The sequence below is a fragment of the Pristis pectinata genome, chromosome 13 (genome assembly GCF_009764475.1).
Source record: "Pristis pectinata isolate sPriPec2 chromosome 13, sPriPec2.1.pri, whole genome shotgun sequence".
NCBI classification, from domain to species: domain Eukaryota; kingdom Metazoa; phylum Chordata; class Chondrichthyes; order Rhinopristiformes; family Pristidae; genus Pristis; species Pristis pectinata.
In genome coordinates this window covers 15,611,797-15,755,975 of record NC_067417.1, presented here as the reverse complement: position 1 = coordinate 15,755,975, position 144,179 = coordinate 15,611,797, and the positions used below count along the sequence as shown (strand labels likewise).

General features: G+C 38.3%; 3 protein-coding genes across 5 annotated transcripts in view; all 3 read left to right on the top strand.

Annotated features, from left to right (window-relative positions):
* The window catches only part of klhl36 (kelch-like family member 36), a 24,219-nt gene extending 18,121 nt beyond the window's left edge, over positions 1–6,098 (top strand). The window contains exons 4-5 of the mRNA XM_052028321.1: positions 1,639–1,796; positions 2,904–6,098. Coding sequence (XP_051884281.1) covers positions 1,639–1,796; positions 2,904–3,450 — 705 coding nt within the window. The 3' untranslated portion in view covers positions 3,451–6,098. The remainder of the gene's footprint in view (positions 1–1,638; positions 1,797–2,903) is intronic.
* Positions 6,099–25,962: 19,864 nt separating this feature from the next.
* On the top strand, positions 25,963–82,097 carry usp10 (ubiquitin specific peptidase 10). The gene is made up of 14 exons (XM_052028389.1): positions 25,963–26,096; positions 47,355–47,423; positions 49,814–49,859; positions 50,514–51,614; positions 55,495–55,586; positions 57,542–57,651; positions 57,866–57,921; positions 58,054–58,157; positions 61,887–61,986; positions 64,372–64,549; positions 67,526–67,691; positions 69,304–69,448; positions 71,865–71,930; positions 80,154–82,097. Exons 1-14 carry the CDS (start codon positions 26,076–26,078, stop codon positions 80,339–80,341), a joined length of 2,442 nt encoding a protein of 813 aa, XP_051884349.1. The 5' UTR covers positions 25,963–26,075; the 3' UTR covers positions 80,342–82,097.
* A 14,630-nt stretch (positions 82,098–96,727) lies between these two features.
* crispld2 (cysteine-rich secretory protein LCCL domain containing 2) lies at positions 96,728–130,609 on the top strand. 3 transcript variants are annotated; one of them, XM_052028557.1, is made up of 15 exons: positions 96,728–97,319; positions 98,057–98,300; positions 100,268–100,386; positions 102,155–102,287; positions 103,793–103,908; positions 104,791–104,891; positions 107,027–107,176; positions 114,453–114,513; positions 115,000–115,066; positions 115,753–115,886; positions 116,764–116,807; positions 116,907–116,979; positions 118,965–119,040; positions 126,413–126,546; positions 128,639–130,609. In XM_052028557.1, the coding sequence occupies exons 2-15, from the start codon at positions 98,076–98,078 to the stop codon at positions 128,688–128,690; spliced, it is 1,485 nt and encodes a 494-aa protein (XP_051884517.1). In that variant the 5' UTR covers positions 96,728–97,319; positions 98,057–98,075; the 3' UTR covers positions 128,691–130,609. The 3 variants fall into 3 exon arrangements, with proteins under 3 accessions (XP_051884517.1, XP_051884515.1, XP_051884518.1); XM_052028555.1 differs by having other exon boundaries at positions 96,729–97,319; positions 98,011–98,300; XM_052028558.1 differs by lacking the exon at positions 96,728–97,319 and adding an exon at positions 97,958–97,978.
* Positions 130,610–144,179: the final 13,570 nt, after the last annotated feature.

Sequence of the window (144,179 nt, the reverse complement as noted above, 5' to 3'; positions counted from 1 at the left end):
TATCTACTCTAGGCTATATGTGACTGAATCTTGTCCAGCCTATGAATCCATTTGTATGAAAATTGTTAGGAGGAACTGAAAAAGAAAGCCATAAATAAGAACAAAAGAATACCTTACAGTCGCAAATTGTGCTTACCTGAAAATGTACCACTCTTTCTTTATCATTTCTGGGTTAAATCCTGGAGTTCTCTACTCAACAACAGAGTTCCTTCACTGTATAGGTTGCAGTAGTTCAAGTACATGGCTTACCTCCAACTTCTCAAAGGCAGTTGGGGTTGCGCAGTAAATGTTGGCCAACAATGCTGACATCTCATAAATGAATAACAAAAATTCTTATGCAAGTGGCCAACTTAATACAATTACATTCATGTACAAAATAATAGAAGAAAGATATTCCTATTTTTGACCAATTTGAACATTGTGCTTATCCCAATGGCAACAGTATAGTCAAAGCTTAGCAGAAAACTCTAATAGATGTCAATAGAGGTGGGAAGGAAATTTGGGGATGGTTGCTTTTTAGGAAAATGGGTAGATGCAGCATTCAGTGAAAGAAATTTAGATTTTGTACTTGGTGCATATGCATTTATTGCTGCATTATTAATATTTCCTTAGGTGAACTTAACCTTCTTGCCTTGTCATGCCAATTGTCAGCTACACACTAATATTTCCTTTCAAAGCAAAACATAGAGTATGCAGCAGAAAGGAATTATCCCAGAGCTATACAGCGGGGAAAGGCTGTGCTGATCTTTCCCAGGTTTCACTTGTTTCCATATGGTTTTTTTACACAAGTGAATGTAAAGGAGATTATACAACTTTATCAAAACTTTGCTGCTAATCCTCAGTCCTGACTATACTATACTTTCATTGAGAAAGATCTAAAAAAAAATACAAAGTACAGTACTCTGGTCAAATGGTGTTAAAGAGTAGGAGCATAATTTGGTGTTGATGGAGAGCAGGATTAAAGAAAATAAGCAGGAAAAGGATGGAAGCTGTTCATGCACATGCATGCATGGGTAGGCAGTCATGTAGGCATGATCAATATTTCATGGCCACATTAATACATTAAAAAATGTAACAGAAAGAAAGATCTCTTCAAAATTAAGTGTCGTATCAAAATACTTCTTTAAGGGTAGCATAATGTTTGCCAAGTTCCAATAAAATATTTCTGAATTGTAATCATTGTTGTAATGTGGAAAATATGGCAGCCCATTTGTACACAGGGTAATGAGATAATGAACAGGTTTTTTTTGGTGATCTTGATTGAAAGATAAGGATTGGCATGATGCTGGGAAAATGCTGCTCTTTTGAAATGATGCTGGGGAAAATCCTGCTCTTTTGAAATGATGCTGGGGAAAATCCTGCTCTTTTAAAATGATGCTGGGGAAAATCCTGCTCTTTTAAAATGATGCTGTGGATTTACTCCCCAGTGATTGCTTTCAAATCTCAGACGAGCTCTTCGTGCTCAGATTTCTGAAGTGGAAATTAAAGCAACAACCTTGTGACTCGGAGGCAAGAGTGCCTCCAACTACACCACAACTGACACTCAACAGTGAATACCATTTGAAATTCCAACAACATTATGAGAAATATGGTTGTTTCACATGTGTGGTTCTTAGATGCTCTAGGTTTGCTTTTCAGGTTGCTCCCATGAACCAGAGACGAGTAGATTTTTACTTGGATGCCTTTGCTGACTTTCTGATAGCTGTTGGAGGCAGAAATGAAAATGGTGCTTTATCTTCTGTTGAAATTTATGACCCCATTAAAGATTCATGGTCCTATGTTGCCGGCTTACCAAGGTACTTCATTATCTTTTCATATACTTGATCAACAGAAATTTTATATTATCTGTATTTATTTGGAAACTGAAATAAATCATTCATTATACCTCAAATAAGTGATTTTTTTAAAAAGTTTTTGCTTAATATGTCTGTTGTAGAAAATGCTGGAAAAATGCTTAACACAGGAGAGAGGGAAAAGTAAAAATGATAAATAAAAAGAATGAAAGAACAGACACCAAATCATGGTACTGGAGTTGGGTGAGGTGACTGGCAGCTTGGTAGAAAATGATGGGTTTTTAAAGACAAGATTTAAACTGAGGGATAGTATTTAAGAAGGATCTAAACATGCTATTGGATTTAAAATTAGGATTAGATCTAATTGTACCAGCTTGTTGATAAATGTTGGAATGCATAGCTTCAATAATGTGTGACGGAAGATGACATATTTTCCTCATTCTTTCATTGATCCCTGTTTGACGGTATTGAGTCAACAAACATCTGATTGTGCATTATTTATTTAATGTACGTACAACATATTGCCTATGTTGTACACCTTGTGAATTGTTTTGTATGCCTACAAATGTGGCAAAATCCAATAAAAAGTACTTCAATCAAGCTACCATTTTCACCTTGTGCCGTTTTCATCTGGATTTCTCCCAAATTAAACTACTAACTTGGGAATGCACCCATTTTCTCACGGTGTCTTAGCTTAAATCTCATCCATGCCCTGTAATGGAGCATTAAAATTCTTATTTTTCAGTTCTCCAGAAATAGTTTAATAAATTGGATGCCAGTGCCTTCCCTCTTTTTTCTAATCTTGTGTTCTTTCCTTTGCTATCTTCTCTGGTCCCAAATGGGGCTCCCACACCTATTCCCCTAGTGAAAGATGAGTCCAAGAAGCCTTTGGACAATTGCATTTTTTTTAAAATGCTATATAAATATACATTTTTTGTGTATATCATGTAACAAGATGCTATAAGATGATATATACCGCATAAATCAATCATGCAAATTGAATACTATTCCAGTGATTTACTGTATTATTTGAACCATTTTCTGCCCTTAGTCCATTCTCTGCAATGTATTTATGACTGTTTTATCATGATCCTTGTTTTTCTTTCACAGGTTTACATATGGCCATGCTGGTTCAATATATAAGGAATTTGTGTACATCTCAGGTGGTCATGATTACCAAATTGGACCGTACAGAAAGAATCTTCTTTGCTATGATTATCGAACTGATGTCTGGGAAGAGAAAAGACCTATGATAACTGCCCGAGGATGGCACAGCATGTGCACACTACATGACCATATCTATGCTATAGGTGGTAGTGATGATCACATTGAGTCAATGGAGCGATTTGATATTTTAAGTGTGGAATGTTACAGTCCACAATGTAACCAGTGGACACGAGTTGCCTCACTTCTGGAGGCCAACAGTGAGTCAGGTGTGGCAGTTCTGAGCGGAAGAATTTATATTCTTGGTGGTTACAGCTGGGAGAACACAGTGTTTTCAAAAGCTGTACAGATATATAACAGAGATGAGAATAAGTGGCTCCGCGGCACTGATCTGCCAAAATTAATTGCAGGAGTATCGGCCTGTATTTGTGTACTGAAGCCTAGGTCTCCAGAGAAGAAGCTAAAGACAATACGCCAGGACTGTAGTAGATAGTAACCAGTCCAAACAGGTGCAATCTCAGGATGCCCATTGGATTAATATAGCACATTGTGATATAGAAAAAGCATGTAGCAATCCTCACCGGTGTTGGGTTTCTGGCATTTGACAATAATATTTAATAGACGTGTACTATTTATTCTCAGTAACTGCTATGTAATGCTGTGTCACTGTGTGTTACATTGATATGCAGGAGCCTGAATTGTTATTGAGTGATCCTAAGATGTGATTTTTTTTAAAACAAGAAAGCAATGGTGCGTGTTGAATGAGAGAGAGAGCAGTGTGGGTAAACCTAAGCGTTTCTTTTATCTATTATAATGAAGTTGTGTGTATTGTGTTAATTATAAATTATCTGGGGAAATAGAGTACACTTAAAAGGATGCATTCACTCTTAAACAAGTGAATGCTTTTCACACGAGCTTCTGAATAGTCTGGTCCAATTTCATTTACCTAATCTTTACCAGATGAAATTTGCCAGATCTACTAAAATGTGGGTGTTAATGCATTAGTAGAAAAGCCATGCTTCCAAAAGTTTATCAGTATAACAAATAATGCTAAATAGCCTGAAAGGTACCCATTACATGTTTCTTAAAGGTATTATGGGCTAATAATTGGCGGTCAAAATAACAAGCTATTTTCAAAAAATAGTAATTTATGTATGCCATGTATACCACATCACATTGTGAGAAGTTAAAGGACCCATGGCTGTAAATTTAATTTAAATCTAATGTACAATGTGATTGAAGTATTAATGTAGCAGTTAGCTATTTAACAGTTCAATGAGATCAACAGCAAAATAGAATAAGCCCACAGTTTTAAAATAACACTTTCCTCTATCAGCTGCCCTTTGTTCATGTGAGGCAAAGTTCTGAACTTTGAAGAATGTTTGCTTATTCCTATCCGTCCAGTTCTGCCTTTTGCACCTCCAACCCCTCCATCTTGTCTTTCATTACTATTTTCCTGCATGGAGAAGAACGTGCTCTCACACTTCTGCTGTCATACTTCCACAGAAGCTCGGTTACTTCCCTGGCAGGCTAAAATCAAAAACTCCACATGTTTGAGGAATAATAGGGATGAAGTTTCATCACCAAGTAGTATTGCACTGCAGGGTTGTGTTTTAAGTACTTTAGGTACTTTAAGGGCCTTTTGTTTTGAGTTTCAAAATGAATGATTTAAATGCATATTTAGGAAGTATGATTAATCTCTTGATCAGTGTATTGCACATATTTGCACATTCCTGTATGACAGAACCATAAGGAATTTTTCTCAAGACATTGTAAAATATGTGAAAATGGCTATTTTCAGAACATAAGAGGCACATTCTAACCATTCAAGCACAAAAAAAAACTGGAGTCTAAATGTAGGTGGAGTTTTCTTTCATGTTTCAATACAAGAAGCACATTTTCTAACTTTTATAATGAAGTAAGCTGAAAAATTAAGAAATACAGCAATAAAAAAGTTAAGAGTTTTATTACATTTCTGACAATGTACGAGTACAACTTGCCATTTTCCAAGAATGGGTGCTGCAGTATCCCTTTCGTTGTACCCTTTTAACAGACATATCCAAAATTTATAGTTCAGAATATGGGAAACTCTTTCCCCCAAGAAATGATTTCATGTTTGGATTGTTAGTGATTGAAAGTTTTTTTTTGTGCACCACCATTACTGATCCTACTATTAAGAACACTTGTTTTATTTTGTTGAAAATTTTGTCTTTGTATTAAAATGTCTATTTAAAAACAAAAGTTTAAACGCTGCTTTGACCTGTAGTCAATTTGCTGTCTTTGAGGTGTATGCTTCTCATTGGTACACTTACAAGCCCTCTCCCTCCCGTACACAATAACTTATTGATGAATTGCTTATTTGATCTGTTTCACACCTTTTTGGGATGACATTTTTAATATAGAATATTTTTGTTAATTTGTACATTTTTTAAAAAAAGAGGTACCAAATAGAAAGCTTGACACTTGAATTTTTTTTATTTTGAATGACATCCTAGGCCAAGTATTAATTCTTGGCAAAAACAAAGTACGTGGATCTGTGACCACCATAGCAGTCCTAGATGGAATAGGTGATTAAATGAATTATGTGTCCCAAACAAACCAAAGTGCTTATGTTTACTGAACAAAAAGTTAACTTCAGAAAGAGTTGTAGGACTTACTTTTTTTTTCCAAAAGAAGAGGAAAAATACGTAGGTTCAGGATAAATAAATGTAGTAATGCATCAAAGGAAATCTTGTGGGAAGGTAGACAGGCCGATTAAGAGGACAAAATATTTATTCCTGACAGATTGTTAGCAAGGTATCAAGTTTCAGTTACTTTCAAGGAATATGTTAGCTGTTTAATTCCATAGTTATGGTTAGCTGCTAATTGGCATCTCCCAATACTATTTTTAAGTCTCTTCTGTTTGAATAAAATCAAAATGGTCCCAGTTAGCTCCAAATATCTGCACCTAGGAACGTTTTACAGTTGAAATTAAGTATTATTGTCATTTTAGTTTTGGGGATGGAGAACAAGTTATTATAGTAGCTCTTAAATCCTGTACCTCAGCACTCTGTAGGCACACGTATATGTTTCTATATTTCAAATTAGCAGAAAATTCTGAACACACTGGACTTGTCAATCATTTTACTTACCATGGTAAAAGCAGTTGTTCTACAATGCAGGTACCATCAATTGAGTTGTTCGAATTCATGGAATTATTAACAATCTAATCAAAACAATGCATATAATTAAATAAGTTCATTCATTCTCATGGTTGTTTGGTACTGACATCTTAAATGTATAGAATTTCCTTGTATAAAACAGTAACTATTTATTTTGATAGAAAACTCATGGGATTTAGAAAAAAGCATGCTTGCACGTGCTGTAACTTTAAATGAGTTTGGATTTGTTTCTTGAGGAATGTTTTCAGACTATGTGTAGTGGAAAACAGTTCATATTTTAAGCAAGTTGAGGTGTACAGCAGTTGCATTTAAATTATATAGTGGATGTTGGTGTTTCCTGTAATTACAGGATGTATTCTCTTACTGCTGTAACATTAATAAAGCTGACTTGTATATTGTACAGCTTCTGAAATTAAATGCTTTTTGCAGACTGCTCCAGTTTTACTGGTATAACGAAATTGCAATTATGACATCTGTATGCTGGTATTCCAAAACTGTTATCTATTCATTTCTATGCTAACTATTCAGCTGAATATTTTACTTTAGAGCCTAGTTGGTCACGAGAAGCCTATGCTTCACTGAATTTATGACTCTAACACCTCCAAATTTGTAAGAGTATAGATTCTTTTGGACGTGGTATTTTTCAAAAGAGCACAGTACATAGATGTTTCAGCAATATTCGCTTAATAAAATTTCTCTGTAAAGGCCCCTGTTTATCTGAATTTATCTGAAGTTATGCAGTAATAATTACCAACTCATAAACAACTTCACTCAGTTTTGAAATGACAAAGACTTGAATGATTCTCTTCCCCAATTTCTTATGATGTAAGAGAAAATTTTTAAAATCAGTCCATGTGAAATTGTTTTGGAAATCATTGCTTTTGATTGACTTTAGTTTTGTTAAGTTCAAGGATTTGTTGATGAAATTGCCAAGATCATTTTTGACAGAATTTTGGAGTTTTCTGGCCTGATTTACACAAAAGATATTGAGAGATTTTATCATTTATACCATGTATTTATGTTGGCGAAGATCCTACCACTTGAGAAAAGTGTTATTGAGGGCCATCTCAACTCTCGAGAAACTTTGATTTCAGGTCAGGGGAAATGAAACTCCAGGATTTCTGGAATGGGCAGTCAAACCACATCCATTTTATACTCTGGAAGCAAGGTGAAATTCTGGTCCATTGTTGACCATGTAAATGGGCTCAAAGTTAATCACTTACTGACATCTGCTATGTTTTTGTAATCCTTTTATACTTTATTAATTAGCATGAATGTTGAACCTTCTGCAGGTTGCTCACTTCAATTCTGCTCTGATGAAAAACACTATGATGCTGGAGGAAGTCTTCCAGCATCATAATGTTTTTCAACTGGATACCAGCATCTGCAGTCCTTCGTTTCTCAATTCTGCTCTGGTTTTCCATTTAACTCCTTTTATATTTTTAAGCTATTAAGAATACTAATCTTATAGGACTGTATTTAACTTGGCTAAAACCATTAATAAAGTCAAGTTTCTGGAAAAAAAATCCTACTTTTGTTGTCAATAATTACATGCTACTGAGTGTATGTACAAATTATTCAGAAGGATTATTCAAAAGAATGCAAGTGTAAGTCCAGGAATATGAAAGTGAAAGGAGCCTGATTTCTGGTAACTTGGAATGTAATTTGTAAAATGCTGAGCTTGGAAGTTGTTTGAGCAGTTCTATATGACAGATAGACGATACAGTACATCCGGTAACTGAAAATGCTGGCAGAGGATTATGTTGTCACTTTGAGTTGGTTTCTACAACAACTGGTCTGCTTTTCAGTAATCTTTCACATACTGTTAGGAATAGCAAGTTTTATCATTTTTGCCTGTGTTGCTCTAACACATGCATTTTAGACAAAAGATGTTTTGTCAAGGATGTTTTAAATGATGTGTTATAAATTGCCAAAAGGATATCTTTTTTGCTCTTTATAAAATACAGTAATGTTTTGCTATTTGTGAAAGAAAGAAATTATATTGGTTTCACCAGGTAACCTGAAAATATTGACAGCTAGTGAAATCCTTGATGTTCCAAAGAGATTACAGCCAATTTTTGAAGTGTACCATATGTCGTAATAAGGAAAAAGAAGCTGTCAATTTATGCACATCGTGGCGGTTGAGTGAGCTAGGGCTTTTCTCTTTGGAGAGAAGGAGGATGAGAGGTGACTTGATGGAGGTGTACAAGATGATAAGAGGCATAGATCGAGTGGACGGTCAGAGACTTTTTCCCAGGGCGACAATGGCTAACACGAGGGGGCATAATTTTAAGGTGATTGGAGAAAGGTATAAGGGGGATGTCAGAGGTAAGTTTTTTACACAGAGAGTGGTGCGTGCGTGGAATGCATTGCTGGCAGAAGTTGTGGGGGGCAGATAAATTAGGGAGACTCTTAGATATCCACATGAATGATAAAGAAATGGAGGGCTATGTGGGAGGGGAAGGGTTAGATAGATATTAGAGCAGGATAAAATGCTGGCACAACATCATGGGCTGAAGAGCCTGTACTGTGCTGTAATGTTCAGTGCTCCCTCACACAGCTAAGTGCTAATGACCCCCAGATACTTGTTATAGTGATGCAGTTTGAGGAATAAATATTTGCCAAGACAATCGCTGTACTCTCTGCTCTTTGAAAGAGCATCTGGAGTTATTTACATCCACCAACGATAGGATGACCATTTTTCTATTGTCATAATAGGGACACTGACTTTTGAAAGTCAGGAATGAATACCAAACAGTCCTATCTGCACCCCACCCCACATCTGTATTAAGTGAACTTGTAGAAAGACATAGAAATGAAACGAATTTTCCAACATCAAAACATCCAAAAGAAAAATAACTGCTAATTACTACAATGTTAATGTGTAAACTAAAGTATAGAAATACTGTCAATTAAGCAGCTGCTGCTCTTTAGAAAATCCATCTTCTGATTGCCGTGCTGTCAGCAGTGCAAGGCTTCCTCTGGGTTTTATTTTTTTCTATTAGAGTGATCTTTTGCCATGTCTGTTTGCCTTTCAACAGTTTACTATAAAAGACTCTGTGGTCAAGGTTAAAATTTACCCACACAAAAAAGACAGACTTCATTGTCGAAACGCTGAGCCATGACATTTTGGTAACCAGACTGTTCATTACTGAAATAACTTGTTCAACGAGGGCTATATTGCCAGCAGATACAATATGAACTCAATTGCCTTTGCCAGATCAGAGAATCCTTATGCATTTTTAGTCATTTTGTAAAAACATTGCACTGTCTTTCATGAGCCAGTATTTAGTACTTGCTATGTGTTCCCTACAGACAGTCAGGAGATTATTAGTTTTGCATTTGTCTATTCATCACTCTGCCTAGGAAACTTAAGGGTGGCAATTCCTGTTTGACGAGTGCAAGGCTGCTTTGTATTTCATTTCACTCCAGCATGTTCCTCAACAAGGCCCACTCAAGCAGCAAAGGCTGTTTTCCACAGATCCGGGTAATTTAGTCCTGTTGGAAAAAAATTCTCAACTCTATTGTAGAAATCCCCTTCACTAATTCACTAATCCCCTTCATTAATTTTGACGGGCTCTTTTCTGAGCCTCTGTTAAATTTTCTCTAAGGGCATGGATTTGCAGTGTAATTTAAGTCACCAACAAATCACTGTACCGTGTTTTGAGAGGTGGCTCTTTATTACTAACAAAGTAAGGCACAGTTTGGTGCATAGATAGTTAAAGCTGCTTTTTCAACAGAGATAAGCACTTTATTTGCCATAGGAAATATACTTTCAGACCCTTTAAAAAATCAGCAAATTTCTTTTTAACATTGATCGAAGAGGTAGGAACTGTGCTGCTGCATTGTAGCAATTTAGACTAATAGACAAAAGTCTTTCAGGTTCTGCTACAGGAGAGGTTGAATATGCACGCATATATAAACTTACACAGCAACTTTTTTTCAACGTCCTTCAACTAGAAGATGGTCAGCTGTTGTTTGTAGACAGTTGTGAACAAGGTGAGCACCACAAATATCTCCCCCACTTTGTGTTGTGGGTGTTGAGTGCAAGGCCCATCCTCCGGTATTCTTCAGTGAAAGTGTCAAAGACTATTTGGAATTCGCCCTCCTGGCATGCACAAGTGCAAGCGTCATCTGCATACTGCGGCTTGACTGCTGAGATTTGGGTGACCTTTGCTCTGGAGCATAATCAGCATAGACTGAAGAGTCCAATGAGCTCTGAAGAAAAGCATTTTTCGCATTTTTTTGCCACAAAATTGATAAATTACACTGTTGTCAGCAACTGACGTATTTTCTTTAAAAACCTCTTTTTGAAGGTCTTCATTGAAAGAATAGGAATGCTTTTGTGACTTGTGTGCAACATTAACAAGGTTTGCACACTATGCTTCACATGGTATTTAGAATGGATGCTGCCTATGTGGTTCTTTGGTGTGCAACAACTAACCCACGTTACTTAATAAAAAGAACTGGAAAAAGCAAGGTCATAATCCAGTGGCAAGGGGGACCAAGGCAACAAGAGACCAGATTGCTGTACGACTATTAATGCTCGCACATTGGTGGGCCCACCCTTTCACTCTCTTCTCCCACATTAGGCTTAGGCACAGATCTTGGCTCCCAACCACCCTGCCCACCACCCCCCCCCCCCACTGCGTGGACACCCATCTTTATTAATCCCATCTTCCATCACTTAGCTCATAACCTTCTAAGCCTAGGGAATTGCTCGTCTAGACACTTGTTAGATGCTCTCATTGACTCTGCTTCTACCACTCCCTCCGGCAGTGCATTCGAGGTATTTGGCACTCCCCTCAGATCCCCTCTAAGTTTCTTCCCCCTTACCTAAAATTTATGTCTTCTAGTTTTATTCACTGCCGGCAAGGCAAAAAGCTTGTTGCAGTCTGCCCGATCTATACACATAATTTTATACATCTCAATCATGTCCCCTCTTAACCTCCACTCCAAAGAAAACAGACCTAGCCCCTCCGGTCTCTCCTCATAACTGAAACACTCCTCCCCAGGCAACATCTTGATGAATCTCCTTTGCACCCTCTCCAGTGCTATTATATATTTCCTATAGTGTGGTGACCAGAACTACACACACTACTCCAGCTGAGGTCTAACCAATGTTTTATAAAGTTCCCTGCTCTTGTATCCAGTGTCAGTTCTCCTGCCCACTAACAGTTCTTGCCCATGTTATGGGCCCCAACTCCCAACTGTAGTCCCATTGCAAGTTGCACTTTGGCCATCCTCTGTCAACATACTAGGCCCTATTCCCATCCTTGTTTGATCTGCATACTTAGCCCTGTTCCTAGTTTAAGCTCAATCTTCTTCCCATGTTCACAGCCGCACACTTAGCATGCCACTTTTTGGAGTGTAGGAATGTTCTCAGGCATTTCCTGAGGGCAGATGACTAAGGCAGAAGGAGGTGAGCATAGCTAGATTGCGGAGGCTATTTTGAGCTGGGTTCAAGCACAGTGAATACACAATTGATCAATGCAATAGCCACCACTATTGTATATGGTAAAAGTAACTACAGCTATTGTGAACAATATTTTTACCTTATCATTTGGAAAAATCAACTTGGAATTGGTTTATTATTTTCACTTGTACCAAGGTACAGTGAAAAACTTGTCTTGCATACAGTTCATACAGATCTATTCATTATACAGTTCATTGAGGTAGTACAAGGTAAAACAATACAGAATACAGAGTAAAGTGTCACAGCTACAGAAAGTGCAGTGCAGATAGACAATAAGGTGCAAAGTCATACCAGGTAGACCTGAAAATCAACAGACATTAGGGATCAGGAAATATGGGACAATTTACCACTAAAGATAAAGTTGAGACACCCATAAAATGGCTTAGTTACAGGACTGTCCCATTAAAATTGGAATATATGGTAATCCTGACCGAAGAATAGATAGGGCCTTGATCTAACATCTTGTCCAAATGGTGATGCCTCTGACAGTGTGGCACCCGCTCTGTATTGCACTGGAGTGTTAGCCCAGATTTTTTGTAATTCACTTTAACACAGGAGCCAAGCTCCTTGCATCCTTCCACTTTCTAGTGTTAATGCACCTCCATCAGTCTTTCATGATTATATATCTCTCCAATTCATCTATTGTATTTCTAGATACTTTCAATTCCTCTACATCATTTTTATGATTATAGAGACCAGAACTGTTGAATATACTCCCAGGTATGTGCTAAAAAGTTTATGTTGAACATAATTTCTTTAATTCTATTCCTAAGGCAATGAACCCCAATGTTTTTCTGAAGGATCTTATTAATCTTTTTGCTATTTTTAGCCAGATGAGAATTTACCTTGTTTGTTTTCCTAAGCATATATGACATTCTTGCCAAAATAGACCAACAGAAATGAAGAAAATTGAACTTTGCAACTTTTCCGTAACTAAGTTCTTGGACTTTTGTGGGAAAAATCATCAGCACTTCACAAGGCAGCTTGATGCTGCCGCACAATTCCAACAAGCTGGATCAACACTGACCTCTGGTGCTGTTTATAATGATGCTTGCACATTTTCTCTGTGACCGCCCAGGTTTCTCCAGGATGCTCCAATTTCCTCCATATCCCATGAAAGTACTGGTTGGGTAAGTTAATAGTTTACTGTAAATGCCCCTGGTGTAGTGGATGGCAGGAGAATTCGGTTGGAATTGTTGGGCATGTGAGAGAGAATAGGTTACGGGGAGATAAGTGGGGAGTAATGGGGTTAATGAGTTAGCATAGTTGGCTGAATGGTGACATCCTATGTTATAAGAGAATATAAGAGTATTAAAGAGCATTAAACACTTGATACAAAGTGAAACTCCAGCATAGAATTGTAAACATTACTAAATTTTTGTAGCCTGGCATGAGATTTTATAATAGATGTGTATATGTTTAGGTTCAGTTGTTGAATACAAAGCTGGTACTGAGCCAATTCATATGTTTAAAAGTACAACAAGCTACCAAAAATTTCGACAAAGGATAACTACAAAGAAAAGGAGAAACATGAACCTACAGGTGCTGGGATCTGGAGCCACAAATAAGATATCTTTACTAGTCACATGTACATTGAAACACACAGTGAAACACTTCTTTTGCGTAGAGTGTTCTGGGGGCAGCCCACAATTGTTGCCACGTTTCTGGCACCAACATAGCATGCCCACAACTTCCTAACCCTTACGTCTTTGGAATGTGGGAGGAAACCAGAGCACCCAGTGGAAACCCACACAGACACAAAGAATGTACAAACTCCTTACAGACAGTGGCCGGAATTGAACCTGGGTCTCTAGCGCTGTAATAGTGTTACGCTAACTGCTACACTAGCGCGCCCACCCATCTGTTGGAGAAATTCAACAGGTTGAGCAGCATACATTTAGTGAAAGATATTGTCGATGATTGGAAATGTCCTGATGCAGGTTTTCGACCCAAAATATCAAAAATTCCTTCCCCCACCAATACTGCTCACCCGCTGAGTTTCTCTAGTTGATTGTTTACTACAATGAAAAGCATATTGCTTGTTTTCTTTTTTTTTAATAACAATGGTGTGAGAAGTTAGAACAAGGATTTTCTTAAAATAAATAATATGAATAGAAAATGCTTCTGTAATTTAAATGTGTATTAATGAAATGCCAAGACAAAATCAAATTTTGTTTCAATACAATAATAATGTACATTTTTGTATGCTTTAGATTTAACAAAGCAAATATAACCAATCTTGACCAATCTCTGCCTGCCTGAGTTGTTCCAGTTTTCAATAATTTTATAGATATTACAGAAGATTTTTTTAAAAAATCAGAACTATGGATGCTAGAATTCAGAAGCAAAAACAAACCACCAAGAAACTCGGCCTGTATTTGTTGGCAAGTACCATATCTGAGAACTCTCCAGATTTGCCATGGAATCTTTGGTAATTCATGAAATTTGCCGGAGTGCAAAAGACTCGTGTGTGATCTCCAGATTCAGCAGATAGTTTCATTGTGTTAAATATCAAATGCTGATGTCAGCATCTGCTTTGAACATTTGTTACCTGACTGCAGAGGATAGGTAACAAATTTTTTGCTCACTCACTTTTCACCTTTATTAGCTAAAACATCAAGCGTGCATCCCTGGAATAGAAGTTAAAGGGAGTGGGAGGGTGATAAAAAAAAGTGTATATTGTGGTAAAACATCTGTCCAGGGACCTTGAACATTGTTCAGCATCCACATGATTCCAATCCATCCCACCCAAGAGTTGCACAGATATATACGGTGTTGATATATCTGGGCATTCACCCAGATGAAAGATTCAAAGGGGATCTGAGGGGCAAATTTCCACACAAAGGGTGGTGGGTATGTGGAATGAGCAGCCAGAGGAAGTGGTAGAGGTAGGTACAACTACCGTGTTTAAAAGACTTTTGGAAAGATGCATGGATAGAAAAGGTTTAGAGGGATATGGGCTAAACACAGGCAGATAGGATGAGTTCAGGTAGGCATCTTGGTTTGACTGAAAGGTCTGTTTCTGCTGTATGACTCTGAAGATATGAAGCATGCGGCCTCAGGGGTTTCCAGGTCAGTTACATGCAAAATGTTCCAAATTTGGAGAGAACAGATGTCACTATTTCATAAGAAGTGAGATAAATAACTGTTAAGCAGCATTTAAAAAAGGAATGTACAGAAGAAAACAGGTAAGAACATCTCCCAGAACAAAATTTTATTAAGGCAATAATTGACAATGATATGTGGATAATCCAAGAACTATGTTAATAAGGTAATTTTGAGGAAGATCCAGGTGGAAAAGCAGAGAAGTTTAGGGCATAGATAATTGAAGAGGTTGTATCAATTGTTGAGACAAAATGAATGTGGCACACTAAAAGTCTGTATTTTCAAGATCATGGTTTTGAAAGTTTTCAGAAATAGGGGCATGGTTATATTAAGTAAGAAGATAAAAAAAAAACAAAGGTGTTATCACAAGAACTATTTAATATCACCAACCAAGGGTGATGGATCAACAAGACATGGTGCAAGCTGGGGTACAGGTGGTAGAGTTTTGTATGAGCTAATATCCTTGAAGGGGGAAGATTAGTTCTTCCAGTTTATCAGAAGTAGCTAGTTCTGTCTCTGCAATTTGGAGTCAGATTTTTTTTTGAGATATACTTTGCTCAACTTGTGAATTTATCACTATTTAATATGTTAATTATGGCCTTGACTGAAATTAATATCAGGAGTCACCATTCTAATAACTTCTATGCTTTGTTCCAGGTAAGTTATGAGTACTGCTGCCTGATGCAACCCATGGAATCTCCTGTTTTGCTGGGTTTGACATTAACTGGAAGAAAAACATTTGGAAGATCTTTATTTCACTTTCAGTATGTCAACAAGCTGGATTCCCTTTCCTATCCTAAAGTTTCTTCATTCCTAGATAATTGATTTTGAGAAATCAAGTGGTCTAGCCATATGAATCTTCTGATTGAAATTTTCATCTCAAATATTTATTCAAATTGTTTTATGATTCCAAAAACCTTGTCAGCATTAGAATCTTTTCCTTGTTTCTATGATTGCATTACACTTAAGTTCAGTATATCAAACAGTATGTACCAAGGATAATTTCTGATGATCAATCTTTCATCCAGGGGAATGGTTCAATTCAAAAAGAACGAAGGATTGGGTAAGTGAGCCATAAACATGTATATTTTTGAAAAGTAATGTTGAAAATATTCCTTCAACAGATTAACAGGCCATAGTTAATGTAAGATCAAAATCCCTAAAACCCAGAACTTATATTTCCTGCAGTTTGCCTGTTATCATTAACATTACAAGCTGATGACCTTTCATCAGAGCTGAGAAATGTCATTATACCAAAACATTAACTCAGTTTCTCTCTCCACAAATTCTGCCTCTGGTTTTAATTCCAATTGCCAGCTTTGTAGCATTTTGCTTTTGGATTGCCCTTTTATTGCTGTTCAGTTGAGTTCTCCCGTTAAGTCACATTCATATGTCACATGAGCTGCCTTTTAAATTTGCTGCTCTCTACAATCTGTTACTGTCCTGTGGAACTAAATGTTACTTCTGTGTATCAAAGCATTGTTCTATGTTCTTTGAAGAATGTCTCAGATAAATAACAGCAATATGGGATTTTTTTTGGTTTATTGGGCATTTTTCCATTAATGTTGTTGTCAGACTGAGTTACCGTCAATGTTTGCCCTGTCAAAATGATGATCTGAATATTTGCTTGGACAGATAATCTGGAAAACACTGCAGTGCAACCTGAAGGAATGTGATCAAACAGAAACCCCATTTACTCGCAGGTGGATATGAAGACGTGCATGGTATTATTCAAAGAAGGGCTGAGTAGTTTTCCCAATGTCTTGGCCAATGCCATAAAAAGCAGGCTCTTACTAATTATCATATGTGTGTGTATGTCTCTTCACATTGGTATCTGCCTACACAGTAACTATACTTCAAAATAGATTTCATTGCCTATGAAGAACTTTAGGATATATTGAAGATATGAAAAGTACTATAAAAATGCAAATTCTGGTAATTTTCTGTGATTTTTATGCAACTCTACTAATTAAATAATTGGTACATATACTACTAATTTTACGTGTATCTGTAAGCCCCACCCACCTCGTGTCAATCTAATTTGCTGTGTGAAAGATGATCATTAACATGATCAGATGCTGTATTTTGTGTAGCATAACCGCTTCAAATATGTTTTGGTGAAAATAAGTGCATTTAAAAAAATCCCTTTTTTTTTCTGCTTCTGTTCTTGAAAGGGCAACATGGAAAGCCGTGAGGTTTTTTGTCAGTTAATAATGAAATGACGCAAGTAAAAATTGCATCTGGAATGGCCTAATATTTTCCTTGAATTGTGTATACATCTTCCCTAGATGATGAAATGTCTTCCTTTTAAAATCATATGAAAATTAGTCAAAACCCGGGCTTGATTAAGCATGTGAATAAAGGTGAAGATTAAATTAGTTTTATGAGTGTGTTTTTGCTACTTGATAAGGGAGAGACTAAGGTATATCATTTTAGTACATCACAAAGTCCTCTCCTGCCAATTCATTATTTTCAAACTGCAGATATTGATCTAATGCAAACACAGCAGACAATCTGTATTCAGCAACCTTCCACAAAGTGCACTTTAATAATGACCAGTTAAATTGAGGGATAAATATCATCCGAGATATTAGAGGAACTCCTGTGCTGTTTAGAATAGTACTATGGATTTTTTGTATCCACCTCTGGGAGCATCCAGTCACCCAAAAGATGGCACCACCAATGCTTTAGTACTACGTCAGTACTGCATCAGAATATGCTCAGATCTCTGCAGTGGAGATTAAGCCTGGAATTTCGCAGCTCTTCTTAAAACTGTCATCGAATGAGCCACAGAAGATTAATCATTTCAAATTCAAGTTGCCATAGGCATACATACACGGGGTATAAATTGCATGAAAATTAGCTTTTGCAGCAGCAGCATAGTACAAGATGAGGACAAACATAAGTTATCATAACCCTAAATTAGCATAAAATATACATAACTTACAGGGGTAAGTTTTCTTTTTCATCAATTGTTTCAGAAGCTAACCTGCTGATCACTGATACCTGGTTAACCCAGATCATTAATGTAAGCAAAATGTAGATATCAAAGCAATGAAACTATGTAGTTTCTAGTTTTAATTTGATGACATTTGGACTTGGCATTGGGACCAATATGTGCTCCTACTACTAAGTGTGATTAAATGGGTTCTCTTATTAAAGTCACAGTCCCTAATTGCTCTAAATTGACATACCCTAAGTAGCAATTACTTGTTGGTGAGAGAAGGTTGCAAACTAGCAACTATTTAAAAATTCTTGACTTCAGAGTAGAAGAAAGTAGTAGCAAGTGGCTGCCTTTCCCTTTTTCATGAATTCTACGTTACTCCAACTCTGGCCTTGTGTGCATCTCCCATTCTCTTTGTCCCTTCGTGCCTTTACTGAGTGGACATACAGAAAAAATAGAAGCAGGAAGAGGCATTTCACACCCTAATGTCAACTCTGCCTTTTAATAAGATTGTGACTGATCTTTTATCTCAACACAACTTGCCTGCCCAAACCTCATATCCTTTAATTGCCTTGATAATTCTCCTCCTTTAAGCACTTCTAACAACCTACATTTTGAACTGATTCTTCCATCCCATTGGCAAGGGTTTTGCAGTAGAAATGATGGAACAATTATTGGAATTCCCTCTTTACTCTGTTTAGCTAGCAGCAACCTCAGGATTATCTACATATATAGTGCGTTGTCAGTGAATCATAATCCCTCTGCAGGCCCTGTTGATTGCCGCCTTCACCACGATCATGGGATATCACTAGAAATAATGTGAATTTAAATGATTTGCAAACTGGGCCAATGATGAAATACCCCAAAGATCTTATATCAAGTATCAGTGAGTTTTAATTGCATATTCAGCCACAATTAATGCCTATAAAACAATCTGTCCCCAGAAGTTAATATTATGATTGTGCTTCATTTCAACAGAAGCCAGGATTATTCTCCTTGGATCAAAAAAGTTGAAGAGAATTGGTGGAGGTGTACAAGATCATGATTAGTTTAAGAAGATAAAAAGGGGGAAGCTGTTCCAATTAATTAAAGGATCAGAGGACATTTTGGGCAAAAGATGCAAGTATGGGTGAGGAAAATCTTTTTTTTTGCTTAGCAGTTCACTGGAATTCACTGCCTGCAGGAGTAGTGGAAAAGGAATCAATCAGAGCCTTCAAAGGGGAATTAGTAGACACCTGAGAGAGAATAATTTGCAGGGCTATGTGGAAGGAATGGGGCCAATGGGATTGCTTTCCTGGGGGGCCAAACAGAGTCGATGGGCTGATTAATAGCAAAAGAAACTTTATATGCAATCTCATGAAAATAGCGAAATGCTAGAAATTATTCTTTTATTATTTATATTGGTTCAGCTTCTACTTTATGTGTATGTACCAATTTTTATTTAGAACTCTATATATGCTTAAAAAAATTTAATGAAAAATTACATAGTTTTCTTCCCAGTATGCCATCTGTGAGTGTTCAATAATGTGACTGACTGTATCTTGCACAAGGCATTAGAAAAGAGGAAATTCTAACTACACATATTGCTAGACCTTTTGTGGGGAGCTTTCTTCGAGATCAGTGCCAAGTAATGTTGCTTTGCTATTGTCTGTAAATTTTAGGCCTGCATTTCCTTCCTTGGCTCAGTGTCAACTCTTCTTCTTCCACTTCTATGTGAATGGGTCTGTATAAATAAAAAAGGTGTCAGACCCGAAACATTAACTCTGTCTCTCTTTTACTGACCTGCAGAGTGTTTCCAGCACTTTCTGTTTTTACTTCTGACTTCCAACATCTGCAGCATTTAAAAAAAAATTAAATGTGAGTAAAATATCATTGCTTGCACTATCTACGTAACTTCTTGGTTGTGTGAAATATGAGAATTAAAAATTTCAATGAATATCTCCCTAAGTCATTGTTCATGTCAACAAATGATGTACGTGATTGAAAATTGCAAAATGGTTGGTTCTTTTTTGTAACTAAAGAGAGCAAAGTTTGAAGTGTATGGTAGGCATGGATGTGCTTAAAGTGACAACAGAAGCACAGGTTATCCTTTGGCTAGGTTTGGGTCAGAGGCAGGTCAGAGTGGCTGTTAATGAAAAACTTCTCTTCAACTTTTCATGTTCCGAAGCAGCACCAAAACACACGACAGCCCCAGTTCTACTGTTTTAGGGAATTTGCTGTTTGTACGTTAATTACCAGATTTCCTTTAGTAACTTCTGACAATGGGTCTCAGAATTGAAATGCTAACTCTGTTTCTCTTTCCGCATGTGCTGCCATTTACTATTTTTATTTCAGCATCTTCAGCTTGTTTTGAAGTTTCACCGCCTTTCCTACATTACAATAGTAAAAACACTTCAAAAGTATGTTCTTTGCTGCAAAGACATTTGGAACATCTTGAGATCATGGAAGGAACTATATAAAGGCTTTTTTTTCTATAATACTACCATGATGTCAGATTGCCTGCCTCAAGTCACAAAATAATGTTCGATCTTTATACCCTGTTCAACATACAAATGAGCTTCATGTACCCAAGCTTGCTTATTTTCATCTCTAAAACATGGGCAACCTCCATCCCATTTTATAATCCAGATAGTTCATAATTTCTTCTGAATGATTAGAGCACTGTACATTGTGATGCATCCAAACAGGTTACATTTTTAAACCTAAATGAAAGAGTTTCACGGTGAATCAGCGGGACTTCACTAAGGCTATTCATACTTCATAATTCTTTATAACAGAAGAGGGGCTATTTCAGCCCATCAAGTTTATACCAGCTCAGAGACCAATTCCATTCTTCCACTAATTTTCCTAAAAATCTATTCTCCCCACATTTCCATCAACTTCCCCCAGATTCTACCACTCGCCCACACACTAGAGGCAATTTATGGTGGCCAATTAACCTACCAATCTGCATATCTTTGGGATGTGTGAGGAAGCTGGAGCACCTGGTAGCCACAAGGAGAATGTGCAAACTCCTAACATACAGCACCAGAGATCAGGATCGAACCTGGGTCAATCTTGCTGCATGCCTTTGCTGCCCTTTGCACTACTGTGTCACCCTTATCATGTTGAGTTGGGTTCATTCTATTATGTTTCATCAAATTTTGTCATATCCCACTGTCAAATATCTTCTCCCAATCTACTATACACCCTTTCCCATATAAATTATATTTTACAATTTGTATGTGTGCCGTCATACGTTCCTTACTTTGAGCCTAAACAATGCAGGGTATACAGAGAAATGCAGATGTGGAAAGTCACAAGAATATATGCAACTAGTTTATTTAGCTCTCTAATTACACTGTGCATATGTATATACAGTATATGTCAAAATGTACATCTTTCATTTGTGCAGACTATACCAGTTTCCCCTTTTACTAAAAGGAAATAGTGATTCATATTTTAATTTCTTTGATCTTCTCAAAGAATCTTGGGTCAGATGGTTGATGCTGTATCCACTTCTTGACTTGAGAAAGATATCCCTTCTTGATCATGTGTCATTTCTTCCAGTTTCCACTGAGTCATTTTCTGGAATATGCTCATGACTACAAATCTCTACAAAATTCTCTTGTATATTTCTTGCTGGAATTCAGTGATCTGTGTGTAAACCGATTTGACCTCCTATTTCCACAAAGTATCTCTTCTTGCCGCACATTCCAACTACCACTCCAATGTCCCATTTCCAAATGTCAGATTTGCCAGGTTGTTAATACACAAAGTCTGTCATTTTGTTTGAACTGTTTCACTCCATGACTCCATGATTTGAGACATAAGATATAAGATAATAATTTTGTTTTTGTCTCAATTCCCACTCTTCCTTTAAGGTTTGGTCGAATTAAATTCAATCATGTTCAGAGTCTTCTACACATTTGGAACTCAGCAGGAGTGTGATCTGCTGTGGAATGTGGCATCATTCTGTAGTTTAGGAAATTATTTGCTAATTGATATCTCATTGTTAAACCTGTAATACTTGTTCCTTCAGCAATACTTTGACAATTCTCACTATCTCTCAGCTGCACTATTTGATTCTGGATGATATGATGAAGTATGTATGTGCTTCATACCATTTTGCTTCATAAAATGTTCAAATGAAAACAAATGAAACTGAAGACCATTATCCAAGATGAGCTCTGCTGATAAGCCACACCATGAGAAAATGGATCTCAATTCTTTGACAGTAAGCTCTTTTGTAGTACTGAAACCAAAAAATGTTGCGTTTCAAATAAAAACAGAAAATGCTCACCAGGTCAGGCTGAATCTTTGAGAAGTGAAACAAAGTTAACATTTCAGGTTGAAGACCCTTTGTCAGAACTGATAAGGAGACATAAAAGGTTTGTTAAATTGCAGGGAGGGTGATGGAGGGGAGATGTCTCTGATAGGGTGTTTGAATCTTATTGATACCAGTTAGATGATGAGTTTGTACCTCAAAATCAATACATTGTCAACAAATCTTTCAAATCCACCAGAAGGGTAAGTGGGTCAACATAAGTACTTTGTCCCAGGCCAAAATCTTCAGTAATAAGACTGTAATTGCACTTAATCAGCTCTGTTGGGCACGAGATATCATTCACATGCCCAATTCTGTTCTGAGCTCTTTCACAGGAAGAGCCTACCGGTTACACAGATGAAAAGATTCAAATATTACTCAAAACCTCCATTAAAAAATCAATATCACTGCTGACTCCTAGGAATTCCTTGTTCACGACTGCTAAAAGTGGAGAAGGAGTACTCAAGGTGGTAATGAGCACAGAAAAACCCAGCATAAGTGACAGAAGGAATGCACCACCTCACCAAAAGCAGTGAGTCTGAGCGTTGGACTGTTTTAGAAATCAACAAAAGGATGATGAAGAAATTGATAAAGAAAGTGAAAACAGAATATGAGAGTAAACTGACAAGAAACATGTAAACAGACTTTAAGAACTTCTAAAGGTTTGTGCAAATGAATAGACTAGCAGATGCAAAGTTGAGTCTCTTATAGAAAGAGAGAGGAGAATTTATAATGGGGTATAACAAAATGGCAGAGCAATTAAACAAATACTGCCTGTTTGCCTTTTCCAAAGGAGGTAGAAAAAACTCCCATAAATATTGGAGAAGCAAGGATTGAGTGCAATCAAAGATGGAAAAGAAATATGAGTTAGTAAAAAAGTTACTTCTAGAGTCCGAAAACTGACAAGTCCCAAGAATCTGATAACCTACATCCCAAAGTTTTGAAAGACATAGTGGATGTTTTGGTTATCTTCCAAAACTCTTGATTTTTGAATGGTTCCTGAAGATTGGAGGGTAGCAAATGTGACCCTACTACTAAAGAAAGGATGGACAGAGAAAACTGTGAACTGTCAATCTGGTCATCTAATGTCAATAATTTGGAAAAAAAAACTGTAATCAATCATAAAGAATGTGATAGCAAGACACTTGGAAAATGATGTACTAGAATTATTAAAGATTTATGAAAGGGAAATCATGTTTGACTAATCTACTGAAGTTCCTTGAGGATGTATCTAGTAGAGAGGATAATGGGGATCCAGTGTATTTGGATTTTCAGAAGGCTTTTGCTAAGAATGCACACAGGAGTTTGCTGAACAACATTAAAGAATGTGGATTTGGGGTAATACAACAGTAATGGGTTGAGAATTGGTTAACATATAGAAAACAAAGAGTGAGAATAAATGAGTCCTTCTCGGGTTGGCAGCCTGTGATTAGTGGGGTACTACATGGCTTAGTATTGGGGCCCCAGGTATTCACAATCCATATCAACAATTTGATTTAATAGACCAAAGGTAGCATTTCAAAGTTTATCAATGACACAAGACTAAATGGTAATATGAGTACAGATAAGAATACAAAGAAGCTTTAAGAGAATATAGACAACTTGAGTGAATGGACAGGTGGAGTACAATACATCAGATTATCCACTAAGGTTTAAAAAAGGATATTTCTTTAAATGGTGAGCAATTAAGAAACGTTGATGTAAAAAGGCACCTGGGTGTCCTTGTACATGTCACAAAAACAGCAGACTATTAGGAAGGCAAATTGAATGTTGGCCTTTACTGCAAGCAATTTGGGCACAAAGATGTCTTGCTATAATTATATAGGGCCTAGATAAGGTACAGATCTGTACAGTTTTTCCTCTCCTTACCTAAAAAAAAGCATATAATTGTTATGGAGCTGTGCAGCTAAGGTTAACCAAACTTTTTCCTAGGATGGTGGGTCTGTCATATAAAGAGAGATTGAGTAGGTTAAGGTTCTTTAGAGTTCAGAGGAATGAGAGGTAACCACATTGAAAAATACAACACTCTAAGAGGGCTTGACAGAGTAGAAACAGGGAGAAAAATAAATTAAAAAAAACTGTAGATGCTGGAAATCTAAAGTTAAAAAACGGAAAATGTTGGAAATACACAGCAGGTCAGGCAGCATCTGTGGAAGGAGAAACAGAGTTAAGGTTATGGGTCAAGGACCCATGGTCAGAACTGGGAAAGAGAGGTACAGTAAAACTCTGTTAATTTGGTGCACTCAGGACATTGAGGGGACAGGACTAGCAGATTTTCGGCACTAATGTATTGTTATTCCTATAAATACCCCAATATACTTTTAATTCATCTTTTTTTAGATGCTACAAAGCAGAAATAATATACTTTCGAGTGAACCTGATAAGTTTAAACTTACCACAGCCTTATTTCCCCATGATCCCTTCAAAGGGAGTGTGGGATATAGAACCAGACGAGTTTCAAAAGAAAGCAGAAAATAGAACCAGGTGAGTTTCAAGGGAGTGTGGGAACCAGGGCCCCAGTGAGTTTCAAGGAAGCACGTGATCTGAGACCCTGAAAAGTTAAAGGGAGATCAAGAATTGGTGTCCCCAGGGTATGAAAGGAAGTGTGGAACCAAAGGCCCTAGTGTGTGAAAGACTGCGTAGGAGGCAAGGGTGTGATGTGTGAAAGAGGTCATTGAATCCAGGATCCTGGTGTGTAAGAGTGTAGGATCCAGGGTACCGGATTGTGGGAATTAGGGCCCCAGTCTATGAAAGGCAGAGAGACTAAGGCTCAGGTGTGTAAAAGGGGAGTGTGGGAAATATCATCTCACGAGCCAGATGCTCAATCATCAGGATTTCCAAATAGTCGGATAGTGGATTATCAAGTCAAGTCGAGTTTATTGTCATATGCATAACTACGATGAAGTACAAATACAATGAAAAACTTGCTTGCAACAGCATCATGGGCATGTAGATTAAGACAACAAAACACAGAATATAAATTATACAAGACAGTGGGAAAAAAAACTGTGCAAAACAAGACATTAAACAAGGTAGTTTTAAATTGCAGAGAAGGTGGGATTGGGGGGATGGATAGGACAAAGGGAACATCTGAATGGGGGAGGGTGAGGGGCCTAGAAGTACAGGTCACATTCTCAAATTAAGGGAAAAGCCATTTAGGACTGAAGTGAGGGGAAAAAAATCATTCCAAGGCGGTGAATCTTTGGAATTTTTATCCCAGAGTCTCATGGAGGTTCTGTCATTCATCGCATCCTAAACTGAGATCGTTAGATCTCCTAATATTGTGGGGATTAAGGAAAATGCTGGTAGGGTAGGAAATCTAAAATAAATTGAGAGTAAATTGGATAGATACATGGACGAGAGAGGTCTGGAGGGGTATGGGCTGGGGGCAGGTAAATGGGACTAGAAGAATAATGTTTTGGCACAGACCAGAAGGGCCAAATGGCCTGTTTTCTATGCTGTAGTTTTCTACGGTTCTAAAAACAGAAAACTGGAAATACTCAGCAGGTCAGGCTGCATCTGTGGGAAGAGAATCAGATTTAATGGTTAAAGTCGAAGACCCATTCGTCAGGGCAGGAAGATGGCGTTGTGGTGAAAGATCAACCATGATCTTCTCTGCTGGTGGGACAGTTTAAAAGGGCTGAATAGCCTCCTCCTACTTCAACTTCCCATGTCCTTATTGTGTTAATTTGAATGGAGTTATGCGTATAACCAAAAATACATTTCCAAGCTGCCCAAAAGAGAAGATAAATTGTAATTTATAAAAACGTACCAAAGACCACCCCGACCACCAACATTTTTTTGCCTTTGGATCAATGGGAAAGGCGAATTCTTGAGCAACAACCGGGAAGTGACCAATCCTGAAGCGGGCTCGCCGCAGACGCGCGCTATCTGACCAATCCGCTGTCGCTCTGCGTGATAGCCGTAGGCTATTGGCAGAACCGTATAATTCGCATGCTGACCAATCGGAGAAGGGAATTCTCCGACTCTCGACCAACGGGAGGGGAGCCGGTGGGGGGTGGGGTGCCTCGCTGAGGGAGTAGTGCGCAGGCGCACTGCCTTTCGCGTACGAGACAACATGGCGGCAAACGGGGAAGCATGAGTTATCTCATTCAAAGGCAGCAAAATGGCTAGCAACAATATAAAGGTGAGGGAAGTCGGGCACGGCAGCGTCGCGCTGGGCAAATGTCTTCCCCTAGTGCGGGGTTGAAAACAACCGGGGGAGGGGAATGGGAAGAGTTTTATTTCCTTTCAGGGTGATTGAAAAAATCCATGAGGTCGAGGTTTAGGCCCCGGGGTGTTTTCTGGGGCCTGACTCTCTCCACTCGGCGTGCTGCACATCCGAAAGAAGGAGCCTCCTTCTGCACTATCACTTAAAACACGCTGCGGCCCTCTTGTGTGCCGTCTCATTTTCGGCTGCGTTCCAAGATGTTCGGTTTACCCAGAAGAAAAACATTAAAAGAGATAAGGGGTGGGGGAGGGGTGCCTGCCTGCTGGTGATGATTCATTCCAGCATGGACTGTTTTTGGTGTAGATTAACCCGTTTCCCAAGGTGTTTAACCCGGGCAAATTGCGATCGAGCGCTAGATCGGCAGAGAAGAGGGTTAGTTTTGTTCGCAGTAGGTTGGTGGGACATCACCAAGATCCATGCGTGCTTCGTAGCGAAGGATGGTCAAAATGGATTCCGATATTTATTTTTCGAGGGGAGGCTTTGCATGTCTTACGGTCGAAATATTTGGACTAAGTACTCGAATATATTAGTAGTACCCTTTTTTTTGGCCATACTTGCCACACGGGACCAACGTTCTGTTTTGTGGCATACTCATCCCTAAACAGTTGGTTACTGTGTTGGGAACATCTAAACAGTAGTGTTGATTTCTAATCTGTTGAAGTATTTTTTTCCCAAGAAAGAAAGCAAATCATTGGAGGCAACATTAACGACTGTTAATTCAACACTATAAAGATGAATTGTGAAAGAAATACTTTGTGATGAACATATTGAAAACTCAACTAAATGCTGGATTAGAAAAGTATTAACCCCGAGCCAAATTAGTTGTTACTGATGTTATTACTTTTTAAACGACTTTAATGTTAAGGTACTTGTTGTTTTTCAGCATTTTAAATAAGGATATTTCTGAACTTGATCTGTAAAAAATATGCATCGTGCAGACATTAAAAATCCATGTATATATTAAAAGTCTGTACACAGAAAACTACTTCAAATCTGGAAATGAGATTCTGATGGAGAGAAAATCAGATGATTGGAAGATTACGGTTTGTGACAGAACTCCACTAGCTGAAAAATAACACAACTTTGACTTTCCAATAAAGATTAATATTTTTATCTGCAATGACGGATGTTTGGAGCTCTTTTGTGCAAATGGAAATTAATGCTAGGTCAATTGTTAATCTTAAATCTGCGATCAGTAGTTTTTTTTAAAGTTATGGTGCTAAAGAGCAAAGGTCACAGATTAAGTGTGATCTCTTTGAATGGAAGACCATGCTGGAGGTTGTGCTTCTACATGTCCACTGTAAATCAGTGACCAATGTGTAACATTGTTTTCAACGGGGGCATAATGAGGTGATGGAAATTTATAAGCCTATGAAAAAATGACTAATAGTTCCCAAAATTTATGTCAGTTGATTGGCAGATTAGACAGCTGTGTATGTTTTGTAGCTCCTTTGAAAGAAAGCTCCTAAACTATTTTGCTATTCATTCATAATATAGTATTACTGATTTTTTTTCAGGCATGAAAATAATTTTCCAATTGATGTTGTAAGTGTTGAAAGAGTTTTATTTCAATTTTTGTTTTGCCCAGTTATTCGTTTTCCTCTAGAACCTAAGGGCGGAATGGAAATCAACACCAACTCCACAATGGTGTTAATTTTCAGAAGCAAGTGAGTGTCACAACAAAAACTCCTTGCATTAGTGGTGCCAAGAAAAGGTGCTATGTTTTCAGTTTAACATTGCAATGTATTCTGACCAAAACAATTTGTTATTAGACTTGTCAGAAAATGCCACAGAAGATTTAGATTGGTCTTAGGTTTAAATTTAAACATGAATGATTTTTCAAAAATCTGTGATAACTATTTACTAGATTGATTCTATTCTTTCTCTTTTTTTATGTTAGTCAGTGGCAGATAACATGTGATGTTTATCTTTGGCATCTCCCTGCCACTGCAAATAAATCGACTACATGTCCAAAATCCAGGACAGAATGAGTAGAGACATCACCCAACTAAAGTTTGGGAAGACTGAAGTGGATGATTTTGGTTCATCCCTTTTTCCTTCCCCCTCCCTTAACTGAACTCCAGTCCCTGGTCACTGATCCCATTCCTTTTCCAGCATACTTCAGAACTGAAAATAGTTATTTTTGACACAGACTTCACACTTGTCAGTGCAATCGCCAAAACCACTTTTTTTCCAGTAAAGTTGGCTGAGACTTGCTGTTACCCAAGCTAATGTGCTTAAATCTTTGGCTGGGCATTTGGTACCTCCCTGCTTGACTATTCCAGTTGCCTGCTCTTGCAATATTCGACCAGCCTTAAACTTGAAGTCACTGAAGTTCTGCTGTAGGTATTGAGGAAATCAAGAGATGGGTGGTAGTGCAGGAAAGCTGTTCTGAGCCATAATCTTACTAAATCGTGGAGGGAGAACCAAGGGCTGAATAGCTTATTCCTGCTATTTCTTGTATTTTTGGGTTCATCTAATGTGGATCAAGCTCAGACCTACATCAGCTCTTGTATAGTAATTTCTCTATTTTAAGGTTGTCATTCTTGTCTTCACTTCCCTCCATTGTTTCATCTTGTTCTTCTCTATCCCTACAATCTCCTTCAGTCTCCCTATATTTGACTCTTCTCATTCTGTTCTCTTGGGCATTCTTGGTTTTGGTTGCTGATACTAGCCAAATATTAAGGCTCTGAAATTCCCACCAAATATTGTTTTGCCTCTCCTCCTTTGTTCCATCAAATTTTACTTTTTGACCAAGCTGCTGTCATGAGCTCTAACTTGTCCTTACAGACAGGTGTTAAGTTGCTACATAACATTTCTCTTGAGGTCTATATTAAGGGTACTTTATACATATAATGTGTTGTAACCTAATGCTCATGCAGTGTTCAAGCCAACATAATACCATAAATTAAATTTATTTTGTGGAAAAAGAAGTCCTGAACGTGGGCATTGAATGCTATAAAAAGTGTGAATTATGTTGTAACCTAATGGTTAGAAGTTTGTTTTAATTTGGGAAGGGGATAAGAAATGAAGTCACCAAACAGCATGGTTAGGAAAGTGTTCTGCCTCATTATATATTTGTCATTTTTTTTAAAAGTCAAGATTTAAAGTATTTGCATCTTAAAAATGCAAGGTTAATATTTGAGAGTAAAGGTGGGAGTAATTCACTTTTATGGAAATGTACATTTACATACAGGACTGTAGTACAGAGCTGCTATTTTTCTTGTTATTGGAACAAACTAATTGTTGCAGTCATGGCTCAATCTACTTATCTATTTCACCAGTGTTAATTCTGAATCTTGCACTGCCATGATAACCTATTACTAATGCATTTCATGTCAAGTAACTGTAAATGCTATGTTTGTAAAAGTAGGCTGTTTTAAGGATTCTTTGACACTTTAGCTTGTTCTGTTTTTTGTTCATTGAATATTTTTAGCTATTGTTTGATTGTTCTTGGAAAAATTGCTTAAATTTATCATACCTCTGAGTATGTTCTTTGTCCAAATATCTAATTACTATGTCCCAGAACGGAAAAGAAATTATTTTGGCTGATTTCGTCACAATCTCATACAATCCATGTTGAAAGGTGGCTGAATAACACTGGACTTCTTGATGAGCACTAATGGTTGTTAAAAATTAATGTAACTAAATGTGTGTTTTTATAGGTATTATCAGAATCAGGTTTAATATCGCTGATTTGTATGACATGAAATTTGTTGTTTTGCAGCAGGTTTAGAGTGGTAGAATGTAGATTTTGACTTGCTGTGCTGAACTGAATAGAATAGTTTGTAGGCTTTTTTCTTTGCCACTTATAGAATCGATCCACTCTCAAGCAAACTTGCTTATTTTTTTAGAAAAGACACACTAATCGTTTTCCAAGTAACCAAGAAAACTAACAAATTCAAAATACCACTGAACATATTTGAAAACTACTACTCTGGCTTAGTGCATTTAATTAAATTGAATGGCTTTTCTCTGATGCCAGGAACTGACAAATTGAGTAATAAATCTAACAATTACATTGGAATGATGAGTGATTATTTGTGCATTATACTTTTGTTTAAACCCTTTTGTATATTATCAATGAAGCCACTACTCAATTATGTTCAATGTTGGATTATTATTTTTCATACTAGGAATAAAAATGTTAATAGTTTGGATTTGAGCTACGAGAAAACCTTTCGTGGTAATAACATTCTTGATCGAACTGTAAGTTTAAAAGGTCTTCAGTTGGTAAGGATGTTGGATATATAAGCCTTTTCAAATATTGAGTAACAGTCTATCATGGTTTTGTCAAAAAATTGCTATAATCTTGTTGCCTCTCACATTTTGTGCAAGATGATTACTTTTGCATAAAATTGAAGTATATACATTTATGCCCTTTATGGACATTAAAAACCAGAAGATGCTGACAATACTCAGTGGGTCAGGCAGCAGTTTGTTTTGGAAAGAGAAATGGTTAACCTTTCGGTTTGATGACCTGCCCTTGGAACTAGGAGAGATTAGGAAATCTGTTTAAAATTGCAGATTATTAGGAGGAATTGTGGAGAGAACAAAATGAACATGCAATAAGGTGGAGGCCAAGAGAGATTAAATGATGCAAATTATGGTGGTGTGTACTGAGAGAAGCTGATTAAGGCTTGTTTGTTGGACTTTATCTGGAAAGGTGAAGAAGGAAGGGTGAGAGTAAAGAAAAAAACAATCGCTGGAATTGAGATACAGTAGCTGCAAGTCTGAAATGCTAGAAATACCCAATAGCCCATTCACTTACACTTCTTCCAGTTTAGTGTATTGCAGTGTGGTTTCTACTTTAGAGAAACCAAACCAAAAATTAAGTGATTGCTTTGCAAAGTACCTCCTTTCAATCTGCAGGCGTGATCTTGACTGTCCAGTTGCCTGTGATTTTAATTTTCCTTCCTCGTCCCATTCGATCTCTTTTCCCCTCACATTGTTCCAGCAAAGTTCAATGTAGTTAGAGGAACAACTCATCTCCCATCTTACAGCCCTCAAAACTCCACTGAATTCAACAGTTTGGGTGGCACAGCTACTAGAGCTGCTGCCTCACAGCACCAGAGACCCTGGTTTGATCCTGACCGTGGACACTGCCTTTGTGGATTTTGCATGTTCTCCCTGTGACCATGTTGGTCTCTTCTGGGTGCTGGGCTTTCGTCTCGCATCCCAAAATTGTGCAGATTGGTAGGTTAATTAGCCACTGTAAATTGCCACTCGTGTGAATCCTGCCTGGAATGCAGTGCTGTAGTTATCAGGAGAAATTGGATGGGATTATTCTCTCTGGAACGTAGGAGGCCAAGGAACTGACCTTACAGAGGTTTCTAAAATGAGTGGCATCGATCGGATAGATAGTCAATCTTTTTCCTGGGCAGGGGAGTCTAGAGTCAGAGGGCACAGATTTAAGGTTGGGAGAAATTTGAAGGAGATCTGAGGGGTATATTTTTCACACAGAAGGTGGTGAGTAACTGGAACGAGCTGCCAGAGGTGGTGGTACAGGCAGATATCATTACAGTGTTCAAAGGGCTTTTGCATAGGTACTTGGATAGGAAAGGCATTGAAGGATACAGGCCTGATGTGGGCAATTGGGATTAGTTTAGATGGGCTTCACGTTTGGTGTGGACAAGGTGGGCTGGAAGGATCAGCTTCTGTGCTGTATGTTCCTATGATTCTCTATATGTAGGTGAGTGGTAGAATCTGGGAGGAGTTGATAAGAATATGGGGAGCGTAAAGTGGGTTAGGGTAGGATTAATGTAAAAAGAAAAGTAGGTACTTAAGTGGTCGACACAGACTCTGGGTTGAAGGGCCTGTTTCCATGCTGTTTCTCTCTATGACAGTAAACCTTCCTGGTTTCTCTCAAAACTGACCACTTCTGAAGAAAGGTTATAAATTTGTAACATTATCTGTTTATTTCTCTTCATAGATGCTGCCTGACTTTCTGGGCATTTCCAGTATTATTTTATTTCAGATTTCTAGCAACTGCAGCCCTCCCTGTATCTCATCATCTTAACATTGTTTTTGCTTTATCCCTATTCATCTGCCTCTATTTACAACTCTTCTAGATAGATTAGCTGTAATTAACAAGCCTTTACCATCCCCTCAGCCAGCACTACTACCACTGATGTTATTTGGTCGTCTCTTGGTCTTCACCCTACTGCAGGCATTCCCTTTGTTCTTCCCCCTCTCTGAAATTAAAACACACTTGTTTTCTAACTTTTGCTAGTTCAATTGGAAGGTTATTGACAAGAAATAGTATTTTGCTTTTGTTTCAAGTTTCCAGTATGCGCTTTTTTTTGCTTTTATGAGATGAGTTTATTTTTTAGAAAAAGACATGCAGTCAAGCAAATTAAGTGTCCTGGTTTCAACTAAACTGTATCCAGTACTGCAAGCTGAAATGAGCTTTTGGTTGGCATTTAAATAATTGGCATGGATTTGAACTACTTGTAAATAGTGGGGTAAGGAAGAAAGAAATTGTTAAAATAATATAATAGACATTATTTATAACATTGGAAATGATTGACATTTATGTTAAAAATTATTAAGAATAACAGTAAAGTGCATACCGATCACTCTTAAGTGAAGATACATTTCAGTACTAAAGTGGGAAATTTTAGTTTTATTTGGAAGTACATGAATGAGGTTTTAAAAAGAATCCATTTACTTCCACTTATGCTAATTTTTGGACTTCAACACGTTTGGTATCAGAGTGGTTAAGTTACTGGAGTTCTGGATCTATTGATCTATTTACATGAGATCATCGAGCTGAGGAATTTAAGTAAATAAAATAGAATTTAAAGCAAATTGCAGTAATGACCATGAAATTATCAGATTGTTGCAAAACCTTGTCCAGTTCATGAATGTCCTTCAAGAAAGGCAATGTCATTATTACTTAGTTTGGCCCTGAGTCACCAGTGCATCTCCTTGTTCAAGAGCAATTGGGCATTGATAGTAAATACTGATATTGCTTGCAGCAACCACATCTAATAAATGTTAAAATCGTGTGCTAATGTCTTTTATGCTTATTAGATAGAACAATAAAATGGTACAGTACAGGTTGAGGCCACTTGGCCCATCAAGCCTTTGCCGCTTCGAAACTAGCTCACTCTCTTATTTTAATCTGTTTCCACATCTTCTGCCAATGGAAACATTTTCTCATTAATTCGACCAGAGCTGTTCATGATTTTAAATGCTTCTATTAATCTCCTCTTGGCTTTCTCCATTCTCAGAAGAACAGTCCCAGCTGCTCTGGTTACTTATCTCTAGTACTCTTAGAACATGCAATGTGGCACAGGAACAGGCCATTCAACCCACCATGTCTGCATCAACCATGATGCCAAATTAAATTCTGTATCCCTCTTCCCTGCCTGTTCATGTGTCTATCTAAATGCCTCTTACTATCGTATCTGCTTCCACCACTTCCCCAGCGCCAAGTTCCAGACACCTACCAGTCTCTGCAGAGGAAAACTTGCCTTTCAAGTGTCCTTTAACCTTTTCCCCTCTCATTTTAAACCTATGCCCTCTAGTGTTTGAGATTTTGTCCTTGGGGTACCTTGTCTGTGCCTCTTAAGATTTTAATATGCTTCTATCAGGTCACCCCTCAGTGTCCGACTTCTAGAGGAAACAGCCCAAGTTCATCCAACCTCTCCTTGTAGCTACTATTCTCTAATCCAGGCAACATCCTGGTAAACCTCCCTGTGGTGACCAGAACTCCACACAGAACTCCAAATGTGGCCTAACCAAAGTTGTATGCAGCTGCAACATGACTTGGCAACTTTTCTACTCAGTGCCCCAACTGGTGAAGGTAAGCATGCTGTACATCTTTACCATTCTATCCAATTGTGTTGCCACCCCATGACGCCTCCATACATAAATACTTCTAACTGTTCTGCCATTTACTGTATACTTTCCTCTTGCACTTGACTTCCCAAAATGCAACACCTCACACTTATCCAGATTAAACTTCATCTGCAATTTTTCTCCTAATTTCCAAGTGATCTATATTCAGCTGTATCCTTTGACAACCTTCCTCACTATCCATATCTCCACCAGTTTTCTGCTAAATATCTATAGCACTTTGAGGCCTTCACAACCATCCTAAGACATTGTGCCCAGAATTGCACTCCGTGAAGCCTTTCCAACATTTTAAAATGTTTGGCATAATTTTCTCGCTTTTATTCATCAGTTATACAGCCTAGAATATCATGCTGCCTTTTACAGCCATGTTGACATCTCCTATTTCCATCAAATGTTATACTTAAGGTGTCTCTGTTCATGGGCCTTTTAAATTCTATAATTTAGTTTACCTTGCCTCTTCTCACTTTAACTATATATATCTTTTTTAAACTTCTCTGTATTAAATTTAGTCTGCTATGCAACTGCCGTTTTATGTCCGCCTGCTTCTGAGCTCTTACTATCTTGATTGCTTTCCACATGTGAGTTTATTATTGAGCCATGTATACACATCAAAAAGAGCAATGCTCCTAATATTGCCAATATCTGGGGGGAAGGGAGTGCATGGTTATATATTTCACACCAATTTGATCAATTGTTCTGCTCTTTTCTCCCCCCCTGGCCAATTGTGTATTCACTCTGTTCAGCATACCTATGGGCTTCAATTTTTCAAACAAGTTAGTTTATTAAGAATATTTGGTAGAGTATACATATCTTGTTTTGGATACTTCTAGTTGTCGTTAATTTTTGGTTGTGCTTAAGTGTCAATATTTACTGTTGTAAATTGTTGTCAACATTTCCTATTCAGTTTTGCAATGTGCTAGAGCCTGGTTATCTCATGGGACACACCTGACAGCCATGTATATCAGGTTTGGGTTTAGTGTATACTTCCATAGAACATTGAGGCCAGGCCATGCTGTGCTGGCCTGGCTGGGTACTTCATCCACATTAGGATAGCTTGCCTAGTGAGATAGCAACTTTCAGAAAGTGAAGAATTTTAGCTTCTTTTATTCATTGTAAGACCATGTTTGATACTTTAAAGTTTATGGCATTGGTTCTGTATGGAAATAAAACTGCATTGGAGTTACAGGGTATTTGGGTTTTAATTTTATACCCTTTAAATGCTGCATACAATTTACCAATATGATAAAAGTTGAGGATGGCACTTTGAATTTCTATAATAATTTGCCAATAATAATTTATTACTGTTTCTGTATTAAAATGAATCCTGTCAATATTCTGTGAGGAAATATGATTGAGAGTATGAGTGTAGGGAACAATATAGTTGGGTAATAGTGATTGAATTGCCATTCCAAAACATCTTTGAAGTTGTATAATGATAAGCCTGTTCAGATTTTCTGAACTGCATAATTTAAATATTATGTTTGCATAAAGCTTCCGTTAGAGTTTCTTCTATTTGCATCAGGGAGTGGAATTTGGAATCCAAACATCCTTGCATTGATCTGTGCTTAATTCCATCACCAGATACATGTGGTTAGCTCTGATGTAGCAGCTGGAGTCGACATAAATTAATTCTGGTAACATGTATACAAGCCATAAGCTGTTTCTGAATTAAATGTTTTCTAGAGAATTGAAATTGTGAACAATTGTGTGTTAGTGAAGGTCAGGGTCATTATGGTGCTTTTGTGAATGAGGATTAGTAAAGTGCCTTTTTCATGTTTTCTGCTCTCGGTTCATATTTCATTCCTTATAATTCAGCATTTTTTTTATTTTTTCAAGTTCACACAAAAGGTTACCCTCAAAGGAGAGTGGGCAAATAATCTCTCTGATTGGTGGAGGATTATCAATAATCACATCAAAACATTTCCTATCCTGAGATTTTTGCTTTTGCAATGAATTTTGGAAAATGCATTACAAAGGAATTAGTATTGTTTCAATTAACTCAACGTATGGATGGGATGTTTGCATGTTGCCTTGCACAGTTAATTTATCAACCATAAATGCAAAAATTATGCTTTGCACAAAGTAATTCTTACCTGTACAAATCACAGAATTTCTAAATATTTCATTTGATGTAATATGTTTGAGGCATAAGAGCCTAAATAATCATTGCTCTTCCTATTGGCTAATACCAATAGTGCTTTCAAACAGGTGTGAAATTTAATATGTTGTAAATTTAAGCACCTAAGTTAAGGGGCTCACTTTTCTGAGGCGATGAAGGATCTACAACAAATGCTAGGGTCATTCTCATCTCAAAGAGCTACTTAAAAATAGAAAATAGATTAACATGCTAGTCGTTGAAGGTTAAATATAATGATTATGTCAGAACTTTGTGACCCAGTGTACATTTTAATCAATGTTTGGATGAAGTACTTTTTTATTTATGTACTTGCATTGAAACTGTTTGAGGGTGTTGAATTCAGCATAAATCACAATACTGTCTGCAACTTGGCTCTAGTATTTTCTGTGCCAGTTATCTTATGGCCTGACTAAGATGTGGGCTTAGTGCTGAATAATGGCCAATTTTGTGATTTTCAATTGTCACTTGGAGCTTTTGGGAGGGGGAGTGGAGTTGCATCTGTCTGGGATGGCTTTGAACTGATTTGTACAGATATTTGAGATTTCAAAGTCTTGAAGTACATGCTCAAAGTTGAATGTAAACAATGCTTCGAAGTCTTTAATTGCAGTAATTCATAATATATGATCACTGTGAATGTTTAAAAATCATGGACTATTTTTCCAAAAATTGTATTGAATTTAGTCTTAATTTTTGTGGAACTGGAATAAGAAATGATGGTGCTATGCAATAGTAGATGCTGGTAAATTGGTTTGTTGTTGTCACATGTACTGAAGTACAGTTTAAAAAAAACTTTTCCATGTCATCCATGCAGATCATTTCATTACAACAGTGCATTGAAGTAGTACAAGGAAAAACAATAACAAAATGCAGGATAAAGTGTTACAATTACAGAGAGAGTGCAATGCAGGCAGACAGTAAGGTGCAAGGCCATAACGAGGCAGGTATGGTAGTGTAGTGGTTAGCGTAACGCTATTACCCGGGTTCAATTCCAGCTACTGTCTGTAAGGAGTTTGTACATTCTCCCCGTGTCTGGGTGGGTTTCCTCCGGGTGCTCTGGTTTCCTCCCACATTCCAAAGACGTATGGGTTAGGAAATTGTGGGCGTGCTATGTTGGTGCTGGAAGCGTGGCAACACATGCGGGCTGCCCCCAGAACACCCAATGTAAGAAGATGTATTTTACTGTATGTTTTGATGTACATGTGACTAATAAAGATATCTTAAAAAAAAGAGTCCATCTTATCGTACTGGGTTCAATGGTCTTATAACAGTGGGATAGAAGCTGTCCTTGAACCTGGTGTTACATGCTTTCAGGCTTTTGTATCTCCTGCCCAATGGGCGGGGGGAGAAAGAATGTTTGGGGTGGGTTGGGTCTTTGATTACGTTGGCTGCTTTACCAAGGAGTGAGAAGTGTAGACAGAATCCATGGAGCAGAGGCTGGTTTCCTTGATGTGCTGAGCTGTGTTCACAACACTCTGCAGTTTCTTGCAGTCTCAGGCAGAGCCGTACCAAGCCATGATCTATCCAGATAGGATGCTTTCAATGGTGCATTGATAAAAATTGGCGAGGGGGCATGACGGGCATGCCAAATTTCTTTAGCCTCCTAAGGAAGTTGAGGTGCTGGTGCGCTTTCTTGGCCGTGGTGTCTATGTGTTTGGACCAGGACAGAGTATTGGTGATAGTCATTCCTGGGAACCTGAAGCCCTCAACCCTCTCGACCTCAACACCGTTGATGTAAACAGGAGTGTGTGCACTGCATCCACCCGCCGAAGTCGATGAAGCTCTTTTGTTCTGCTCTGCTGACATTGAGGGAAAGGTTGTTGTCATGACACCATGCCACGAGGCTCTCTTGAAACTGACGTTGCTGGGCAAAGTAAATTTACGGTTAATTAAATTTATATAGAAGCCTCCATTATTAAACAATCTGCTGGAGGAGCTCAGTGGGCTGAGCAGCATCTGTGGTAGGAAAGGAATTGTCATGATTTTAGGTTGAAACCCTTTATCAGGACTGAGAGTGGAGAGGTGAGATGGCCATCATACTGGGCCTATGTTGTTGAATCAGTTCAGAGTCGAAATGTACAATAGATGTTAAGATGATTACCAATACCAACAACAATATCCCTGGAAAAAAATTGGCCTATGTTGTAAGTAGATTTTGTTGGATGCTTGAAGGCTTTACTGGGTGAGGTATTTGAATCACACGTGTAAGATATATGCCAAACCTTGCACTTGATAGCTAATTCAAAAACCACTCTTGACAGAGGAAGACCAAAAGTTCAATACCGTGACTTAAACAGTCAAGTTCGCAATTCTCATGGACAGCTGGAGTCCTTAGTCAAAGCTGTGGGAGTGTCATTAGATTGTACTGCAAAACAGCAGGCCCACAATTGTGTTTTTCTTCATCATCTCAAGTTAATGCATAGGAAGAAGAGTATATCTTGCCTTGGGGACTAATTCATGGCAGATAACAAAAGTTTGACGGCTCCAGATCTAAATGGTTGCCATATTTAACCACTTGAGCCATTTTTGATCTATTCTCTGGATATGCAGGTCACCTGCAGGACGGCCATTAGGTGCTTATTTTTCATTGCCTTGAGAACGTGATGGTTAATAGCAGACCTTGTATTGAAAGCCCCACTGTGCTGTTGGATGGTGAGTTCTTTTACTTAAGCCAGTGATGAGGAAGAAGTAGTAAATAAGTCAGTATATTATGTGATTTGGGGAGAAGTTTTGGGGGGGGGGGTGGGGGCGCAGGATCTTGCAGGTGGTCATGTTCTCAGGTACCTGAAGGCTTTCTCTTTCTGAATGTTATTGAGGGAAGCCTTGGTCTGTTCTGCATTTCATTTTGTAGATGGTACTCACTACATATTGCAGTGTCCTGGCAGTGGAAGTAATGACTGCTTAGAGTGGTGAGCTGCCAAGCAAGAGGGCTACATTGTCTGCATGGTCAATGCTAGAGGCTGCATTTATCCTGTTAAGTAGAAGGTATTCCATCCCATTTGTGACTTGCTCGTTATTGATTATGGAAAGCCTTTGGAGAGCCAAGAGATAAATACAAAGCCTCTCCCTGCTTGTAGTCATGTTTTTATGTGAGTGGCCCAGTTAGGTTGGATTTTATGTTGGTTCTACCAGAGGATTGATGATGAGGTATTTGATGGTAGCATTGACTTTCTGGAGGTGATCATTTTGTGGTACTTTGGCATGAATGTAACTTGCCACTTATTAGCCCAAACCATTGATACTAATATACCAACAGTACTTTGCAATTTTTGCTAAGTTTGTTTTATTGAATTAAAGGTTCTCTTTGAATTAGTTTCTCTTTAACCCTCATTCAGATATGTTTTAATGAAGATGTTGACATTTTTGGATCAAAATTATCATTTGTTGTTCCTCAGAGTGAACCATTATTAGAATGCAGTGGATAGCTATAATGGCAGAACTCAGCTTAAAAATCAACTGAATAGTCCATTGGGATAGGAAGTGCATTTCATTGTGTATTTTTGCGTGTACTTACGTTAAATTGTTCCACTTGCACTACAAAATCTCTGTAATTTGATAGCTTTACTGTCTAATTTGAAGTATTGAGTAGATTTGAAAAATCCAGACTTGGTTTTCACTCCTGAACCGTGCATGCTCTTGCTTTTTGTTTCTGAGCCAAGTGTGTAATGTAGGCTGGCACTTTAAGTATTGTGATTGCAGGAGTTTTTAATGATTCCTTTAAATTGCACCATGGCATGCCAGTGATAAGGAATGCTTCTTAACAGTCCCTTGGCTGCAGGTTAAACCCTCAATGATAAGTTATAAAATATGAAATTTAAGACTGATGTTGAAGGTGGTGCATGATTCCAAAAGCTATCAACTTCCTAGATATCAAGCTACGGTCCCATATCACTGCTCACTATTGTTCAAGAATTAAACTCAACAGTAGGTAACATCAAAGGTTGAAAGCATAAAGTTTGACCAAGCTGGCTTCAGGTAATCAATTACTTATGTTTCCAAATAAATCTGATTATTTAATAAAACCTTGATTACAACACTGCACTTTATAAGATGTGCCACTCAGGCTATTCAGAAATTTCAAAGGTCCTCCTTTCACAGGTTACTGATATCAACCGAATACTACATGAAGCGATTCAGGGTGCACATGAGCAAGAGTATGTGTGCAGAGGCAAGGAGGTCTCTCCTAGCCCCAACCTTATTCAGTCTATTAGTGAGTAAGTACCACTTGATAGCACTGTCAATAATTGCTTCTTTGACTTGGCTGATGATTGAGAATGGACTGATAGGGTGATAATTTATCTGGATTGGATTTTTCCTGCTTTTGTGAATTTGAATACTAGGGCAGTTTTCCACATTTTCAAGTAGTTGCTGGTGTTATGTCCTGGAATAGGTTTCAATTCTAGCTGGGATATTGTCTGGTCCTGTAGTTGTTGCTGTTTCCAGTGCTTTCAGCCATTTCTTAATGGCACCTAGAGTGAATTGGATTGGCTTGTGCAACAGTTAGGATCTCAACAGGAAGCAGAGATCTATACAGCACTCCTGGCTGAGTATGCTTGTGAATGTTTCAGCCTTTTCCTTTAATGCTGCTGTGCTGTCCCTTAGTATTGTAATGGATAGGAATGTTCTTGGAGCTGCTGCTTCCCATTGGCTGTTCAAATTGTCCATTGTCATTCACGAGCAAATGTGCAGGGATTTGATGTGATCCATTGGTTGTGAGATCGCTTAGCTCTGTTGTGTGCTGTTTAGCATGCAGGTGACAATTCAAAAACCTGACGCCTTGACATGTTTAGGTATGCCTGGTGCTGCACCCAGCAAGCCTCATCTGCAGTCATTGAACCAGGGTTGATCCACTTGCTTGAAAGTAATGGTTATGTAAAGGAATATGCCCTATGGTCATCGATGTCCCTGCTTAGGGGAAAAGTTTATTTCTATCTATGCCTCTCAGAATTTTGTACACCTCAATCAGATCACCCCTTACCCTTCTCTGCCAGTGGTAGTGTACATTTCTGCTGCAGCTGATGGTCCACAGGGTCTCATGGATGCCCAGTTTTGAGTGCCAAAGGCTATCCCATTTAGCACTTTTCGTAGTGCCATGCTACACAATGGAGGTTGTCGTCAGTGTAAAAATATGACTTTATCCCCACAAGGACTATGCAGTGGTCACTTCTAATGCTATTGTGGACAGATGCATCAGCCACAGGTAGATTGGTGATGACAAGGTTAGGTAGGTTTATTTGTCTTGGTGCACTTGCTAGCTGCCACAGACACAGTCTGGCGTCAATGTGTTGAGGATTTGGCCTGGTTTGTATGCTGGTGCTACAGAGGCATTGGTGATGGACATTGAAATCATCGACGTGGAGTACACACTGTGTCCTTACACTTTCAGTGGTTTGTCCAAGTCATCTTGCTCAGTGTGGAGGAGCACTGATTTCATTAGCTGAGGGAGGACAGAAGGTGGTAATTGGGAGGAAGTTATCTTGCCAACATATGATCTGATGACATGAGATTTCGTGGGTTCTGTCTGGAGTTGATGTTGAGGACCTCGGGGGCTACTCCCTCCAGCCAGTATATCATTGTGCTGCCACCTCTGGTGGATTTGATCTCCTGAAGGGACAAGATATACCCAGGGATTATGATGGACAATTCAGGCATATTATCTATAAGATGTGATGCTGTGAATGTGACTGTCTGGTTGTTACTTGACTGGTTTGGTGTATTAGCTCTATGCATTTGGAAAGCACTTCCCAAATGTTGGTGAGGAGGACTTCGCAAGGTCTACTGGGCTGGAAGCAACTTTTCTGTGTCAAAATCTGGTGCCTTGGACAATGCAGAGTCGTAGATTTGGTTTTATTCTGTTTATTCCTTCTCTATTTTAAATGTAACTGTTCTGGTACAACTGAGTTGCTTGCTCTGCCACTTTGGAGAGCATTTACGAGTCAACAACATGGCGTAGGTCTGGATTCGCATGTAAACCAGACTAGATGAGGATGTCACACTTCTTCCGCTAAGTGGCAGTTGTGAAGCAGATGGGCTTTTATGACAACCTGGTAATTTTTTTTTGGTCACCATTGTTAAGATGTTGATTTCCCCACCTCATGCGCGCGCGCGCACACACACACCAAATTCCAGATCATTGGGAATATTAATTGAATAATGCATGATTGTCTAGAAAATTTCCCAATCCAAAACACGCCAGATTAATGGAGTTTTACTTCACCTTATGATTTTATCTGGAAGCATCATTATCCGCTTCTACCTGTATAGCAAAATGTTGATTAACTCGCACCTGATTTACCAATTTGCAAATTAACAGTGCAGTTGTTTAAAAAGTCAGCTTCAGAACAGAGTTCTGGATGACTATCCAGATCACTTAGTGGAAATACATTAACAACAGCTGGAGCACAGTAAGAATGCATTAAGGTGTGATTAAACCTTTTAATGTATGTTCACAGCAGTACTGTATCCTGTTTATGAAAGTTTACAAATCCTTGTCAATGTGATGTAGACCATTGAAAAGAAACTTGGAGTGCATGAGAAGCCATAAAATTGTACAGTACCACTATAGAACAACTGAACAAACATGACTGAATGCTTTAATAAACCATGTACTGTAGAACATTTGATGCATTTTTAATGTGTTTTGCATTACGTTTATTTTTGCATTGTTCATGGAAGTGCTTCTACAACATTATCTGCCTTTACTACTTCCTTTCCCTTATAACTATCAAGATAGGATTCTCTTTACCACCTCCTGTACAGTGTTTCAACTGTTCCCTGTGACCAAAATTCTGTAAGACATCCAGAATCACTGGCTTATTTATGCAGAAAGAATCATACTGGTGTTGTTTCTACCCCTAATTTAGTGTACCTGGTTTCCCTGCCTAAATTAAGTGACTCAGAACCGTACTGGGTTTACAGCAGGTATATACCAAGGCCATTGGCTATGACACTGATTGTTAACTCTGCTGCTCTATTTGATGTTGAGTATTCATCCAAACATCATGAGATTTTATATCATGCCATTGATGAATCTTGTAGATTGTTGCAAAGCCCTTCAGTTTGCTTTTATTAATAAGGAATGGCTGATAAAATTGAGAAATAGTGCAGCGTATGTTCACATTGAAAGTGCTTTGAACAATAAAAAAAAGTTACTCATGATACCCAAAGTCAATAACCTGTTGTGATGTTTCCATCAGCTTTTCATTAATGGGTATATGAGATTGACATCATGGGTTGTATTTCATCCTATGGTCAGTATAGAAAACCTGAGAGAATTGAATGGAATATTTTAGCATAGGCAAGTTCCCATATCACACTGTGCCTTAGGAGCCATGTTGTTAATGATGGTTGTGAAGTAATTTCTTAAACATCTGTCAAATTTCGATGCAAATGGCTCCAAAGTTAACAATTATATCCCAAATGAAAGTTACCCCTTCTAGTGGGCTGGAAAGGAAATACAAAGTTGTCCATGAAATTGAATTTCTGGAGTGAACAAACTTGTTAATCAAGGTGTGCGTTCAATTGAGATTTTGCTACAAGAAGAGTAAGTATTGGATAGAGTGGATTTTAAAAAAAAGAACAGCTATTTTATTTGGCTGATCAGATGCAGTTATATTGGGTAAGCTTGTACAGAAATATCTCCAGTCATTAGGTCCAATGATGTTTTGCAATGTCAGCTTTCTGGAGCATGTTGTGACTGACGAAACTGAGCCACATGGAAGCTGTAACTGGGAAATATAAAAGTTTTTATTGAACAGAGTAGATCTATTGGGGAGAATCTAAAATCATCTTGCAACACAATGTTTTATACTTTTTAAATGCAAAGGCGACAATAAATGGTTAACTACAGTTTCAATGACTATAATCACCAACTTAACTTTAACATTTTGAGTGTAGGCAGGTAACTTTGCAGAATTGCATATTTATAATGGTAATACATCCTACAACCTCTTTGAATATTCAAGTCCAAGAGCTTCTGAGCACAAACTCCAGACACCCAAAATATACCTCTTTTGTTACAGTGTTGAGGGATGGCTCCATGAATAGACAAGTAGCCAGAATATTAAGTGACAAAACAGACCTGTCCTGGTCTGCACATTAACAGGCAGGGATATGCCTTTAACAATGTGTTAATACAGGAGATCGCCACTTAATGTCTTCCCTGATCTCATCCTGAAGTTTTCAATGACCATCAATCAACATGAACATTCATCTATTGTCTTCCCCTGCATAGTTTCAATGGTACACAGTTAGAATGTCCCACACCCAGTGATTGGTTTCAATGACCCCAAAGCATCCATAAAGTTAAACTGCACAGGTTTTATTTTCTGAAGACTGGTTCTGCAGTCTCTAGTGTCCACATTTTAATTAATATCGGCTATCCATAATGTCATAACTCCAGAATAATCCCTAACACAGCAGATCTGGATAAAATGGGAAAGAACCAGAACTGCACTAACCTCTCATGAGCTAGCTAGTTGCAAGACTGCAAATTACACTTTTGAATTTTGGTATTGTATATGGTGATCATGTATCTCACCAGCACTTTGTATTAAGTCTGAAACAAGCTGAAATGCCTGTCATCTTTGCCTGTTAAATCCAAAATGTCATAAATACTGCTATCTGCAATGTCCATAGATTTATTCTAAAGACAATGAAGAAGAAAGGCAAAGAAACACTAATGTTTGGTAATATTCATTGCTCAGAAGTTTAAAGCAATACAGTCTCATGGTATTTTAGTCTTTTAGTTCGTGGTATTTGGCAACATAAAAATTGAATACATTTCACAAAGTAATATTTGTGCATGGGATATGAAATTCCAGTTCCTAGGGTTGTTCTGGTTCCAATTTTAAGGAAAAATTTCCAATCAATTGGGTTTTGAGTAAAAAGCTCAGTGTGATTTTTACAAGACTCCAGTGAATTGCGTGCACTGAATGGCTTGAGTTGGTGGGACTGCTCAGAACCAACTGCTCTTGTATATCTAATAAGCTGAATGGCCTTAAATCAAGATTAAACTTTGTTTAACCTGCAGTAGGATGTATCTATTGGAAGCCAATAATTTTCTGAGAAGTTTAATTTATAAATAAGCCTTGTCCTATGCTTATGTAGTGTATTTAAGGTCAAAACTTGCTTCTGGTGTATGAATATTTTAAGCAGTAGTTATATGGCTGCAAGGAATTTTATCATGAAGGACACTTTAAAATGTAGTACTGTATTTACTTGTTGGAAACTAAGAGTTTGCTGGATGGATATGAACAGTTAAAGTGGATAGTTGACCAAACAATGATCCTTGATTTGGAGAGGTATATTTTTAAGAGGATTCCACTTCACAGGCTTCAGATAATTTTGCAATTGCATTGTCAACTAAATATTTTCTAGGTTCATTAGCAAAGAGCAGAATAACAAGACAATGAATTTTGGTTGAGGTACAAGACTGAAGGAGAATGTAAGAATGTGATGGAGCTTGCTCATAGTCATTGCTTACTGGGACATCTGGAGACTAGTTTTAAACACACTTCATGGGTTTTAAAAATATTAATTTTACTCTTGCTGCCAATCAAATTAAAGTCTCTTTTTCTGTGCTCTTCCCCCCCCCACCCCCACCCAATGCATTTGCTAAAGACAGAAAACATTGAAAACTGGAGTGGGAATAAGCCATTCAGCTCTTCAGGTCTACTATGCTATTCAATACGATCGTGGCTGATCACCAACCTCAATATCGTACTCCCACTTTCTCCCCATTACCTTGACAGCTTTTACATTTAGAAATGTATCTATCTCGAAAATATTCAGTGACTTGACGTCTACAGCCCTCTGGCAGTGAATTCTGTAGGTTCACCACCCTATGACTGAAGACATTTTTCATCATCTTGGTCCTAAATCTTCTGCCCTGTACACTGAAACTGCATTGCCTCGTTCTAGACGTCTTGACCGGGTGAAACATTGTTTACATATTCATTCTGCCCAGCCCCATCAGCATTTTGTAAGTTTCAATTCCCCTCCCATTCTTTTAAACTACAGTGAGAACAATCCTAGTCAACTTGATCTGTCCTCGTAATGTAGTCCTGCAATCATAGGAATCAGTCAGATGAATCCTCCATCTAAGGCCAATATATTCATTTGCAACGAAAGCCAAACATGCCATTTGTCACCTTAACCGCACATTGTACCTACTTATTTGCTTTCAGTGTCTGGTGTACAAGAACACCCATGTCCCTTTGTGCATCAACACTTCAGTTTAACACTATTTAACTACCACATTTCATTTCTGTTTTTTTCTTGAAAAGTGGATAACTTTATATTTATCCTTGTATATCTGCCATGATTTTGCCCCACTTGCTCAATCTATCTGTGTCGCCTTGAACTCGATTTGCAGCCTGCTCACAATTCATAACCCCACCCAGTTTAGGCTTTTCGGCAAACTTTGAAATATTACACCTTGTTCCCTCGTGCAAATGATAGATGTGTATTGTGGCAGCTGAGGCCCAAGCACTGATCATTGTGATATGCCACTGGTTGTAGGCTGCCAGTCCAATAACTATTAAATCCTGCCCTGTTTCCTGCTTGTTAACCAATTCTCAATCTTTGCCAATATATTATTCGAATTGTTAAGTTCTTTCTGAAATGGTAATCTATTTAATATCTTTACCAGAATTTTAAAGTCTGTTTGTTTTTCCAATCAACTTGGATGTCAAGAACTAAGAAACCTAACTCTTTGAATGGTACTTCAGGCTGTGTTTGATTGTACTGAGTTTCTCTGATTAACTCCTTGCTCTGTTGTAGTTACATATATGCAAACTTTCTGCAGGAATCCTGGCTTTTCTGCTCTCGTCAACCAAAGTTTTGGTCACTTGTCCTCATGTTTTATGGTGGTTTGTCATATTTTACCAGTTAAGCAATTTGCTAGGGCATGCCTTATTATGTGTAAGTCTTGATATAAATGTAAGTTGTTGGTCTGGAACCAGACGTAAAATTAGACCAATTTTACTAACTCTGTGATACTTGTGACATTTGGGCTTGGTCTCTGGCATCTTCTTTCCTTGCTTTTACAAGGTTAATAATACCAAATGCATTTTAAGTTGGTTTAGTTATTCATTGTCTGAGATTTTCTGAAACTTGTGACTAAATTATATTTGCTATTGAACTAGGTTAATGATGTTCATTCTTTTGTCTTTCAGTACATCTTTGGGGAGTTCAGCCCTGATGAATTTAATCAATTTTTTGTAACATCACGCAGCTCTGTTGAAGTAAGTATGCTCATCATGTGCAAAATCTAGAACTGTTATTTCTGTTCATTTATCATACAGTACTGATTTTCAGATAAAACGTTGACTACTTGCCCTATGTCTAACAACGTGTTAACAAGTAGGATGTTTTTGTAATGTATTTTCTAACTTGATCGAGCCATGGCTATTAAAAGTTCAGAGGTTAAAGCAATGAATAGGTGGATTGGTTGAGAAGTTTCAGATGGTGGGATTCTGTTTTTAACTGAATAACAACATCTGATCCCTGTTCATCTATGAATCCTGAGTAATCCAAAGATGATGATTGAGCATTACAAATTGAGTAACTATAGCCATATGACCTGGCAGGCCTGCTTTCCCATTTAGTAAGACCATGGCTTAACCTGTAAATCACTTCCATTTACTGCTCTGCTCCCATCATCCTTGATTCTCTTAATGACCAAATATCTCCCGTTGTCTATCTTGCATGTATTGATTGAGCATCCACTGACAGAAATAGAAAACTCAAAAGATTTGCAATGCTGTGCCTGAAGTAGCCTTTATAAAGAGATTTCTAATTATAAGGGAATCGAGGGTTATCGTGGACAGAAGAATAGACTTGACTATCTGATCAGCAAGAATGAATGGCTGTTTTGCAGAACATCACCTATTCACTCCATAAGGATGATCCCGAGCTTTCAGACACCTGTCATTTCGGTTCCCCTTCCCACTTTCACTCTGACACCTTTGCTCTCTCATTCTGCTCTAACAAACCTAACAGAAGCTTAAGGAATGTTGGCTCTCATTACTTCACATGAAATTCAACAATTTCAGATAACTGGCCTTCCCAGTTTGTGTAAGACCCGGTGATGTTCTCTTCTCAAGTCAGATCTGCTGTGTTTTAAGAAGCCTTCACTTTCTCAGCTGACACTGCCACCATGTGTCTTTGCCTGTCACAGACTTTCTCTTTGTTCTCTTTTATTCCTCCGTCACCTCTGCAGATTAAATTTTGATTTTTAACTTTTTTATTTTTTGAAATATTAATTGAGGGTTCTAACTGAATGGACACTGGGAGGAGCTTTCCTTGACTGAGGAATCTAGAACTAGGGGGTTACTGTCTCAAAATAAGGGGTAAATCATTTAAGACTGAAATGAACAATTTCTTCACACAGAGGGTGGTGAGGCTTTGGAGTTCTCTGCCCTGGAGTGGGGGGAAGGTTGAGTCGTTAATTACATTCAAAACACTGATTGATAGATTTCAAGGAAAAATAGGATAGGACAGGAAAGTGGCGTTTTAAGGTAGAAAATCAGTCCTGTTGAATGATGGAGTGGGCTCAAGAGGCTAAATGGCCTATGCTTGTTCCTTTTCCCTGTGTTAAATTTACTGTGTTTGAATTGTAGCTAGTTTTCTTGTAGATATTTAAAGAAAAGAACCAGTGTTTCTCTAATTGCTGTTTCAAGTAATGTAATGTCTAACCTTATTTTATAATTGTACGTGCTTATTGATCTAGAAGTTCATTCTAGGAGCACAAACTTGAGAGCAAGAACTATGAATCATCTGGATTCAATTCGTACCAGAGAATTGGATTATTAATTTCACTGCCGAAAATAGGCAAAAAAATTGAATTTTTCAAAACCAGCTATTTTTCATGGGAGACTACTAAAATGTATCCTGCTAATACCTGGTTGGTATTGTTAGTCAGTAAAATATGGCAGTGCAACTTAAGGCATATGATTTTGTCTAGTCCTCATCCTCATTTAGTTTGAATTTACTAGCATTTTGATTCAAACGATAGAGTAAACATGGTTAACATTTAATCTTGGTTTCTATTTCAGCAATTCAAGATTTGCTAGATGAGACTGGTATTCTTTACTGGTATTGGTTTATTATTGTCACTTGTACCGAGGCACAGTGAAAAGCTTGCCTTACAAACCGATCGTACAGGTCAATTCATTACACAGTGCAGTTACATTGAGTCAGTACAGAGTGCATTGATGTAGTACAGGTAAAAACAATAACAGTACGGAGTAAAGTGTCACAGCTACAGAGAAAGTGCAGTGCAATAAGGTGCAAGGTCACTCCAAGGTAGATCGTGAGGTCATAGTCCATCTCATTGTATAAGGGAACCGTTCAATAGTCTTATCACAGTGGGGTAGAAGCTGTCCTTAAGTCTGGTGGTACGTGCCCTTAGGCACCTGTATCTTCTACCTGATGGAAGAGGAGAGAAGAGAGAATGTCCCGGGTGGGTGGGGTCTTCGATTATGCTGGCTGCTTCACCAAGACAGCGAGAGGTAAAGACAGAGTCCAAGGAGGGGAAATCATGTTTGCTAAAACCATAGATGGTGGAATATAATGTTAGTTTGTCTTTAATGTTTACAGTAAAAGGCTGAACTTTTTTTTTGTTTTGGCACAGCTTCCCCCATTTAACGATAAAGTCCTGCATGTCAATCAATCAGCAGGTAAGTGTTTTCATTGGCTTCACTAATACTCCATTTAGCTTGACAATGTGTGAAGGACTTGGATCGAATTCTTTGCGCAGATAACTTTCAGAAACGCTATCTTGATTTAATAAATCTGTAATTCAAAATTTACAATAAAACTTGTTTTGTACATCAGCAGCATTCTTGATTAATGAGTACACTTATTTTTAGTATGAATTAATTCCACTTTAGATTAAAGCAATTGGAGTGCCTTTTAAATACTTAGATTTTCTTTATAATTGTTGGACATTCCGATGCATGTTCATATCGGCTGTTTTATAATTAAGATCTAAAAACAAATATTTGTGGAATAATATTAAAAGTTTATTTCTTGACATCTTTGCCAAGGAGTCAGATGTAATCAAAGTTGACTTCTGATACCATGTCTGTTTACAGGTTAAACCTCCAATGCAGAACTTTATTAAACAATGATATACTCATGAACTGAATTGTGTTAGCTACATCTAACCTGAGTTTTCACTTTTCTAAAAAAAAATGAACTTTTGCCTGTACACAACAGTTAGGAGAGTTCTCCCACTCGTCCCAGAGTAACAGGAAAGAAACTTCAAAATTTAGTGTGTACCAGTTGTTAAAATAAAAAACATTAGAACTAATTTTTCTTTGTTTAAATAGGAGATGGAAATGATTCCGATATTGAAGAAAATGATTCGGAGCCACCTGGACTGCAGAGCAATGTTTACAAAGTCTCCAGTACATTGAATCCACAGGCACCAGAATTTATATTGGCATACCAACCTGTGCAGAAATCGTTAGACAACTTGTCAGAAGAAGCTGCCTTTAGCTCGATTGACTGTCAATTTGGAGAGGGTAATATTTCTCTGGACAGTGGCAATTGCCAGGGGAATGATGATCTCGTCTACCGAGAACAAGGGCCGAGAGAAAGGAGAAACAAGAAGAAAAGACCGCCTGGTTATTATAATTACCAGGAAGGCGTGAGTGATGCAGGCAGTCCTACTGAAGCTTTGGATCTTGTTAACGGGCATGTGTTAAATCCGGGACTAATTGATAATAGCATGGAAGAGGTTGAATTGCTTGGCCAGAAGGAGGTTCCTGAATCTCATGGACCTATTTCTTCAAAGGCTAATCAGAGGACTTGTGAAAGCCCTGAGAATGATGCAGACTTCATTAGTGGAGCGTTCTGTAATGACTCAGCCTCTCGTGCACTAGACGAGGCCAGGACAGCTGAGCAGCCTGGATTTGATGCTGAGGTAAACACCGAGGCTAATAACGATGAGGCTACTGTTGAGGTTAATTCCACTGAACAGCTTAGTCTCTCAGAGACAGAAAGGAGTAGTCCAGTAAGGACAGCTATTGCACAGTCATGTGCAGGCGCAGATATCAATGTGGATGTTAAAAATGAACAAACACTGGAATCCTCTGGTGATAGTGCTGTAACACTTCCTAGTTCCTCTGTTGGGGCAGGATTGCATACTGATAGCACAGAATGTGAGCAGGATAAACCAGAGGATACGTGTTCAGTTGAGCCAGAGCAGACTGCCTTAGCCCCTTCTACAGCTTCTGCTCCTTTGCCTGCCAAATCATGGGCTAGTCTTTTCCACAATTCAAAGCCCTCTTCGACAGGACCTGTGGCCTATGTTGAGGCAAAGTGCACACCAACCAATGCTTCTGTTCAGTTTCCTGAAAAACAGCCAGAAATGAGAATTGATTCGCCCGTTCCAGTGTCTGAGGATTCTGTAGCCCAAAAGATAGCAGGTAATTTTTAAAATATATCCTGAACAGAAGTTTAAAAGCTATCCGTTCTGATTTGTACATTTCTAAGTACAGCAAATCAACTATTCACACAGTTGTGAACTGGGCCGTCAACAATCTGACACCATTAAAACCAGTATTTCAATGTTCAAAAAAAAGTTTTTGAAGTGTTCATTAAGTTGTCCCTGTAGCTATTTTTGTTCTACAGGTATTGTTCTAGAACCATTGCTACTTCTACGTGACAAGCAGGTACATGTCTTTGTATCTGGAGTTAAGCTATGAAACTTAAAGTATATACCTCGGACAGATGAGAGCAAAAATTAATTTGTCATTGATACCACTATCATCCAACATAAAATTGAAAAACCCTGTTATTAGTTCTACATTCAGATATACCTGCAGGTGTATGATATAGAATTTGTAAATTTTTGTGAATCTTCATGAATCATATATCCATTATTCCTCAATTTAATATTTCAGATATTGAATAATGCAGCAAGTTCTTATAGTATCCATTTTATTCTGAATATGATGTCTTTGTATTCACAATCACATTAGAAGTGCTCATTTTGTTGAGTCATAAATGATGGCTACTGGCCATGTTTTCTTTTTGTGCTGTTTGAGTATTATTGAATTGTTGAAATAGTTATGGGTTGAAAGGCACGTGGCTCTCTGTTTTGTTCAAGTTAGCGTAATGAAGCTCTGAACGTCAAGATGGTAATAGTTGTGAATGTAACTGGAGAAGATGGAACAAAACTGCACTGTCTTGGATATCATTTACATCACGAATTAGTGCTTTTGGAAAACAACAGATATTTGTTCAGTACTGTGCTGTTAAAAGCTTCCTCTGCTACGGTGGGCCCAAGATGAAGCAAGGGGAATGGACTCTACCAGTTGGCTAATGTTTTTGTCCAGAAATTGTGGTTCCCACCTGAGGCAAATATAGATAGCATTGTTAATATTGTTTGCAAAGATGAGTGATAGTCCCTTGGTTTCCTTGAAAGAAAGAAAATGTTTGTCCTCTTAATAACCTTTGTTAGGATATAGTTAGTTTAAGCCACAAAGAACAGGAGGAAGGTATAATGGGAAAAGATGCTGATAAATCTCAGTCCCAGAGAAAAGACAGTCCCTTCGTTTGAGGTAATGAAGGTCTCACATATGTACATGATCATAACGTGCAAAAAAACTAATTTAAAAAAAGAACAATTTATGGGATAGTAGATGTGCTTGAAGAGCAAAACAAAAGCTAAAGGTAATTAGGAATATTAGCTGTTGAAATCAAAAATGATGAAACATACTCCCGAATTGATAGCAGTTTTAGTGTGATTCTGGGCAGAAGAAATTGAAGATGGAGATGGAAGACAACATCCAAAGCCAGTGGCTCCACGGGAAGCATCAGTGGACTCTGTTTACCATCTGTTGGTGTCTGTGCTCCCTGCGTGATGCATCGAGAAATATATCTGTAGTATTGTAGACTGTACTGATCTATGCATGCAAAAATAAAATATGTTATTCTTACCATTAATGTGTTGTGTTGGATTATTGAGATTTCTGAAATAAAATGGAGTCCTACACCCTATAATAGGGCTGATGGGGAGTAGTCACAAAAGAATTGCATTTTAGAAGTCATTTGGGGACATCTTTGTTCAGATCTTTTCACATTCAGTGAAGTTTTAATTTGTCCTAGATTATAGCAATGGACAATGAATATCTTCTGGATTTCACAAGTGACAACTGTGAAATACAGGTTGGTGATCCAAATTGGCAACAACTAATTCCATGTATCCCAGCAGAGGGCGTGTTTCTAATTCTGCATCAAAACCTGTAGTGTACAGTTATTAATGTTAAGATATCTTCAGAATATGGTAGGAGTTTATTGTGGTTGTTCACTATATTTGGTTTATTTTAAATCAAAGATACACTTTCTCACTTTTTAAAATGGCAATTTAATTTGTGCTGCATGGGAGACTTCTGAGCCAATCACTTGTGGCTTAGGAACAATGGTTTGTGGAGGCTTTCTGCGGCCCCTCTTGGCTTTGTGCCTAATGGTCTGAAAAATATTGAGCTATTTTTCTTTTGAGTTCCACATTAGCTGTAATCCAGTAGGTGGTGTACTCCAAACCTGTGTTTATTCCAGTGAGTTTTCAAAATCTGTGCTCATATATTTGTAGATAGGGTAGCTAGGAATCTGTGTGTGTATGCGTGAAGTACTTGTCAGGTGCAGTATTTAAACATGATTGGAATTTTCTTAAAGTTAGCTGTTTTGAAGATTTGGCAGCTTTACCTTAATACTGCCACAAGATGGTGCTGGAAGCCTATGATTCTGATCGAGGCCTTTTTGCTTCTCCACCAACTCTTTATAAATGTTGCTTTCATTCTTCTGTTACTTTGGATATTGTTAGTCTTCATCTCCCAGGGTGGTTATTTCACAGCACTAACTTATTTTTAAGCAAATCATTTTTTATTCATTTATTCTCATATATTTTTCAATCTGAAACCAATGCCACGTTATTGGCATACATTAATTTATTACTTTTCAGTGATGTTTAACTGATTGTCCAAGTTTTGGAACTTGGAACAAATGGTTTCTGGTCTTGAGCTTAGCTTTTATGTTGAAAGGATTTGGTTACTGTACATATTTGGTCATCTTCTCTATCTTGGCTATTGTATTGGTTCCTGCAAAGATTCCTATTGAGCTTTATGACTCCTTTACTTCCTGATCTTAAAGTACATTAGTTAATCTCTTCTGCTTTGTCAGGTGCCTTCTAACTGAATTTGGGTGCACTTTGCCATCCAGTCATTCAATGGTCATTTTCAAACAAACAAATGTTCTTTTGTATATTTTACCTTGCCTAGACTGCATGTTGCTGATCTGCTGAGCGGTTTGTCACATTTCCAAAATGCACATGAATAAAGAAAGAACTGCAGAATGAGGCATTTATAATGTTATCCTTCAGTCATTTAAGCAGTATATATTCCACTAACCAGAGGACACTGCTAGAAGTGTTTGTACTTTTAGGCTAAAATCTACTGTAAGTGATGACCCGAAGGAGTATTCGTTTTCAGGACTTCAGCCATTACTCTGGCGCTATACTGCCAGCAATACTTGTGCTATATTTTGATGTGCCATTTGGTTATATTTTACAAATATTGCTGTGGGTCCACTACTCAGATTGGAGTATTTATATTTAACTAAATGAAAATTAATTTGAGGTAATGAGTTATTTCTACCACCATCTGGATTTATGTACAATTTGAACTTCAAGTCTGAGATTAGTCGTGTTAATTATTACTTGCAAGTTTGAGATGGAGACTGTTACGTGGAGTTCAGTATGTGCAAGTGTGTTAAAGTGAGTTTCACTAGTTAAATCAATTATGCAGTACCTTCAAAGCATATACACAATTGTTAGTGGCTTCTTTGCAGAAATGGATGTATTATGATTGCACAAAAAATTATTCTGTATTTAAAAGTTGTCAATCTTCATTAGTTTAACAGTTAGTTACTACTTGTCAGACGACATTTTTAAAAAGAATAGTTCAATTCCCGAGCGCACATTGTCGCTATATTCTGTACCAAAGAAAGGGAGCTGCTTGAATAAACAGACGCTGGATAGTTTATAGTGCTATTGGCATGCTTAGCAATTTCTTGAGTTGAATAATGAGTCCATGGTTAAAAATAATGCAGGGAAAACTTGTAATATGACAGGGAAATAAACAGACAATTTTAAATAGAATGCTATATCATCGTTCCAGTTGAGCAAAAGGTTTCATTTGACTTTTGACATGTTGCATTAGATCGGTACATTAATCCTTTTGAGGATCATGTGATCCAGATTTCAGACCATGACCTTGTAACACTTTTTTTCCTCCCCCATATCTACAGAACTGCTGGAAACTGTGAAACTGGTACATAAACCAGTGTCTTTGCAACCTCGAGGTCTGATCAACAAAAGCAATTGGTGTTACATCAATGCTGTATCCTTATAATTTGAATATAACCTATGTCTATCAACTAACAACCCATTCCACATCTGAAGAAATGGAAATGAAAGGTCTTGTCAAACCAAAATAAATTGTGCTTTTTCATATATGAGCATATATCTTAAAAGGATTACAGAAGTGACTTTTACAGTTCTGGAAATGTGCAGCTGAGCAATGGAGTAACTCTGTAGTAAGTAAAGTATTTGTAATCAACTGCTAAAAAAATTTCAGCCAATCATGCTGATTTTTGCCTGGAACTGCTGGCTTTCAGCCATTGAAATTAAAGTCATTTCTGCACTTCATGTTTTTGAAATGTGGAAATTTAGGATTTACTGACAGATTTGCAGCCTGCTGCTGGATTCACTTTCGAGTCTAGAAGTATTCAGTCACAATCTGAGGAATTACCCCTTGTGTCCTGTGCTAGGTCTGATTTTCAATAGGGATTGTAGAGCAAAGATTTTAAAAAATTATAAGTTTTTGTTTAATTTAATTAGTTTAAATGGTCCAGTTTTAGTAATTTTTGAATGACTGTATGTCAGACATATTTTAAAAAAGTGTTAAAGTCATTCACAATTTCAATAGCGTGAAAATCCTTGCCATCTTTGCTAGCTATTAATGTTAGTCCATGGATATTTTGGAGGCAAGGCCATTGAAAGTACTGCCTAGGCCTGTGGCCATTCAGATAAAAGGGGCTGGATTCTGATGTGTTGAGGACCATAGAAGTGGTCTCCCTTCCACTTTCATTGTAGGTGTGGACATGAGGGGCAGAAAATAGTACTTGAAGTATCTAGGCAGTTCTTAGTGGAAAACATTATGGCACAATAATGTGGGACATGAATACAATAAGCTCCTTGCAGTAATTGGCATGATCTATCAAATACTAAAATGAATGTTCTAAAGCAGTTGCTTGTTGCATGCAAGGACATCAGATTTCTAGAGTCATGTAGTATCAAGTGAGTACAGAAAATACAGTAAGTACACGATGTGTGAAACAACATTTGTGGAGGGAAAAACAGACTTGGATGCATCAGACTTGTGGTCTTTCATTGGGACATGACCAAGCTAGAGACTTAACAGGTTTTAAGCCTGTGTGGAAACGAGAGTGAAAAGCAAAAGATAAAGTCTGTGTTGTGATGGGTGGTAGTGATCTAAATGTGAAAAGATATGATGGTGGAAACTGAAAGAAGACTAATAGGAGAATGAAGAAAAGATTGGTCTAGAGGAGACGACAGTGGTCAAAAGAGAATCATTGTCAATGGTTGCTATGTATGTGCATATTATAAAAAAAAGTGAGCAGGTTGATGTGAAATTGTTCAACTCTGGTCCAGAGGGCCAGAGTAACTAAATGATAAAATGCTGAGTGATTAAAATCCTTGAACTCACTTTGGAAGATAGTAGATGGAAGAGGATAGCAGTTTGTAGTGAGAGTGGGGTATTAAAATGGAAGGTGACCACAAACTCCATATTGTGCTTGTGGACGTAGCAGGGGTGATTCACAAAATGCCAAGTAATCTGTTTAGTACAATCCTAACCCTGGAAATTAAACTGAGAAATATCCAAATAATTCTAATTTTTCACCTGGAAAAGTATGACATCTTCTGTATTACATGGAAAAGGAAATGGATGCTGGTGATTGAAGAACGGTCCAGAGTGTGGAAGAAGGAAATTTCCCCTCCAGATGATGAGGAATCCTCAGTTGAAGAAAATGGGAAAATATGTTAAAGGTGGACAGGAAATAGTGTGGTCAAGATAGCTGTGTGTTTCAGAATGGGTAATGGTTAATAGTTTATCCCCAGAAGAGAGGAAGGGAAAGGAAAAGTCGATTGAATCATGCAATGATGAGCATTTCCATTATTTTCTGTTTTTATTGAAGAGTACCAATATTTTGTTTTTGGTAAGTAATTACCATGAATTGAAAACCAATATTCCCTTAACAAATGTGATTATAGACTCTGCAAGCTTTGGTTGCTTGTCCACCCATGTATCACCTGATGAAGTCAATTCCGATGTTTAGTGAGACACAGCGACCTCGCAGTTCTACACCAATGATTGACAGCTTGTACGTATTGCATATATTGTGTGTATTTGTATGTTTGAAATGTATTGATTTGGTTGATATGGTCAGATCACTTGAAGGTGGAACGGAATTCATGAATTATCAAGTTGTGATCAGTCCCATTTAATTAAGAATCTTTACTGCTATCATTTACAGTGATTTTAAAGTATTTCTTTGATGCTAAACTGCAAATTGTTCTCTTTTGTTGATTAAATAGCGTTCGACTGATGAATGAGTTCAGTACAATGCCAATACCCTCCAAGGCAAAACCGGGTAAGTAATTTGTACCTTTGTGCTCAGGAATTGACAATGAGCTTCATTTTATAAAGCAATATTCTGCTGTAATTTTGGAATGTACTGTTGTAAAATAATTGATTAATCACAATCTTTCATCATAATTATAAGGTACGGGTGATAAAAGTGTTAAAGATATTCGCGCTGGAGTTCCTTTCGAACCAACCTACATATATAGACTTCTGACAGTTATCAAGTCAAGTTTATCCGAAAAGGTAAGTCTAGGTTATTGTCGGCACTTGAGCATTTTGTATTTTTTGTTTATTCCCAAATGGTGTTATGGAGATTCCATAGTATTGACTCTTACCAAGTCCTTTTCGAACCACTGCTATTGTTGCAGCTTGTATAAGCCATGCTGCAGTGAAATTCTGTAAACAGAAGTTAATTGAATGATTTGAGTCCCTTGTGCTCATTAACAATCCAAATTGGCTTTAACATTTTTTATAATTCATAATAATAAAGTCCTCTATGTAAAACAGTATGTCAAAGTGGAATATAAAACGGAAAAGTTATTGGTGGCGCAGTGCATGGTGCCATGGATTGGGATGTGAGTTTATGCCCATGACTTGTCCTCTTCTCTCTCCTCCCCCCACACCTCTGAAATGTTCCGATCTCTCTCGTACCAAAGTGGGAGGTGCTGAAGAGAGGCCGTGCCCTTCCTCACAGAGGAGAGTTGTCACCGAGCCATGCTCTTCCTGTGATGCTGAAAGGTATTTTTTAATAATCATTAGTTGTTTTTGACTGTCTCTGTCTGCAACTGATTTTTTAATTTTTCCCACCCCAAGTCTCTTAACATGACAATCACTTTTCCTGATTGAGGAGTGCTGGAGACCTGCTCCCAATCACTCTGCTATTGCTGGTGCACAGTCAGCTCTTGGGTGAATGAGAGTGATGGCCCTCTAAGCTTCCTACCTTTTTAGAGGAAAGGTCTTGTGACCCTACCCATATTACAGTTAACATTGGGGGATTCCTCCAACCCTCCTTGCCACTCTTCCTGCCCCCCTCCCCCCCACCCCCCCTTCCCAGATCATGGATGTCATTTTTCATCTTCACAATGCACTTACTGGAATTCTGACATTGTACAACACTGTGCTACCATGTGCAAATTATTTTTCACTGCAAAAGGCAGATGTCTTGTGATGTTAGTCCATCTACAAACATTTTAATTAAAACTTCCGATACATTGATAGCTTTTCGAGATGTTTCTCATATTTCTGCTTTTGTCATGAGTAGTTTGCTGTCATTTAGTGAACAAATTACATTGAAGGTACAATCTAAAGCGGTAAGCACCTGGTGTCCACATAGATTAAATATGTGATGTACAGCAGAGCAATCCTGCACATGACTTACAACGTGTCTTTCTACAGAGTGATGGGTTACTTGTATTAAACCCACACAGCAACTGTCCAGCTTTAAGATCAGAGGTCCTAACATGAATAAAGTTTGCAATTAAAAACTGACAAGCTGACTTCCCTCAGTATGACTAGCTGAGCTTGTGACAGCTAGCTAATTAGTGCTGGCCTTCAAGCCTTTTCTACTTGATGATTTTTAGTTGATTTCTCAAACTCAATAAAGTTCAAGGTAAATTTAACATTGTTTTATATTTTATCAGCTGATTTGCTCTCTACATACTGACGATCGACAATGTATTCCTGAGTGTCAGTAAAATCACTCAGTCCTCCAGAGTCTTTTCCTGTGCTGTCCATTAGCTAGGGGGACTTCTGAAGCTTCCTGGAAAAGCGGACCGTGTATCTAATCTCTCCTGAACTAATACAGGGCTTGATTATGTACAGCGGGAGTGCCTCTGAACTCTTTGTCAGGTGCAGAGCCTGGAAATTCTCCTGATCTCACAGGCTTCAGACCAACCAGTGGCATGGTTCCTAAAGTAAAAGAGCAGCAGAGATTTGTCACCACTACGAGTTGGAGAAGCCATGAGATGCGGAGATCATTAAGACGAAGGTTGCTGTGAATACGAGGAAGAATCTCAGCAAGGCACCTCCCTCCCAGCACCATTTGATGCTTCCAGAGCTGTGAATTTGGAACTGTAAGAGGCCACTTGTGTTAATGTTTCTCCATAGCAGAGGGCCTTAATGAAATCCTCCTCATTTTGTTTGTTATCTGCTGGAATCAGTGCCCCTATCCCTCGCAGATGATAAGGTCTTGATATAATTTCCTTTGAATGTAGCAACAAAGTTGATGTAAGCAACTGTCTGCCTAGTTTTTTGTTAAGCTAACATGGCACTTTTACCTGATTGTTCATAGATATTTCGGCCTTCAGATTCTGATGCAGTGATAGCTACTGTTTCAAGAGTTTGCTGCACGGGGTCAGAATAGTATCTACAGACTTGAACATTATAGTCTGCATTTGGAACACAATACATCTGAAAGAAAACCTTGCATATTTTCATGGGAATTTCCCACTTGTCATTACTTGTTTTCATTCTTCCATTAAATTAATTTGCAACAGGGCAAAATGGATTTGATATCTACCTGATATTATTTCAGGTTCTTTCATTCCTCTATTACAACCTGAATTGAAAAATAAACTTGCACTTAAATAATGCTTTCCATGTTCTTTGAGGATCACAAAGTACTTCACAGCATGTGAATTGGTTTTAAATTGCAGCAGCAAATTTCCACGAAAGATCTCAAACAGCAGAACAAATTATGTAGTTTGTTTTAGTGGCTTTGGTTCTGAGAAATGTTTAACCAGATATTAATGGAGATCCCAAACTCCTTTAAAATGTGCCATAAATTCCTCTACATCAGCATCTGTGGAGAAAAGGGGTCTGATTTTTGAAGTCTGATCCTGAAATATGGTACCCTTGGTAATGCAACAGTCCCCTTAACCTTGCTTTGGAAATGGACTTGAGCCCTTGAGCTGCTGACTCTGAAACATTCTGTCAATGAACCAAGGCTGAGGCTTTTCTACATAAGCATTTTTTGTAAACAGGTATTTTAATGAAACATTGATAGGACTTAACGTGAGGTCAAATCACTTCCTAAAGAGGATATGTTTAAAATCTCTTATAACAAAAGAGTAACCTTTATGAAAGCTGGGCAAGAATTTTTTGCTTTCATTAAAAAACAAAATGAACAACATTCTTTCACAGTTTTTGTTCATGAAGGTGATTGTTACAGCCGCTGCCTCTTTGTTTCTCCAGTTACTATTTTTGCTATATTAAAACCTTTGGTCAGTTTTTAATCAGGAAAAGCAGCTTCAGAAATGGCTGTTCTTACTCTAAAATGCGTTGTGTCATTCTAAGGGATTATACATTATTTAGGATGGAGGTTCTTGGCTGTATCCAGTTATTAATTTGAAGCCTGATCTTAAATTTGGTACTTTAGCAGGCTGACCCTGAGCCAAATTTTTTACAAAATGTTTTGTCTCATTAAAAATTCCTATGCCTCTTACAGATACTTAGAACACCAGTTAAGTTTTGTTTATGGCTATCATTATTTCATTGTTAGAGCTAGGCTTTTAAAACCTAGATTTATGTACCCAGCCTAACATCTAAATTAGCTTATTAGTTTAAGAAATCACCTGACTTAATTTGAGATAACACTTAAAAACTAGAACGAGATGATGCAAGAAGACCAAAATATTCTACTAAGGGTTTTTGTCTTGTTTCGGTGCCCACATGTACACAAAAGATACCATACCACAGCCTTGAATGGGAATAGGGTTTTCTTTAGCACCATGCCAATGTATTTTTGCTCATAATGGCTCATTCATGTCACCTGCTGTTTGTGGGACTTTACTGTCTGTAAATTAGCTGCTGTATTTATTCACAAGTGACTGCTGCATTATAACGAAATAATTGGATTGAAAGATCTTTTTTGTACATGTGCAAATCTTATTTTTCCTGCTGAAACTTGCATCCATTGGTTTTTCATTGAATTTATTAAATATTTTAATTTATGGCTCTTACTATCTTATTCAGGGCCGACAAGAGGATGCTGAAGAATATTTGGGCTTTATTCTAAATGGTCTTCATGAAGAAATGTTGACACTGAAGAAACTAATTACTCCACAGGATGAAAGTAAGTGACTCTTGACCTTTTGTCCTAATAACCTCATCCTTGAAGCAGGAACTTGCTCATATAATTACTCCCAATACGTGATTAGTTTGTAAGACCATCAGGCAGAGAAAGCTTTTGGATCTGCATATTATAATCTGGTTACTGTATTTCTGGTGCTTGTTGTAACAGATGTAGTTGAATGCATTAATCTTCTGAATTGCAAACTAGATCTTGTGTTACACATTTTAAACTAAGTTGTATAATATTTTTGGTGACAATAGTCCATCTGACCCTAAAATAGTATTAAGATCAATCAGAATTTAGACAACCCATTATATGAAAATATATATAATAGCAAAGTTAAATAGTATGAAATATTTTTATCATCCACTATTTATATGCTTTGTATCATACATCATACTAATGCTCTATTTAAATCATTTTGATCTCTGATTGATTTTTAAATGTCTGCTACCATCAATTTGACATCTGATTTAAGAGCTGTACTAATTTAATCCAAATTCTCTATTTTGTTTTTTTTGGTTCTGGTTTACCAGGCAAATTATAGTTTTGCCTTGCGTGCCAATTGAACATTGCTGAGTTCTCATTTTTCCTTGTGTCATAAGGAAGTAGCCATTCAGAGCATCAAGTCTATGCTGTCTCTCAGAGAAATTCCATCAATCCCATTCCCACACTTATTTCCCCATAACCTATTCTTTCACGCATGCCCATTCACGATCCTCTGATTCAACTATCGGCCATCTGCACTGGGGGCAAATTACAGCAGCCCACCCTGACAACCTGCACATCTTTGGGACATGGGAGGAAACTGGGTCACCTGGGGGAAAACCCACATGGTCACAGGGATAGTGGTGCCATCTCTGCAGTTTGCACAAGAGGTTAGGATCAAGCCTAGGTCACTAGAACTGTGAGACAATGGTATTATCTGCAGCACCACAGTGCTGCTGTTAAGATTATTTTTAAGCCTGTTGCTTTTCATGTATATCTGGTTAATTCTGTTGCTCAGTTTGCAACTGGAGGATGATCATTGTAACTTAATATTTATTTTAATCTGGAATTTATTGCTGGTCTTAAAATATTACTGGAAATTTGCTTCATGCAAAATATAGTAGAAGATTGAATAAGCTCTCACTTAAGTGGCACCTTAAAGTGTCGTTATGCCCTCAAGCTACTTCACTTCCACTCAGTACTTTGAAGTGTTAACAATATCTATTGTAAAAAAAAGTCTATTTCCTTTTGACTAAGCCAGGTGCTGTGTTTTTGGTGGTGATGGCTGATGGTAGATTGAAACTTGCATGCCCACATAATGTGTGTTAAAGTGTAGAAGAAGCACTCTGAAAACATGAGCATGTGTCCTGGCTGCTGATGGGAGGGGTTGTTCAGTTTGAGGATCAGAAGGTTGAGTTGTATGATGGTTATGAGTATGGAGGAAATTAAAAATAAAAAAGGTGACTATGGAAAGATTTGAATTTGAGAACAAGAATTTTAAGACTGCGATACTATTTAACTTAATATGTAAGAAAGGACCTGAGTGATGGATGAATGCGACTAGGTGGAGAAAGGACAAGGATAGCAGCAGTTTTGATGGCCAAGTTTACAGAGGGAGGAACCACAGGCTGGCCAGACAAGTCTGGGTGAGGAGGTGTTTGGGGGGGGTGGTGGGTGCAGTGGTGGGGGAAGGCATTGATGAGGGAACAGGTTAGCCAAGGCAGGGATAGAATTGGGCATGGAGATGTGCCAATGTTGCAAACAGACTATTGGTCTGTTATGTATTTTTTTTAGTCTTGGTTAATAGGATTGAAACCTTTATAGTAAACATGTTTGCATATACCAACAAATTGTACATCTGACTTTGGATTGAACAAGTAGACTGTTCAAAAGATTTAACATTTATGAAAACTCAAATTAGTGAGTTTTGAGAAATGTGGGTTTAGGGCAGGTATGGGGAGGTAGGACCAAGTTCAAATCAGCCATGATCTTATTAAGTGGTAGAGCAGATGTAGGGTGTGAATGGCCTATTTGTTTTAAAGTAGACATTCAATCAAACTCATCAATTTTGTCTCAAGATTTTTTTGTTGTCAGTCCTTTTTTTATGTGGAATCACAAAATTGTGCCAGTGTATTTCAAAAAAAATTCTGCTTATCTAGAGTGCTATATTTTTATAAAGATGAAAAAGTAATTCAACATTTGTTGACTTTTGTGCAATTAAATGGTAAATTGTACAAATGAGTAGAAAAAGATAAAGTATGCATCTGAATGTCTTTGTGGGCAAGACAACCTTGGACTAGATACAGGAGTGCTTTTATAAAATGTATTTCTTTAGACATTGCATAGATGAAAAAACTGGCAAAGCTTATCTTGAAGTATTTTTTTTAAAAAAAACAGAAAATACAGTTTCAAATGGACCTGAATCGCACCAAGGTGCTGAAGAAGACCAGGAGGAACAAGGTGAGGGTAGTGAAGATGAATGGGAGCAAGTAGGTCCCCGGAATAAAACGTCTGTCACACGCCAAGCTGACTTCATTCGCACTCCCATCACTGATGTCTTTGGTGGACACATAAGGTAATTTAATGTTCACTTTTTTTTATTATTGAGAAACGTTTGTAATTTTTTTTATTGTACATATATGAAACTTCTGTTTTTTATTGTGTAGCTTATGCATATCAGCAACTCTGTAGAGCACAGCCACTTGAATAAGCATTAGTAACTTTTTTGTTGTGACACTTGATTTGTTTTGCTTGGAGAATTTGTATTTTTTTTAAAAAATATTTATCTTCTAAATGGGGCTCACTTACTGCTGCTCTCACCATTTTATATTATGGAAACTGAGCCAATTTAGTATGGCAATGCCAACTGTTGAATGAAAGAGCTAGTATGTGAAGTTAGGAGTTTATTATCTTTTGACTAACTGTTTGCCAAAATAAAGAGGAACGCAGTACATTGGTCAGCACTGTGGTTCCAGAAATGGGTTATGAAAAATGCCCCATGTACTCTCAGTACTCCCAATATGTGAAAAGAAAAGCTGACCAAATTTGCTTCTGTATAGGCCAACGTGTTGAACTATTCACAATGCACATGACCTCATTTGAGAAATGTTGAATCATGAAATGAAAAATAGATCAATTTCTATCAATAATTTTAAATATTGTTTTCTTTTAAATATACCTTTTGCCATATGAAGATATTTTAAAAAGGATAATGTGTTAGTAGCGAAAGGAACCCCATATGAGGCCATACGGTGAAGAAATGCACAATTTGGGACTCTGGACATGTATAGAAAATAAACTATCCACAATGCCACTGATGGGAAAACTGTTGTAATTCCCATTATCTTTCCCCCACTGGTTTGTCCTGATCCAATTATGTCAAACTTTTTTAAAATATGTAATCACCTGTGCAGTGATGGCTCTCTTTGGGCAAGATATTTGTTTCAACAACTGCTTGTGCAAAGAAATTGCAAGAAACTTCTCTCCTTGCTGTTTTTAAATTGACTTTGCATGTACTGTTCTATTTCAAAGTTAGATTCAAATTTATTGAGTTACCAGCATATTTCCTGCAGTATTAGTTGGTGAGTAAAATTGATGTTGCTTAATTGTGACGTCCATCTGAAGCTGAGTTAAAAGGCAAGGGGTATTTGATTTTGATCAAAAACACTGGCAAGATTCAAAGATATCATAGTTATACATTGACTTCTATATCTGGATTTGCAATAGAAATTTGGATTTATAATTGCTCTAAAGTTTAATTACATCGTTCCACTGGAGGTGGCACTTCATTCCTTGATTAGTTGAAGAAAAGGGGTTCATGGAGCAGTTTTGATGGTAATTGTAGTAGTAGAATTTACAATTGATTTGAGGGATGAGAGAAAATAAGAATACAGAAAAAGTTGTTGAGATCTGGGGAAAATAGTGGGATTAATTGGATTGCTGATGGAAAGATAAGGTGCACTCACAATGTGTCAAATGACGTGCCTTTGTGCTGTACATTTTGATTCAAAGTTTGCATGAATGACTTTTAAAGTATTGTTATTACATCTGTGGTCTTGACTGAGTTGATTTACAAACTTGCTACCTTAAAACAAAAGGATTGTTAATGCCAATTCAGTCAGACCCCCTAATTTGGTGGATGAAATGGAGTCAATGTGCTGAAACATTTAATAACTATCATAGTAAGTTCTTCTTTCAGATTGAAGGAGGATAACTCAAATAGGTAAGGACAACTGTCCACAGTAAACTGGGTAAATCTTTGAGCAAAATGATATTCTAGCGCGTTCAGAAAAAAACTTTACATGATGCCGACCAGATGTTTGTTCCCTCCCCCAGTAATAAAGAAATAGAATTTGAGTTTACAGGCAACAAGTATATGAGTACATAAACAGTATAGGTATACAAATGTGAAATATGCAAACATTGAAGTCTCTGGATCTGTCCCTCAGTGGAGCAAGACGTACTCAGGAATTATTGTGGAGTGGAATATTGGCTGAAGAACGTGATTCTTTGAGCACAACTTTGAGCTGTTGTTAAGCTCTCATAATGTAGGCATGTTTCCGTGTTCATTCGGAGGATTTTTGTAGAGCTGACTGAGCTGAGTGTTAGTTTGCCATATCTGAATTCAATCTTTGGTGAATTCTGAGTGTTAAGTCTGAATTTATTCTTAGTTTTGATGTTATGGTTTGTTGCAGTTGGTTGGCTTGCTAGGCTATTTGAGTACACTTCAGAGTTGACTACTTAACTGTGGAATTGGAGTCTTGTATAGTCTATACCAGCTAAGAATGGCTTGTTTCTTTTCCTAAGAAGTTGGTGGTAACTCAGTACCTTCCTAGTCAACTTTTCTTGTACTAGACTTGTATTTGAGATTTTTTTTTCCTGTTTAAATAACCAGAATTTCAATTCCCCGGTTGCTGTGATGTGGTTTCCTTGTGCCTCTGGATAATTGTGCTAGGTCTCTAGTCCTGTAAATTGACCATTGTCACTGTTCCCAACTCTACTGTGGAACAGCTGAATGATGCCACATTCACCTTGTTCTGTTCTTGCCACTGCATGAATACAAGTATGCCTCTGTTCTTTGGTGAACTACCTAGAAAGATACTAACTTACGAGATACCTCAGAAAAATTAAATGTGCTATTGGCAAAAATTACTTTGCAATATTGTTGGAGAAAAGAATATTGAATTTTTGAACTGTAGGACCAAACATAGGATTAAAATAGATATTCTCAAATGGAGAAATTTTCAGACCTGTGGGAAATAGCATTGAACTGGAGCTAATTTGGAAATCTTTCAAAGAACTGGCATTGTTATTTTTGTGCTGCACAATTATATGTTGCTTATCCACTTTATCCTGCAAAATACCTTGTTTGTCAAAGTGGTGGTTAAAGATTTTATTGTTATGGGCCATAATTAACTAGGATGACAGGAATGTGGTTCTACAAATGAGGTATTCGTTTTTATCAATTAAACAGATATTTAGCATTATACCATATCTGCTTCTAGATACTTAAAGCATTCAAAAATACCTTTACTGTTTATATTTTCCTTAGGTCTGTTGTTTACCAGCAAAGCTCCAAGGAATCTGCCACCCTCCAGCTATTCTTCTCACTGCAGCTTGATATACAGTCAGAGAAGATTCGTACAGTGCAGGATGCTCTGGAAAGCTTGGTGGCCAGGGAGTCTGTTCAGGGATATACCACTAAAACCAAGCAAGAAGTAAGTGCCTATAAACAAAATGGATTCCAAATAGAAATGATTTGTTAATTCTATTACATTTTAAATTGCTTTTAATAAGTTTTATTGTGTGTGCTAATACCAGGAGCACTGAAACAATGTACTTCTTAACTTTAGACATCAGAACTTAAAATATAAGCATTTATCTTGCGCGTGTGCACACACACACACACACACACACACACACACACTCTCTCTCTCTCAAGCAATGTGTACGCAGGTGTGTGTTTCGGCAGTATATTTGGTGGCAAATTGCTGACATTTTAAAAATGTTGACCTACAAATTTAGTCATTTTAATATCATACCATTTATATTGCTATAGGATATTGCCTACATATTATTTTGAGCACAGAAGTGTCAGCAATGTTGTGTGAGCCATTTTGGACTTTTTAAATTCCTTTTTGTGATCTGGGCATCGTTATTAAGGTCAGCATTTACTGCCCATCCCTAATTGCCTACATATTATTTTGAGCACAGAAGTGTCAGCAATGTTGTGTGAGCCATTTTGGACTTTTAAAATTCCTTTTTGTGATCTGGGCATCGTTATCAAGGTCAGCATTTACTGCCCATCCCTAATTGCCCCTGAGAAAGTGATGATGAGCTGCCTTCTTGAATTACTGCAATCCATCTGGGGGAGGTATTTCCATAGTACTGTTGGGGAAGCAGTTCCAGAACTTGGACCTAGCAGTGATGAAGGTTTTGTGATAGCGTTCCCAATCTGGATGGCATATGACCTACTAGAAAATCTGAAGATGTATAGCCAGTTGTAATTAATACAGGTGTGGACATGAGAATTTAGAGTAGGTAGGAGCCAATATAGATAATGAGTAAAGGTGATGTAGAATGGAAGTACACGCAGAGACGAGTGTGGCTCCTAGGTGAAGCAGTTGTCTTCAAGTAATCTTCTCTATTTGGTTTGACAGCCATCTTTTCCCCCTATCTCCACCTCCCCAAATTTGTAATATATCTCCCTGTGCTACCTATAGGAGTAGCAAGGAGATTAAAGTGTTTGGGTCACCCATGATTTTTGATTTGAACTGAATGGTTTAAAAATAATTGTAAGTGATTTTTGTATTTGCACTTCTAGCCCTTTTGTCAGCAGTGCAGGAGTGTAAAGCAACAAGAGCACCCTGACCTGAAGGATACATTCTGGTGTCAGGTTTCTGACCGTGATTTGGTGCTGCTGGGAATTGTGGAAAGAGCGACGTGGTTGATTTGTCTTCATGTTCTTCTTTCCCTTTCATTGGGAGAGATGCTGCATTTCAGTTATGCAGGCCTTATAGGAAGAGTAAAGTACCTTTTGAATTGAACACAATTTCTGGCTATAGACAAAACTTCCATTTATCATGCATTATTAACTATGTTCTCTATTTTACATACACCAGTTAGGAAAAATATGTTGATGGTTTTGCAATGGAGTAGCATCATTTCATGGAATGCCATAAGCTTAACTACAGTTTACAGTGAGGAATGTAAATTGATCCCGTTCTTGATGAATGTCTAGTGTAATACTTTGTTAATTTTAATTCAATCATACTCATTCCTGATTTGCTTATGAACCTGGTGTAACTTGATTTCCATTTGATATTTCAGGTTGAGATTTGTCGTCGTGTTACCTTGGAAGAATTGCCCCCTGTTCTTGTCCTGCATCTTAAGCGCTTCATTTATGAAAAGACTGGGGGATGCCAGAAACCGATCAAGAATATCGATTACCCTATCGATCTTGAAATAAGTAAAGGTAAGTGTAGTGTTAACATACATAAACATGGAGAGTTGATTGCTGCACTGAATGCTGATAGTTTCCCCATCCTCCCTTTGAACTCTGCAGTCAACATAGCCATTCTAACATGTACAGGAGGGTCTCCACACATGTATCATTTTTGTGTTCCCCCAAATGCAGTGCAGTTTTATGCAAGAGGGAATAGGCAGGTTTAATATTCTGTCAATTTAACACTGAACCAATGTTTCATGATAGTAGCCTGAGGTAACTACAGTCTAAATTTTTTTTCACGAAGTGCTTGGTTTCTACTGTGGCACTGGTCTGACAGAGTGCAATCTATTGTAAACTTGCAGTTATTTGAATGTTTTGTGTAATAAAGCAAAATAAACATAGCCAGAAAAGAGAATGCAGTCAATCTTCATCGTAAAAGAGTCAATTCCTTTCAGTGTCCCGGTCCCTTGTTACGTTCCGATTCTCTCTTAAAAGTTCCTGATTCTCAGAAATGCGAACTCTGATCTCCTGCACTTCCTTTGCTGACGCCTGTTTAAACGATGTGGATGGGATCCCCTTGGGAGGCAAGGAAAGCAACATGTAGGAAAACTACACTGAATGCAAGAATTTGACTAATCTGTTTTCGTTTATATCAGAAAATTGAGGAAAAGATCATCTAAATTGTCAGCTCAAATTATTTAACAAAAACAATTTTACCATCTGGCAGTTAAGAATAATTGATAAAATTATTAAGAGGTGTGTCAGGAGCAATAAAGTGGAGTTTGATTATTTTGTGTAGATGGAAAATCTGTTTTACTGTATGAATGGTGGTAACTTAATGATTCAATTGGATAGAACTAGAAATACTTGCATCTCGTAGAATCAGAGCAGTACAGCACAGAAACAGGCCCTTCGGCCATCTAGTCCATGCCGGCCTGGTTTTCTGCCCAGTCCCATCTACCTGCACCCAGACCATTGCCCTCCATACCTCTCTCATCTGTGCACCTATCCAAACTTCTCTTAAATGTTACAATTGAACCCACATGCACGACTTCCACTGGCAGCTCGTTCCACACTCGCACTGCCCTCTGAGTGAAGTAGTTCCCCCTCAGATTACCCTTAAATATTTCATCTTTCACCCTAAACCTATGACCTCTAGTTTTAGTTTCACTGCATGCATTCACCCTATCTATACCCCTTATAGTTTTATACACCACTATAAGATCTCCCCTCATTGTCCTGCACTGCAGGGAATAAAGTCCTAACCTTTCCCTATAACTCAATTACTAGCAACATCTGTGTAAATTTTCTCTGCACTCTTTCAAGCTTATTGATATCTTTCCTGCAGGTAGGTGATCAGAACTGCACACCATACACAATAAGTTTGGCCTCACCAATGTCTCGTACAACTTCAATATAGCATCCCAACTCCTGTATTCACTGCCCTGATTTTTGAAGGCTAATGTGCCAAAAGCTCTCTTTATGACCTTATCTACCTGTGGTGCCACTTTCAAGGAATTATGGATCTATATTCTCAGGTCCCTTTGTTCTGTTGAACACCTCAGTGCCCTACCATTCACTATGAAAGTCTTACCCTGGTTCGTCCTCCCAAAATGCATCACCTCACACTTGTCTGCATTAAGTTCCCTCTGCCATTTTCCACCCATTTTCCCAGCTGAACCAGGTCACTTTGCAAGCTTTGATAGCCTTCCGCACTGTCCACTACACCCCCAATGTTGGTGTCATCTGCAAATTTGCTGATCCAGATTACCACATTATCATCTAAGTCATTATTGTAGATGATAAACAACAAGGTGCCCGGCACCGATTTCTGCATCGCACCACTGGTCACAGGCCTCCGGAGAGACAACCATCCACTACCACTCTCTGGCTTCTCCCACTAAGCCAACGTTGAATCCAATTGACTACTTAATCCTGAATGCCAAGCAATTTAACCTTCTGCCATTTTTATTTTTTACTGGTAGTGTGATGGTTACTATTAATGAGGTAAGATTTTTTTTAAATTTCAGATTTTTTTTCATGCATTGAATATGCTTTGTGATCCCATCATTACTAAAGATTTGCCATTGCAAATGTGTGGATGCTTAGTCGTTTGTTCTTCAGAGCTCCCAGATTATTATTTTGTTAACTTGGGCAGCAAAGAGTTTTGGCCACATTCCAAAAAAGACTACTCCATTTGATGTTTATTTGTAATAACACTTCATTAAATGAACACTTAAAGGTGTGTCCTTCTCAGCAATATCTGAGCAAGAATCTTAGCAATTTTCATGGTAATATTCTACATATTTTGATGTTCAGCTGAATCTACCCCATTCCATGACCTTTCCCACATTATCCCTTATCTTGTGTTAGAACTTGGTTGCTACAGAACTGGCCTGTCTAATATGATATCACTTTTCTAAAACTATTGCTTTCCTTTCAGATCTCCTTTCCCCTGGTGTGAAGGGTAAGATTTCCAAAGTCCAAAGAACCTATAGGCTCTTTGCAGGTATGTAATTTATTAAAATCGATAATTCCTTGGCTTTTGTAGTTATAATGATAATTGAAATATTTGAAAAGAAAACATCAACCTATGGGTGTTCAATTACTGCTACATTCCTGGTGCTGCTTGTTGACTCGGTGTCAAATTGCATGCACTGGGCAATATTACTGTTTAGATCAAAAATAGAAGGGATTTTAAGTTTTACAAAGGAAAGATTCATCAGGTATGTTAATTTGTAATCCTGAGAGATGACGTGAGAATGCAATGTACCAATAAGCTTGAATGACTTATTCCTCTTTTCTGAGGTTTATAAACAAATGGGATTGGACTGCTTTATGTGGTAAGATCAGTTGAAAATTTTAGTTTATAGTTTTCTTTTGTGATGGGAACCATATTTTCAAAGCCCTGTTGAGAAGATTCCAAGCACATCATCTGGAGCACAACATCCTGTCAATTGTAAAACATAGAAAGCTATCATTTAAAAGAACAGCTGTTAAGTAATTTGTGTACATTCCAGCAGTAATGACTACTTGGTACTTAATGTTAACTATTTGGCCTATCATTAGTACATTCCTGTGTGTCTCCATTATTGAAGAAGCTGGATTTTGATATTCTGTTCTTGTACCAGCAGTCCTGGTTTAGGGAACTGTTTGCTGAGAATTTCATGTACCAAATTCATAATGTTTCTTGGTTACGGTTGTTCTGTAATGGTAGTTGCACACATTGTCTTGTTTTTTCCTCTTAAGTTGAATATATTTATGTGGCGAATTCATACGTTTATATTTCAATAATTTGCAAATTGTGCAAGGGAAGCAGTCTAAAAATTTTATCTTGGCAATTGCAGAGCTGACATATGTGTTGCTGCTTCATTTGATTTAACCTGTGTTCAGTTAATCAATATTTAGACTTATAATTGGTCATACAAGGTTATCAGCAAAAGAAATTTTAGGCATTCTTCAAAGGACAAGACAGCTTATAAAGATTGAAATAATGTCTTGTACACCTTAACCAGACAATTCTAAACCAGAAAATTGATTGCATTTTCCAACTTTCCCTGCCCCCAACCCTTGATGAACTCGTATCTCTAAATTCCTTAATCAATTACCTCTGTTGTCTTTCAAGAATATGTGATGAAGAACTGTGGCTTGGTCTTTAATGTCTATATTACCAAAGTAAAATTAGTTAGGGAGATCACATTTGGAGTATTGTGTACAGTATTGGTCTCTTTACTTAAGGGAGGGTGTAAATATATTATGAAATGGTTCAAAGAAAGTTTACTAGTCTGATAAACCATCCATTTCAGGTTATCTTATAGGGAAAGATTACTTTGGGTGGGCAGGAATGTGGAGTTGAGGTTACAGTCAGATCAGCTGTGATCTCATTGAATAGAGGAATGGGCTGGAGGGGCCAAGTGGCCTACTCCTAATTTGGATGTTCATTTGACTTGTAGAATGGAAGTGATTAGTTTATCTTGATAAACCATTCCCAAGAAAGTTTGACAAGACTTTTTTTTTCTTTCTCTGCTTTGGATTCAATTCTTTTATTCAGCCTGTTTAGTATTCAATTAATGTGCAATGTTTTTCTGAAGCTTTTGTATTCTGTTTATGGATCTTGTGTTGATATTAAACCTGCTGAACTTGGGTGAAAATTTGGTTGCAGTGAGCTCAATAAATGCTGAGGCACTGTTGGGATTTGTGCAGGGATTTTTCCTCTTAAGATGTTGCAGGGATTGTTGACAAAGCCAGGATTTAAAGCCTATATTAAATTAGTCTTGTGAAGATGGTTGTGAATGCTGCCTTGAACCACAGCATTCTATGTGGTGAAGCTACTCCCAGACTGCTATTTATTAAGTAAGTTCTAGGATTTAAAGCCAGTGACAATGAGGGAATGGTATTCACAAGTAGGATAGTGTGTAACTAGAGGGTAACCTGCAGGTAATGGTTTTCCCATGTTCGTGGTGGCCTTGTATTTTTAAAAGGGGTTGTGGGTTCTGGATGTGTTGTTGGGAGTAGGCTTGGCAAGTAACTGCAGTGCATTTGGTTGATAGTGTTCTTTACAGGCACTGTGCACCTGTGACGGAGCATTGCTGTTTAAATTGAGGGTGGTGTGCTACTTAAGAGAAAAACAGAAAATGCTGGAATTATCTAGAAGATCAGAAAACTGCTGTAGAAAGAGAAATAGTGTTAATATTTCAGGTCAATCCTTCATCAGAATTGGGAAACACAGAACTTGCTAGTTTTAAGGTGCAGGAGGGATGGATAGGTCAAAGGCGAGACCCTAGGATTGCATCACACACCTGATGAAGGGTCTCGACCCGAAATGTCTGCTGTTTATTTCCCTCCATAGATGCTGCCTGATCTGCTGAGTTGCTCCAGCACTTTGTGTGTGTGTGTTGCTCTGGATTCCAGCATCAGCAGAGTCTCGTGTGTCACTCTAGGATTGCAGTAGTGATAAGCTGTTGATGAAGCCATCTGATAGGTTAGTGAGAGAGTTCATAGATAAAGGAACATGTAAAAGTTGTGAATGCAGAGCTGTTTTAAAAAAAAGCCCAGGTGGCTTCATATATTACTACTGCAACCCTGGGGTTTTGCCCTATCTGAGAGATCCTCTGTCTTATCTGTCCCTCCTCTACTCTCTGCAACTTAAAACAAACTTGTTTTCTCTTTCTTAATTCTGACAGGTATAGAGCCTTTGCCCTGAAACTTAAATTCTGTTTCTCTTTCTATAGATGCTGCCTTTTGTATTGAGTGTTCCCAATATTCTGGTTTTATTTTCTATTTCAAACCTCTGCAGTTGTTTGATTTTCATTTACTGCTTATTAAAAGGACCACATGTCCTGGATAGTGTAGGCCTTCTCAAGTATTTTGGGGGCTCTACTGATCCACACAAGTATATTCTATCACACTCTTGACTTGTGCTTTGCACATTGTGAAAAAACTGAGAGGGCAGGAGATGACGAATTGGAACGAGGATTGAAATGCTAAAATGTCCTTTTGGAATTCAAAGAACCAAAGAAATGGTTGGTTGCTTGCAAAAGCTGTCATAATGGGATTTCAGGAATATTTTTAAATTCCAGTGATTTTTAAGTTTGTTGAAAAGGCATTATTTTCAAATGTTAATGTGAAATTTGGAGATTTTCCTAGTGATCATCATCAGAACAGCCTGTGGAAAATAAAATGTGCTAATTAAGTTGTGAATTGGGTTGCCAGATTTGTTACTAGTATTAAGCATTTATAGATCTTTGCATAACATGACATATTTTGTCCTATTGCTGATTACTTTTTTGAGTTCCTGTCTTGGAATCTTTAACCAATTTGGCAATTGTGCTGATGCTGAAATAAAAGTTTAGCTACTCAAATGAAGGTCTCATTATAATAACCCAATCTGAATTTAAGAAAAATTAAAAGGCCCTGCCTCGTCATTTTCTTTTTATGGTTTAATTTAACTTTGCTTTTTAAAAAAAGTAGTTAAACTATTGGATTTACTATTTTAGGTTGTTGAGTCTTCACAACCACAGAATTTGTAGCTTGCTGGAAATTTTCTTTGAGAAACTATTTGTAAAGTTTTACAACAGCAGTCTGCATTACAGAATGCATAATATTGTACTGAAATATATCTTTAATTTTTCTAAATGTGAAAGACCTGGTCAAATGTAATTATTTTAATTGCATTATCAATTTGCATGAAATGATTTTTATGGTTACTATGATAAATCAGATAAAATGTATTAATGATAATAGATTATTTCTACAATGAATTTAGGAGTTTTCTCTCAGTCTAAATAAGCAAGTGTGATCCTGGCTCCATCTGTAGTCCACAATAGGGATGTTTACTGGAACAAGATGACATGCATATGGTATTTACCATTAAAGATTGCAAAAATGCTGGGAGCTTTACATGCTGTAATATCTATTGGGAAGAGGTTGTACTCGTATGAATAAGCAAATTTTGTGTGCCTTTTAAACATCATAATTTAGAACTTGTCATGTGTTCAAGAAGGTTTTCTTTGCACTCAACATTTGACTTCATACAACACTGGTTTTCAAACATCATTGCATGAGTTGGTCTTTTGTAAGTATTTTACTTGGAGTTCTTCAAATATAAAATCTCTGGTTCTGTTATCTCAAAGACTAACATCCCAGAAGTACTTTTCTAGTTGATAGGCGCAAACCATCCCGCAATTTAATAATACAGACAAATATGTGACTGATGAACTGATTTCTGATCCCAAGGATTCCTTTGTGGGGCCTCCGTGGCTTAAATCAAGGACACCCAAATTTCAGCCTGTGGTTACTGTTGGACTGGCCCATTGCAGGGCCTCCAATATTCTAATCCACTTGAGGCACATAACTGTGCACAGCTGAATTTGCTCCATCCATGATTTGGGAGTTGAGAGGCAGTATGTGTATGATTTGTGGGGGGAGGGGGTTCAAGGTATGGTGTGGTTGGGCAGATGATCTGTAGGAGGGAGGGGATTGAGGAAGTCTATTAATGAGTGTTAATACAATAACAATAGGAAGTTAAAGGTAATGCCTACTTGAAGAAAGAAGGGCATCTCCCCCTCTCCAAAATACACTTTTAATTGCATATTTTTAAAAAAGAAATTGATATGTTGATGAGGAAGAAACTGATGAATCATATTTACATGGTTTCTAGAGCTGAACCCTTGTGATCTCATCATACTGTAAAATTAATTAAAACTAAATTTTAAACTATACCATTAAATGTCCAATCTCCTGTCTATTAATTGGCTTCCCTGCAGCCTTATCCTTTGGTTGCATGAGCTTTGCTGGGATTTGGTTTCCAATAGATTAGTAACACTTCTAATTGCCGTATCAGCTTTCTGTATGCAAGAGGGCATCAAAGTGCAGAAGACTGTTTAATCATAGAAATCCATTGCCTGCAGCACCCATCAAGCATATGGCCTTCCAGCAGTAGTAATTGGATTGTAATGTAGAATGGGCCATTTTATTCCACTTCTCTGTTACAAGCCCAATGGTAACATCCCTGTGGAAGCCTTAATTCAGCGAAGATCAGGCACTAGTCCTGGTACTTTGTTTGTTCCATGTTACTACTTCATGAAATGTGGTTGGAGGGGCAGGAGTAGAAAATGCTGGAAATACTTAATAGGTTGGACAGCATCTGTTGATTGAGAAACAGATAATGTTTCAGATAGTCTTCAAAACTAGGAAAATTTAGACAATGGGCACGCTTTAAGTTGCAGTTAAGGAGGAAGAGTGGGGAGAGCAAAAATGTCTGATCAGAAGAATAAGAGAACATGGATGACAAGTTGATTAAGACTTGTTGTTGGCAGCTAATCTGTCTGGAGGAGTTGTATATAGAGAGACAGCAGGAGAAGGGAAAATGCTGGAACTGTGAGGTCATAATGTGAAATGGGTTACCCCTTGCAGTGTTAAATGTTTAGAATTATTTAGTGAACAAAGGGATATTAGAAAGTTCACGGTGAATAGTGACTTTAGTATTTTCATGCAGTGGCTCAGCAGAATCAGCAAACAGCTTTTTATTGTTAAAGTGTACAGTTGGCTGAATTTATTTGGAAGTAAAAATACCTAAATGCAAATCTGATGAGCTACAGATGACCTTTCATTTCACAAAAGGGTGATTTTTTACCTTTAAATGCCTTTTTTGGTGTCCATGGAATGTTATTACAGTTTTATAAGAAGGGATAAAGTGTCCTGTAAACTCTCCAAACCACAGGGGAAAAAAAACAGTACTTCGCTTTAGTACAGAACTCTATCTCCCATGTGCGTCATCATAGCCGCTGGTTGCTATGGAATTGTCATGAATTTGTAAATCAGTGTTGGGTTCTAGGGTGAGTCAGTGGTCTATTTGGTCTTTGCATTAATTTCAACTGCTGTATAACTTTTTAAATCCATGAAAGTAAAAAGCAAGTGAAAACTATGACCATGTTACGTTTGCCACTGCAACTAATTGAAATTTGATCTCTCTCCAAAGTCATTTTATTAAATTGCCACTTTTTATATATCTGCTGAATGATTATTAGTTTCTTCTATCCCTTTAGTGGTTTATCTGTTTTTTGAAGACTTTTCTAATAGAACGGTGTTAGAAATGTGGTTGGCTATTTTTGGAGCATTTTCAAATTATTTTGGGGTGTCTTCCATTCAAGCAAAAAGGTTAATCAAACTTTGTGGGAAAGTTAGTACATAATTTTTAAAGTGTTTGCATGTCTGACTTTAAATATGGTGATCCAACATGCAAACTGTCTGCAAGGTGGTTTGGACGCGGGTATTACCAGCATACTGGTTCCCATTAAATTCTTCATTTACAGCAATTTTAAAAAGTAAATGTACAGGCAGACTGGTGGTGCATCTGTTGAGATGCTCTACAGCCAGGGTAAATCTTAACCACCAGAAGGTCAAATCTAAGCAAATGTACAAACATTGAAATAATCTAACTAGTTCTTGTTAGGTCACCTGGCTTTTTTGTTATGAAGTAATTGCTTTAAAAAAAAATTAAAAAGCACAATGTGATCATTTCATTTATTGTTCTTGGAATCTTCCCATGCATGAATTGGCCATCACAATTACCAATGTCTTCACTTTGCAAAAAGTATTGCAATGAATTGCTTTGGGACAACAGGATAAAATGTTGGTACAAATGTATCTTTGAGTACAGTCAACCATCTAGACCAAAATGGCATTTAACCAGAAGTGATTGAATGAATAAGATCTTAAGTTTTTCACTTTTATTAACATTTGAAATTGTAGCTTTCACTTTTTAAAATAACTGGTGTATTCCTGTCCCCAAAAGAAATTTGTTCAGATGTTGGTTGAGCCATTGATTGATTTGCCACATTTTCAGTTCAGATGCTTCTATGTAATGCATATTATAATGTGTGGTAACCAGTAACATATGGAGAGAAATGTGTACTTTAAGGAAATTTGACAGTGTAGTTGTTCAATTGTTAGTATATGCTTTAAAGTTATAAAAGATGTTAGGAATTTTCAAGCAGAGATTTGTTCAAATAGCATTATTTGTCACCAAGTATTATACCAGGCTCCTTTTAACATTTGGAGATTTCAGTGACATATGTCTTCATTCTTGGCATTTTTGTTTTCCAGACTATATGTTATAAGGTGCCAGCATGTTGTTATTTATCTTTGGGGACAAGAGTGGGGTTAGGGATAAAAACAAAGTGCTGGCAATACTTAGAAGTCTTTCACCTTCTGTGGAGAGAGAAGCGTGTTTTAATGTTTCAGGCCAATGATACCCTTGTAAGAATGGGAGAAATGTGAAAACTGATATGTTCTAAGTTGTGGAAAGTACAAAGGGAATGTCTCATAGGGTGGAGATCAAGATTGCCTAGGTGCTGTCTAGTTGATAGATGGTTAAGGGCAATTAGAGAGAATAATAAAAAGAACCTGCTGGAGTTGTAAGGGGCAGAAAACCCTGCAAATCAGGCAGTATTTGTGGAGAGAGAAAACTGAGTTAAGGTGAAAGGCTGCACATCAGAACTGGCATGTTCTGACAAAAAAGTCCTGGCTATATGGGTGGGTTTTGTTCAAAACTATACAACTGATATACAGTGATTGCAAATGACTTTTTAAGTATTTGTAAGTAATGTGTATGAATACATCCCATAATTAATATGATCTATACCAATTCCAGCATGCAACTAATTGGCTTGAATAAAGATGTTTTGGCCTCGGGGAGCTGACAATGTAATAATGTATATACTAACAAATGTAAATCAGACCCAAAACCAACACAATATACTATGTGACCATAGTTATGATTGGCACAGCTTCCATTTAATCAGCCAGTTAGAAACCATGAAGAGTAATTTTTCATGTGCCAATAATTGAGTTGTTAAGATGTAAGGATAAGTTTGTGTAAGTCTTCAGTGCTGAACAGAATTTAATTTCCTATGGAACTTCTAAATTGTGAACTGATGGCAGAGGTTTTCTTGAAATATACTGTATTTCTATTACTGTCCGAACATCTGGGATTCTCATCTATAAATACTTATCTGAGCTACAACTGAAATTAATTATGCTCGATCATTTCGGTGCGAATGGGCTTTTGTTCATGTTTCCCACCCACTTGCATGAAGGGGAATTGTTTACTAATTGTGAAAGGTGGGAAGTATCAGCGAAAGAATACTTACTGTTATTGGTTGCTGAATGTTACTTAAAAGGTTGTCTTATTTGGTTTTAGTATTCTACCATGTTTTCCTTTCCTTTTCAGTTGTCTATCACCACGGAAACAGTGCAACCGGTGGACATTACACTACCGATGTCTTCCACATTGGTCTTAATGGCTGGCTGCGCATTGATGACCAGATCGTGAAAGTGATAAATCAGTACCAGGTTGTGAAGCCCTCTGCTGAACGTACAGCCTACCTCCTGTACTACCGCCGCGTTGATCTGCTGTGAACTGTCACTGCTGTGTTGCTCCAGCATCTTGCTTCCCAGAGCACCAACTGTCAGATAAAAACCCTCCCCTCCCTCATTGCAACTTTACAAATCCACTTCCAGTAATTTCAGATTAAAGCATAATTGGGAAAAACCTGGAGATGTGCACCAGCAGCAAATCTTGTAGATTTATGTCTATATGTGACATCTTTCATAACATTTAACTCCATTCATATCAATCGCTAATGTTTTTGCTTTTGTTAATAGGTAACACTTCAGCTCATGAGTTTGGGGGAGGGACAAGTGTTCCATTGTGCCGAATGCTTTGGTGTTTTGATGAGAAAAAACTTGCGTGTGATTACTGGGTGTTGAGTAGCATTTAGTATGCTGACAGTTTAAAGAAAATGCTTAATGAAAAAGCTTAAAATTGCATGTTACAAAATTACATGCAAATCCACATTTGAGGTTGAAATGTTAAGTCTGCGTAGATGGGTGATCGTAACTTTGCTGCAGTTACAAAGACTTCTGATTGCAATTATGCTTCTGTGTACACAATTGAAACTTGATAAAAAAAAATGATTGATATAATTCCATTAACAGTTCAGTCTGGCTCTGTTTACTTTCTGTGGTTTTGCTCTTCTCTAATTGTTGAAATGGAACTGTACACAATTTAGTGATATTTATAGAAAATTTGAGCTTTATTTGCCCATCAGTTAATAAATTCATCATAAGCTCTTTAAATAACTGTTTGGGACCTGCATTGGGTGCACAGTCACAATGGAACATTGATTTAAGAACTTTTTTCAACTTCTCTGTACTGATATTTCAGAAAATGGTGAACTTCAGGACTGATATTCAGAAAATGGTGAACTTCAAGACCTCTAGTTCTAGAATTATAAGATAGTTATTCTTTCAGAAACATCAGATCAGTTGACTTTGTTTTTTAATTTGTCACAGAGCTGTAACAAAAGAGTAATACTTCCCTATGAAATATTCTGATTCTTAGGAAATGCAGTTTTCATTTGCTTATTGTAACATTCTTACAAACTTGCAGTTAACTGGCAACTCATTCCACTATTGATTGCCGCACAACCGCTATATAAATTTTTACCAACTTGCTCACTTGACAGTCCTATGGGATGCTTGTTTGGGTCAGTGAATTGTTACCACCTGTCCAATAAGCTAGTAATTGTCTTATCCAAAAAAAAGTCCTCATTTTTTGCCATACTTTCCACGATTAACAGTTGAAATAAAATGTAATTACATTCTTTTTTAATGAACTGGATTCATTTTACTGCCGAAAGAAATTAAATTTCTGAGCCATTAGACCATGGCAAATGCTTTGTTTATTAGTATTGAGGATATAGGTTTTCTGTTGGTATGGAAGGTGGCTGGTGTTGGGGATTCGTCTCTGTTTTTAAAACCTTTTTCCATATTTGGTTGTCAGGGATTGATAAAGTATCTGCAACTTTAGCTTAAAGACCTGTTTAGTTCCTATATGCAAAGATTTATTTTCCTGACCTTTTTATGTATTCAGTCATTGGAATCTCTAACTTGTGCATTCCCTAATAAAAACTTTCCCCACTACTATGAGATCCATTCTTAGATGACCAAACATGGTTGACATTTTAATGTGAGATATTTTCAGAGCTTTTTAAGAACTATACTTGCGTGGTAACCAAATGATTTGCTTTTAGATTCTGTGAACTTGATCTTACAAGTTAATTTGTTGTCTTGCAGAAGAAACTACCTTGAATAAAAGTCTATTACTATGGAACATTGTAGCGTGTAATCTATTTTACTAAGGCGTTTGTCCCTATATTTTATGCTCAAGTCCTCATTTATGTAATGTGCTTTATTTATCTGAATAATGGCAAGAAGTTCCACATTTGCACAATATCTGTTGCTTGCTATTTGAACACTTAAATCCTGCAAATGTTACAATAAATTCAGTTGCAACTTTTTAAAAAAAAAACTCCTTTCTTGGGTTAAAGTGTGTGGTTAATATTAAATCTGAAGATCGACTAGTCTAAACATAAAAACAAAATGCTGGGAGCACTCAGCATTTCAGGCAACATCTTTAGAGAGTTTAACGTATGTTTTCTTTGACCCATCTTCCCTAGCTTTTCTGCAATTTAAAGTTAACTTTTTTTCTTCCTCTTTTGCAGTTCTGACAAAGGGTCTTCAGCCTGAAGCACAGGCTGTTTGTTTCTCTTTTCATTGACACTGCCTGACCTGAATGTTTTCAACATTTTCTGTTTTTATTTCAGATTTCCAGCATCTGCAGTTTTGTTTGGATTTCCATCAACTAATATTAAACTGTTGATTCAAAGAAATGTATGCCCTCCTTTTATTATTAACTTGCTACTATAATCTATACTTAATTTATCATGTGGAAAGAATGACAGATTGCTGAACTGTTACTGAAAATATGCTCTTTCATCATACAGTTCGGGGTAGTTCATTATGGTACCAGATCGGCTTTACCTATTGACACAGGCAAGGAGTTTCTGAAACTTTCCCACTTGGGGAAACAGCTGATAAAACTTGAAATCTCCAATTCGACCCTGGTCCTGTACCACAAAACCAACTCCACAGCATTGGTTTGCTTAAGTAGCTTTGGCAGCCCAGTGGCATTGGGTTACTGGGGGTGCGGGGGGGAGAGAGACGTGTTTATTTTTATGCTTTGCTTGCTTTATTTTGGCAGATTGATTAAACACACTGTCTGATAGGCAGCTGCCAGCCTGTGCATGGAGCATAATTATTGGTGACACCAGATGAACTTCATTCATAAAACTAACATAATTGACTTACAGTTCTCAGTACAATGTTTGGGTTGGCTGTACAGCCCAGAAGCCAGTCCTTCAGGAAACAACAAATTGCTCTGAATTAAACTAGTTATAGAATTGTATCTTTTCCAGTAGCCAAATTTTGAAATTAGGTCTGATTCCTTCATGGTTTCCATCCTGAGTTTAAAGATAAGCTGGAAGATGAGGGAGATTCTAATTTAGCCTTTTTAAACCAATGCGGTTAGATAAAATTTCACAGCAAAGGATGAGTTGAAATGCTTATTTCAGCAACTACATTATTGAGAATTAATTTGAAAATATGATGCAGTGGATTTGGCAATGAGGATTACGGAGGTCACTTGCTATTATGGAAGATTGAATCGAACTGCATCAGGGTTACAGGTCACAGCTGAAATGGGGATGGTGCATTCTGAGTTGCCCTGCTCCATAAATGCACTACACCATCATCTTGGGGAGCAATGTGACATTTACATATATACAATGTTATATGCTTGGTGTTCTTAACCATTAATTATATATAAACATCAGATAGCGTTCAGGTTTGTCTTAAGTGTACGCTAATTTACTTTGATGCCAAAAATTTCTACAAAGATCCCAAGAGCCAGGGAGTTGAGCTGTTTAGCTTTTATTGTCACAATCTGAAACAATAGGCCTATAAGAACGCAAGAAAATAGGAGGAGTAGCCCCTCAATCCTGACCCACCATTCCACATCATGGGTGATTATGCAGCCCTTGACTCCTGTTCTGCCAGTTCCCCATAACCCTCAATCTTTCAACTATCTATCTCCATCTTAAATGTATCTAATGATCCGGCCTCCACCAACCTCAGGGCAGAGAGTACCAGAGATTCACTACCCTATGAGAGAAGAAGTTGCTACGCACCTCAGTATTAAATTTTTGTAGCTATGCCCCTTTGTTCATAACTCTCCCACAAGAGAATAATCTCAATATCTAGCCTCTCAGACCCCTTTAGGATGTTTGAATAAGGTCACCTCTTCTAAACTCTGAGGAATACAGACCCAAAATGTCTAGTCTCTTGATGGGACAACCCAATTAACCCAGGACATAGCCTGGAGAATCTCCTGTGGACTGCCTCCAATGGAACTACATCTTTTTATATAAGGGGATCAAAACTGCACTGTATTCTAGGTGGGGACACGAGACTGCAGATGCTGGAAATCAGGACCAACGCACAAAAGAGCCGGAGGAACTCAGCGGGTCAGGCAGCATCTATGGAGAGGACAGTGGACATTTCAGGTTGAGGCCCTTCATCAGGACTGGAAAGGGGAGATAGCCAGTATATAAAAAAACAGGTAAAGAGGTGGAGCGGGAGTTGGTGGGTGATTGGTGGATCCAGGTGGGCGGTGATAGGCAGGTGAGGGAGGGGCAGGGGAGAGTGGCAATGATGTAAAAAGCTGGAAAGTGATGGGTGGAAGTGACAAAGAGCTGAAGAAGATGGAATCTGATAGGAGAGGACAGTGGACCATAGAATAAAGGGAAGGGGGGAAACCGGTGGGTAATGGGCAGATAGAGGGAGGATAGAGGTGGGGGAAAATAAAAGGACAGAGGGTCGTGGTTAGCAGAAGTTAGAGAAATTGATGTTCATGCTGTCAGGTTGGAGACTACCAAGGTGGAATATGAGGTGCTGTTCTTCTAATCTGTGTCTAGCCTCAACTTAGCAGTAGAGGAGATTCTACCCCCCAGACACATAGTTCCCCTAGTCCTCACCTATCACCCCACGAGATGACACATCCAACATACCATCTGCAACTTCCACCACCTCCAACAGAATCCCACCACCAGACACATTTTCCCCTCTGCTTTCTGACTCCCTTATCTGCTTGCCCCTCCCCACCGATCCCCTTCCAGGCACTTATCCCTGTAACTGCACTTTGTGTTACACCTGCCTCTGTACCTCCTCCCTCACTGGCATTCAGAGCCCTAAACAGTCCTTCCAGGTGAGGTAGTCCTTCACGTGAATCCATCAGTGTCATTTATTACATCTGGCACTCCTGGTGCGGCCTCCTCCACATCGGTGAAACCCGACGCAGATTGGGGGAATCGCTTCGTCGAGCACTTGTCTCCGACAAGTTCCTTTCCAGCCTGAATTGGAAGTGTGTCACATTCCTTTATTGTCAATGGGTCCTTATCCTTGAACAATGGGAGTACAGTCATCAGAAGTACTTAATTAGTTCAAGAAGGTGACTTGCCATCATCTCAAGGGCAATAAATTCTGACCTTGCTATTGACAAGGTAATGGATTAAAAAAATAGAATATCCCAAATGTTAAGTTGGTTTAAAGATTAGCAAACAAAAAGATGTAGTTGGTGAAAACTTAAAATGCAGTTGATGTTTATGATTTCCCATGCACACTGCATTTTTTTTTGTAATTACAGGTATCAAAAATCCAAACTATTTTTCTTGAATCTTCATCCTTTCTACTTTACCCAAGCTCACAGTCCAAATTTTGTAATGCAGTCTTTGTCCTTTCATCCTGTTCATTGGCTACTGAGGTGCACTCATATAAAATGCTATAAAACCATGGTGGGGTTTACTATAACTAATCTGCTTTCAAGAGAGTATAAGCCCATTCTACTCATTGGATAATCGGATACTCATCAATCTGGTAAGTTCTGTTGCACAGCCAACAAGGCAAGCAGGTCCTTCCTGAGATAGGGATACCACACGTAGTACTTCATGTGTAGTCTCTCCAAAGCCCTGAAGAACTTTAACAGGATTTCCAAGTTCTTGTACCCAGACCATGCAACAAAGGTCAACACAATGTTAACTTGTAATTGTTTGCTATACCTAAATGCTGACTTTGTGATTCATGTACAGGAACAGTTAATCTCCGAGTATTAACATTTATTTGTTGCTCTCCATTTGAAAAATCTTTTTTTATTTATCAAAGAGGAAAATCTCTTATTTGCCCACATTGCATTCTATATGGCACATTCTCCATAAACTTAACCCGTTTATTTCCCTTTGTGGACACTGTGTCCTTAGAGCACATGTTCCCACCTAACTTTATATCAGCATTTCTAGATTCATTACAATTGGTTACTTCCTCTAAATCATTGATGCAGATTGTGAATAGATGAGCCACAGCACTGCTTTCTGTGGTACTCCACTACTTAAAACATTTTCAGATGATTCATTTATCTCTGTCTTCTATCTGTAAGTAAATTCCCTGAGCTCCCTAACCCATGACCCCCTAGCTTGTGCAAGAGCTTTCATACAGCACTTTATCAAATGTCTTTCAAATATCTAAATATAGACAAGCTACCCTTTATATGCTCAACTAGTCACATCCTTAAGAAGCCCCTAATTTGTCAATCGCTATTTCCTTCTCATAGCCAGTATTAATTCTTAATCACTTTATGCTTTATTTAATTGCCCTGTTATCATTTCCTTAATAATGAATTCCAATATTTCCCTGACGGCCTGTTGTCACCAAAGATTTCTCCCTTTTGCTTGAATAGTATTATTTTTGCTATTTTCTATTCCAATGGGATGGTTTGTCAACCAACAACTATTTACCAATTAACTTTCCCACCGTTTAAGATTCAGTGGAAGACTTAAAATCTCAACTAGACACATCTGTACAGGGTGATGTTCCAGGCCTCTCTCGACCTCAAACCTGCATCTGCAGGGTCCTTGGATCATTGGATAGCCTGCAAATGTGAACAATGTAGTGTACTGGTTTCACCCTTGTAAATAAAAGATTGAGTTAAGTTTACACTGGATCAACTGAATATTTTGCTTACTAAGAAACATTAGCCAATGTGCTTAATAAGCAGTCTCAGTTTTTTGGACAGATAAATCCTGCATTGTGTATCATTTGGCTTTAACTTGCTTGAGTTATAAGGAGTTGTGTTGTTGATATTTGCATTTTATGCTTTTTTTTTAATGAAACCATAAAGCCCATGGGATCGAGGGGCGGTAGCGGCATGAGTGTGAATTTGGCTAACAGACAGAACACAGTGCTGTGAATGGATCTTTTACAGTCTGGAGGGATGTATGCAGTGATGTCCCCTCCCCTACAGTGGTGACTTTTTGGACAACTGCACATATGGATAAACAGGCAACCCCCTGCATTTTTGGGGTGGGGAGGGGGAATGTGGGATTGCAATCCTAGAAAACAGTACATATCGTGATTTTTCATATTGCAAAGCTGTGTCACCTTTACGTGCATCAAGAAATGCGATGAAAAAATGTTGAATTATTTACTTATTTTTCACTCAAATTTCATGATAGCAAATTTTATTCTGTATCTTGAGTTTTTGGGTAGTGATTTGTGAATTCTGTAAGGGCAAGTTTCCGTAATGTGAATAGCCATAATGTGGGGGTCACCTGTATTTGTAAAACCTAGACTTGTCTGTGGGTGGATAGTTTCAGATTTTATGACAAGGACTGGAAATATATTGATGGTCAGTAGAAAGCTTCAGCAGGCTGGTGAAATGGGTAGATATATGGCAGATGAAATGTAATGAACGGAAATGAGAAGAAGCCTAAACAAAATTATTGACAGTAAGAGCATCCACAATCCATAGTTTTATAAATATAGGCTTAGGAACAGGAATATGTTCTGTAGCTCTTCAAGCCTGTTTCCCCATTTAATGAGCTTGTGGCTGATTTGTGACCAAACTTCTTATGGAGCCCTTGCCCAATTCCCTTAACATATTCAAAAGCAAACTACTGCAGATGCTAAAAATGTGAAATAAGAATACAAAATGGTGGAAATACTCAGCAGGTCAGGCAGCATCTCTTGAGAAAGAAAGAGGAAATCTTTCAGATTCCTGACTTTTTATCAGAACTGGGAACAGTTAAGAGTGAAACAAGTTTTAAGCTGCAGAGAAAGGGAGATAGAGACAGAGAAAACAAAAGGTAAATGACCTGAAATGTCAACTGTGTATTTCCCTTCACAGATACTGCCTAACCTGTTGAGTTCCTCCAGCAGTTTGTTTTTTTTTGCTCCAAATTTCAGCATTCGTAGTCTCTTGTATCTTGAGAGAAACGATGGAGACCAGGAGAGATTAAAAGATACAAGTGGTGCTGGTAGCACATGAAAGGATGTGGGAAAGGCTAGTAAATAATGTAAGTTTTGTGAGGGGAAGGTGTAACTAGAAGGGACATGACTGAAATCTGAAATACCAGGAGAGGAGTGAGGGAACAAAAACATGTGGTGCAGATGTGAGAAAGCAGACTGAAATGACTGATTATCTGAAATTTTTAAATTCAATATTGAGTCCTGAAGACTGAAATGTAACTAGTCAGAGATTGAGGTGCAGTACGTTAAGCTGAAATTGAGCTTGGTTGGAACAATGTCGGAGGCCAAAGACAGAGGTTGGAATGGGATGGATACCTCAAGTAAAATATGAGTGGAAGCTCAGTCACTCGTGCAAATAGAATGGAGATGTTTCCAAAATAATTTACTTAACAGAATCTGTTTTAAATTGAATAGTGGATCTAGTATCAACTGCCTTTTATAGAATTGCTATCACTCTTTGTAGATAAAACTTTCCTTGTCTCACTCCTGAAAGGCCAGGCTTTATTAGCCTTAGATTACCTTATTAGCCTTAGGTTCCCAAACCAGCAGAAATAGTTTGTTTTGATTTACCCTATCATCTCCTCATAATATCTTATATTACTATAGAGCTATTTTGAATCTTAATGTTTTAAGAACATATATTCCCATAATCTTAATTCCATATGATAAACTCTAATTTGCAAAATATCTTCTCCACAATTGAACCAATGGAGTCCAGGCAAAATTCTGGTAAATCTTCAGCACTCCCTTCAGTGTCAGTATGTTCTTACTGAATATGGTGACCAAAACTGTACATACCAGCTGTGGTCCAACCAAGGCACTGAGTTGTTGATCAACTTCTAATCTTTGTTGTCCTGATACAAAGGTTGGCATTTTAAGAACCTCATTGTTGTTTGGGTATCTATCATATCAGTGACGTCTTAATCTGCATACGTTTGCAACTAAACTGCTTTGGACCTGTGCTTTTTGCTCTTATAGGGTGATTTATTATTTTTGGTGGATATCAGATGAGCTCATAGCTACATTGAAATTCATTTGCCACTTTTGCTAAACTTATTAATATTTTGTAATCTTACATTTTCATCCACCCTGTTTTCTATCATTATGCCATCAGCATTTGCAGTCTCCTGTGTCAGCAATTTTAAATGGTTCAAACCATAACAAATGGTTAAACCTTCAGGAAGAGCTTTTGCAAAGGATGGGAGACAAACAACTGTGCCTGCTTGGAACCAAATACTTAGTCAAATGAAGGAATGTCATGTTCACTGCAATGAAAAAATTTAGTTTCTATATAAATCCATTAGAATTTGAAGACTGACTAAGAATAATTTCTAAATCAAAGTAAATCCAAAATATTTTTCTTTCTTCCTAAATACCCACTTTTGATGTTTTCATCTAGACTTTAAAGTTTCAGCAGATAGCTCCACTGTAAGTATGCATTTACTCCCTGGGAAATTTCCTAGATTTCAATTACAAATGAACAGATGGAATGCAATGGAATACTTGGTATAGGAAAAAAGTGGTTAAATCAATGGAGTAGTAATCCAGATCCCTGATTTAATGATCTGGAAACTTGAGTTCAAATTCCACAACGGCAGCCGAGGACTTTAAATTTAGTTAATTATATAGATTTGAATTTTTTTTTAAAAAGCTAACATCTGTAATGGTGTCAGTGATCGAATTCAGACCAAAAAATTTCTAGTTCCATCCTGATGGATTGAGTTAGCAATAAATTTCAGCTGGGGTAGAGGTAAGCATGAGTAGAAGGTACAATGGGTGCTGAATCATTGTAAACATCTACTGCTCCACTCGTGTCTTTTAGGGACAAAACTCTGCAGTCATTGCTTGGTGACATAGAAATAGATGGTTGACTTTTAACTGCTCCCCTTTTAAGTGGCCTTACAAGCCACCTATTTGTCAAGATGGGAGCCCACCACCATATTCTAGAGAAAAATTGGGCACAACATATTTACCTTACTAGCATTGTCTACATCCTTGAATTTAAAACAAAAGTACACACTGTTCCTCTCTAGCCTTGGATGCCAAGGTCAAATAAACCTTATGCTCTGGTTGAGATCACTTGCTACCTCAGCACACCTTCTGGACTTAATATTGTGTGAATATTTATTAGTTCAATGGGAGAATCCTATGATATTGTAAGAGAATCAAAGGACTGCAGATGCTGGAATCTAGTTCCTCCAGTGTCATAGTGTTTTTCATCTCTGATATTGTAACCTCTAATAGTGCCACTTATTTTTGTTAATCAGTTCTTGAGTAAAGCTGCATCATATTGGGCTATTTATGGAAAATTTTGCAGGCCCTCGTGATAAATAACTAACACTTCATATATCTGTGTTGCACTCTGATACTAAAATTTGAATTCTATTTGGAAATTAATTTTGAATTCAAAACAATATTTTCTGCTCATTGAGCTGTGGTGAGATTAGAGAGGCCTGGGTGTTGTTGATTAGACTTTTACTAACATTGTATTAAACTTAGATTTAAATGATGAATCAAAGGTAGTTTGTGCTTTGCACGGTTGAACTTGGTCTACCATTGGTTTTTGGCTTTGGCTTTGGCTGAAATACAGATATATTCACTTCCAAATGAGCACAGGAAACAAATAAGTCTTTTCAATTGAGGAATATTTAAAATTTATTAGAAATAATGTTGTCACTTGTGGATCATCTGTGAAGAGAGAAACAGTTAACATTTCACATCTTTCAACAAAATTGAAATGTTTTGCCCTCCTTTGATGCTCCCTGACCTGCTGAGTATTTGCAGCATTTTCCATTCTTATTTTGCGTTTCCAGTATGCACAGCCTGTAGTTTTTCATTCTAAATTATCATTCTTCATGGTTCACTATAATTGAACCCTCGACCAATTAAATTATTGGAATAATATGTTCGTGCTAAAAGTTTCAACTTTTGTAAATAAGAAAGACTAGTTCCAGGTGGAAGCACTTAATGCTAGCAAGTGAGGTCATGCACAGTTAACATAAAAACAGGCACTTCTGGTGACAGTAGAAAGGAATTTGGAGCAACAAATTCATCCTTGTGATTGATTACCTTTCTTATTTCCCATTTCACAACATCTCTCAATCACTTCTATTGCCAAAAATATTTTGAGTTCCATGCAGAATCCATTTTACATTTGGTTTAAAGGCTTTTTTTAAACTATAATGTTTCAAACACTACTTCCTTTTTTGCTTTTATTAACATTGCTGTGCCAGTTAGAAGGAAGCAACTGACTTCGGCTGTACCACAGGCTGGCTCCTCAGAAAAATGAATCTCTTTAAAGCTTAGAGAATAAACTTGACAGAAACCACAACAAATTCTCCCAATGAAAGCAGGATAATTCTCCAGAACAATGCAATAAATGGATGGTAGTTGCGTACAAATTATATGTGTCAAATCAATCTCGGTCCTGTGCAGTCATCAGATTTGCAGGACTGAAGTGTTGGTGGGGACTTGGAACAAACTGGAATGAAGGTTCAAAGACCTTAAGTTTACAGAGAATAGAAGAAAGCAGATTGGTTAGGGATGAATAATCATTCCAGAGGTGACAAAGGCATGAATCAGAATTTCAGTGGTGAGCTGAGTCGGGTGATGTTATGGACATAGAAATAAACTGTTTTAGTGACGGAGCAGATACCTGGTTGGATGCTTATCCCTATACTAAAAATGACATCAGGATTGTAAAGGCTGGTTCAGCCTTGGACGGTTGCTAGGATGGAGTTGTGATGAAGCAATAGAGATTTGGCTGAGTTTTGGTTGCCATAATATTTAATTGAAGGAATTTTCTGCTCATTCAGTACTCTGTGGGACAATCAGTTGAGAAGTTAGAGGCATTGAAGGGTAGACAGAGGTAGTGGTGAGATAGAGCTGAGTGTTCCCAGCATTGTTTAAATTGATAAAGCCATAAACTTCCAACCAGAGTGGATGCAGTAACACTGATGAAGAACCACTCAGACTGCATGCTGTCTACCACATCATCTTCTTTCATTCTTCTAATCTTCTGCTTTAGCAACCTGATGACCTAATTGCCCTTAGCCAAGCTGTTCCCATGAAGATGCAATACTGGCATCTACATAACAATGTGGCAAATTGCCAAGGCATGTCCTGTTCCCAAAAGGCAGGACAAATTCTATCCAGTTAGTTACTGCCCACTCGATCTATTCTAATTAGCAAAGTGATGGAAGGTGTCACCAACATTGAAATCAAGCAACACTTACCAAAAACCTACTATCAGGCACCCTTGGTCATCACAACCTTGGTCGAAATATTGACCAGCAGGCTGAATTCCAGAGGTGAGGAGAGAATGCTTGACATCAAATAACAAGCAGCCCTGGTAAAACTGAAGCCAATAGGTATCAAGGGGAAAACACTCTAGCAATTAGAGATATACATCGCATAAAAGAAGGTAGTTGTGGTTGTTAAAGGTCTATCATCTGCAGGTTTTTTACACAGGTAGTGGTAGGTGCCTAGAACGCACTGGCATGGGAGGCGATGCAGGCAAATACGATAGCGATGTTTAAGAGGCATTTGGATAGATACATGAACAGGCAGGGAATGGAGGGATATAGACCAGGTGCAGACAGATGGGATTAGTTTAGATTAGACCTAGACAAGATTCAGGCATGGCTGATGAATGACAAATAAAATTGCTGCCACAGAATTGGCAGGCAACAAGGGACAGTGTAACCACCAACGCTGGCATTCAAAGGCATTATCATCACTGCGTCCCTGCGCCCTCCAACCCCACCATTGTCAATATCCTTGGGGGTCACCATTGATCAAAAACTCAGCTGGGCCAGAGCAGACCAGAGGCTGTGTATCCTGGGGTGAATGACTCCTGACACCAGAGAGCCTTCTCACCATCACACTGAACAAGACAGGAGCATGAATCCACTTGCCTGTATGAGTTCAGCTTAAGAAACTCAGCAACATCAAGGACAACAGGACTCCCGATAGATAGATAAGCTATTCATTCCCTCCACCACCAGCGCACAGTCCCTGCTGTGTGTACATTTATAAATGCACTGCAGTTAGAATAGTACAGCACAGGAACAGGCCCTTCAGCCCACCATGTCTTCACTGACTATGATGCCAATCAAACTAATCCCATCTGCCTGCACGTGGTCTGTATCCTTCTATTCCCTGCCTGCTTACGTGTCTGTCTAATGCTTCTTAAACATTGCTTTTGTATCTGCTTCTACTACTTCCCCTGGCAGTACTTTCCAAGCACCTACCATTCTCTGTGTTTTTAAAAAAAACTTTCCTCACACATCTCCTTTAAACTTTCCCCCTCTCACCTTAAACCTATGACTTCTAGTTTGGGAAAAAGACTGTCTACCCTATACACGCTTCTCATAATTTCACATACTTCTATCAGAAAGTGCCTCTTCTGTACCCTCTTCTGTTGATCTACTCATGACAGTGCTCCCAAACCCATCACCAATACCACCGTGAAGGGCAAGGACAGTAGGTGCATGGGAACCCCACCACTCACCAGCTCCAATCCAGGTCACACACAATTGAGATTTGGAACTATGTTTCTGTTCTTTCATTGTTGCTGGGTGTACAATTGAAAAACTCCTCCCCAACAGCACAAAGCGAATACCTTCTGAAAAATTTATAAAAATGTGCATTTTCAAAGATTAATATAAAAAGCTAATTATTCAGAAGTATCCCCATTTCTAACAGATAAATTTTGCCATTTCAAATCTTTTCAAATGTCTCATAGGCTGATCCCAATTGTTTTACTAACTTTAGTTTATAAATTTAGATCAGAAAAGTAAGTGAATTACACCAAATTGGAAGGAACTATTAAAAATGTATTTTAATTAATAAAGTAACCACAACAGTAGATTGTGACCTATATGAAATGGGATTTGGTCCTATTTATTGAGACATTTTTGTGAATATGATAGCTCTTGATAATTTTATTATTGCAACCTAATGACAGGAGAAACAAATCTGATCAAAGTATCGAGCTGACCGCCTGGCCCCACGATGAAAGTATCAATGGGTGCACCTGTACTTGGACCTGTCAGTCAATCAGTGACAGTAGGACAGAGATTCATGGTATCATATTCATGATATTGCAGCACAAGGGAACACCCTATGTATTGTGCTGGATCTTGGAAACAGCTAAACAATTAACACACCCCTCCCCCTCCTGTTCTTTCCCCATGGAATAATTATAAATAAAATCTAGTTTTCTTGCATCACAAGATCCAGCAGAGTTAAACCTTGACTGCACATCAACATTGAATTCAATGGTAAATGAAACTCAGAAAAAACATAGATACTGGAAACCCAAACTAAAAACAGAAGGTGCTGTAAACATTCAGCAGGTCAAGAAGCATCTGAAAACACGAGAAACAGAATTAATATTTCAGGTCCAGATGAAACACTAAGGTTTCTCTTTCCACCGATGTTGCATGATCTGTCGAGTGTTTCTAACATTTACTGTTTTTATTTATTAATGAATTCAACCATTTCAGAAAATCTGGTTTTCCAGGTGTGATTTATTACGGGGGGTTGGTGGGAATGCAGATTTGAGGTAACAATCAGATCAGCCAATATTTGATTGAATGACGGAGAAGGATCAAGGGGCCAAATGACCTACTCCAAATCTGAATTCCTGTGTTTGATCTCATATTTCTAGCATGCAGATTTTTTCTTCTCTTCTTTCATAACTTCAGGTTTCCTTCATCTCCTCCTTTTTATTAATCAGAACCACCAGCCTCTGTGATGTGCAAAGACACCTCATTTCCATGCTATTGCAGATTTCCCCTATTGATTTGTAAGGTAAGACTTGTTTTGTCTCCAAGTTAATGCAGTTGTGTTGAAAGGCCATTGACCTGTAATATTAACGCTGATTCTTTCTCCACCAGTGTTGCCTGGTCTTCTGCGTGTTTCCAGCATTTTCTGTTTTATTTCAGATTTGGAGTACATGAGCATTTTTTTTTTCCATTTTTATTTTATGACATATTTGTTCCTGTACCCCAAAATTGATTGATCTCAGGGAGAGGAGGTTAAACTCCGATGAATTAACGATCAGAAAAGCTTGAGGTTACCTGTTTAAACCCGTTACAAACAGCATCCAAAGGTTAGGTAGCTAAGAGACAGACGTCTTTACAGAGTGAAGAAGTCATGAATTTAACGTTACCGCTAGAGGGCAGCTCAACGAGGGGCTTGCACTGGAAATAAACCCAACCAGGCGAAAATGAAATGTCAAAGTTTAACTATCGACCACTCATACTGTACAAAATTCTTGATCCAAACATAATATTCACTCGTAAAACGTTCCAGAAATATTCCGTGATTAACGTGCATTAAACATCACTATTTATCACTGGGTGGTGATTATATTGGGAGTAAGTGAAATCATTCTAAGGTTGTTTTTCATTTACGTTAGTTAGAAAGTTTGAAAGGTATGACAGAATGGTAATTACACACTTAAGACTCTTATGTGAAATCATACTTCTAGCTGGTTATTTGTTGTTACAAAGTTTAATAATTAGGTGGCACCAGCCTAGTAAGCATTTCATTATGGTGACATTGATCACATTACTTAAACGTGAGCATCCTTTGTTGTAATCAGATCAATGCAGAATGAACCATCGTTCCCTCGTCCAAAATACAGCGGATACTCCAAGTCGAAAATGAACACACAAAAAAAATGATGGAAATACTCAGTAGGACAAGCAGCATCTGTGAAGGGAGAAACGTTAACGCTGCAGGTCAGTGGCATAATAACAGCCCTCTGAACTCCCCCATGTCCCTTCATGTAGATGGTGTATTCACTAAGTCAAGAGCTGCATTTGAGGAAACAAAAAAATATCTAATTATTTAAACCGTTACAACGTAATTGGTTGCAAGAACGAATAAATAAGATTTCGGTTACAAGGAAAACCGTGCAATGCGATTAAGTTTACTTCAGTAAATCTACTTGTGTGATCAGAATGATCCTGGAATAGACTATCTGTTTATCTATCCATGTGGAGTTACGCATTTTTAACTAACTTGAACAAAACGTCAATACCCATCACTCTACATGTATAATTACATGGGAAGTGGCGGAGAATATAAAATAGAAGCCGATACGAGAGCAACATTTAAGAGGCATCTGGACAGGCACATGAACGGCAGGGAATGGAGGGATATGGATCATGTGCAGGGCAGATGGGATTAAATTGGCATCATGGTTAGCACAGAAATCATGGGCCGAAGGGCCTGTTCCTGTGCTGTACTGTTCTATGTTCATGTACTGTTTAAAATAACAAAACAATGGTAATTCCAGTATCTGCAGTCTCCAACAGAATGGTAATTATCCTTTCAAGGCACATAAGTGAAATCATACTTTCAGTTTGCTGTTCAATGATCGGTGAGAAACTGGCATCAGTCCGTTAAACAATGAGTTTTCTTGTAGTAATAACATATTTAATTAGATCGACAAAAGAATTGCAGCAGCCATCGTTTATTACATTCCAGATTTTGCCTGAATACTCCCCTCCCTCAAAACCCAGGACGCCCAGTTTAATTGGGATGTGTTTGCCTCAGCAGTGAAGTCGACTCGGGGGCGGTGGGTTTACAGCCGGAGTTTGCTCTCCCTTTCCCGGCGAGGACACATTTCCAAACATAATAGCGACTGCGAGGAAAGTTTTAAATGGTCTCGTGGTCTGGATGGGAAAGTTCACGGGCGTGATGTTTCCAAACCTGTTGCTGCATCAGTAAAAATTGGGAGTGAGTGCATTGCAGGGGGAAATTCCCTCCACCCACTGAACTTATCAAATAAAGACTTGTTTGGGCTCTCGCTCTGCACCAGGGTAGCAGCGGCCGGAGACCCGACTCTGATGGCGTCACCTCCAGGTCCGGCGCCAAACAAAATCACTTCGCAGGATATGACCAGCCTTCTGCTCCCAGATATAAATTCAGCAGCCGACTGCTGCAGAGTCGTAGAGAGCGCCGTGAACCTCAGCTCCGCCAGTCAGCTGCTGAAGCGGCGTTAAAGGAGTCCGCTTGAAATCGAGTGCGAGCTCTCTTCCAACTCCACATCTCTCCTGCTGTACTCCGAAGAGCTTCCAGCGAGGACGTTAAGCTCTCTTGATCCTCCTGCTGCAGCTGCAAGGTGAGTGAAAGGAAACACTGGACTGTTTGCAATAAGGTGCACTCTTTTCAAGCATTTACAGCTGTCAAGCGGATTGTAAAGTCTAGAAGTGTTACTACAAGATTTGACCAGAAGACCATTACAGCATAGTGTGCCTCCCAGCGATTAACTCGCGTTAACCCCCCACTGATATGCAGCCAACCCTCGCTCGTCTCTAAGGGAACAAGCCTCTTGTCCCGCGGGATGTGTTAACATGTTCAGGCTCTTTCGGAGGAGTGGGGATGGGGGTGGCTACAAGGGGAGATGCAATGAAGGGATTGTGTGAGGCACGACATTTGTGTAAGAGAAATAGAGAGTACGAAGCAAAAAATCAATGCACATGAAGGATCGGGCGGGAATCATCTCGATAGGCTCTGTTGTATTTGGAGTAGTAATGAGACTGTATTTACTGATGCTCGACCAACAATCTGCCCTCGCATAGCAACAGCCAATGCATCCAACCTACAGAGCAAATCCCACCACTTGCTGCTCCATCAGAACGTGCAGTCATCCTTCCCATGTGAGTGCCCAACAGTAGTTGGGCTGTAATTCAACATCAGTCATGCTCCATGACCCCAAAGTGCATTGACGTAGCTGGTGTCTCCTCCTGAGGACACATGGTGGAGCTATTCTAGCAGCAGGTGAGTCTGACCACTTGTTACCTCTGTTCTAGGTTGTTCCCTTAAGGTCTTATAAACCTTTTCTGTGGGTTGTTGAAGGTCACACCATTTCTCAGCCATGAGCCCTGTCTGCGCCTGGACCTTTGTCACCATTTTAATTGGCCTGGCTCAGGAATCCAGTTGTGGGATTTTGCACAACGCCTCGCATGTCGAAAGTTTGTTGGAATATGTCCTTTCGAGGAACAAGCGAGCCATCCCCCAGATCGACAAAGACGAGACTTTGCAACTTCACAATCACCTGCGGGGACAGGTCTATCCCTCATCCTCCAACATGGAGTACATGGTGAGTACCTGCCCAGGTTTGTATGATCACAGGCCTCACTCTCAGAGTGCTCGGAGCTCCCATTGTATTGCAGTGGACTTTGAGGTGCTTTGGAACATTCTGAGGTCTGAAGAGACAAATAAAAAAAGATCCCATCTTGTATATATCTGTACTGAAGAAATAAGGCAATCTGTTCAATGTAACTTTGCTCTATCTTCCTTTTGTTATTTTAGGTCCCATCATTTCATTTTTAGTGAAGAATTCTTTGTGTGTGTTTATGGGGTGAGAGGGTAGACTTGGGGAAAGTAAATGTATCAAAAAGCAAAGCACTGTAATGGCTGGAAATCCAAAATAAAATTTGGCAGGTCAGGTGGAATCTGTGGAGAGAGAAACTGTTAACTATCAGGTGGATGACCATTTGTCAGAAATGAGGTTTCCTTGTGTTTTGTGTGAAGTTCAGCATAACCATCTGGCTTTTCGTTTTATCTTGGGATGGCCCTTTAGTACCCATATCAGAACCTGACTTGCACTGGTCAGATAAATTGGGAGCAGAGGTAGGAAAGGTTCAGAGGGATATGGGCTAAACACAGGCAGCTCAGGTAGGCAACTTGGTCGGCGTGGACAAGTTGGCTGAAGGGCCTCTTTCTATGCTATACAACTCTATGAGTTGGCCACTTGGCCCCTGAAGCCTGCTTTGTCACTTAAATAAGATCGTGGCCAATCTGATTGTGACTCCAATTCCACATTCTCATCTGCACACTGCAACCTTTCATCACCTTGTTAATCAAATTCCTATCTACCTCTACTTTAAAAATGTTCAAAGGCTTTGAGGAAGAGGGTCCTGTTCCTGAAGCTCTGCTGAGGTTGGTTTGACCTCCTCCCAAAACATATTAATGGCTTGCACTATTTTGTCCAGAGTAGCAGATCTTAGCAGATCAAGTGGAGTAAGCAAGGCAAAGTATGAAGAAACCACATTTATATTTGTCTTCCATCAAATCCCTTTGTATGGCACACCTTTCCAATATTTGCTTGTGATTCCTGTTCTCCCTGTTTCTGATAGATTGGGGACATTTCAGTAGAGAGATTATAACACAAAGAAGTTGGGTTTAAGTGATGAATTACAGAACAAGAAAAAAAACTTAGGTATTTGTATAAACAACAATTTATTATGTTTCAGTATAGTAATGAAAAAAAATGAAACCTAGATAACCATGATTAATATGGTGTGTCCCTCTCAGTTGTCCTTTCATCCTTGAGTAAAATGTCTTCATAAAATGTCTACAAAGGAAATGTTAGATTGCATAATTTAAAGAAAACAGTTGCAGGGAACCTGCAGACAGGCTGATAGGGGAATGTACGTAACCATCTCACCTCAAGCTACTGTATTTCTTGTTTAATTCACAGCATTAAATGGAAATTTTTTATGGTATGTATAAGCAGTACATGGAAACATCTATAATTAAACAGATTGTCACATACATCTGCATGGGCAATTACAAGGAATGTTGTAATTGTAATGAAAACAGTAGATGCTGGAAACATTCAGCTGGTCAGGCCACTTCTTTGAAAGAGAACTGGAAAAGTAAGATAGGGTGGGGGAGAGATGGATATTTCAACCAGATAAATGTGTGTGTTGGAGGCAGGGAACTGGTTGGGCCTCTGTTCAAAGAAGAAGCGATTGGTTCTCAGAACAGCCTAGAATGGGATGGGGTGTAAAAGGATTGTCAGTCCATTAGTAAAGATGAGCTTATTGGGACCAGGAAATTGGAAACTGTAAAAGTGGCAAAGGGCAACAGAGGTATCTTTAACCTGAAACATTAACTCTGTTTCTCTTTCCATAGATGTTGCCTGACCTGCTGAGTGTCTCCATCATTTTCTGTTTTTATTTTACATTTCTAAATTTGACACACAATTCATGCTTTAATTGTGATGCTTTACCTTAACAGTACATCACTTTCTAATTTTATGTGTGGTATGTTGTTTTATAGGAGTGGGATAATGAATTGGAACGGTCTGCTGAAAGCTGGGCCCAGCAGTGTGTCTGGGATCATGGCCCTTCTCATCTAATCAAATCAATAGGTCAGAACCTGGCAGTGCACTGGGGAAGGTAAGCCAATCACAGGATGTTTATTTTAATATCCCCATATTGCAGGGGAATCAAGGCTTCTGGGGATTAAAGAAGACAGTGGTTATGGTCATCTCAGCTATGATGTTGGATGGAGGAGCAAGCAGTCTGGCCAACTCCTGCTCCTACTTCCAATATTCTTGTGTCCACACAAGCAATAATGGGTGGAAAAGACCCTTTGTTCCACCCAACCTGTTCCATAATAATGGATTACTTTGTTCATGCTAATATGTACACTTTTCACCCTGTCTAATACTGTGATTTTCTAATAGAGGCAATAAAGCCCAGGCCAATTTTGGGAAAAAATCTAGGAAACTCCTTCCTGATCTCCTCAGGCAATCAGTATGGAAAAATGTTATCCAGTGATTGATCTAAACTAGTTTAAAAGTCTAATGTCTGTACATCCTTCCTGTTCCCACAACAGGACAGTTTGTCATAATCTCAGATTAACTTGGAGATATCTGCATTTATGATTTTAAAAACTAGTAAATTTGTAATTCTGCATTTAAAGCTGTTCACCAGAGAGGGCAGTAGTAGCATCTCATATCTACCTCTCCCAGATCCGTGGTTTGTAGCGTTTGCCAACTGCTCCATTCTGCATCCCCATCATCTGTACTTTACAGTATTCAACTGCATTAAAACTAATGTAAAAGTCTATGTTTAGAAGGGGTTTAAAACAGGCGGAACTTGTACACTGGTGTGACTTTTACATCAGTGTGTTCATCAAATAAAATTAAGCTTTGTGGAATTTGACTTTTATTTTCCAAACCACTACTAATTAAATCTGTATTTACATGTTCCTTCATATTTTATAAAATTTTAGTTGATACAATGAAATGGTATAACACAGTATGTTATTAATTGAACAAATAGGGGTTCAAAACTTGACTTGATTTATTTATCATTATTGACATTGACATAAAGCTCATTGAGGAAAATATAAATATATCTTAAACCCAAGAAAAGTATTTTCTTAAGATTTGAGATTCCCAAAAGGGAAAGCAACCTCTATGCTAGTGCAACTTGTGTTTCATTATTAAGATATACATTGTAAAATCTGAATCATAGAGTTATACAGCAGAGCAACAGGCCCTTCAGCCCAACTCATCCATACTGACTAAGTGATCTACCTGAGCTAGTCCCATTTGCCTGTGTTTGGCCCATATCCCTCTAAACCTTCTCTAACCACCTGTCTAAATGTCCTTTAAACATTGTAATTGTATCCGCCTCTACCACTTTCTCTGTCAATTCATTCCACGTCCCCACCACCCTCTGCTACACACAGTTTCTATCCCCAGATCTTCCATATTTTGTCACATCTCAGTGAACTTCTCATGTAATAGATTTCTGGACCCAGGTTTGGAATAGCTTTTGTAAATTCATTAGTCAGGAACAGTATCATCTGATTCTTAACTGCCTCTTAATATGACATAGAAAAAGGCCATTTGGTCCTTTGATTCCATACCAGCTCCCAGCAGGCAATCCTATCAATCCCATTTCCCCTCTTGTATCCCTGTAATGTTGCTACTTTATTCTCTCTCAACTACCCTTTCATTCTTTTGTCACTTATCAACACTAAGTGGTTATTTACAGTTGCCCATTGACCTACCATTGATTGGGTATCCTTTCCCTGCAAACTACTCAATGTTTTTATTAAAGAGAATTCATTGGCACACTTTGAGTTACTGATTCATAAATAATGCAATTTGTAAGCAGTGCCTGTGACAGAGTGGTGTTTCTGTGGTTTCAGATATCGTTCTCCAGCTTCACATGTGCAGGCATGGTATGATGAAGTCAAAGATTACACCTACCCATATCCACATGAGTGCAGTCCTTGGTGTCCTGAAAGATGTTCTGGTTCAATGTGCACCCATTACACCCAAGTAAGTAAATTGCGCCGCAAAACAAATGCCTCGCAGCTTGACTGAATGTATGTTCTGATGAGCAAAATCTATGTGGATTTTGCTTGGGATCAAGAATCAATTGGAGCACTTCTGACAAACATAGTCAAACTTCTGAAGGCGAGGAGAAGGATTGTGTGTGATAGAGATAAGCTAAAATATTTGCATAGGAAACCAGATTTGGGTTCACTGCAATGGTGTAATGTGAAGTTGAAGCTGGGTGAATAAAACTTTGGTTAAAGCATAAATCAAACTGAAGAGGCAGTGTTAGACTACTTCAATTTGTTAGTTTCTGTATAATTACAGCAATTCTGAAGCAGTTTAAAGCTTCCCAGGGAATTACATTAACATTTTTAATGTGAGTGCATACTCAATTATCCAAATTTCCTTTCCTTGATGATAATGTTTAATCTGCTTACAAATGCTGCTGAATGTGTGTGCATCAGTATGTATTGTTTAATAATTGTTAACTATCTTTAATAACAGTTCCTGATCTGAGATGGTTGGGTAAAGAAAGTGATATGTTAGTGTGGAAAATGGAATACAAAGCCAACGGACAGTGAGAAGGAGATTCTAAAATTCAGTCCATCTGGCAACAGCTGTTCTCCCTAGAGAACTACATGTACACATGTTGCTATCTCCAGACTGCATTCAAGCAAGAATTCTTTCTAGGCAGTAATTTTAGTGTCAATATTTGAAATAGATAACCAGCCATCATTAGAATGTGATTAATATTTAGTTGCCACTAAATATTAGTTTAAAACAAGCGAAGTTTCATCTTCCGTTGTAAGTTGAAACTTGGCTTGACCTTTTTGAAGCAATCATTGCATTAAAGAACACAGGTTTTGAAATTGCAGTAAATTTCAGGTGAATCTTAGTATTAAATCTTAAAACAAATATTCCTTGGATATTCGGGAGCCTCAGAGAGATGTGAAGACTTGTTTTTAGACAAATTTAGAAACTAAATTTAGGCAGACTATTGAGCTGTACACAAACTTTGGTACAAATATCAATGTACTTTGCAGTTAGCTCTTCCTTAATTCACTTTATAATTACCCAGGGTTACACACTACAAAATACACCTTAAGATATATTTCACCAATCCTTTATCCTAAATTTTTGCAAACATCTGCGGATAGTTGCCCATCAATTTAATCATTAACTATTCAGTTACTAGCTTGGCTTCAGATCAAAGAGTAATTCACTACTTTTCCTTTCTTAAGCCTATGTAACAACTTTGCACTCTTAATGACCCCCATCCCATTTCCTCCTTTACTAGAGATTATATGCTGTTGATTATGTTGCAATTTATTAAACCAAATTTTGGCTTGAATGAGAAAAGCTAGTAGTCAATTAAGTTGTATTTTTAAAAAGTTAGATTACCTGTGTTTATTTTTACTTGGTTAGCATTAAGCTATTATGAGCAAAAGGCATACTTAAACACTGATACTTTGTTTAAGGGCTTTCTTTTTTTTATTTCTTCACAGTTGGTGTGGGCAACAACTAACAGAGTTGGCTGTGCTGTCAATGTTTGTGCAAGAATGAACGTGTGGGGAGAAATCTGGGAGAACGCTGTCTATTTAGTGTGTAACTATTCACCAAAGTATGCTATTTATCATCACTATTGCTTTTGTTTTGTGGGGGGGGGGGGATGTTATTGTCGGTTAATTGATAAATGGAGCACAGAGTCTTTGGCTCTTGTCTAACTCTTTTTCAATGTAATTGGCAAATTGTTTATTGAAACAAATGTATTTGCCATTAAGAGTGTTTAAAGTTGCTAAATGCTTGATCTACCTGGTCAAGGCAATAGATGTGAGAAGGTAAACTTACTACTTTATGTGAATCCTGATGACGATTTACATCCACAGTAAAATTCAGATAATCTTGTACCCTTGGAACTTTGGCAGTGCTGGACTAGCAGACTTTCTGGGCATTTGGATGAAACTCTAAAGCTCGAAGATGTGTATATTTCACTGTTTTTAGATTTTATACTGTAGAATGCCTACACAGTGTCTATCTATTTTGACATGACTCATGGCAGTTTAGCTAATACCAGCGCTGCTTATTATGGCCCAGCATGAGTGGTTCCCATCAGATAGAAGGAAGGAAATTGTCTGCAGACCACCATTTATTTATTAGTTCTGCCCTCTCCTTTTGCTAAAGTGTGGGTACATTTTTCATTTGCTTGGATTAGTCAACCGATTTCTAGATAACCATTGAGATGCTTTTCTCACCTGTCAACTTAAACCTGTCAGGAGTGAGAGAAATGGCAGGCTCTCTTACATTTGTTACTGCGACCAATTAGTTGATTGCTGCATTGTATTTCATGATGCTACCAGTCTTGGTCAGACTTTGGAGCTTTTATTTGGTTTACTTTGACCTTTATTTTAGAGACAAAGGCTAATAGAATCAAAGCACTAAATGAGATTAGTTTATGTAAACTAAATTTGCATTGAAGTTCTTTGCTTTTTTTTTAATCAACCAGGGGGAATTGGATTGGGGAAGCTCCATATAAGCATGGTCGTCCATGTTCAGAGTGCCCACCCAGCTATGGTGGAAGTTGCAAGAACAACCTCTGCTACAAAGGTACGTAAACACATTGTATGTCCTTATTTAAAAAAAATTAACATCAAAACCTAAAAATTTACACCCACCCCTACCCCCACTTCCAAAAATAATCTATAGCTGTCCTTAACAAGTCATAGGGGTTATTTTATTTGAATGTAGATGAGTGCTGTTTGCTTAATATTTTGTATCACTGACACAAGGAGGGTCATTGAGTTAGTGTTGAGTCATCATAGTGGCTGCAGACATGAATGTCGGTAGATGTAAGGTCTTGGGCCAGGGAGCTGCTTTGGATGAAAGGGTGAGCTGCAGTGATTATGAGAAGTTTCAGGAGAAAAAATTTAGGGTTCTTAGGGTTCTTAGGGTTCACAAGAAACAAAGTCGGAACTGGGAGTTTAGGAGATAGATAAAGTGATTAAACAGATGAGCTGGTATTTGATGTAGTACCTTGGTGAGGATGTGAAAATAAGAATTTAAATCTTGGAACAAGGAAAGGTCAACTGACTTATTAAACCTAGTCAGAGTTAGAGATAATAAAGTGAAAGCTATTCCTCCCATATCAATACAGAGTGTCTCATAGTAACTGAACAGAACAACAGTTATACCAAGGAAACAGGACTGACACTATTTTAACAAACCAGATAAGAAACATAAAGTATGATTTTTGATGGCACATTCAATGCTGGCTGTACAAAAAGAATGAAGGAAAAACAAAATGCCCTGAGAAATATAATTTGGTGTAACATTTACAAGTAATTATCTGCTTACTGGTAATTGCATTTTAATTGACTTAAATATTCTGACAATTCAATACTGTATATATCTTTACACAGCTCCATTTTTATTACAGTGATACAGCACAGTATTTTAAACAGTGGCTGCACGATATTTGATTTACTGAAGGAGTTTAAAATTTACTTTAGCACAGACATAAATATGGGCAGTAAAGAAAAAAATTGGTATGCGGTTTCCAGTATATTTTTCTGTTTGCTGTTTGGGAAAAGATTTCAATGTTTGCTTCTTTTTCCTCAGCCTAAATTAATGTAATTTTCAGTCTACTAATTTCACATTTTTAATCCAGTTGACTTTGGCTAGCAAAATTCACTTCTGTAATGAATAGCTGCTTGTTTCTAAACAGAACATTCCATTTTAAGCTGCCAGTTACACTGTTAACAGTTGATTTGACACTAAATGAACTTTATAAGCATTGGTGCACAAATTTATTCCCATTAAGGATAATTAACTGTCATCTAAATACAGTAGGACAGAAGTAAACCCAAGTATCAGAAAAATTACCGTTAATGGCTCAGACCAGAGAAAAGGAGCCATGCTGACTAAAATGTTCCGGTGCTCCAAGCCTACTTTTTGTGGATTTTTCTAACGTGCCCAAATTTATCCATTGGACCACTAAAATGGCTTTATATAGGGGGAAACTATTGGCCAGGTTTCTTGCTCCCTGTCAATATGCAATTTTGGAAGTGAATGGATTTGCAGGCATTAGGTGTGGCTAGGAATGAGCTTGGATGCGGTGCAGTTTGGTTAACCTGCTACCAGTCAGGCCAGGATTGCACTCTGAACGTTGCCTTCAGTGGAACCAAACAGCAGATGGATGTTCAATGGGCTGTGGATGCCCATTTAGTACTAGCAATTAGAGGTGAATTTCTGCCTTTAAAGTACTTGAACAACTCCATTGTGTCCATTCATATTTATAAATATTGTGGTGTTTGTGTTTAAATTGGGGGCATGGAGGTACAAAGGTGGAGGGAGGGGATAAGGTTTTTTTTTAACTAAGATATAGTCAGTAGTGCAGATGGTGTCTCAAGCATAAATGTAGCTGATATTATTTCATTAGGAGTTTGATAGTGTCAGCACAGGGAGAGTTGAGGAATGTGATGGTGGTAGGAGTTATCATTCAAAGAGGTTTCATTATCAAGGTGAGGGGTATTGCCAGCATAGACAGGGCATGGGTAACAATGGGCTTGACATCCCAGCCTTACACCCGCTGCAGAGGGCATGGGAGTGGATGCAAGAAAGTGGGGAAAAAAGACACTGGGAAATAAACAGTAAGAAAAGATCTTGAGTCACTGCCTCTGAAAAGGAACTCTTCCCCATCTGCACAAATGATTGTTTCACCATATTTTGCCATCTTCTTTCAGACAATACAATGAAAAGACCACAGCATGAACATACGAATGAAGTCGAGCCCTCCCAGATCGATACAGGCGCGTTAATTCCTTGGTCTGTACCACAGTTCCAACCAAAACCACAGCTACCGACAGTGGAACATAGCGGCAATGATTACATGAGTAAGGAAGCATTTAAGTTATATGCGTAGTTTACTTAAATGCTACAGAGATCTTCAAAAAGTTTGTGTGCTGTTGGGTAAAACAGAGCATGAAGCTCTTGACAGTGTCAGGAGCACAGGTGAAGCTAGGTCTTTGTTGGAATGTATAGTTTGAGATGAGAGTGGGCTAGTTAGCAGTCTGTTAGTAGTTCAGCGACAAAGTATTTGTAAGGCTGGTCCACTACCTTGCAAAAAGAGTTCCAGAGCTCTGAGAGAAGGCTGCAACTGCGCACATGGAAATGATGATCTGCTGGGAACGGTGTGCAGGTTGCTGAGATTGAGACCTTGTTGCTTCCAAGGATCCCATTGTATTTATAATTACTATAGAAATGGAAATATTGTAATTAATCATCAATGCCTAGGAATGGTTGTTCTCCAGCATTGCCTTTACCAGCATTATCTAGCTCTGGAGCCAGATTTCTCCCTTCCATTGTTGGTTAATATTTATTCTCTTATCCATCATTTCATCCCCTTCCTCACGTGTCAACTCTTCTCCACTTAGCTAATTTTTAGCATTTTTTTTTTCCACCTTCATTGTAGCAGATCACGGCTAATCCTTCCCAGCAACTATTGTCTAACCGTACTCCCCCATCATGTGCTCAAATAGGATAGCATGCACTAATATTGAGAAGACTATGAAAAGAAGTTGGGCATTAAATCTTGAGGCATGGAGTTAAACAAATAAGAAAGTCATGCAAAACCTCCATAAATCACTGGTTGGACCCAAGCTCTAGTATTGTCTAATTCTGGACACTAGATTTTAAGAAGGATGTCCAAGCCTTGGAAGGGGTTTAGTAGAGATTAACCAGAACAGTCCTTGGGACAAGAGCTTTCACTTAGGTAGAAGCTGGGATTATATGAGAGAAGGATAAAGAAACATTTAATTATGAAGGGTTCTGTCAGTCTCCTAGCACTTGAAGCCATGACATGATATCCAGCTATTTCTTTTGAAGCAAGAAGATTCATGGCATTCTTCATTTATCTCATCCATCCAGGGACTTCTTAACTAGATAAGCAAGCTGGTTAAGATTATTATCTCCCTGTAGACCTGATTTTGAGCCAAAGATGCCAATCCCCTTTGTACAACACCACCCTCACATACAACCCCCAACCACCCACCTCCCTCCAACCATTCATGAATCACTCTGTGCCACCATTCACCAATGTTTCTCCAAAGTTCTGTTTCACTCCAGGATAGATTTGAATGATTGTGAGAGCATTCACTGCCCAAATCTAGCTCCTGCCCTGGCAACAGACTTGCCTGAATTATGTTGTTGGCTGTGCAGGCATCTGTATTCAGTTTAGGAATCTTTAAGCAGTGGCTTATGACCCATTCAAATGGTGTCATCCTTCCCTTGCTGTGAAAGTGCAGCATTTTAACTTGTGCAGAAGAGCTGGGGGACAGGGGTGATGGTGCTCTATCCAGAGTGAACCATTGCCTTCCTACCAATATTGTTAAATGCTTCATGTATTGATCTAGAACGCTGGAGGTGAAGGAATTTTTAGGTTTATCAATCTCCTTTAGCAGGTGATAGCCACTGCTCTCAGAGTTAATCCCAGGGTCTCCCTGATCAGATTACAGGCTTTCTAGTAATAAAAGACTACTCTAAGACACTGTTCTATATTAATCTTGGATCTGATATGTTTTATCGTTATAAAATTTGGAATCTATGCTCTCATTTAAAATCATTTTCAGATCTGATTTAGGTGAAATCTTCCATAAAAGCTGTGCTTTATGACTTTTGATATGTTTTTGTACATTAAGGTTACAGTTAATGTTACTAATTTAATTGCACTTATTCCAAATGTTCTTCAACTCGCCTTTCCTGATATTAGTGAAGACCTTGCTTTCCAAATTCCTGTTAATTATTCTCTTGTCATTTTAAATGACTGCCTGGTTCCACTTTCTATTTTTAACTATTCTCAGTCCCCCATTTTTCCTCCATGACCCCTAGTCTTGCTATGCAAATTTAGTTACCTAATTTAGTGTCTCATTATGTTGCTCATGCTTTTGAGTACATTGGCTATCTTGCTTAATTACAGCAGTAAAAATGAAGAAAAATAGAACAAAGTTGTAGCTTTAGGGGCCCTAATAAGTTCCATTCCATTCTTTTGGCCACTTTGTATCATACAAGCATCCCAGTTCATGATCTGGTGTATTTGCTGCTGATAGTAGGGGATCATTTTACACAACATCAACCTTTCCATTCACTCTGCAAAATTTCTTCTCATGGCTTTTTGTGTTATCAGTTCAATGGTTATGAGCCACATCTGTAATCACTGCTGGATCTCCTTCTCGCACCAACATCTTTTCCGGCAAAAGAAGTATTCTTGCTGCTCCTCTGCCATTATCATCATCGCAGTCCTGGGAACAATGATCATCTGTAATAAAGAACAACATCTATCGTGCCTCTTCTGGAGAGCTCTTGAATGTTTTATATTGCATGGCATGCATGGTCTTTGTTGATAATTTTAATTTTCCTCTGATCTCCTTTGGGAATGCACATGTTAAGCACCCATGCAAATTAAGCCTGAAACTTAACACTTAATAAAGCATGATTGCTTTATGCTCAACATCACAACTTAGTAAAGGTTGTTGCCCAATGAATTTCCAGGTGGGGCTGATATTATACAGAAAAATTTATTTTTAAAAATCCCTATGTCAGTAATCTAACTTCAGAGCTTGCTTTAGCACATCATCTCCAGACACGTGCAGGTGTCAAGTAAACTTTAAAGATTCATTACTGAACCGAAAATACAAAAGTCTCCGATCTTGCAGTCATGAAAACAAATGTACAGGTCCTGTTTCAAGCACTATTTTACTGAAGGGGCCACATTTTTCCAATATCTAACGTTATTATCTTAAGCAGCAGCACCACTGTTTCGCTGAATAACTAAACGGAAGAGTTTTAGAATCAAGGAATTTCATAAACATTTAGAAACTATTGATTGATTAATTGCATTTTCACCTTCACTGTATAACACTATTCTGAAGGGATAAACATAATTTGAATATTCATCACATTTAAAATGAAAGCTGGTGTTTCATAGAACATTGCAGCACAGTACAGGCCCTTTGGCCCACGATGTTGTGCCGACATTTTATCCTGCTCTAAGATCTATCTAACCCTTCCCTCCCACGTAGCCCTCCATTTCCTCTCTGCATTCTATGCACATAGAGGCCAATCAAAATCTCCCAGAATTTTGGGGCACTATATCAAGTTGAGTCAAGAAATGAATGCCCCTGAGCTAATTTTTCCAAGCTAGACCCCTTGCTCAGTACTTAATAGGCCTTGTTACCATAAGGACACCATATTTTCTGTCATAGCCTTTTATTTAATCCATGTAATGTGTGATGGCATTAGAAACCGTTCAATAATTTACTTGCACTGTTTTCCTTAGAGGCCTGGTATCTAATTTAATAGCTTGATCAGGCACATATTCTGTGTCGTCAGAACAGCTAGGTCAATTATTCAGGCTCATTTCTGACTCAAGAACGTAGGTGGTCTCAAATTAGCACAACCATGTAAATATAGGGAAAAAAAGTTAAAAGTTTGGCTTATGAGATAAACAAAGATTGAAATAATTGGGAGAAAAACTTTACCTTAACTAAACTACAGTCTATGAATGGGTTAACATTGCAGACTGGAAAAGGGGTGGAGCATGCTATAGACATCTGTAAAAATGCTGGAAGAATAACAATTGCAAAAAATGATTAGTCTCAGTTGTTTTATAGAGACAGTTGTCTGAAAACCACACAAATCTTAACTTACTCATTTAATCTTTTTCTCTTGTAATATTATTGTTTAATTTCTATTGTTTGCTGCACTTGTTAAGAGTAACTAGGGTCACTTTGAATTGCTGCTTGATACTCTTTGTCATCTGTGAAAGAGCTACAATTAATTCCAACTGCTTGCCAATTGTTTTCTTTTCTCCACAATGGAATAAAGGGGCAGGGAGCCATAGAATATGGGTGGGTGGAAGGAGGGGCTGGGGTGAAGAGAGTTCTGTGAAAGTCCAGGTCTCTTATTCACATTATGGAGATGATACAACTGCCTCTTTGTCTATAAGTGCCTAGATGAGCACCTCCATTCCTCTTGATAATGCTTAAGCTCTTTTTTTTCAGTCATCATTTCCTCCAATCTCTACTTAAGTTCCTCATTTTCAGTTTTGAATTCTTCTTTTCTTCATAACTCTTCAATGATCTTCCCTGCAATAGTTTTCCTTGAGTTGCAACATTGAACTTTCTGCCCACGTAGTTCTACTTCATAATCTTCAATTACTTGCTCTCCGTCTCTCTCTTTCTCTCTGTCTCTGTTTCCCTCTCCCTCTCCCTCCCTCCATCTCTGCCTCCATCTCTCTCTGTCTGCCTCTATGTCTCACATGCTTTCTCCGTAGACATTAGCTGAGCAGTTGTGGATCTTGAGCCCCAATATTAGAGGACATTTGCCTGTTTTTAGTGGGGCAAATACATGCATCATTGATGCTGTAGGGCAAAGGTGTGCATGAACCATAACTACTTGTTTATTATTCTTGTATTTAATGTGATTTTATGAGGGGACATGCTCTTGGTGCTCTCCTTCCAACCCCATCAACCTCACTTATGCCTCTGACAGGTGATTAAATTGTCCTAGAAGGGTTTCTATGTTCACAAACAATTCCTGCAGCACTAGGCTCTTTGCATGGCTCTTCCTTGCTGTTTTCCAGGCACTTTCCAGAGTCTGGGGATATTACTGCAGTGGCTCTCCCTTCCTGCTTAGGTACCCATATTTAATGAGCCGTTGTCAGGCATGGGTGCAGGTACCTGCTGACATATTTTTCGATATTCATTATGCAATTTTCATCAAAATTACTGCACCATTGATATAACTGAATATGTTGGACTCCCAGTTTATGGACATGCTTTTGAGTGTCCTTACTGTGGTCATAATTGTCTGATGGATAACTTGTTTTTTGCCAATAGCTTTCACCCTACATCTGGTTATAATTTAAGGCTTGTGTGAGAAATCTTTTTAATTCTCAATTCTATATACCATTCAGCTATAATGGGAGGAAGGTAGCTGTCCAGACTGATTCTTGCAGGTGGAGTCTTGCTGTTGGCTGGAACTCCGAGCAGCCTGTGGTTTTGTAGGCTCATTGCCTGTTCTTGAGCTGCAAGGGACTTGTGCAGGTTGAGAAACAGTAAAGAACTATGCATTAGCTGAGATCCACTGTTTGACCAAGCACAGAGATTACGTAGACCCAGAAAGAAAGTGTCAAATCATTTTACTTATCTATACAATACAGAACAGAGCAAAGCATGAAGGCAAGTTGTGGTGGTATGGAATGGCACTTAGTATATTTTCCTATTAATAAAATAACATTGCTTCTTTATTGTTGAATTATAAGCACTTTTACATTGTTCTTAAAGTGTGCTTCAATCTAAATATATTTTATTTAACATACAAAACATGGGATTATGTCGAATTTTTGTCTTAATTATTTAAATATGGCAAAAAAATGCAAATATAAACACCAGACTGGATTTGTCTGCAGGATAAAAGTGACAGTATGAAAATTAATGGTATGAAAGGAATGGCTACTTTTGATCATATATCTAAGGTTCAGTTAGTTGCACAAAGTAAAGTCATCAAAAAAACTGCAGATGCTGGAAATCTGAAATAAAATCAGAAAATGCTAGAAGTACTTAGCAGGTCAGGCAGACACAAGAGACTGCAGATGTTGGAATCTGAAGCAAGGGCAGGTGATGCAGGGTTTCAATCCAAAGCGTCAACAATTCCTTTCCTCCCACAGATGCTGCTCGCCCTGCTGAGTTCTGCCAGCAGACTGTTTATTGCTAGCAGGCCAGGCAGCATCTGTGGAAAGAGAAACAGTTATCACTTCAGGTCGAAGACCCTTCATCAGAACTCCTGTTAACTTTTTCTCTTTCCTGAATGCTCTCTGACCTGGTGATTTTTTTTCCCTCTAGCATTTTCTGTGTTTATCTAAGCAAACAATTTGATCACCTTAATGACAATATCCTCCGCATCTGCAATTAGAACAGAGTACTATGTGTTTACAAATGATTTGGCCCTCCGAAGGTACAGAAGTTGCACCAGCCTTTTCTGCAAATTGATGCATGTGGCAACATTTTTAGTAGCCTTGGAAACAATCGAAGGACGTTGGGTGATTTTTGTCTATCAATGTGAGTAGGGCAGTAATGAAATAAATTACTTTTGGTCTTTCGGCTCTTCGTAAATGCTACCACGTTCCCATTAGTTGTCGTTGGGTTCTAACAAAGGCAGACAATTCACTTTATCAGGTTATTTCTCATGTGCTGAAGTTTTCAGTTTTTTTTTAATTCATTTTTTCCCCCAAGATCTGGATGTCACTTGCAAGGCAAATATTTATTGCCCACCTCAACTGCCCTTGAGAAGGTAATGGTGAGCAGCCTGCTTGAACTGCTGCAGTCCTTTTTGTAAAGGTCCTCCTGCAGTAGTGTTGAAGAGGGAGTTTCAGGATTTAGACCCACAGCACCAGTTTTGTCACTTTTACCTGAATCCTCTAAATCTGCTCAATTAATCACATAGCACTCAGTGAAAGGCATCCTACATTTCTTCTGGCGGGTCTCTCTTGGAACTGATTCTGTTCCAAGCTATGTGTCAAATTAAAATACCCTGATCTGATCAGCATGATTAATCTTGACTTGTTATCCTCCCATGATCAGAGACGTAAAATCCTTCTGCTTGCTGTGTTCCCATATTGTGTTTTTCACCTATTATATTAATATTAGTAAATGTGGATGTGGTCTTGTCTTAAACCACTGGTAGTCAATTCCATAACTACATAACTGTATAAAAATATTTCTCTTCTCTCTATCCTGTTTTCAGCTTGCATCCACGTTCCTTATATCTAGATGTTATGGTCATATTTTACTTCTATCTGCCCTACTCATCCATTCATACCTTCAAATGCTTGTATCAAATCACTCTTTCCATCAAATGAAAACAGTGTTTTATGTCTTTCTTCATGTTTGTATGTCCTTATTCTAGGCAGCTTCCCAGTACTTTGACATTGAATTCTCTATCCTTTCTCTAGCCCGAGGCCAAAACTGTTCACTGCACAACACCTATTGATTGACTGAGACTTTTATGTATTCTCCACTGCAACCTGCATATTATATGGTTGCCAATTCTTTTAACTTTTGACTGAAATTGTTATGCTTTCAGATCATTATATAAAATTTGATTGCCTTTCAGCTCAAGTCATCAAGTGTGAAACTAAAATGAGAGATAAATGCAAAGGGACAACTTGCAACAGGTATCATTATTACTTTCTCTACCTATATTATTTATGTGTATTATTCCTTCATTTTCTTCATTTACAGAGTTCTGTATAGACAGGAATAATGTCCAAGACTAGCACGAATTCAGTAAATTTATTGTTTGTGACATTTTTACTTTTCTTACAGAGATACTTAAATAGTTTTTCAAAACAGGTACAATAGAATACTCGATGCTGAAATTGACTGTTACACCAGATGTCCCTCCAAGGACATGATGGCTTTCCCTTGACTCACTAATTTCTATTATTTAATCTGCAATAGCAATTACAGAGAAATTTTTATGCAGGAATAGAAGGCAGAAAACCTGCATTGTTAAATAGGCAGTGAGAGCACACATTATAATGATGTATTTTAACATTTTAAACAATTGAATATATCTTCAAAGTGTGACCTGAGGATTTCTCACATGTTCTGCACCAAGTCTAAAAATGTTGACTTAATAAGGTACTTCTGTTGATTAGGTACAAGTGCCCAGCCAATTGCAAATCCTCAAAGGCAAAAGTAATCGGAACACTCTATTATGAAACGGTAAGGACATTCTCTCAGTTCACTGAGATGTCTGCAGATTCTTTCCCAGCTTAAGTACTGAGTATAGCCTGCAAGCTTATGCCTGCCCAACCTTAGCAAGATGTACGGGACTGTGGGTGGGATTGGGAGCAGGAGGTCTTTGGTGGATAGAGAGAGCAAGGATGTATCTGGGGTAAACTTCAATCTCCATTACTCTTCCCCTCAGCAGAAATGGGACATGGAGCTAGCTTGAATGTTCCAAACTTTACCCTCCCTAGCTCTCACCTGCACCACCCCCCCCCCCCCCCACACCCCCCGAGGAAACAAATACATCTTGGTCCAACCTCTTCATTTGAAAGGAACAACTGTTACTTTTTTTAAAAGATATTGCCCGGCCCAGTTCTGTGATCCAGAACTTAACGTCTCTGGAACGCCTCTGTAGGTATCAGAGATTTTCCTACTAATACTGATGCTCAATGCCAACTGAGTCCTGGTATGGAAACTTCTGCCAGCACCTTCCACCACCATCCCCCTATTTAAGGTGGAGGCTGTTTTTTATCAAGCCCATCCTTACATCTGGGACATCTGGTTTATGGTAGGCTTATTTGAAGCTTGCACACAAAGTTTGCTAGAGCCAAAATGGAGTTTTAAGGGATTTATGAAGTAGTGTAAAAGATGTAGAATCAACTTATGTTGCACCTTTACAGCAATCAAGTATTTGTCGGGCTGCAATACACCAAGGGGTTATTAAGAATGAAGATGGTGGGTTTGTGGATATCACTCGGAAAGGAAAAATCCCATTTTTTGTCAAGTCTACCAGAAATGATGTTCAATCACTAAGGTAAGAGCATCCTGAATTTTTTTAACGCTTTCGATACATTTTCCCTGTTTTTGACTTGCCTGCAACAAAATCGTAATGGTTATCCATAAACTAGTCCATATGAATTTTCAGTTTTCCCTCGGATAATAATCTAAATTGACATGGGTTAGGATTATTGCTTATCTGGAGGGTAAACACCAACAAGGACTGTAATGTAGCTGGTGTACTAATTTGCTGGATATCAAAGTAGGCAGCCTAGTAAGAAATAAAAATCAGCATGCATGCACCTGGATCCAAGTTCCATTAGTGGGAGATGTGAGCTCAAGGTTTGGTACAGTGTGGTAACAAATGGGGTAACCCACATTTAGAGGGTTACAGCTCAAAGCCCAAAGGACTTGTGTCCATTGTGGGAGTTATCCCGATTATCATGCAGGGCAATATCTGTCAACTGAATAAACACTTGAAGAATTGAGGGTGCACAGTTTTTTCTGATCTCTTGCCCTTAAGTTGGCAGGAGTTTGGAAAATAAATCTTAGAAATATCTGGATTATTGATTGTTTATAACAGCTCCATCTTCCTTCCTTGCACACATTCACATATGCATACACATACACACTTGCTCAATTTGAGGGATTTGGGATGAGGTGATTGTGCACAATTTAATCTGTTTATTATTCGCTGTTAGTGGTTTTCTTGCCAATAACAGTTCATCAGGAGACAGAATAACAGAGTTTACGGAGATCCAGTGAGATTTGGTGGTTCATTTTTGGTTGTGTTCCAGTATTGTATATAATATCTGATTAATTGATAGGCAGATGTAACAACAATATTTAAGATCATGGTGTCTTCATAAGCCAACATTAATCTTTAGTTTAACATGTGTAATATTTATTTACAGCAAGTTCAAGCAAGCCAATGGATTTACTGTTTCAGAAGTGACCAGTAAGATAACTTCTTCAAATTTTAATGTTTCAAGAAGCCTTTTTTTACTTTAAGTATTTCCAATGTACAGAATGTAATGTTATCATTTTGCATTACCAGCCCGGTCAGTTGACTGCTATACCACAGTGGCTCAGCTCTGTCCTTACAGAAAGCCAGCTACACATTGTCCAAGGTAAGATAGCAAGAACATCTATTTGTTGCTTATTCCCTACATAACTCAGAATAGTTTTATGGTTGGTTAAGAAGAACTAAACTAATAGATTATGCATTTTACTTTTATTAAGAGGTGGCTTTTTAAATGGATTAAAATCTACTTTCAAACCTTTCTCCCACTATAACTGTGCTTCATAAACTTGTTAAACAAACCTTAAGAAGGGTGAAAATACCCTGCAGTGACAATTCACTAGTTGTCTAGTGAAACTTGGATTAAGATAATGAGGTAGGTAATGAAAAAAAGGAAAAATATCCTTTTATACAATGCAATCTTGACCTCAGAACTTTTCAATGTTTTATGATCAATGATGTTGTTCCAAAGTGCACTAACTGTTGTAATATAGGAATTGACACGTTAGCTACTCCCAATTTTTGGTTTGGAAGTACTCTGTGTTAATATAATGCTACAGTTTGGAATTTTCAGTGTACTTGCCTTCTATCCAGTGAAAACATCCTTCTACCACTCATGCATGCAGATGTTGCCACTCTCAAACAATAAAATTGAATTAAGTCTGGCCAAAGCTGGTGATTAGTACTCCTTCATTATAATCAACTATGCATCATTAACCATACCCAAGGACGTTGCTTGGAATATGTTATTTGTTCCCATTTAATGCAGAATTTATTTCTGCTCTTAATTATTTCACTGTTCTTAGTAGTATTTCTATTCAAGGTTGAGTGTGGGACCTTCCTCCTTTGCATCTTCCAACTACATGGTTCCACTTAAGTCTCTCCAGACAAGGTCAATGCATTCACAATAATGGCTTGCCCTATGGCTCCACCTCCATCACTTTGCTAGACTTCCATGCATCCATTCTTGGTCTTTCCTCATTTACCATTTATTTGCAGTTAGTGGGGCAGTCTCTACCACTCCTCTCACCCACACAGTATCTTTCCCACCACCAGGCTGCCTGTTGCAAGTTGCAGCTACCTCAAGTGAAGGTCAGGAAGATAAGAATACCCGCCCTAAATGTTCCCCTTGTACTGACTCCACATCAGGTGCTTCTACTTATTTTGAGTTTCAAATCCCTTATCCAAACCATCAGTTACATTTCCCATCTCCAACCATCCTCCTGCTCTACCATTGCTAAAGTCCTTTGCAATGCTTTGATAATTTTGCATTTGGTTAACCTAATACCCTTCTTGCTGTCCACATCTTTCACGTGTACAATAGACAAACACCATATTTCTCAAGCTTAAATTATTCACCTACATTGGCTCTTTGTTTCCATATATATCAAAAAACCCTCATCTTAATTTCATGTTGTTTTGCATAACTCCTCAGCCTCCACCAGCAATATTGTTCCCATCCTTAAGCAAACTGCAATCCTCTGATGCTTTTTATGTGTGTCTCTTTCCCTTTGTCCCTCGAGAGGTAATGGGCTGTCAACAGTCTCAGCCCCAGTCTCTGGACCTCTCTTTCCTCCTCACTTTTCTCTCTCAGTTAAAGATTTCTCAAGAACTATCCTCCTTATCATCTCCACCAATCTCTTCCTTAAAGGCTAGGCGTCTGTTTTCTCTGTGTATTTCCACGTATTGAGCACCTTGGGATATTAAGATCAATAATGATGCTGCATCTTTACCCATTGTTGTGGATATCAATCACTGAGTCAAACTTGGCTATGTCATGCCACTGTAAGCACTCTCCAGCTAAACCACTTGATGTAAAGTGTAATACAAAAGTTATAATGTTCTAGTCCTTTTGTGAGTTACATTACCAAGAACTTGTTTCCACCTCTCTTTCTGTTATTACTGCTACAGTTGATTGATTTAGTTGATCGCTTTTAAAAACTTTATGCAAGATTGCTGATGCATTTAAGTTGAAGTTTTTTTTATATCAGGCATTATGTTTGCAAACTTGAAAATCATTACTGTAATTAAGTTCTCTAATGGATATTGTATTGTGCAATAATCAATTCAGAGGCTAATTTCTTTGATTTGTAGGATTAACTGTCCACCAAACTGTTTAGAGGAGTTTCCCTTCTGGGCACGGGTCATTGGCAACAACATTTATTCTGATGTAAGTTCACCGTATTTTTTTGACTACCAAGATCCTGTTAGCAAATATATATGTTTGCCTCAGCTTTATTGGGAACAACCTGAAGTTATACAACACGGCCACAGCAAGAAGACTAGATATCACAATCCACCCCCTCTCCTCCCCTCCCCTCCCCTTTTGTGGTATGGATGGCTCATGTTTGCTTTCTTGATTTTTGATGCTAATCCAATGTAATATCCTATTGGAAAAGAAAATCTGTCCATCTGCACGAAACGTTTGACTGAATATTGTTTTTCTTTATGCACCATCCTTTTAATAATGTCAAAACCGCATTTCTGGTTGCCGGATAATAGTAACGAGGAAAATCAAAACCAGAGCAAGAAATGCTGAACTTACTAGATTCACTGTAGAAAGTTTGAACCTCCTGGGATATTAATCTCTTTCTGAGTTTTGTTTTTGTATTTGAAGGCCAGTTGTGGTTTCAATGCTGGTTCATTCCAGGAGATGGTGTTCTGTTATTCTACGCCCCTCTCGTGTTCTTATTTTGCTGCTAGCACATTTCTTAAGAGCAAAGAAAATTCCTGAAGATATTGATGTATTTCTTCATTGGTAGCTGCATCCACAGTAGAAAGATACTATCTGGCAGATGCATTAGATTTGGTTGCACTCCCTTCCCTAGGCCTCAAATTCTACTTGAACTGATGTAGAATTTTGTGTAATAATTGATGAATGTCCAAAATTGTTTGTAAAATGAAAAAGAAAGCAGAAAAAGAGATCTGGGGGGTTGAATACAAACTAATGAAACAGTGAATTAGAATAAAAAGGCAATTTGCAGAAGTATGGCAGAAGAATTATTGAACAAGTTAATCCGAATCCTTAAGTAAAGTTCCTTTTTCCATTTAATGTGAAGCCTGTGTTATATATCCCTCAGTTTGTCTGTAATTATAGGAATTGAGCTCAACAATTGCATCTGTCTGTAGCAAGAACAAAGCCAGAAAAGCTCAATAGAAAATTAGATGTTTATCAGTGAAGCCTTTCAAATTTAAATAGAAACAACAGATTCAGAATTTAATGAGTATTTACGTGTGTGGTAATGCCGACATGCCTTGATTTAATAATTACATTTAATGAAATTTTATTCAAATCTCTTTTGAAGATCAAAATCTTTATCAGTTCCCATGTGTAATATTAATACAAAAAGTTGGTTATGTTTCTGATTTTCTTCATTTACCACGTAGCTTTCACATTCCTCGATTCAGGATATTATTAAGTGTCAAATCCCAGAATTCAGATACAGACGAATATCTATTTTAGTCTAATAATAATCTCCATCTATCTTAGCCCACACTTCACTTGTATTAACTACACCAGATGATCAGATATGCTAATAAAGTAGTTATTTGATGGTGCCATCCTTAACGCATAGACATATATTCTGAAGTATGCATGTTCAGTTTTGCTTTAAGGACCACGGGGGTGGCATGGTTACTCAACCAAGCAGACACTCCTGCTGATGTTCCCAGAATTAATCCATTGCATTCCCCTTAATGAACAGCTTTTACCAGATTTGCTTAATTCTACCAGACCACATTATTAAAGAGACGAAAGGAATGATTTACCATTTCTAGGACACACAATGAATTGTGGTTTGTCAGAAGTAAATTCATTAAGCAATGTCAGATGGTCTGTGTGTCAAAGGAGTGGAAGGGTGGGCTGTGTGATAACTAGGCTGAAAGTGAACTAGTGTGGCTAGAAAGAGAAAATAAGAAATGAGAGAAAGCAATAAAAGTTTCATGTGAACAGACTATGAGAGGGAAACGTTGACAGGGAAAGAAATGCAGTTATGTTATTTGAGTGGGAGAAATTTGTCACTAAAATTTATAAGGAAGAGGTGAGCCAAGGTACTATTGCCATTCATTGAACTTCATGTTAAAACAACAAATGTTGCTAGAATGATAATGTTCCACTAACATGGAAATTACCCTGCTCAAAGCATATGTTTTAAACATTAGTTTCCCATTAAATCTCTTGTGAGGTTTTGTCATTGGTTAGGGGTGAATTCGACTACCTCTTGGGAAGAAAGAAGTAGGTCCTTTAAAAGGGAGTACTGCCTCAGAACAGAATTGCAATTCTGTTCATGGACAGGTTGTCATTCCATCATATTTGTATTTACACAGGGTAGATGTCTTCATGATTGCCTGTTATATGTAGTGCATAACAGTACATGGAACAAGCCCTTCAGCCTACCATGTCTGCACCAAACACGATGCCAAATTAGATTAAATCTCTTCTGCCTGCACATGTTCCATATCCCTCTGTTCCCTGCACATTCACATCAGTACAAATATTAGCATTTTAGTTAGTGACTGTTTTTCCTGGAAACACTCTCTTAACAAGATTCCAACCAGGAAAACTAAATCAGCTCATTGCTGCATTTTGGGATGAGCTGGATATGAGATCACGTAACATGTCCTGTCTGAATTCAACCAAGAGGGATCCCAAAGTTCCCAATTGCAACAGCATATTTTTCCTGATTGTTTCTGGGTTTTGACGAGCATGCCTTTGGTACTTTTCCCATTCAGTGTAACATCCATATTCTGGTTCTTAACCATTCCACCAATGGGAGGAGTTTGTCCTTAATTCACTTTGTCTGAGTCCTACAAATGCATGTTGTCCCTTGTGGTAGCAAGTTCCACATTCTATCAGGACTTAGGTAAAGAAGTTTTCTCTGAACTTCTTACCAGTTTTATGAGTGACTTCCCCCTTCACTATTTTTATACACCTTTATATAGTTATCACTTTGACACTCTTTTCTTGACCAAAAAAGCCAAAGTATCTCCAGTTTTCCATCATAATTCAGACTCAAAAGGAAGCAGTGCTCTGGCTCTTTTCTCTTCTGTTTTCAATGCATCAATGAGTTGCTTGTGCTGTGGTGATCAGAATAGACCCAGAATTAAAAAGTGTGGTCTGATACAAGCAGTTTCTGTTTGATCAATGACTTTCCTGACATACTTTCTGCAGTTTTAACCAAGCAGTTCCAATTTTTGTTAATTATTGTGCATTGGTCAGACATAGTTAAGAAGTTTGAACAGTTTGGTTGTCCACATGGATACATTTACAGTACCTGCAATCTGGATAAATCCATACAAATTGGTAAAAATCCAAACCCGCTGTTTTGTTTAAGAAAAGGACATAATGACGTTACTGTGTCTGATGTTGAATCCTACTCACAATCACATTGTCTCCATTTTAACCCATTCAATATTATTTTGCTCCCTATGACAGAATGCACATTAACATTGTTTAATTATGCTAGCAAACCTGAAACAACAAAATAAAGTAACAGTATTCGCATGTGGATCACTCTCCTTGGTATACTAAAATCTATACAAAAAAAATCCAGTGTAACATTTCAAACTGATAATTTAAATGACTCCAGATTAAGGAGCAATACCATTTAAGATTAAATGCAAAATAAGTTTGTCCCTTTAAGAAACAGGAACCCAAGAGTTTAAATTCAGTCCATTTTGTCATGCAGTTCTTGGGGAAAGAGCCTGGATGTGATAAATCCTTATGACTCTTCAACAAACCAAATTCTGCTAATGTATGGAGACACTGTGTGACTACGATTAAAGTAAACGCATTCCTGCACATCTCTAGAGTACTCTTCTATACCCAGTGGCAGTAAATCATGGCTGACAGGTGGAGCAATGCCAGCAATTGAGTACAGCTTCTTCACCAATGTCCAAAATAGAAAAAGAACAATGAGACATTAAGTTGTCTAGCCGGAATGTAATAACATTTCTTAAGGATACGACCAGTTCTTTTTATTGTAGTACACTCAGGCCCATGTCATCCTGACCAAAGATTATGGTTGCTTTATTATTTAACAGTTAGGAAACTTGACTATTCTGTATTGTTAATATTTTAAGTAAATTTGTGACACAAAAGTAAGTTCCCTATGCTGAATTATGATCCCAGCAATAAACAAATTCTTCCTATTTCTGAACTGCAAAGTGGTAATGATAACAGGACGTCTGACTTTATATTTACACTGGGACGTGTTAGAATTGCATATTAATACTTGAATTTAGAAATGGTGTTTGAAGACACCTGCGTCTTCGTCAGAGGTATCCAAATATTCTTGGCTATTTAATGATGTAAATTAGCTCTTTAGTTTTCTTCACTTACATTGTTGCCCTCGAGTGACAATGTCTCTATGTATTGTTCAAATTTCATATGTATTTTATGGGCTCATGCAGGAATTCTTAATCATCACCCAGCTACTCTGATCAGCTGGGGACTACCAGATTGCCCGTGGAGCATCGAGTTGTTGATAAATAATAACCATGGCAAGGCTGTTCTGCTTCCATCAGAATTTTTGCATATTGTCTTGTCTTCAACACTTCCACAAATGGCTGCACTGTGGTGTACACATCCTATTTGTGCTGTTTGATCCTGAGCTTAAGTTCAAATCCCACATCCTGACTATCACCAAAATGGCTTCATTCCACTGGTCCAGCACTGCATGACTCCACCCCATATCTCTCCCTCGTAGTTGCTGGGTCTCTTATCCACACCTCCAGGCCTTGCTGTGTTTTCCTTGTCAGCATTGCAAGTTCCACCTTAAGCCACAACTCATTTCAAGTTCTTCTGCTCACATGCTATCCCTAATGTCTGAGTTTGCTTTCAGACTCATCCTTGTCTTGTGGTTCCTTTCTCTGCAAATTTCCTCCCTTTCCTAAATTCTGTAATTTTCTCCAACCAACAGGACGTGGAGTTATACAGCACGGAAGCAGGCCCATCGGCCCAACTGGTCCATGCTGACCAATATGCTCCATCCAAGCTTGTCCCATTTACCAGCATTTGGCCCATAACCTTCTAAACCTTTCCAATCATGAACCTGTCCAACTGTCTTTCAAAAGTTGTTATTGTACCTGCCTCAACCACTTCCTCTGGCAGCTCATTCCACGGAGATACCACCCTTTGTGTAAAAAAAAAATTGCCCCTCAAGTTCCTCTTAAATCTTACCCCTCTCACCTTAAACCCATGTCCTTCACTCGTTCTTGATACCCCAACTCTGGGGGGGGGGGGGGGGGGGAAGACTGAGTGCATTCATAGGACAGCCAAATCTTGCACTTATAAAGCATCTCTAATGTAGTTATACATCCCAAAGTGTGGCAATGCACACAACATGCTGGAGGAACCCAGCAGGCCAGGCAGCATCTATTGGAAGGGAATAAACAGACAACGTTTCAGGTCGAGACCCTTCATCAGGGCTGTTGGAGGTGGCGGGGGCCACGGGCTGGAGGTGGCCGGTGCTGAGGTGAAGGGTCCTGATGAAGGGTCTCAACCCGAGACGTCAACTGTTTATATGCAGAATCTCTTGTGTCTCCAAAGTGTGGCATTAAGAATACTCTTCTAATTGCAGTCATCATTGTGTTACCTCTTTTCATTTCCTCATGTCCATTTCCAGGCCTTCTATCTGTCTTGGCTCTGGATCAATCACAAGCAATCTCTTCAAACACCTCTGCTTTGTTCTTGCTCCTCTTTCCTTCAAAAGCTTTCTCAAAACTATCATTTTAGCCATGTTTTTAGTCCCTCTCCCCAACTCTACAGTTACCAGTGGGTTTCCTATTGGGATTGTTTTTGCCTTAAAGGTTATTAATGGATGGAAGTTGTTTATCAAAGTAGACCTGTGCATCTCAGAGGCTTTTCCTTCACTTGTCCTTGGTTGTGAGGATTAATGGAGGGAGAACCTGCAAGGGATTGCTTTTTGAGGTATAAGACACTGGTGAGGTAAAATCACCTGAGTCTTATTGACCTAATGGAAAGTTACAAAATCTCTGATCTCTGCCAGTCTATTTGTGATTGTTTAGTACAAGTGGGTTTGGGGTGGTGGGGGGGGAGGGGTGGAAGTTTAGTGAATTCTGATTTGACTTATCGTAGAATGAAGGTTTTTTTTTATCAGTCACTGGTGGACTAATTAACCGAGGTGAGTTTGCCTCCAAGTGTTATTGGCATTGTGGTGAACATATTTTTGTATTCTCAGGCTTTTTTTTGGGTCTTGGCCAGGAAGGGTCTGTGTTCCCAGCTTATTTAGGAAGTATTATGTATTAGCCCAAGGGATCAGGATTAATCTTTGGCTTTAGATTCTGTAGAAAACTAAATATTAAACATTTCCAAACCTGAAAACTTATTCCCCCTGTCTTCTGTCTTTTGTGATCAGTGAGCTGTATTAAGAATAACTTCTCATAATTTCACTGTAAATGGTCACATGGCTGGCATTTTGTAAATGGATTAGAGTGCCTGCTAATAGCAGCTTTAATCATCCTTGGCAGCCTCTCGTTGTTCACTCTACTAGCAGAGAGGATGCATAAAAACTATTTTAATGTACACAGGGGGAAGCCTAAACAAATTGACTGTGTTGGCAAGCATAAATTAGCAAACAAGCTATGGGTTTTGAGTCCTTATCCATTAGTTAGCTCTTGAGGCACTTGACATTGTATGGTGCATATATGATGCTTTCTGCTAACTGGAATGTAGCACAGGCTTTCAGGAGGAGGAAGTTATGCACTTCACAGTTAGAGAATACTTAAAATGCACCAAATACCACATTTTGAAAAGTATATGAAGCACAGCTTAATTTGATTTGATCACAGCAGTATCCATCAATATCTAGTGGAAGTATTATTCTGTTTAACTCAGTGACATGATGTCAACCTGAAACTCTTACCTGTATTCTTACATAACAACAGCAAGACCGAAATAACCCTCTTCAATTTGGAATGAGCAAACCCCATTCTTTTACATCCCCCCCCCCCATTCTACTTGCCACATTTAGGAAGGATGGTGGTGTTTTTCCTTCCAACTTTCTGGTGTCACCCAACAGGCTAAACTGAGATGACAGGATAAACAGGAGAGTAGTATCTTTTGAGGCAGGAAATGAGATTGAATAAAAATCACTAGCACTTTACATGAAAACTGATGAAACACTTTCTTACCAGGTTAAGATTGTGACAGGTGTATTGGAGGCAAATGGCATAAAAAGACATTCATTCCTGAGAGTGACGACTCAAAATTAAAATAAAATAAAATTAAATTAAAATAAAGTAATCAAAGATTTCTGAACAGTCCATGAACACTACCTCGTTATTCCTCTTTTGCACTATTTATTTATTTTTGTAACTTATAGTAATTTTTATGTCTTTATGTCTTGCACTGTACTGCTGCCACAAAACAACAAATTTCATGACATATGTCAGTGATAATAAACCTGATTCTGATTTTATCTTTGCCGTATAGAGGCAGAATTTTTAACTGCAGATATCTGAAAGAGCTGAGCTGTACAGAGCACTGAAGGGTTCAACTTATTTTTCTGCTAATCTTCTAGAGATCCAGTATCTGTCGAACAGCGGTGCATGCTGGTGTGATTAAGAACCACATTGGAGGACTTGTGGATGTGATGCCAGTGGAGAAGAAGAACCGATATAAAGGGACCTCCAAAAATGGAATTCAGTCAGAGAGGTAAACATCAGAAAAGCAGATGAAAAACACACAACTGGTCATTGCAATTTGGAAATTTAATTCTCGTAAAATGCTGACATAGAGCAAGCTTAGGTGAAAGGAAATATATGGGAAGAAATATTCTTAAAGAAACAAAATAATATAACCTGGTGGATAGGGAATAGTCGTTATTTACTAAGTTATTGCAACCTCAGTTAAAACTTCAGGTGCAAATCTGATCTGAACAATCCCTGAATTTGGAATTTCCTTTTCCTTGTTCTATTAGTAATCTTAATTAAATGTCCATTTAGATTAAGACTATTTGACATTTCTGTACTAACATTGTTGCATATTTAAATTGGTAATTGCAGAAATGTTTCCTTGAAGTTCAATTATATAACACATTTTATCAGCATTATACAACTGAAAATCTTTTTTTTTCTTCAGTGAAGCACAATATTGACTGTTTTCAGCTTGTTTAATGTCTCTAGAAATTTAACCAGGTACTTCCTGGTATCTGTTCATCTTGAAGTGACCCTGATGTGATTTCTACATCAGGGATGTTCAGGATAGTGTCATTTCCTCTACAATACTCTTTCTGGAGTATTGAAAGGTAACTTGGATACATTATTTTGGGAGTAACCAATATCGGAGACTTCCAGTATAACATAGTCTTACTTGCACAGAGCTGGACTGGGATATCTTCAGGCAATTAAATTGCTTGCTTCAGCCTAGGTTCCCTTCACCACACCTCCCCTCCTGTCTGTGTCCTTCTTCTGACCTCCCCCTGACAAGTGCGGGAAGGCCAGGTCCAAATGTTTTCCTTCCTTTCCTTGATATGCTGTTGGTCTGGATCCTTTTCCCTGATCCCTGCCAATGCCGTGTGCTAGTTTCCTGATCCTGATTTTATACCCATTCCATAACAAATGGCGGCTCCAGTGCTGCCTGGAGCCCCAACCAAAGCACAGCCAAGTTGGGCTTGTGGCTGCTGAGTTCTCAAACCAGCCTCCCTTCCATTGACTCCATCTGCACTTCCACTGGGTGAGCAGGCAATATAATCAAGGATACCTCCCATCCCAGTCATTCTGTCTTCTTTCTATTCCCACTGGGCAGAAGATACAAAAGCTTGAAAGCACGTACCACCAGACCAGAGGACAGCTTCTATACTGCTGTTCAGACTCTTGAACAGACCTCTCGTATGCTAAGGACGAACACTTGATCTCTCAATCTACCTCATCGTGGCCCTTGCACTTTATTTGTTTACCGGTACCGCATTTTCTCTGCTGCAACACTATATTCTGTTTTCTTTTTATTACCTCAATGTATTTATGTTTGGTATGGCATGATCTGCCTTGACCCCTGCACACACTCTTACATCTACAGTGCTTTGACTCTTTTGCCACTAAGGAGTAATATACAGCAGTCAATTAATGTGGGATGTGGGAGCAAACTGGGCACCCGGGGAAACCCATGCAATCACAGGAAGAATGTGCAAACTCCACACACAGAGCACCTGAGGTTAGGATTGAACCAAAGTCTCTGGAGTTTTTGAGACAGCAGCAATGACTGCTGCACTACCATGCTGCCCTATTTTGCTGAATTAGATCAAGGATTTAATTATTATTTATGCTTCCGGCATGGGTGTAGATGGTGCATTAAGGATTTGGTAGCTCTTGCTCCTGATGGGGTTGGGCCAGTTGGCAGAAGCTTCCATCTGAAGAAGGTGCGAGCTCCAATTAAATTTGGATATAGGATGGAGCCATGCCACTTGATGTTCTTTTATGTTGTTGGAACATGAACTAACTCTTCTAAACAAAGGTGAAAAAAAACTAAAGGTCATATTTTTTGCTCTGGGCATTGTTGCAAAATGGGGAATGGCAAGTCTTCAAGATGTTTATATTTTAAAAACTTAGCATTAGCCACAGATTTTCCAAGACTTACTGTCTCCTGCACCTCCAAAGCACTTCTCAAATTGTGTTAGATAGACCACTTTACTGTGCAAAAACCAAGTTTTTTCATTTGAATTGCAAGGTTTCTGTGAAAATGCAAGGTAGCGAGTCCGGTATATTTAACAGACTTTCTCTAGATACTAATGGCTTTTGTTCTCTTCCAGTATAAAAAATCCTCCTGATGGAAAAGCCTTCAGAATATTTGCTGTGGCATGAGTGAGAAATTAATTGTGACAGAATTATTCTGGAAGCACCAGCGTAAGAAGCATTTACGAAAACTGTGCGCACTTAACAGCAGTGATCATCTTCATCATGTGAAGTATCAAACACCAAACTCAGATTACAAACCTTGCATCTCATTTGCCAAAAAAAATGGACTCTGGTTCGAACATTCCTCTCATTATTGTACATAATAAATTTAATATTTTGTTTAAAGGCAGAAATATAGTTATTTACAGCAGTGCTGCTAAGTTATATTGCTCAGTATAATATAGTTAAGTATTTACTCCTAGTTTGATCTTTATATCAGTGCAATTTTTTGGAAATGATGGGTGCATGTCTCTTTTACAATTATTTGCATCACTGCAAATGGACAAAGCACTGTGTGTGCACATTGTAGGAGACAAATCCTGGAGAACAGTTAAAGGCAGGGCCTTCAGGGCTTCATGACGCTTTCAGAGCCATGGCAGCTTTCTCTTCACCCAGAAGTGTACATGATAAATTTGGTGGACATGCAGGCTAATCTACCGAAACGTTAATAATGCTGCTTTCAAATGCACAACAAAACAAAAATGCCTGTGTTCTTTGAGTTTATTTGGAACCTCAAAAGCTAATAATGTAAGAGTTTGCTTGAACAATTGAAGTTCCAAATGTTCATTTTGTGCAAATCTATTATTGTCTCATGGGTCTGCTATATTCTAACGTATGCAACCTCATTTCTTCAATCTGTGCATAAGTAGATTCCTTGTCTATAATTTTCTCTCCCTCTGCCTCCCATCAGTTGTCCATGGGCTCACTCTTGCACCTGACAGGAATAAGGTCAAAATGAAATTTGTGGTGCATGACTTGAGACAAAAGGAAGGAATTTATATGCTATGGGGAACAAGGAATGAGATACACATACGTGTATGTGGTGCCTCATTGACTGGGAGTTTATAAGAGTCTTGTGGCTGTGCCACTCATGTAAATACTAGCTCAAGTTAATGGAGGACCACACACAGCCTTGCATTTCACCCTCATCCATCTAATGTTCTGCAAATAAACTAAACCTTGGTGAAATCATTCCTTTCACAACAATACCACCATAATTCCCTCTTTATTCAGTTACCCTCAGTGCTTGTCAGAAGTTTCTTATTTATTTGGTCAGAGGACTCTTTGCTCTGTTATTGAGACCACATCACCCTGTCATACTGTTTTCCTTTTATGAATTATAAGTAATTGATGACCTTATGAACTTAGCAGTTCGAGTGCGTTAGCGCAGTGAATGGTTGAAAGGCTGAGATTGAGGGGGATGTAAGGAGAACTTTGTTTTGAGTGTACTTAATTGCACAGTAATTCAATGGATAAAGCATGGTCGTAACGAAGCAAGAAACAAAGGCAATATTTAAATAATGAATCAGATCAGAGGTTCCCAAACTTTTTTTTTATTGCATACCCGCTTCCATCATGTTTTATATTTTAACCCAATAAATAACTTTTTACAATTTAACTTTAAGTAATCTTAAAAGTGCCCCAACTTTTTTTTTCCATTTATTACCCAAGAATACAGGACTATATCGAATTTTATCAACGACTAACTAGTTTAGTCTAAAATAAATAAGGATAGTTCAGTTTGGGAACCCCTGGATTCATGCATTGGATTCACCACTGTAGTTTAGGATTTTTTTTTAGCTCTTTAATGTAAAAAAAGTTCTTTATTTCTCTCTATTGGATATCTGCAAACTGTCAGAATGAATACTTGCATGTGCAAATTCTGACGATATTAAATATAATTTATTGCATCGGGCAACAGGGATGAGGATAGCTGCTCAACCACTTTGATTTTTGTTACTGCATTACATTGTATATTTTTTCATATCTATGTATAAAACTAAATAAACTTACAAGCCTCCAACTATTTTTAATACCTTATAAAACTGAGTGCATTATTTCACAATAAAGTGTTATTTTTCTCTCAGATTACCCAGTGTATCCTGGTTTAGAGTTGTATGTAAATTGACATTGGAAATATTTGTTGGCTGTAAAATGATTAAAAAGGGGTAATCAAGACTGAAACTTTGCATATTATACAATTAACCAGTGGGAGAAGGGAGTTCAAGATTTTTGGTAATGTAACCTATTTTGCAGTTTTAATAATATCAAATTGTGCACAACCTTTCAGTGTACTTGCAAGCAAAATTGTTCTCTGTTAGCTTTCATTGCCTATTAGCACCTGACAGAGGCTGCAAACTTTTCTCACGGTAAGTCTCTCAATAAGAACAAAACTCCCCTTATTCTCAGGGACGTGCACTAATAGTGGGCAAAGAAATTGAAAGGAGGTCCTATAGTGTTGCCAGGTCAATTCTGAAATAACCACAGTGAGATACAGGAGTCAGAAGGAATTTTTTCCAAACATACAGTCAATCTACAAACGCCAATGCCGTGGAAATAGTAAGAAAAAAGAATCCCTTTGTGGCACTGCATTTGAATGTTCCAGCACCAAACTCACGGCAAGATTTAATGTGAAAGTTTCAAGCACTGCATCATTTTCTGACATTGTGGTGTGATTCAATGTTAAGATTAGGTTTATGCTAATGAATAGCTCCATATAATAAACTATTTTATGTGAATTTCATTACTTTGTAACAACAGGTACATGATTATATTGGACAGGAACTACTTTTATTTTACCATGGGCTACATTATTTCTCATAATATTCTACAAAATTTATAGGAAATCTAAAAAAACTTTGCACATTTAACATTTCCTCACTAACTGAATATAATACAGTTTGGATCTCACAATGATTGGACTCCCAACAAAACATTATATACCAGACAGCTAGAAATATTTTGTTGAAATTTTATGCAATTAACATCCAGGTCATAGTTAAAACATGTTTCTTAAAGCAGTATTAGTTGCTTAACCATGTAGCAAAATAAAACTCAAAATACATTAGGTATCTGTTCATCCACCTGTTTGCAAATGCTGAATAGAAGATCTCACCTGGAAATTACTGCTGAAAAATACTTCTAAAATTACTTAATGTTTTTGCTGGACAGTTGCACTTAAATTTGCAGGAGGTGTGTTCAGAAATTGATTTCCTCCCTCTTTCAATGCACTGAACATATGCTTAATATGGTGTTAATGTATACTTAGCTTTCCTGAAAATACTTGGGAAAATTGGGCCAAAATCACTTAAAAGTAACACTGGTCTTGTGTACAAAGATTCGTGTGCTAAAATGGGACCTGTATGATTCCTTTGAGAGTTTATAAGCCGTTGTACTGACCACTGTGGGTCAGAATTTGAAGAACTCTTCACATGGCAACTGGTATTCACAACATGTACAGCAGCAGAAAAGACTGCAGGAAAAACATGGTGGTGGGGTGGGAATGACATAGTGCTCCCCAGGGTGTCTTGGCATTCAGACAGGATCATCTAGCTCAATTGACTCCTGTGTGTGTCCTCGAACCACTGAGAGGTGCAGGCTAAGCGGCCAACTGATAGCTCAGAGAGGCACAAGAGACTGCACTTTCTGGAATCTGGAGCGAAAAACAACTCAGTGGATCAGGCAGCATCTGTGGAGGGAAATGGACACCCGATGTTTCGAGTCCAGATGAAGGGTCTCAACCCGAAATGTCAACTGTCCACTTCCCCCACAGATGCTGCCTGATGTACTGAGTCCCTCCAGCAGTTTATTTTTTAGCAAGTGATAGCTCAGGACTGATCTGAACAAAGAGAATGAAATTAGTGAAGGGAGCATCAGTGTATCATATAACCTAATGCAGACTGAACAAGGAGGCTGGCAGATGAGGCAAGGCATCGGTGTGCTTCCGTTTCTGAACCCAGCACCATATTATGAAGTCATAGACTCTTACAATACAGAAACAGGCTCTTCGGCCCACCACGTCCATGTCGATCACCAAATACCCATCTATACTAATCCTGTTTAGCAGCACCTGATCCTTAGCCTACTACAGTTCTCCTATGTCCTCCGATTTTCTCTGTGAGTGAACAGCGAGGGTCAAAGGTTGCCCCCGGAAGCTCCACTTCCTGTGGAAGAACTGAGATGTGAACCTTATGACCCACAATGTCAGCAGGAGAAACACGACACTAGACAGATTTCAGCCACAGTGGTGTGAATTGTGCAAGGATGTACCGGGTCTGATTTTCTGAAGGACACAATAAACCCATAAACGATTGCTAGTGCGATCTACCCTGGGTAAAACCTCTTCTTTGCTCAGTTTGTGCATTAAAAACCTATGCGAATAATTCCAATTTCTAGGCTGTAGCTTTTTTTAAAAACCTATAGCAGGACAAAGTTAAGCATAGTTAGAAAAAATAACCAAATAAATCTGTGAGTAAGTTGTTAAAAGTTAGGACATGCACTATTTGCCAATGATTACTTTCTATCGGAGCATAAGATGGGTCTGGGATGAGGAAAGGCCAGTCGAAACTCACTCACATTGTATAAAAGAGTAAGTCAAAGAACAACTTGAACAAAATTCTTCAGATATGTCATCTGAAACAAAAAAAGGGGAAGTTGTTTTGGATGCTGGAATCCCAGTCTCTAGCAGTTAGCATCTGTAGAGTGAGCAAAAGAGTTAATGTTTCAGTTTCATAACTTTCCATCAGAATGGGATGGTGTGAGAGATTAACAGCTTTTCCTTTAGCAAATACAGAGCCAGGGAAAGGTGGGTGAGAGATAGGGTGGAGAACAGGCTTGGTAAATAAGGAAATGGGTAAAGGTGCAAGGCCAAAAAGGAATGAAACAATGAATGGTCTAATGGAGGTTACACTAGCATAGTGGAGAGGGAGGAAGCATGGGAGGGGGAAGGAAGATACCGCTTCTTGCTGACTGACCAACAAACCATACTTTAGGTAAGTGTACACCCTCAAAGAAGAATGTAGGCTGAAAGAGTATTTTATTAATTGTGTGTAAATGTTATTTTGTCTCTTGAGGGTAAATCTGACCGGAGAGTCTGTAATGCTTCTTAATATCAATAAGTATCTGTATTAAGGGGATCAGTCTTAACTAACAGGCAAAAGTTTACCTGGAATGGCCGTTGCCTTCATAATTGCTACGGGTTCATTTTAGTTGTTCAGCAACAGACTTACTTTGTTGTTTTCTCCATGTTTGATCATTTTAGGTTTTGTGCAGCTGCTGCTGTGTCAGTATTTTAAGTTGATTGTTCCTTTTAGCCATCCTTTGATAATGTTTAATTCAATCCCATTGCCATACTGTTTAAAATTAAAACTACAAGCCCACAGGCAATGTAATTTTTACAGTAAGTAAATTTTCTTCAACACTCTATAAAGGCTACAGCCTTAGCATAGAGTCATACAGCTCAGAATCAGGTCCTTTGGCCCACTGCATGTGCCAGCCATCAGGTACTTACCTATATTAATCCCAGTTTCCAGCACTTAGCCTTCTAAACCATGGCGTTTCAAGGGTTCACTTAAATGCTTCTTAAATATTATGAGAGTACCTCTCTACCACCCTATAAGGCAGTGCATTCCAGATTTCAACCGTGCTCTATGTGAAAAAAATGTTTCCATATCTACTCTAAATCTCCTACCACATACCTTTAACCTTTACTTCTGGCTTTGGACACCTCTTAGGGAAAGGTTGGTTAGGATTCAGCGCTCTAACTGTCGCGGCCGGGTTCAATTCCTGGCCAGGGAAGTGTGTTTTAGGGCAGGCACAGTAGTGTAGCAGTTAGCGTAACGCTATTACAGCACCAGCGACCCGGGTTCAATTCCAGCCGCTGTCTGTAAGGAGTTTGTACGTTCTTCCCGTGTCTGCATGGGTTTTCTCCGGGTGCTCCGGTTTCCTCCCACATTCCAAAGACGTACGGGTTAGGAAGTTGTGGGCATGCTATGTTGGCGCCAGAAGCGTGGTGACAATTGCAGGCTGCCCCCAGAACACTCTACGCAAAGGTGCATTTCACTGTATGTTTCGATGTACATGTGACTAATAAAGAAATCTTATCTTACTTAACTTATCTATGCATCTCATTATTTTGTACACCTCAATTAAGTACCCCTTGAATTAGATATTTTAAGTAAGTCATACCAAAGCCACAAGCATGTTGTAGGAAATAAACCCTTCAACTTTAAACTTCCAAAATATCAGGATTGAAAATGCAATCTTTTCAATCAATTGAGAAGAGACAGGAAGCGATGCAGTTTTGTGTGTGATCTATGTTCAGAACCGCATTGTGGGTTCTGGTTAAAGATGGCTTCTTGGTTACCTCAGCCTGCTGGTCTCTCATTACTGGTGACTCTTTCAATGGAACAACTTGAACACCTTATATTTATCTCTGTATAGAAAATGATCAAGTCATGTACATACATTTTCTTCATGTTCTTTATTTAATAAATACTATTTGAAATCAATTTCAATGTTGCCAAAATTAGACATTTGAAATAAATTAACCAGTTACATTGACAATGACCTGGTACTTTACTTTCAATCAGTAAGAAAGCTTGTAGACTTGCTTCAGCTGTATAAAGCCTTTGGATTTTTGTAATATCCCATCAGTTTCATTAATATACATTAGGGAACACAACCCCAGTCCCTACCTCCTCACCAGGTCTGACCCTCATTTCAATTCCATAGCAACATAGTTAACACTCGGCTGTTCTTTGAAAAAGTCTAGTACTCAGCTGTGTGAAATTTCACAAAGGCAGTTCATCACCATCTTTCAAGGCAATGAGACTGCCTCACCCGTGACACTCCCATCTGAGGAATGGATAACATAGGACACAGGTGTATGTTTCCATACTTCATGATATTAATTACACAAAAAGCTTTGAAACTAATTTCTGTTTACACATAATATATTGAACAGAATAGACTTGTCCAAACAAATCTGGCTATGAAAGTTACTTCAACGGAAGCCCAGAACCAGACTTTGTGAGATCCATTGGGGATCAGCTGTTGCAGTTTCAACAGCAGATGAATAGCTGAGCTGGAGCAGGGAGCTGTTTTTTCACAGTTCAACAGTTCCACTTTGGTAGTTTTGGGTCTCATTCAAGACCTTCAGAACTACTTCAGCCACAAATGAGCAGTTCAGCATTTTTAAAATACTGAGTCTTTTTCACAGTAGATTTTGTTGTTCCATAAAATACACAGTGAAATACTTGACAATGGTGGAGGATGCTTGTGTGAGGTGGTGAAAGTTTTGTGTAGAGCATGGTCTAATTGGATATAACATAATTTAACTCATTTCCACATCATAATTCTGGGAATGGAATTGTGACAGAGAGCTCCTGTTTTTATGAAACTGATATTTTGCAGAGCTTATGGTGGTGTGATGGATCAACACTTTGGCAGCAAAGGCACAACTTAGTTCAATCCATTAAGCCTGAACTTATGATGACCTGATCAGTTTCCTTTGCCAACTCCAGCGGTTTCAGGCTTACTTCAGAAGGGCTTGAAACCAATGTCATTTAATCTGCGTGATGTCAAGTGGGTGGAACGTTGATTGTGGTGTGCCATGGAGTGGTCAGACGTAGAGTTACACCTCAATAATTTCCTGATCAGTGCTCTGGCATCAGAGAAACGAACAAAGTACATGCAAAGAATTTCTCACAGGGAAGCTGATGGAAAAGCAGGGTAGGATGAAGTTTCAAAGTGAGTTGGCCCTCACTGCTCCCCTTAGCTTCTTGTTAGCTGATTTGAGTCTCAGTATCGTTGTATGTAGAGGGTTGGAAACAGAACATCTTCTGCACCTTTATTGTCTGTACAGAAAGTTGGGTGTGGGTGGGATTTGCATGTTAGGCAGAGGTGTGTCGTAGAGTATATTCTTGGAAAGTACGTTTGTCAGCAACTGAACAAAAGATATTCAAATAAATAGGATAACTTATTGTTCACACACTTATCTGCAACAAGAGAAAGTCTATTCTTGACATTAAATGGTATTATCATTCCCAAATCTCCTCACCCTCATCACCTTCCTGATCAGAAGATCAGTTGGGACTAGCCACATAAATACCATGGCAACAAAGCCAGAAGTTGGGTATCCTGCAGTGAGTGACTCACCCTCGACATCCCACCATCTACAAGGTACAAGTTTGGGGTTTGATGGAATGGTCTCCACTTGGCTAGGTTGAGTGCAGCTTCCAGAAGATCAGCAGAAATCTGGACAAAGCAATCCACTTGACTGGCATGTCATCTGCCACCTTAAACCACTGCAGTGTCCAGTGCAGTGGGTATCATCTACAAAATGTAGTTTCGTTTATCTACTCTGACAGCACTTCCCAAGCCTGTGACTCTACCAGCAAGAAGGACAAAAGCAGCAGGTTCATGGGAACAACTCCACGGGTAGGTTCTCCTCCAGTCTGCACACCAATCTGACTTGGAAGTTTGTCACTGGTCCTTCATTGTTGCTGGGTCTAAATCCCGGAATTCCCTCCCCAACAGGATTACAGGTGTATCTTCATCAGGAAGGTTTCAGCAATTCAGGAAGTTACCTCAGCAGCATTGACTCAAGGGCAATTGGGAATGGACAACAAGCAATGGCCTTTCCAGTGACACCCATGTTAAAAAACATTGAATATATAAAAATAGTGAAAGGGACTCGTAATTACACCATGAGAGCATTTGTCTGAATTTTCTCTTTCAAGTCTTTGCTGTGGCTTAATTCATTTGAAATAATGGAGCTAGGCCTGTTACAGAGTCTGAGTTATAGAGCATGGAGACAAAGCCCTTCAACTCATTGAGTCCGCACTGAGGCTCAAGCACCCAATCACACTAATCCTATGCTAAACTGATGCCAATCCCCCACATTCCCCTCAGATTCCACTACTTACCTACGCACTCGGGGCAATTTACAGTGGGATATGGAAGGGAAAACAAACAGTCCACACCGACAACAATGGAGGGCAGGACTGAGCCCAGATTGCTGGAGCTCTAAGGCAGCAGCTCTACCTGCTGTGCCCCTGTGCCAACCTGATGGTTTTGGACTTTTGTACAACAATTCAACTTCAGGACTTGCAATTCTGAATAAAAGAGTGTAGGCTTGTGTAGCGGTTAGCGTAACGCTATTATAGCGCCAGCAACCCAGGTTCAATTCTGGCCACTGTCTGTAAGGAGTTTGTACGTTCTCCCCGTGTCTGCGTGGGTTTCCTCCGGGTGCTCCGGGTTCCTCCCACTTTCCAAAGACGTACATATTAGGGGCTGTGGGCATGCTATGTTGGCACCAGAAGAGTGGTGACACTTGCGGGCTGCCCCCAGCACATTCTCAGTAATGTAAAAAGACACATTTCATTGTGTGTTTCGATGTACATGTGATTAATAAATAAATATCTTGTCTTATATCTACTTTAATCTTTCCATAATCAAGGCTTACTACAAACCTTAAATCTGCCCATCTCCCACACACTCCTCCCACTGGGCACCATTCCCTCACTGTTCCCATCTGCCCACTATACCTTTCTCATCTGGTTTCTCTTCACCTTCCTTTCTTATCCGATTCCATAATCTGCAGCCATTTGTTGCCTCCACTTATCACCTCCCAGCCTCTATGGCTATCTCCACCCTTCCGTCCCCCACCTGACTCCATCTGCCAATCAGCTTCTCCCCACCTAGATCCACCTATCACCTGCCAGCTCTTGCTCCAATCCTCCCGCTCACCTCTTTACACTGGCTCTCTCCCCTCTACTCTTTCAGTCCAGATGAAGGGTCTTGACCCAAAATGTCGACCTCCACATTTCCCTCCACTGAAGCTGCCTGACCTGCTGAGTTCCTCATTTTTTGCTCCAGATCCAAGTATCTGCAGTCTCTTGTGTCTCCGTCTTCTTTAAATTTACTTCAATCTGCTCCAACAATTTTCCAGTGCAGTCAAAAAGTTTGATCATTGCAATATAAACACTCTTTAAAGTTAACATTTTTTAAAAAATAGAATGGCTCACAATCAAAAAGTTTACATCACATCTCTCAGTGCTTTATATACAGTGCACTAAAATATAATTATGATATGTACAAATGTAACAGCAATCCTGTTCACGAGAGGTCTTGAATTTTCATTCACATAAAGGATCAGTTCTCTGGTCCTGCTGTTGAATGAGGGAGAAAGTTTGCACACTACATGAAGAGAATGCTCCTTTTCTCCATTTAATCTTTAACATGTAAGCGAACCATCAGATTAGACATCTGGGACCTCACTTTTTCTCATCTGAATTACAGGTTCTCCTGTAATCTGACACTCCCTTGATACTACATTGAAATGTCAGCCTATGTTATGTGCTAGAGTGGGGATCAAACCCATGACCTGCTGAACTAAAAGCATGAACATTTCAAGCTGACAACTAATATCTTTGAAAAAGAACCCTGAATGTTGCTCATACTCTCAATTTGGCATGGTTTCTTCGAGGAGCAAAGCAATGCTTTGCAATGAAGACAAAAGAGACTGCTGCTGGAACCCAGAACAAAAGCAGAATGCTGGAAGAACTCAGCGGGTCAAGCAGCATCTGTGGAGGCAAAAGGTGCAAGTCGACATTTTGGGTCGAGATCCTGCATCAGGACTGAGAGGGAACAGCAAAGACTGCCAGTATATAACAGTTTGTAGGGGGGTTGGGGGTGGGATCGAGGCTGGTAGGTGATAGATGGAACCAGGTGCTTTGCAATGGGTTGAAAAAGGTGACAAACCCAGCTATCCTGGCCTGAATCGAGGAAGAAAGAAAGTCTATGTGTCTGCTCGCTCAGTTGTCATCCTTCCTAGCTGGAGAAGGTAAATGAAAGCCTGGGGTTGGAATGGTGAAGAATAGAAAGTAGAAATTGCTGGGATTATAAAAATAAACTTCAGCAGCAGGAGACAACACCAAGCCCCACAAGATGCAGCTGCAGCCTGTGGGCAAGGTTTAAACATACATGCTGTGTGCACAAGTTCTGTCTGTACGCTCTGGACAGTGACTCATATTTTCAAAGTAAAATATAAATACAGATTTGAACCAATTGAGTGGGCTGCTGCTCAATAGCAAATAAATGTTCTAACCGTCCTACTGTTTTACTCAAAAGGATGAGAAGTTACCGCATTCTCAGCTACTGACTTGATAGACAGGACAGGAGTCCTTTCAAGATTCACCAAGGAGCAAACTGTGCAATGAGACATTTTACACGGGGTTGGTTTCTGAGGCTTCCTTGGCTTGAACATTGCCCTCTGCCATCAACTCCAAGACATCTATAGTGGGCTTGTCTGGTCTGCGGCTTTTACATCTACAGTATTTGTAAATAAAGAATAACCACCCACATTTACCATCTAGGCAATAAAGCACAATTTAGTGCTTTATTTGCAAGTGCATAAATCATTGAACAATGATCTGGCTGTCTGTCGGGATCAAACATCAACCCAGAATTCGTTGTCAGGTGGGATCTGGGGTAGGGTGGGGATGGGGATGGGGATGGAAACAGGATCAATTAGACTTTTTAAAAAAGGAAATATATATGAGGCTACAGGGAAAATCAGGGGAATGGGTGTCTTGGACTAGGCGAACAATGAGCCAGCACAGACTTGATGGGCCAAATGGGCTACTTCTGAATTGTAATGATTCCGTCCTTCTAAGATTTGGATACCTGAGGCACCATTTTTGGAAAGCATATAAATTTTGGTGTCACTTTAAAAAAATGAGAAGTAGATTAAGATCCTGCTGCTTTTTTTTAATCTCTAAATAATCTCAGGATCTGTCTAATAACAATTAAGAACTGATTATAATTAGGAAGCACATAAATTGGACTTTCTGCCTTTGAAGGGACATATCCGCACTTCGGCTGGATAACATAATGTTCCTATTTTTAAAATATACTGCATACCTATGCACAATGCAAGCAGTGCCCTCAGAAACTTGCATGTTAAATAATATCAACAAAACTAACAGTCTCAGAAAGGACCAGGTTCAATCTGTGCTGAACTAGTCTGACTTTGAGTGTAGTGGAATTACTACAATTGACCCCAGCAAATTATCCTTGCCTTTTTTTTAATCACTGGACAGTCATTTCTAAGCTGTTCTGAGCCTTTCACTTTCATGACCCTGATCATCAAAAACTTCCCCAGAGTGAAGGCTAGTTTTGCATTAAAAGAAGAGGCTTTTAATGTTGCCAGGAAAATACTAAGTCTAAGTATTGGGAGGAACCTAGGAATCAGCAATAGACAATGATAGAAAAATGGAGGGCTATATGGGAGGGAAGGGTTAGATACATCTTAGAGCAGAATAAAATGGCGGCACAATATCAAGGGCTGAAAGGCCTGTACTGTGCTATAATGTTCTATGTTCTATGTTAGAAGGGTTGTATAATGCTCATCATTAACCCATTCACCATCTCTGCAGCCACTGCTTTTATATGCAAGCTATCAAGTCCAGAGAAATTGACTTTCAATCCCTTTCGCTTCTCCAGTGCTTTTCCATCAATGATATTCATTATTTTCTTACAATTAATAAATTCTTTCCTTACCATTAGTATGGTATGTTTGTTATGTTGAAGATAAATATTGCTGGCTGCAGAGAAAGTGTTTTAATATTGGATATATTCCCTCATTCTGGAACAGTCCCAGGATATTGAAAACGAGCAATGTAACACCATTTTTCAAGGAAGGAAGGAGAGAGAAAATAGCAAACCTTATGAAAAGGAAACATTGTTTGATATTATGTGATTAAGCTAGAGAGGGTGCAGAAAAGATTCACAGAACTATTGCCTGGCCTGGAGAGCTTGAGTTGTAAGAAGAGATTGGATAGACTGGGACTGTCTTCCCTGAAGCAAAGGAGGCTGATGGGCGACCTGTTAGAGGTTTATAAAATTATGAGGGGCATAGATAGGGAAGATGGTCACAGGTTCTATCCCAGGGTGGGGAAGTCTAAAGAAGGTATAGGTTTAAGATGAGCAGTGAAAGATTTAAAGGGAATCCGAGGGACAAATTTTTCACACAGAGGGTGGTGGGTATAATGGAACAAACTGCCAGAGGAGGTGGTAGAGGCAGGTACAATTACAATGTTTAAAAGACATTTGGACGGGTATGTGGATAGGTAAGGATCAGAGGAAGATAGGTCAAAAACAGGCAAATGGGATCAGCGTAGACAGGCATCTTGGTCAGTATCAATGAATTGGGCTGAAGGCCCTGTTTCCATGCTACATAACTCTATGAATCTAAATGTTAAAGAGATTTTTCAAGGCTGTGATTTACCAGCTAGGTGTGGATGGAGTATATTTGAGTTTTCAAAATAAATTTTGTGTGATAACACACAACAGGTTGTTACATAAAATGAAGGCTCCTGATGCTGGGCAGTACATTTTCATGAATAAACATTTGACTTGTCAGAAAGTAAAGAAAGGGTCTAAACTGATTTTGAAGGAACTGTTACCTTGACAACTTTGCACCTATCACACACTTTCCCTCAGTTCTTCTCCTTCTGCAACTTATTTTCACACTTTTCCATTTCTGATTAAATCATTGACCTGAAACTTCAATATTGTTTCTCTACAGATGCTGCCTGAACTGATGAGTCCTTTGGGCATTTTCTGTTTCTATTTCAGATTTCCAGCATCCACAATTTTTTGCTCCAGTTAATGTAATGTATCCTGGCTTGTTGATGATGCAAAATGATGTAGAAAGGTGAGATATGAGGAGGATGGAAAGAGTCTGCAAAGGCGTAAAGACAAGTTAAGTGAATGAACAAAAAGGTTGCAGTTGGAGTGTAATTTGAGAAAAGGTGTTCTTTTTGGTTGCAACAAAATTAATATATTTTTTAAATGCTGAGAAGCAAGTAGCTGAAAATAAAAAGTGCAGATGTTGGAAATCTGAAATAAAAACAATAAATGTTGGAAACACTCAACAGATCAGGCAGCATCTGTGGAAAGAGAAACAAAGTTAATGTTTCAGACTGAAGACTCTCCATCTGTTCTGATGAAGAGACTTCGACCTGAAACGCTAACTTTGTTCTCCTTCCACAGCTGTTGGCTGACTCACTTTTTTTCCAGCATTTTCCGTTCTTATTTGAGAAGCCAGTAAATGTTGGTGGACAGAGAGACTTTGCAAGTACTGGTTCATGAAATGCACGAGGTTAACATGCAGGAACAGCAAGCTATTAGAAAGACAAATGGAATATAGATATTTATTGCAATTGAGTTGGAGAACAAGGTGCCTTGGTTCAGTTGTACAGCACTCTTTTTGTGCCCACTCTTTAGTACTATGTGCAGGTTTGCCTCTGCACCTAATGATGCAGAGGAGTTAGTGCAATGCTGGTTTACTGCATTGATTTTTATTTTTTATTTATAGGATGTGGTGCTGCTGGCAAGATCAAGATTTATTTCCCATTCCTAACTGTCCTTGAAGTTAGTGGCTTTAAGAAAGATATTTCTAAGAATCAGAGAATTGTTAAGATTCAAGTAAAGTGAATATGCTACAATTAACTTAGACGACTGGTCTGGTCAGTGGGGTTGAGGAGAAAGGGGATGATCTCATTGAAAGAAACAAGGTTCTGAGAGGGATTGGCAGAGTAGATACTGTGAGATTGCTTTCTCAGCTGGGGAGCATACAACTTAGGTACAAAATTTCAGGAAGAGGGTAGCCATCTAGGACTGAGATGGTTTCTAAATTGCCGACCTCAGAAGACTGCATATGTTCAGTTATTGAACATTTTCAAGACCGAGACTGATTAACTTTTGGACACTAAAGGAATGAAGGAATACGGTGACTGGGTAGGGAAATGGTCTTAAGGCAGATCATCAGCCATTATCACACTGCAAGGGGCGCAGGGCTGATGGATGGTGTGGTCCACTTCTGCTTCAACGTTTTATGTTCTTTAGTCTCACTTATCCATTGTGCTCATGTTTTTTAATCTATTGAGTCCCTTATCTCATAATTAAAAAGTAAGTTTATTTTCTGCATAATTTACCATGACCTCAGAATGTGACAATATGAAGTCTGAAGATATCACTCTGGCAAGATCCCTCAAATAGCAATGAGATAAGTAAGCAAATCTTCTTTCTTTGTAATGTTACTTGAGAGGTACATCTTGGTTAGGATGTCTGTGTTGGGTACGAGCGCATGAAAAGCCTTCTCCTGTTCCAATAGCCCTGGAAATTAAAGCTTTTCACTTTCAATGCAATCAATGGAGCAAACCAGAAATTGGTCATGTGATGCTGGTGTGACAAAGGATAAATTTTACCTCTTTTACCTTAAAGCCTATGTTTTGTTTAAAAAAAGATTTTCCTCTTCTAAATTTAACAAATTTAATAATGTATTATTTATAAACGAATTTCTGATTTGTTAAAACCAAATCAAGGAGTGTCAAGTTACAGTAGTCAAGCATGGGTCATAGTAATTAGTATAATTGAGCATTTCTTTTATGCTGTTAGTGGTTAGGGACTATGCTGCAGAATGGAAGGTTGTAGTGATTATGTCAGTGAAAGTAGAGTTCTTTCCAAAATAGACACTACAGTTAACTAAATGTTAATAAAAACTCAGAGGGGCCTATTCGTCCCCCCACCCCGCCCACCCAGATCATT

Excerpts from the sequence above, each read along its gene's own strand:
- usp10 (XM_052028389.1), top strand. The coding sequence starts at position 26,076 with ATGGCTAGCAACAATATAAAG. Across the intron at positions 51,615-55,494 it reads TGTAGCCCAAAAGATAGCAG|AACTGCTGGAAACTGTGAAA; the intron begins GTAATTTTTAAA and ends CCATATCTACAG. Across the intron at positions 57,922-58,053 it reads ACCCTCCAAGGCAAAACCGG|GTACGGGTGATAAAAGTGTT; the intron begins GTAAGTAATTTG and ends CATAATTATAAG.
- crispld2 (XM_052028557.1), top strand. The coding sequence starts at position 98,076 with ATGAGCCCTGTCTGCGCCTGGACCTTTGTCACCATTTTAATTGGCCTG. Across the intron at positions 115,887-116,763 it reads AATGATGTTCAATCACTAAG|CAAGTTCAAGCAAGCCAATG; the intron begins GTAAGAGCATCC and ends ATTTATTTACAG. Across the intron at positions 116,980-118,964 it reads CCAGCTACACATTGTCCAAG|GATTAACTGTCCACCAAACT; the intron begins GTAAGATAGCAA and ends TTTGATTTGTAG.